This window comes from Phascolarctos cinereus, unplaced genomic scaffold (genome assembly GCF_003287225.1).
Source record: "Phascolarctos cinereus isolate Bilbo 61053 unplaced genomic scaffold, phaCin_HiC Scaffold_8;HRSCAF=390, whole genome shotgun sequence".
Classification (NCBI taxonomy): domain Eukaryota; kingdom Metazoa; phylum Chordata; class Mammalia; order Diprotodontia; family Phascolarctidae; genus Phascolarctos; species Phascolarctos cinereus.
Window position 1 is genome coordinate 69,021,667 of NW_027556291.1, and position 114,549 is coordinate 69,136,215.

General features: G+C 40.4%; 1 protein-coding gene across 1 annotated transcript; it reads left to right on the top strand.

Annotated features, from left to right (window-relative positions):
* The first annotated feature begins 19,786 nt into the window (after window positions 1-19,786).
* On the top strand, window positions 19,787-107,224 carry MECP2 (methyl-CpG binding protein 2). Its single transcript, XM_020977297.2, has 3 exons — window positions 19,787-19,908; window positions 96,156-96,506; window positions 106,056-107,224. Exons 1-3 carry the CDS (start codon window positions 19,856-19,858, stop codon window positions 107,161-107,163), a joined length of 1,512 nt encoding a protein of 503 aa, XP_020832956.1. The 5' UTR covers window positions 19,787-19,855; the 3' UTR covers window positions 107,164-107,224.
* The last annotated feature ends 7,325 nt before the right edge of the window (window positions 107,225-114,549 follow it).

Sequence of the window (114,549 nt, forward strand, 5' to 3'; positions counted from 1 at the left end):
ATTTCAAATGAGAGCTTAGAGGAAGCCACTGGAGTTTACTGAATAGAGAATTGCATGGTCAGATGTGAGCTTTAGAATAATCACTTTGACAGCTGTTGGAAGGTGGATTGGAGAGGGGAGAGATCCGAGATTGGGAGACCAGGGAGGTTATATAGGGGTTAAGCTTTGGTGGACTGAGTGAGAAGGACTACCCATATTGGGTTTTATCAGTGAGCTTAGAGCTTCCTTGGTGAAGGAGTGTTTATTCCAAGGAGGTGGGCACTACCACCCTGGCATATCGAAACCTGAACAATACACACGGGGTTGATTGAGACAAACTCCAGGCTCTTCAAAGTCCTGGCAGAATTCCAAAGGCAGCAAGTTAGAAGTTAGCACCTGACCACCCTGTATCTTCCATTCAGAAATTTATAGAATAGAGGTCAGTAATGGCAACCCTGAGCCCTGCAGCTCAAGAGTGAATGCAAAGAAGTTTGATATAGAGCCTCTCTAGCATGTGAAGTATGGAAGGATCCCCTAAGAAAGAAATTGAGGCTGAGAGCCAGTCCTTTACCCTGCACAAGTGGGATGTGGTCTATGCCTTGGGGTCAATACACACTACCCACCTCATTGGCTTTCAGCCTTTTTGAAAAGATGGAGGACCTCAGGAACCATCAGAAGAAGCTGTTACTCAACAGCATAGTCATGGAGCACCATAATCTGTATATTCCACCTACAACGGTGGTATGAAAAAAGGGCTGGGAGGGTCCAGATGTGGGGGTCCCACCAGATTTGAGTAAAAGGACTAAGGTAGATCAATATGCCAAGCTTAGGAGCTTAAGATGCCCTAGTCTGCTGGGCAGCCAGTGATTTTCAATACTTGGGACTAAAAAGGCCTCTTACAGGAGGTGGCCCTTGAGCTGAGCTTTGAAGGAAGTGGGGGAGGGGGTCCAAGAGACAGAGGATTCCAAGCATGAGGTACACACAGGCCATACAAAGGAAAAGAGGCAGGAGACTCTGAAAGGTCATGTACCATAGAATCATAAATTTAGAGACAGAAAGGACTATTAGAGGTCTTTGAGTTCAATTCCTCATTTTGCAAACGAGGAAACTGAGGCCTATGTTGTCTCCCCCATAGAATGTAAACTCCTTGAGGCCAGAGTCTATTTCAATTTGTCTTCTAGTCCTCAGTGCCCGAGATATGATAGGTGCTTAATAAATGTTGATTGATTGATTGAATGATATATAGGGTTCAATGGGTAGGGTAGTTTGGCTGGAACAGAGAGTATGTGGGAGGGGGTGATGGGAACCAGTCTGGAAAGATAGGTTGGAGCCAGAATGTGAAGGGCCTTCAATGCCAAACAGAGGAATTTGTATTTTATCCCAGAGGTAAGAGAGAACCACTGAAGCTTCTAGAGCAGGGAGCACCATGGTCATTATATGATGTTTAATAGGAATGTAAATGTAAAACCTATATCAGATTGTGCCCCATCTTGGGGAGGAAGGGGGAGAAAAATGTTCAACTCAAAAGCATATGGAAGTGATTGTTGATAAATCAACAAATTAATAAAATTGGCGGGGGGGGAAGGAAAAAAAAAAGAATTACCAACTGGTTCTGTGTGTATAGGATAGATTGGAGAGATTGTGCTGTCCTGAGAAGATTGTGCTTCCAGGTTCACACCCTCCTCCCAGGTCCAATCCATTCTTGCAGCTCTCACCTAACCAAAAAGAGCTCTCTCTCCTCTGCTTCTCCTCCCCCAAGTTCCTCTCCCACCTGCACACCTGAGCAGTAAATCACCTCATCAAGCAAAGAACAGAACAAAAGCATCTGGCCCGGGGGATTCTATGCCTTTGATCAAATGCCTCAGGGGCTTCTGGGGCCTGACCACTTTTCAGCAGTCCTTAGAAAAAGTATATGGTGGGCAGCTAGGTGGCCCAGTGCTTGGAGCACCGGCCCTGGAGTCAGGAAAACCTAAGTTCAAATCTTGCCTCAAACACTTGACACTTACCAGCTCTGTGAACCTTGGGCAAGTCACTTAACCCTGATTGCCTCACCCCCCCCCAAAAAAAAGTATATGGTGAATGGCTTTTCCTTCTTTGCAGGAGACATTCTTGCCCTCAGACCTGTTGTGAAGCCTACCACGATACTCAGAAAGAGAACCAAAAAGTTTAATCCATCAGCAGTCAGATAGACACGTCCAGAACAAACGTAACTGGTAACATGTTTGAAGAAGATTCAAGGTCAGGTTTCCCATCCTTAATTATAGAAACAATAAAGAAGACACAAAAAAGCAAAACAAAACAAAGAAACCCAAAGCAAACTGGGCTGCAAAGATGAGGCTGACTACTGATTGATACATACTCGAGAGAGCTCCCAGCGTTCCTGATATGCTTCTGGATGGCTCACAATGTTTATTCTAAACTCACCAAGTCCTGGGATCCAGGACTCAGCTCGATGCTGAGTTCACAGACCCAAAGTTCAGGCTAGGGGACTGAAGGAAACAAGGAAATCACTTCGCACATTTGATTTGGGTTCAATTAAACCTCACACTGAAGTTCAAACCCAACTGGACCAAAAGAAAGAAAACTAAAGAAGTGGCTGGTGACATAAATCACTTGGAGGCAGTAGTGGATCCTAATGACGTTGTTCGGTTGGGAATGATATTGAGAAGTTGGGAAGAAAAATACTGAAAGTCTTAATGAAACTTTAATAAAATAAATTAATTAAATAAAATAACAAAGTTTAAAAAGACTTAATGAGACCTATAACAGATCATCTGGAAGCCACTGATCTAAAGCAGCCAATTACCAAGTGCTGGCTCTGTAGGGGCTCTGTCACCTAAATGGGTTACTTGGCATCTCAGCCAGGGGCAATACTGAACGGGCCCTCATTTCCTAATCCAGCTCTGCCCATCCTGGCCCTCCATTGTGCAGTCTGGCATTCCATTCTATCATGAACAAACTCCCCTTCTCCTTAGGTCTTTTCCTCTACTGTTCCTTCCATCTTCTGGCACTCAGAGACCTGGCTCTTCCCAGAGGACACTGCATCCTCAGGCATTCCTTCCAGTATACTTCATGTACCTTCTTTCATGTTCCCATGACACAGCAGTTCTGGAAGGGTTATGGAATTATCCCTTGTTCCCCACTCCTACCTTCACTCAGCAACCTCACCCTTTTTGAGGTTTCTTTTATCCAGATAAATTACTGATCTACTGGGCCCCAGGCCTTCTTTTCTCAAAGAGTCCACCCCTTACACCTTCCTCTCCACCCACCCTGCCTTATACTTGATACATAGAAAACAAGCATTTATTAAGCATTTAATTTAATTAAGCATGTGTCAAGCACAGTGCTAAGTGCTGAAGATACAAATGCAAGCAAAAAGAAACAGTTCTGCCCTCAAGAAACTTAACAGGGGAAACATTTTAACAGGGGAAGGCAACACAAAAGATGGGAGGGGAAAACAGTATGGCTGGCCCGGACTCATCCCCAAAAAGAGGTCCTAAAAAGAACTTACCAATGGGGGAAGTGGGCCAGCATGATCGAGACATGTCTCAATGTGAAAGGCAGCTACAGTAGTATGAAGAGTCAGAAGCATAGCTGGGAGGTGAATGAAGCATGGCTGGCCTGGGTCTATCCCCCAAAATGAAGACCCTCTCATCCCCCTCCAGGAACCTCCAATTGGAGAACTTGGGCGCTTTAATATACATGCAGATATTTTCTTAAACACCCTGGCTTCCTGGCTCATCTACCTCCTTGACTCCGATGTCCTCAGCCACATGTACGCATCATCTTATCTTTGACCTCCATGACTGAGAATTCTGAAATTCCTCTCTCAGATCACAACCTCCAAGCCTTCCATCTCTCCAGGGCCTTCACTCCTCTGCAACCTATTCTTCTTCTTTAATACAACCTCCAGCCCCCCTACTCCTCAGAGCTTTGACCCAGTCCATCACTCTTGGTCTGGCCTCATTTTTCTCTTTCTATCCTTACTCCAGGCCTATTCACTGAATGGGTGTTGCCTCACTCAAAATGAGAACCTGAAAAGACCTTAGCTTAAAAGGGCCAAAGTCTCCCACTTCATCCTGGGCCATCTCCAGTCATCCAGTGACTTTGCACAGTCCTCCCTCACTCAAATCAAAGTCAATTTCAAGTCATGTCATCATCTCCCTGATGTCATGGTCTTCCAGAATGAAGGACAAACCACACACACACACATAGTTGGCCAGTTCAATTATACACTGCCCTGGTTTCTCCAATACTTTGCTATTGCCATTCACGAATTGCCAAACCTCACCCCTAGGGCTGGCTTCAGTCTTTTCTGCCAGGATCTCCAAGCTTGTCACTTTCACAACACACCCTCTCACTGAATGCAGTAAGGCCCACTGTCCATGTCCATTGATCAACATGATAACCCAGATGACTGTGTACTTGGTAAGGCAGAAAGGACATTTCATGTCCTCTGACTGATTTGTCATGTGTCACTTGGAAAATGTCCTATGCCTATTGTATGACGTTGCATCACTGGGAGAGCCTGGGTTTTCTACAGAGCTGGCTTTCTCCAGCATCTATGAGGTCATTGAAGCTTTAAAAATTTTTTTCTTCACTATAAAGTAGATTCAGATATAGGCTATTGCTCTTGTGATAACATAACTTGTTACGATAAAAATGCAGATTATATTCACAGTCCAGAAATGTACCTATCCAGAGACAGTGCCAGATATGTTGTAACATGGGGGAGGGGAAGACAGGGTTAATTAAAAAGGGTAAAACATAAAAAGTGAAAGCTGGCTAGCTCACAAGCACAAGGGGGAGGTAAATCAAATGCTGTATTCATTAGAATGAAAACATTATTAACCGAAAGGAGCTAAAAAACATGAGGATTTCCATTAGGGATTGTGAGGTGCTCAGTCCTCTGGATTCTCACCTGCTGGCTTATTTTGTGGATTTTCTTTTTTCTTTTTAATTTAAGACCCTAAACAGGCTTCTTAGTCACTTTCAGAAGCTTGCTCTGTTTAGTAGAACTGACTTTCTATTTCAGGGATAATCACTGAGTTTGGAGTCTTACAACAACCTTGTGAGATAATTACCTCAAGGTTTTATTTTAGACAGCATGGTCTAGTGGGTAGCACATTGGACCTAGAGTCAGGAAGACGTGAGTTCAAATCCTTCCTCAGATACTTAGTAACTTATAACCCTGAGCTAATTACTTAACTGCTATCTGCCTCATTTCCTCATCTGTAACATGGTGATAATAATAGCACCTACCTCCAAGGGTTGTTATGAGGCTCATAAATTGATCATGAGTTGATGTTTGTAAAGCACTCTAAGAATGCTAGCTTTTATTATTATGAGTACTACAATTATTATTATCTTCTTTTTATAGATGAGGAAGCTGAGGCTGAAAGAAATTAAGTAACTTGCCCGTGATTATTTACTTAGCAAGTGTCAGAGGCTGGATTTGAACCCTGGCTCCATTTCCAGCACTCTAGCCACTGAAGCCCTGCTGCCTAAAATAGAACCTTGAGACAGTTATTTCTGTCTCAGCACGCTCAGTAAGATTTTCCTTTGGAATTCCATAGACCCAAATTTGTACCCTTAAATGGAGTTATGACTTCTTTTTCTATCATAATCAGAGAATGAGGCATTTCACATCAATCAACTTTTCAAAAAGTCATTCAAGTGAATACTCTTCAGTTAAGTTGAAGAGAGTGGGAAGCAGCATAGTATGGAGTGCAGGGAGGCAGGAATAGATGTCTGGGGGGAGGAGTCTCTAGGACATCTGTTCCTGCCTCCCCAAGATCTTCATCCAGACACAGCCACATAGACCCACATAAACTACATGGACAACACACAAAAACATGCAGCTTAGATATAAGTGATATTTAAAAAGTGCTTTATAAAAGCACTTTGCATCCATGACCTCATTTGCTTTATGATCTTATAGTCAGTCAATATGTTCAGGGCCTCCTTTTCAGTGATAGTCACAATCAAACCTCATTAAATGAAACCCGACTCATTTCAAATTAGTGATCACTTAGATGTATTCTCCATGACTCCTACGGTACCAGAAGGTTGGCCTTTTTTCAAATTATAAACTCAATCCCTGTCAATAAAGGTTGTTGAGTCATTTTCAGTTGTGTCCAACTCTGTGATTCCATTTGGGATATTCCTGGCAAAGATACTGGAGTAGTTTGCCATTTCCTTCTCCAGCTCATTTTACAGATGAGGGTACTGAGGCAAACAGGGTTTAGTGACTTGCCCAAGGTCACACAGCGAGTAAGTGTCTAGGTGGGATTTGAACTCAGGAAGATGAGTCTTCCTGACTCTAGGCTGGGCATTCTATCTACTGTGCCACCTAGCAGCCCTCAACAAATACAAATATTCACATACACAAACAAGAGACTTCCTCTCACCCCAAAGTTGTTACTGTATAAAAAAGTTTGAAATGAGTGGTGAGGTTTGGGACATTTTACATATTGAGAAAATAGGAACTCACTTCACTATCGTTTTAGGGTTTACAAAGTACTTTTCTCACAATAACCCTGTGAGGTAGGTATTATTAGGATGATGATTCTCTTTTTACAGATGAAGAAATGATGGCGCTAAAAGGTGACAAGAATTGCCCACAGTCAAATAGGTGGTAGATGACTGAGGCACGAATCACATAATCTCAGAGTTGAGTGGGTCCTCCGTGGTCACCACACAGGTGGTATAGTGCATTGTGCAGTGGACCTGGAATCAGGAAAACCTGAGTTCAAATCTAGCCTCCGACACTTAGTAGCTGTGTGAGACCCTGGGCAAGTCACTTAATTTGGTTTTTTCTCCACTATAAGATGGAGTCAATAAGAGCATGTCCTTTCTAGAGTTGTTGCAGGCAGCTCAGTGGATAGAGCACTAGGACTGGAGTCAGAAAGACCTCAGTTCAAATCTGGTCTCAGATACTTGCTGTGTGACCCTGGGCAAGTCACTTAATCTCTGTTTGCTTTAATCTCCCCCCGCCCCCCCCCAAGAAGGAAATGGCAAACCACTCCAGTATCTCTGCCAAGAAAACCCCATGGACAGCATTGGCATGCTATGTTCACAGGTTCATGAAGAGTCAGGCACAAAGTGAATAACTCAACAACAACAAAAACCTAGGGTTGTGCGGATCAGATGAGATGATATTTGTTAAAAGCCTAGCACAGTGCCTCATCTATAGTAGGTGCTCACAAAAATGTTTGTTTTCTTCCTTCCAGCTGGTGCAAATCATATTTAGGCAAGAACCCCTGTCCAAGTGGTCAACCGGTCTGTGCCTGAAGCTCTCTGAAGAGAGGGAAGGCCAGCACCTCCCAGAGGCTGCCCCTTCCCCTTCGGGACAGTTTTCCCTTATACTCACTCAATCTGCCTCTCTGCACCTCCCACCCATTCCACCCCTGCCCCTCAACTGCTCCCAGTTCTGGCTCTCAAGTCCTCTGCCAAGGAGCAGCCTCTCATTTACTTGAAGACAATTCTCACGTACCCCTGACTTGTCTCTTCTTCACATTAAACATCTACAGTTCCTTCAAGCAGTCCTTATATGGCACTGACTTGAGGCCCTCCCCCTTCCTGGCTGCCTCATCTAGATATTCTCTCATTTAGAATGTCTTTCTTAAGCAGTCAGGCCCAGAAATGAAAGACTGAACAAAGCAGTACCTAGTCCTGGGCACTGTGCAGCCCTTAATGTAGACCAAGATGGCATTAGCTTTCTCAGTCACCATTTCATACTACTGACTCCTGTTGAGCCTGAATCTCACTAACACCCCCAGATCTTTTTCAAATGAGCTGTAGGCCTGCTACCTCTATCTAGTACTTGAGGAACTGATTTTTTTAAATCCAAGTGTAAAATCATGATACAGTGGAAAGAACCCAGACTCTAATCTGCCTCTGAGACAGACTACCTGTGTGACTTTGGGTGAGTCACTTCACAAGACAATAGGTCCTCATGCCTCTAGGCCATACTGACTTTAACTTCCCTGGGCCTCAATCTATAAAATGGCAAGGTTTAGACTAGCTGGTTTCTGAAATCTTTTCTCCTTCTTGATCTTTGAACCTACACCTTTACATTTTCCCCTGTTAAATGTCAGCTTATTTGATTTGGCTCCATGTTCTAGCCTGGCCAGATCTTTTTGAATCCTGACTCTGTCATTCAGTTTGTTAGCTTGTCTCCCAGCCTTCTGTTATTGGCAAATAGGATAGATTTGCTAATAATATTACAGTTATCCCTTCCATATCATAGGGGTGCAGGGCACAGTGCCTTCACGATCTGGAAAATCCACATAAAATTTTTTGGCCCTCCCTTCTTACCAGAGAAGTCTGAATTCTTTTCTTTTTCTTTTGTGGGGCGTTTACAATACCTTATTGGAAAACTTGGATTGATATTATACAATATTATACATATATTTTATTTTATTACATATAAATTTATATTTGTATATATGTATACTTACATATAAATATATTATATTTATTTCTGAGTTCCTAAACTTTTTCTGTGTCATCTGTTGGCCTTCGCATGTTGTCTACAGCTTCCAAAAAACTCCCCCAAAATTCCCATTTCTTATGCTGACCCACAATATATCAAAACCACGTTGCGGAAAATCACAATGCGGAAGGGATAACTGTAGAATGTGAATCCAATTCCCCCAAATTGAATTCCTATGCACTCTACACCAAACCGAGTAACCTTTGAATATTTCAGGGATCTGGGATTTTTTGGGGGGCAGTGGGGTTGAGGATAAGGATATTATCTCCCTGGGAACAAATTATAATCCTTTTTCTATTTAGTTAGGAGGTCTCCAAGAGTTCCGGGTAGTCTCCCTGATGATGAGCCTCTTGGACTTAGGCTGGTCCTTAAATAATGTCAGGAGAGCCTTGGAAAACCCAAGGTCACCTCCTCACCACAATGAAGTGTCAAAGGAATGTCAAAGTGGAGGGCATTCATCCTACTGGTCAGAAAACAGAGGCAACTTGGTGATGGTGAGAGACAGCTGACCTTAGATCCAGAAGGATCAGGATAAGAGCCCTGTTTCTGATACATAATGGCTGTGGGACTGGCTAAGTCCTATAACCTCCCAGTTCTCTAGAGAACTTTCTGAGACTATCATTTACCTCTATGGATAAAGGGAAATTACCTAACTAAGGGTTCCTGACATCACTGAAAACACAGGACAGCCAGCTAGCCAAGTGGAAAGAGCATAAGCCCTAGTGTCAAGAAGACCTCAATTCAAATCTAGCCTTAGTCACTTACTAGATGTGTGACCCTGGGCAAGTCACTTAATCTCTGCCTCAGTTTTGTCATGTGTGGAAATGGGGATGATAATTGCACTTCCCCCCCCCCAAAGTGCTATTAGGACAAATGAGTTAATGTTTGCAAAGTATTTTGCAAGTCTTAAGGTGCTATAGAAATGATTGCAATGATTATTAATATTATCCCAGTACCAGAAAATGAAGAAGTCGTTTCAATCTTTTTTGGTTGGCTTAGCTTTAGTATTTTTGTTCTATTTGTGTTTCAAAAGAGCAAGTAGAGGCAGAACCAAGATGGAAGGAAATACACAATGATCACAACTGTGAATATGAATGAGATGAACTCACCTATAAAATGGAAACAGATAGCAGAATGAATTAAAAACCAGAATCCAACGATACATTGTTTACAAGAAACACACTTGAAGTAAAAAAAGGCAACAGCAATCATGATCTCATACAAAGCAAAAGCAAAAATAGACCTAAATAAAAGAGATAAGCAGGAAAGCTACATTTTGCTAAGTGAAGTAATATCAATTACAATGAAGTAATATCAATACTAAACATATATCCACCAAATGGCATAGCACCCAAATTCTTTTTTTTTTTTGGCTAGGCAATGGGGTTAAGTGACTTGCCCAGGGTCACACAGCTAGTAAGTGTTATGTGTCTAAGGCCGCATCCAAATTCTTAAAGAAAAAGTTAAATGAGTTATAGGAAGAAATAGATAGTAAAACTATACTACCTCAACTTTCCCCTCTCAGAACTAGACAAATCTAACCATAAAATAAATAAGAAGTTAAGGAGATGAATAGAATTTCAGAAAAATTAGATATGACAGACATCTGGAGAAAACTGAATGAGAATAGAAAGGAGTATACCTTTTTTTTTTTCAGCTGTACATGACACCTTCACAAAAACTGACCATGTATTAGGGCATAAAAATCTCACATACAAATGCAGAAAAGCAAAAATATTAAATATATCCTTTTTAGACCATAACACAATAAAATTATATTCAATAAAGGGCCATAGAAACATAGATTAAAAATTACTTGGAAACTAAATAATCTAATCCTGAAGAATGAGTGGGTCAAAAAACAAATAATGGGGAAAAGTCAATAATTTCATGAAAGAGAATGACAACAATGAGACATGCCAAAATTTATGTGATGCTGCCAAAGCAGAACTCAGTGGTAAATTTGTATATCTTAATGCTTACATCAATAAAATAGAGAAAGAGCAGATCAATGAATTAGGCATGCAACTAAAAAAAATTAATTAAAAATCCCCTATTAAATACCAAATTGGAAATGTTGGAAATAAAAGGGGAGATCAATAAAACTGAAAGTAAGGAGGTGGTTTGGGGTTTTTTTGGGTGGGGGGGATAAACTAGATAAACCTTAGTTAATTTGATTTAAAAAAAAAAAGAACTAAATTACCAGTATCAAAATGAAAAGGGTGAATTTGCCACCAATGAAGATGAAATTAAAGCAATTTTAGGAGCTGTTTTGCCCAATTATATGCCAATAAAACTAACAATTTAAGTAAACTGGATGAATATTTACAAAAATATAAACTGCCCAGATTAACAAAAGAGGAATTAGAATACTTAACCCCATCTTAGAAGAAGTTGAAAAGGCCATAAATGAGCTGCCTTGAAAAAAAAATCCCCAGGACATTCACAAGTGAATTCTACCAAACATTTCAAGAACAATTAATTCCAATACCATACAAATTATTTGGAGAAAATGGCAAAGAGTAAGTCCTACCAAATTCCTTTTATGACATAAATATGATGCTGATACCTAAACCAGGTACACCAAAAAACAGAGGGAAAAAAAAAACTATAGACCAATTTCCCTAAAAAATATCGATGCAAAAATTTTAAACAAAACACTAGTAAGGAAATTACAGAACTATATCACAAAGATCATACCCTATGACCAGATGGGATTTATACCAGAAATGCAGGGCTGGTTCAATATTAGGAAAACTATAAGCATAACTGACCATATCAATGCCAAAAAAAAACAATCAAATATATTATTATCTCAATAGATGCAGAAAAAGCTTTTGACAAAATACAACACTCATTCCTATTAAAAAATCTAGATGATATACTTGGAAAATCCTAGAGATTCAACAAAAAACTACTTGAAACAATGATTTTAGCAAAGTAGCAGTATATAAAATAAACCCACATAAATCATGAACATTTCTATATATCACCAACAAAACCCTGCAAGAAGAGATAGTAAGAAAAACCCAGGAACTATACAAACATAACTATAAACTACTTTTTATAAAAATTAAGTCATATTCAAATAATGGGGGAAACACTAATGGGTGGGCAAAGCCAATATAATAAAAATGACAATTCCACATAAACTAATCTACATATTCAATGCAATCTCAATTGAATTACCAAAAAAAAAAATTATTGAGCTAGAAAAAAAAATCAAATTCATTTGGAAGAACAAAAGGTCAAGAATATCAAAGGATTTAGTGAAAAAAATGTAAAAGAAAGAGGTTTAGCAATACTAGATTTTAAACTATATTATAAAGCAATAAATATCAAAACTATCTGGTACTAGCTACAAAATAAAAAGATAGACCAGTGGAACAGAATAGACACACAATACACAGTAGCAAATGATTATAGTAACCTTGTGTTTGACAATTGTGAAGATTTAAGTTTGTGGAATGAGAATTCACTATTTGGCAAAAATTGTTGGGAAAACTAGAAAACAGTCTGGCAGAAATTTACCATTTACCATAAGGTCATAATTGAGACATGATCTGGATATAAAGAAAGATATCATAAATAAAATTAGAAGAATATGGAACATATTACCTATCAGACTTATGGACTGGAGAAGAATATATGAATAAACAAGAGATAGAGAGCGTAGTGAGATATAAAATAGATAATTTTGATTATACTAAATTAAAAAGGTTTTATACAAATAAAACCAATGTAGCCAAGATTAGAAGGAAAGCAGAAAATTGGGGTGGGGAAGGGAATTTTACTGACAGTTTCTCATATAAAGGTTTCATATCTCAAATATATAGAGAATTTTGTCAAATTTATAAGAATATGAGTCATTCTCCAATTGATAAATGGTCAAAAGCAAGAGTGAGGAACCTGGGGCCTCAAGGCCACATGTGGCCCTCTAGGTCCTCAAGAGCAGCCCTTTGACTGAATCCAAACTTCACCAAACAAACCCCCTTAATAAAACTATTTGTTCTATAAAACTTGGACTCAGTCAAAAGGCTGTACTCAAGGACCTAGAAGACCACATGTGGCCTCGAGGCTGCAGTTTCCTCACCCCCGGTCAAAGGATATGAACAGGCAGTTTTTGGAGGAAGAAATCAAAGCCATATATAGTCATATGAAAAAATGCTCTAAATCATTATTGATTAGAGAAATGCAAATTAAAATAATTTAGAGATACCTCACACCTATCAGACTGGCTAAAATGATAGAAGGGGAAAATGACAAACATTGAAGGGAATGTGGAAAAACTGGGACACCAACAGTGGTTGGTGGAACTGTGAATTGATTCAACCATTTTGGGGAACAATATCGAATTATGCCCAAAGAGTTTATAAAACTGTGTATACCCTTTGACCCAGCAATATCACTATCAGATCTGTTTCCCAAGGCGATCAAGGAAAAAGGAAAAGAACCTACATGTTCTAAAATATTTATAGCAGCTCTCTTTGTGGTAGCAAAGAACTAGACATTGAGGATATGTCTGTCAATTAGCAAATGGCTAAATTGTGATGGAAAACTAATGTGCTATAAGAAACTACGAGGGGGGATGGTTTCAGAAAAACATGGGAAGATTTGCATGAAATAATAAAGAGTGAGATGAGCAGAACTAAGAGAACATTGTATGCAGTAACAGCAATGTCGTTCAAAGAATAACTGTGAACGACTAAGTTATTCTGAGTATTATAAATACTCAAATCAACTACAAAGGAGCTATGAAGGAAGATGCTATACACCTCTAGAAAAAGAATGATAGAATTAATCATAACATGGTTTTACATACATATAAACATACATACACACATATATACATATACATATGTACATATGTGTATATGAAATAGTGGCCTTCTCTAGGGTGAGATGGGGAGGGAAAGAAGGAGCAAAATAGTTCAGAACTTAAAATATAACCAAAAAAAGAAATATAAATAAATAAATAAAATAAAAACTAGAAAGCACAGGAATAAAGGGAGTTTTCCTTAAAATGATAATAGTGTCTATCTAAAACCATCAGCATACATTATGTATAATAGGGATAAGCTAGAATCAGGAGTGAAGCAAGGATGCGTATTATCACCACTATTATTCAATATTGTACTAGAAATGCTAGCTATAGCGATAAGAGAAGAAAAAGAAATTGAAGGAATTAGAATAGGCAATCAGGAAACAAAACTATCACTCCTTGCAGATGATATGATGGTATATTTAGGGAATCAACTAAAAAACTAGTAGAAATCATCAACTCCAGCAAAGTTGCAGGATATAAAATAAACCCACATAAATCATCAGCATTTCTATATATCATTAACAAAGTCCAGCAGGAAGAGACAAAAAGAGAAATTCCTTTAAACTCACTGCAGATAATATAAAATACTTGGGAGTCTACCTGCCAAAATACACCCAGGAACTATATGAACACAATTACAAAACATTTTTCACACAAATAAAGTCATTTCTAAACAACTGGAGAAATATTAATTGCTCATGGGTAGTCCAAGCCAATATAATAAAAATGACAATTCTACCTAAAATAATTTACTTATTTAGTTACATACCAACCAAATCACCAAAAATTATTTTAGAGAGCTAGAAAAAATGACAAAATTCATCTGGAAGAACAAAAGGTTAAGAATATCAAGGAAATCAATTTAAAAATGTTAAGGAAGGTAGTCTAGTAGTACCAAATCTCAAACTGTAATCAAAGTGGTAATCATCAAAACGATCTGGTACTGGCTAAGAAATAGATTAGTGGATCAGTAGAATAGATTAGATACACAATATACAGTAATAAATGACCATAATAACCTAGTGTTTGACAAACCCAACGATCCAAGCTTTGGGGACAAAAATTGCTGGGAAAACAGGAAAGCAGTTACGCAGAAAACTAGGTATAGACCAACATCTAACACAGTATACCAAGATAAGGTCAAAATGGGTTTATAAAATATGATACCATAAGCAAATTAGAGGAATATGGAATATTTTTACCTGTCAGATTTAAGGATAAGGGAAGAATTTATGACCAAACAAGAGATAGGATGTAAAATGGAAATTTTTGATTATATTAAATTTAAAAGTTTTTGTACAAATAAAACCAATGTAGCCAAGATTAGAAGGAAAACAGGAAACTGGGGGTAAGGGGTGGGGATTGACATCAAGTTTCTCTGATAAAGGTCTCATTTCTTAAATATATAGAGAACTGAACCAAATGTATAAAAATATAAGTCATTCACCAATTGATAAATGGTCAAAAGATATGTACAGGCAGTTTTCAGAAGAAGAAATCAAAGCTATCTATAGGCATAGGAAAAAATGTGTTCTAAATCACTTACTGATTAGAGAAATGCAAATTAAAACAACTCTGAGGTACTACCTCACACCTATTGTTATGGTCTGAGAGGTTGAGACCCCTCAAAGAGTGGAGTACAGGGCAGGGTCGTCTGGAATGAATTCACAGACTAAAGCATTCTTTAAGTCCAGTTGGCAAAAAGTTTATTGTTATGCTTTACAGTGGGCAAAGATTCTTATGGAACCTGAGAGAGACTGAGGATGGAGCTAGGGTTTATACGGAAAAGGGCATGGGAAAGGAATGACAAGGATATTGATTAGGTAATCAATATAAAGGTCCAGATGTCTTTGGAAGCTATGGATGGGAAAATGTAGGGAGTATACCAGACAGGGAGAGAGATGTCAGAGATGTGGATCTTGGGAATCTGGCAGGAGGAAGAGTCCCCAGGCCAGCCAAGGACAAAACTCCTTGGGCCAGACGACATCCCTCTCTTTGTCCTGATTAGAGAATGCTCTGCAACAAAGGAAAGTTTTCTCATAAGATAGGAGCTTACTAAGGAATTGGGAGGCTTCCAGAGACATGACCTTAGGGCTGGGTCCTGAGCAGCCCAGCACTCTCTCACCCAGCTTTGTGTAGCTGCACCAGGGAGAGCGATGATAAGGGTCGTGCTGGGGCCCACGCATGAGTAATTGCTAGGCACAGTGTCCTTGGGCTGGGAAGAAATTGTCAGAGACATGTTTCTGAGACTAGGGAGAAATTGGGGTCCAAGTACAAGCACAAGCACCCAAGCACCCCATCACTATCCACATCTAGGGAAAGAATTGTGGAGTCTGAATGCAGATTGAAGCATACAATTTATACTTTTTTTTGTTTTTTGTGGCTTTTCTCCTTTGTTCTGTTTCTTTTTTTACAATATGACTAATGTGGAAATATGTTTAACATGACTGCACATGTATAACCTATATCAGATTGCTTGTCATCTTGGGGAGGGGGGATGGTAGGGAGGGAGGAAAATTTGGAACTCAAAATCTTATAAAAAATGAATGTTGAAAACTATCTTTACATGTAATTGGAAAAAATAAAATACTATTTACTAAAAAACATTTTAAACAAATAATGAGCAGCTTGATTTTAGAAAACATGGAAAGAATTGCATGAAATAATGAAGAGTTAAATGAGCAGAACCAACAGAACATTGTACACAGTAACAGCAATATTATTTGAAAAACAACTGTGAAAGAATAAGTTATTTTGAGTATTACAGATACTCAAATCAACTCTAAAGGGCCTATGAAGGAAGATATTATCCACCTTCAGAAAAAGAACTGATAAACAGAAGTATGCATAGTATGGTTTTACATATACATCTGTATTAAATGGTATCTTTCTCAAGTTCGGGGGGGGGAGACAATTCAGAACTTAAAACATAACAAAAAATAAAAAGGTAATGTAACATCTGAAAAAAAAAAAGAAATAAGAGAAAAGATTATATGAGTTCAATGACAGTCACTTCCATAAGTCTGACCCCAAATCTCTCTCTCTCTCTTTCTCTCTCTGTCTGTCTCTCTCCCTCTGTCTCAGTGTCTGTATTTCTTCCCCTCCCCCCAATCTGTTGCCAAAGTCTGTTGATTTTACCTTCCTAACATCCACTCCCTTTTCTTCTTTGATACTTCTACCACTCTGGTGCAGCCTGTCATCACCTCACACCTGGATAACAGCAATAGCCAGCTGGTGGGTCCACCTGCCTCATGTGATCTTCCTAAAGTACAGATCTGACCGTGTCACCCCTCAACAAACTCCAATGTCTCCCTAGCATCTCCTGGATCCAAGAGAAATTCCTCTCTGGCTCATAAAGCCCTTCTAACCTGTCCTCCCTACCTTTCCAGTCTTCTTTCACCTTTCTCCCCACTGTGAACTCTTAGATCCAGTGAAACAGGAAGCCTTTCTTGATCCCCTTTCATTTTAGTGCCTTCTCTCTTGATTATTTCTTTTTTATCCCAGATATGGCTTGTTTGTATACGGTTGCTTGCTTGTCTCTCCCATTAGATTGTGAGCTCCTTTCGGGCAGGGCATCTTTTGCCTTAGCCAGTCATCCAGTCAATAAATATTCATCAATTGCCCACTATTTGCAGGGCCCAGTGAAAAGCCAAGGGGATACAGAGAAAGGCAAAAGACAGCCCCTGCTTGCTAGGAGCTTACAACCAAGAGAAGGGAGATATATATATATATATATGTATATTCAAAGAAGTAAGTGACTATACCGGTGATTTCACTGGTATATGACAGTTCTTAAAACGTTGTCCAGGGAACCCAGAGACCTTTTCAGGGGTCTGCAAGGTCAAAACTATTTTCTTTTTTTTTTGGTGAGGCAATTGGGATTCAGTGACTTGCCCAGAGTCACACAGCTAGTGAGTGTTATGTGTCTGAGTTCGGATTTGAACTCAGGTCCATCCTGACTTCAGGACCAGTGCTCTATCCACTGTGCCACCTAGCTGCCCCTCAAAACTATTTCCATAATAATACTAAGGTGTTTTAATTTCTAACATGATAAATAACAATAGAAATAACCCACATAAACAAAAGCTCTTTAGAAGCATCTTCAATAATTTTGAAGAGTATAAAGAGGGCCTGACACTAAAATGTTTGAGAACCACTGGGATAGATAACTTCAGAGTGAGGAAAATCCTTCTACCAACACAGGTTGGAACTTTCTTTGCAAATAAATTACAGAGAGTCACGAGGTCACGTGACTGCTACCCCCTCCCCTCAAGTCACGCAGCCATTATGTGTTGGTACAGGGGCTTGAAGCCAGGTATCTGGCTCTGAGGCTCCCTCTCCATCCTTTACACCATGTTGCCTCTTGTACATTCAAAATAGATACAAGATACTTTTTTTTATTACCATCTCTCCTACCCCCACCTCACTCCACATTGTAAAAACAAACAAAAAGAATAACCAAAGTGTTGGGAAAAATACAGGGTGTCCCCAAAGTCTTAGTGCAGTATTAACAGCTTAAAATTTTACTAAGACTTTGGAAGACACCATGTATGCATAAACAAGCCAAACAAATTCTTACCCTGGTGATACCCACAAATGTTGCTCTCGTTCTGTCTCTAGTATAAGATACATTTGGAAATGGAGGGATCCGCAGTGACCTCTCTACTCAGTCTGTGGTCAGCTCAGCTGGTCCTGGGGCAAGAGGCACACAGACCATGGCTGGGTCCATACTCAAAGCTTTTCTGATCTGGAAGGAAGAATCTGGGCTGTGCTGGGCATAGCAATCTGGAAATGGTACTGTTAATATTTCCACTTTTGTTGTTCAGTCCTTTCCAACTCTCCGTGACCCCATTTGGGATTTTCTTGGCAGAGATACTGGAGTAGTTTGCCATTTCCTTCTCCAGCTCATTTTACAGATGAGGAAACTGAGGCAAACAGGGTGAAGTGGCTTGCCCAGGATCACACAACTAGTAAGTGTCTGAGGTAGCATTTGAACTCAGATCTTCCTGACTCCAGGCTATCCACTGTGCCATCTAGCTACCCTGTAATGTTCCCACTAGTATCGTTATTTAACTTGGGGGGCGGGGGAAGCCCAGAGATGGCCTATTTCCTATGGATGTTATCAAATGTAAATGCAGTGTAATTTGGGAAGTCAGGAAGACCTGCATTCAAATGCTGCCTGACTAGCTCTGTGACCCTGACAAATCACTTAGTCTTTCTCAGCTTGTTGAGATAATGTTAGTACATAATTCCCAGTGTTTTGAGAATCAAAATGAGAAAAAAAGCGTGGTGTTTTGCAAACCTTAAAGTTCTATAGAAATCTGAGCTATTGTTATTAGGAAATGGAACTTGAGCTGAGCTTTGAAAGCAGCTAGGGACTCCAAGATGGGAAGATGAAGAAAAGGAGTTCCTGTTCGGGAAACAGCAAGTCGGCCAGTATGGAAAAATCATTGGCAAGCCAGTGTAGATTGGCTGTGGAAACTGCATCCTAGAGCAACATGCTGTATGATCCAGGGTGTAAGGCTGTCATATCAGCTCACATTTATATAGCACTTAATATGTATGGACCAGGCACGGTGCGCTAGGGGCTTTACAACTATCTCATAACAAGCTTGGGAGATTGGTGCTATTGTTATCATCCTTATTCTGCAGATGAGGAAAACGAGGTTAAATGACTTACCAAAGGTCACACAGGCAAGAAGTATCTGACTCCAGACCCAGAGCTCTATCCACTAGCTGCCCCATTAACACTGGGGTCGAAAAGAGGAGCTTTTGGGCATGCTATCCTGATCCTGTGACCAAAGCCCACCTTCCGCAAAAATGCACTTGATGTGGCCTGATTCTTATGGCTACGTTTTATATGGACTTGCAGTGGGGTGAAGAGGGGCGGGGGAAGGGGAGGTTGCCTTCCCTAAAGGTACAGATAGACACAAATGAATGGGTTCAAAGTGCGTGTTAGATGAGTATACGCGCAAGTAAGCGTGTATGTGACCCGTGGACATTAGCCGGTTTATAAAAGGGACAAGTAAATAATCCTTAGAAGCTTCAGCAGAGAAAACCGCAGAAAAGACTGTTAAAAGCGTTAATATTCAAATCCCAACCGCTAGACCACCCCAAATGTCCTGCCACGCCCACTTTCCTAAACCGACAGCTAAAAACGCCCAATTGGCGCAGTCCCATTAAATTACCATCGTCCAATCAACAGTCAGGAAGGGCTTCCTTTCTCCTCCACCTGGGCAGTAATTGACAGAAACTTCCGCCAATTCATGGAGCAGCTACCAGGACTCCAGCCCCCTTCGCTTACTCAATAGCCAATCACGCACGAGTTTTCGGAATGACGTATCCACTGTCCAATCATAAATAAGCATGGGTGGAGCCGCCCAGCCCCTGAAAGAAGGGACCGGATTGTGGTGGGTAAGGGAACTGAGGGAAGCTAAAGGGATAGGGAGGGCGTGGCGTGGCTGAGACGTGGGGCGGCGCGCGCGCTCCTAGGTCGTCGGTGGCGCGCGCGCACCCTCCTCATCAAGAGTCCTGTGGTAAAAGCCGTTCGGAAAATGGCCGCCGCCGCCGCGCTGAGCGGAGGAGGAGGAGGCGAGGAGGACAGACTGTGAGTGGCGCCGCTGTGGCCGCGGGCGGGGGCCCCTCCGCGGAGAGGAGGCAGCGCGGGCGGGGGCCGCGGGGTCGGGGAGGCGAGCCGGGCCGGGCTGGTGGATGGCGTCCCTCCTTCCCTCCCCCCTCCCTCGCTCTTGCTCCCCCCTCCTTGGAGCCCGGGGCCCTCCGTCGGTGCCACCCCGCCTCTCGCGGCGGCCGGCCTCCCGGCGCGCGTCCCAGCGCGCGCACGCCCTCCCACCCGCTTGCTTGGCCCCGACTAGGCGCTCGTGCGCTCCGGCCCGCTGCTGGTGGGCCTCGAGCGCCGTGCCGCGCCGCGCAGTCCTCTGCTCTCGCGCCGTGGCCGCGCGCTCCTGCCTGGCCTGTCTGCCCGCCCCCTCCCTTCCCTGCTCGGACTCGTGCACGCCCGCTGTCGCGCGCTCGCTCCCCCATCCATCCTCCCCTTCCCCCCCTCCCCGTCTCCCCATCCGTTGTTTTTTCTTCCCCCCACCCCCGTTGTTTCTTATCCCCCCATTTCTTCTCCCCATCCCCCTATTTTTTCTCCCCCCCTTCCATTTCTTCTCCCCACCCCCCATTTCTTCTCCCCATCTCTCTGACTTTCCCCCTCCCCCCGCCACTTTGGCCCCTCCCCTCCTGCGCCTGCGTAGTAGTCCTACTCCCCGGCGAAAGAGTGCGCCACAGCAGCCCCATCTCCCTCCCTCCCTCCCCTTCCCCTCCTCTTGCCTATTCTGCTGCCCTGTTAACTCCCGTTTATTTTTTTTCGTCCCCCACATCTTTGCCAGTCCCCACAGGGCTGTCAGTTCTTCTCCTCCTCCCCTCCCCTGTGGCAGGAAGAGGGAGATGGGAATTACTGCCCACCCCATAGGGAGAAGTGTACATTGTGTCCCCTCTGTCCCACACAGCCTTTTCTAATAGAAGCAGTGCGGGAAGTGTCACCAATTCTGTTACTTGCAGCCAAGGGGCCTCTTTGGTGAGGAGCCCCACATTGTGTCTGTCATCATCTTCTTGAGGAATGTCTGAATTTGTGGCTGTTGGAGTATGGTATGCACACCTCACATCCCTCCCCCAGCACCCAAAATCTCCCAGTTACGTAAAAGTGATGGGCCATATTCTGTGGAGCCCCGAGTTCGAATTGTTCATTTGGAGCAAAGTCACAGGCAGCACAATGGGTGTCTGGTTTGGTGGTTTCTTGAGTCTGATGCACTCTGTCTGCCTTCAGTTCCTTCAGCTTTATTTTGTTCTTAGTTTAGTTTTGAATGGCTCCCCAAACTGAAACTCATTTCAAATTTCCAAAGTGTAAGTAACAATCAGGACCTTCATACGTGACACTTAGCCCAAATGATTATAAACTTTCAAGTTCTTAGCAAAACCAGGTGACTTTGGCCTGGTTTTAGGTTTCAGTACAAAGTGTACAGCTTTCCACTGAAGGCTTAAGGAGAAGAATCTGAAAAGATTTATCTCATCCCAGAGGCCATTTATGAAATTAATATATACAGGTAATGTAGGAAAAATAATTGCTCTAAAACGCAAATAAAACCCAAACCGATTTTTTTCTTTCACCTAATATGTCAACTGCTTTTAGGATTAGGTACGTAGGAGTGTCGATTGTTCACGACAAATGTACATTATTACAAAGGAGACATTCTTGACTTTTTTCCCATAGGATGTGTACAGGCAGTTTTTTTTTAAATTTTTTATTTTTTTACTAGTGGGGATTGGTTGGGCTCAGCCATACACACCCCTTGTGACTAGTAGCATGCATGGGTGAGACAGCTGGGTTCTGTGAGAACTGCGTTCTATGGTTGTGGAACTAAACTTGCTCTGTCTTAAGCTTACTGACCTAGACTTTCTAACAGAGGAACTTCATAAGATTTACGGATTTAGTTAAGCTATGAAAATGAAACATAACCTTGCCCCTGTGGCTAATTAAATAGAACTTTTGTAGGGTAGCTAATAACCATCGATGGGAACTATAGGGCTGGCATAGTGTAAAGCCTTCATCTGGATCCCTGCGTTTTGGTAAATACAACAAATCAAATTCCTACTCTTTCAGAATGGGCTAGGACCCAGTAAAAAGACAGGGCATTTTATTGTTTGTTTGTTTTACCTGATCTTAGTTCCTACTCAAGCAAGCCTGGTAATTCATAGTGAAATGTTTCCAGTCAGGAACCTTTTGAAACCTTCAACACCAAAAAACCAAACTAGAAGTAAAAATGTCACTCTTCTTGTGCTTTCGGTGTTTTGTTTTTTATCGAACCTGTTGGTTTAAAAGCTGGAAGAAGAGACCTTAGAGATCAGCTAATGTGATGGATGAGGATGCTGAAAAGGTCAGACACCTAAGGAGTTAGAGAAGAGATTTGAACTTGATTTCTCCAGGGCCGTACTCAACGTTCTTTCTAATATACTAAGCCGACAAATAGCCTAACCACTGTTTCATTGTTTTTGGTTGGGATCTGTGATTTTATTTCTGTGGGAAATGCCTGGTATGGGAACTTGATCTGTAGTTTCTAGTCTTAGAGAGTTGCCTGGGCCACTGAGAGGGTAAGTGACTTGCCCAGGGTCACGCAGCCTGTATATGTCAGGGGCAGGACTTCAACCCAGGGCTTCCTGACTGCAGGGCTTGCCCTTTCCACTGGGCAGTGCTGCTTCTACATTACTGTTGTAGATAAATACTACAAATATATCTAAGTGGGCTTTGTTGTACAAGGCCCACTTAGATAAGTTAAAGGTATCTCTAAATTAAGAAATGGAGGGAATAGGTCCATGAGCAGCAGCAGCCTCCTTGACAGTCATCTGTTCTTCACACCACTGGTCCTTTAAATAGAATAAATATAAACCTCATCCAGAGAGGGGTTTCTTTGAAAAGTACATTTAACTGAATTAGTGGTGTAAATTAGGCATCAGAGTTCTGAGTGTTTGATAGCTCATAGAAATGCCACTTCCTGATTTCTTTGCTAGTGTCAGCTTGTCACATCTCGGAGATTATAATACAAGTCAGTGGAAAAATACGATTTCTTTTTTCACGGATTTCCTTTGCCCAAACCCTAAAGTGAAATACACCTTTAGTCTCTCATTTAGGGTTAGTGGGCTTTTGGTAGAAAGAAGCTCCCAAATAGCCTCTGCTTTCTCCTGCACACTGCTGGTTGTTTGTAAGGCATGTATATTTTTCTTAAAGCTTTAATACTTTGGGGGAAAAAAATACATTGGTAAGATTCACATTATATAACACCATAACAGAGAAACATGATTTTGAATAATTTTGTCACATGAAAAGAAAAAACTGCAGGTGGTAAAATAATTTTATAGCAGACCACTGTATCTGTGTTTTGTTAAAGTTTTGTGTACTGTTTCCAATTGGAGTGCTTCTCTTGCCAGCTTAGCATAAAGTACTGTTAGTCACTCAGGTAGAATTACTGATTCCTCTAGTTGAGTCTACTTTTCAGCTTTAGCATACGTTCTTGCTACTATTTTGATAGTAAACAATGTGTTGTGGAATCTGTTAATCTTTTATGAATGTGAGCATTGGTGAAAACCTTGTAACTGACTTAAAACATTTCAGCACACTTTGCGATTAGCCATCATGGTCAGCCCTGAAGAAAAGGGCATGAAATCTTTCAGTTTGTCGTTAATTAGCATCTGTTGTGTGCGTACTAGGTGCATAACATCATGCTCAATCCGCTGTTGAATTTTTAGAGAATGTTAAGGGGACCCTCCTCTAGACTGATAGCAGCAGTAACACAATCCTTCACAAAAGGTCATTTCATATGAATGCGAATGTGTCCAAACACACCCTTTTAAAATTAGCTCCCTTGGCCGTGTTTAATACATATACTGGCCAAGCTTAATGTAGGATTCCACTATCACTTCAATTCATCAACCATTCAACTAAGCACCTATGTGCAAGCTACTCTACTGTACTTTGTGGGTACAATGATAGTGTGTTTGGAGGGAGGGAAAAATTTTCTCTCTCTCTCTCTCTCTAATCTCTCTATCTATCTACATGTATGTATGTATGTATGTATGTACCTGTGGTCTAATCAGTCTTACATTCTCATCCTGTGCCGTGCCTCTTGTCCTTCCTTGGAAGTCCATCCCAGGGGGTCCACCTAAGGCTGAGGGCTTTTCCCTAGACCTCTTGACTTTGTATGGATACCAGTTGGGCATCTGGCTGCCTATCCATTATCCCTGGTTTGGCCCACCAGGTCTCTGATGGCATGAATAAAAATAATTATAATACAAGATAAGATGTGATGGAGCAAAGGAGAGGTCTAAAATTTTCAAATGGAAATATGAGAGAAGAGAGAACTTTTATATCTTATTTCATGCAAACTCAGGAGATGGCAATGGCGTCCTAGAGTAAGTGGCATCTGGGCCAAGCTTTGAAGGAACAAAAGGATTTTAACTGGTAAAGATGAGGAAGGAACGTCTTCTAGGCACAAGGGGCTGCCCTTCAGAAATGTCGAGAGGGAGGAACAGCAGCTCAAGGTTAGGGAACAGCTAGCAATCTGCTTTGGCTTACAGGATGCCATCTTCTTGCTTTGGAGATAGAGCAGCTGTGACTCTGAAACTGAAGAATCATCGCCTTCATTCTAGTAGCACACCAGAGCTTTCTGGCAGCTTTGCTGGTTACCAGCTCCCTATTGTGACATTGTTTAGGGTATCAATGTATCTTCGAAACTCCAACCTCTCTACCCTCCTTCAGCTCGTTGTACAGAATTTGTTGCAATATTCTGTCTTGCTTTTTCTTTTTTGCATTTTTCAGTGGAGCAAATTTTTCAAAATGGAAGCTTTATTTGCATGAAATTCAATCAAATCAACAAGTATTTAATAAATCCCTACTGCATGCCAGGAACTGTGTTCAGTTCTAGGGATAGAAATACAAAGAATGAAACAATCCCTGCTCTCAAGGAGCTTACTTTGTAATGGAGAGACAAGAACACACACGCACACACACACACACACACAATACATACACACACAACACAAATATAGTAAACTAATAGGAATATATGTTAAATACAAAGTATTAGCAGATGGAGGGCACTAGCAACTAGAAGGTTCTTTATGCAGAAGATGGTGCCCAGCTGCCTCTCAGAGGAAGAGGGGTCCTGGGGGACTCTTGTTAGGCAAAGGTAAGGTGGGAGTGCATTTCAAAGATGCTGGGTGGCCTTGGCAAAAGCAAAGATGGGAGTTGTGTGTGAGGCACAAAGGCTGGATCACAAAGTTCAGGAGGAGGGGGCGTGATATCCAGTGAAACTGGAAGGATAGTGGGGCCTACACTTTGCAAGTTTGTTGCATTATTGAATGCTACCATGGTGTGGGATTGCCAGGAACAGCCCCCTTCCATGATGACGTTGGGCAGCTTCACCTTTTGGTAATAAGATATTTCTTGAAGGATAGCCTTGTGACTTAAACTGCTCACACAAAGCATGTAACTTGGACATAATTATGTACTTTATCCTTGTAGTTGTTTGCCGTTAAAGTACATGTTTATTTGTATGTATATCTACCATTACCTCTGAAGCTGGCGAGTGCCTAGTATAATTCAGGATTCAATTGTCTTCTTTGCTTTAAGAGCTAGAAGTCTTCTGGTAGGTCACATTTTGATAAGTTCTTATTTTTTATTGATTCAGTTTTTGTTGTTGTTTTTGGTTTGGTTTTTTTGTTTGTTTTTTAACTTAAATATGGATTAGATCAAAGACTTTTTATGCTGGAAAGTACCTTCCTTAGAGATCATCTAGTCTGACCACAGCTTTACATGTGAAGAAAGACCAGAGATTTTAACTAATTTGCCAGAGATCATCTAATTAATATTTGTTTATCCACCAGTTTCATTTTTGTTTATGTAATTAACTTTACTGCCTGGATCTCAAAGCACTCTTCACTCTTGAACGTGAGAGACGGAAGCATTCTTTTCTGCCTCACTATTCTGGAGACATGATGGCTTAGATGATGTAGCCATTTGATGAGCTACTGTATATATAATTGTTCCTGTGAACAGTTTCCAAAGCACATTCTGGTCCTCTTTCGTGTAAAGATAAAGGTGCAGCACTTGGGTAATTCTGGGGCCCAAGAGATTATCTATTTTCTTGGCAGTTTGGGTCATAATAAGGAAATGAGGACGGATGTCTTAGTAATATCTAAAAATACAGTCATCCAAACAGCCCTATTCCTCTCTTTTAGTAACCGAGCATTTTATTCAAAAGCAAAACGGAGAGGTAATAATTAACTTGTAGTATTTTGGTTATTGCAATATAATAATTTTTAGAGAGGTTTCAAAGTTGTCCCTGGTAGTGGAAGATTAAAATATTTTCGATGATGGCTCTTAATTGCCTAGGTCACCATATTTTCGCTGTTGCTGCTGATTATTTCAAGTTCAGTCTTTCTTAGAATGTAATGTCCTTTTCCTTCAAATGATTCCGTAGTAGTTGCTTGTGTAAATGTGTTGCATCGTGCAGTCTTGTACTGTTTGGAAAACAAGGACTGCTTTGTTTCTGGATTTAAAGTGTTCCTTGTGGAATGATATACCTTGATCACGTTGAATGATACCTTAAGCACGTTGTTTTAAAATATATATTCACTTCCAGAATATTTCTGTGTGGTTTGTGCCTAGGGGCAGAGGAACATGCTAAAGATTGCTGTTAATGTCCTGTTTTATAGTGTCAGGGCTTTGCTACAGGTAATAAAATGTCTGATATTCTCTCTCTCTTTTTTTTTAAACCAAGAATGGTTATTCTTTTCATTGTAGCAATATACACATAGTTGATCTTCCAAAGATTTGTGGTTTGTATTTAGCTTCCAGTTATGACATCACCTTTCCTGGTGTACATAGGATTTTTCTACATTTTTATCTTCAGAATACTCCAAGTAGCCCTGGGGAACAAGGTCTTGAAGCACATGGGGGCTTTCAACTTACCATTTTCTTTGTTTTAGGCTCCATAAAAACACAGAATCACCAGTTCCTGCTTTGATGTGACATGTGACTCCCCAGAACACATCTTGCTTCTGTAGACCAGCTCCAGCAGGATTCCATGGTAGCTGGGATGTTAGGGCTCAGGTAAGTAACCTTCTTTTTTTTTTTTTTAGTATATGTCATGGTTTGGCCAACTGTTTAAAAAAAAATGTTGTGCTACACTTGGACAGTATAAAAATACCCCAAAGACTAAAGATATAAGAACTGTGCCAAACTGCGCCATATAATAAAAAAAATTTACTTCCCTGAGCCCTGAAAGGTCAGTTTTTGTACGGTTACTGCCTCATGGTATGTGTTAAGGAGTAAGATTAGAGCAAAAACTGGTGATCTGTAACTTGAGTTCACCTTTCAGCAGGTCAGCTAAGCTTAAAATCACCTATTGCTGAATTCTCTGACCACCTGTTACAGTAGTTTAACATGTGTGATAATTTTTCTAAAAGGCCTTCTGTGATTTTTAGTAGTGTAATTGTGTAGTGTATTTTCGGGGACAGTAACTATCAGTAGTATAGCTTTGTGAATGTTTCTCTAGGTTCTCACCAAGCAGCAGAGGACCTAGCTATGGGGGGATGTTCACCACATGACTGCTTAGGTGGCCTTCCTGAGGTGAGAAGCACACACAGATTAGCATGTTGAATAGAGTCAGGGAAATAACATAGAATGCCTTTTAAAAAGTTTATGTGGTAGATAAACTGGAATTTGGTGCCTTTGGCATCCTTATAAGGATTATGTTGGGGGGGGGTAAATGGCTTCTTAATGATTTCTCTATTGTGTTGTTATGCACAGCATCTCCATTTAAAAAAAAAATTAGCGATCATGCCACTTTTCACAATTTAACAAAACATGTAGGAATTGCCCTGAGTTTCTTGGGAATTTGTACACTTGGAGCTCACACACCCACTATGTTGAGGCACAGAGGATTTGACAACTTCTTTTCCTCTCTTCATGGTAAGTTTCCCTGATGTTGCCAGTCCATTGAAGAGATCTTAACAGACTTGGGACCAAGCAGCACTTTAAGCCCTTCATTCAATCTCAAAGGGGTGTCGTTAAGATAAGATGAAATAATCATCCTAAAGCAATTAGCACCATGCCTGAAATATAGTTCTATAGAAATGTTAACTATTCTTACATCTTCTCCCAACACCCCACTATACAAGTGTTGTGTTATAGGGCAAAATTTGTGGAAAGGAAAACAGACTATGTGGGAGAAGATGAGTAGCATTTCGCATCTTTCAAGGCCCAGATTTGGCTCTGCTTATGAGTCTTATGATTGAAACAGTAATTCACACCATCCATTGCCATGGAATGTGGTCTGAGCTTTGTTCACAGGAACTTTCTCTGTGATTCTCTTTCCTACTAGGGGTAATTGTGTGGCTTATGCTGTTTTGTCTCATAGACTGGGTCAATCAACTATAAAAGATAGAATGAATAAATTTCCTTAAATAGGTTTTAGGATTTTATTGTTTCATGGGGTTTTTAAAAATTATTTTAAAACAATAGATAATGCTGGTATGTTCAGGTTTTACCCCTAAGATTTTAGGAAACAGTAGAAAAGTTCCTAAACGTGCATTGTAAATAGGAACACTTGTAAGCCTCAGCCTCAAAGAACTTGTACTTTTAAAATTTTACTATTGCTAACAAAAAAATATTCTAAGGGTAGAAAACAGTTACCTACCTTTATAAATATTTTTGCACAAATAGGTCCTTTTCCTTTTTCTTATTTTTTTTATTTTTTTGTGAGGCCATTGGGGTTAAGCAACTTGCCCTGAGTCACATAGCTAGTGAGTGTTAGGTGTCTGAAACCAAATTTGACCTCAGGTCCTTCTGACTCCAGGGCCGGTGCTCTATCTACTGTGCCACCTAGTTGCCCCCAATTACCTACCTTTTAGTAAATAAGTACATGACTTTTAAAAAATTGTAAACTGCTTTTCTAAATTAGAAAAACCTAAATTATCTTACCCTTAGTCCAGTAATAACTAAAATAGCATTTTCAAATCCTACCTGCAGAGGGGAAAGGTAGTTTTTGGTTAACCACATGTAAACTTACAAAACAAAGGAAAAGGGAACGTGTTGCATGTGTACATTTTTTTAAAATCTCCAAACCCTTTAAAATATGACCATTTCTTTTGTTTCTGTAGTTAACTACAGCTGGAAAGTGGGTTGAGTTTTATTATACTATCAATTTTTAAAATGTGGTCCTAGAAGCCATTAATGAATTTGAAAACTGGAATTTAGATAGATAAATTAAGACTTTCTTTAGTTTCACTGGTTCTCAGCAAATTCTAGGTTGAGGAGAGGAGGAGGATGGTTCCAGATGATTTTTATAGTTAAGACTCCTGTCTGTTAGTCTTCTAATATCATTGTCATTTGACAAATACTTTCTGAATGCTTACTCCATGTGCCTAAAGTGTTAGTGATTTTAAAACTGTTCCCTTAAAGTGTTTTTATTCTGATTTACTTTAAACTTAAATTTTTTTTCTCATTTTATGATTGCTTTTTTAGTATTTATAATCATTAAGGGATTTTATTTTTCCAGTCTTGACAGCAGAAATTGACAGTGCTGTGGTGATAATTCTGCTGACTGACTGCAGTGTATGTTTTGAGTGGCCCAATAAAATATTGGTAATATTGCATGAAGGCCATATTATTTTTGTGTCAGCTGTGTAAGATTAGAATTTTTCTGTTTGATACAACTTGGATCTTTTGAAATGAGGCTAACACAAGTTGATAAGGAATCATTTAGTTCTTTACCAGTGCCCTTTTCTCCATAAATTTTGCAAGTACAAACTGGTTCTTGTCTCAAATCCAAACAGAAACTTTGTTGTTGTTGAAGCATGGTTTTATGCTCAACATTCCTTTTATTTAGTACTGATAGATGGAGGGATTTCCTTTTATACTGTTCTTGAGGGTTCTCTTAAACATGTGGTATGGAAACTGTCTCTCTTGAGTTTCATTTTGCATCAAGAGATATGCTGACCTTTTTTTTAAAATGAAGACAGTTCTTTGCCAGATAAAACTTAGGGAATCGAACCACATTCATGTATCAGCATCACAGAATTGCCTAATGAAAACCCATCCTCATATATCACCACGATTCTGATTTGACAAAAAAAAACCCAATCTTCCTCTGAGGCGGAAGGAAAGTAAATTCTCCCTCTTCTTTCCTTACCTGCCTTTTTAATTGCAGAAAATCCTGCAGTATAGGATAATCCCATAGATTTATGACTGCAATAGCCTTCACCTGATGTACAGAGCTACTGCTGTTTATCCAGCATAAACAAATCCTTTTTTCAGCAACTTACACTAGAAAAACTCTCTTGCCATCCAGAGTGCTCTAAGCATTGTTTTTTCTTATGTTCCAAACCTCTTCTACCCTATTTCCTACTGCTTGCTAGAATCATAGGAAAATTTTTTGATTGAAGTTGATATTGCAGTAATACCATCTTCATTTTCAGAGTACTCTATTAGCATTAATCTATGCACAATAACACTGAATTTTTTCTTACTTGCAAGGTAAATTAAATACATGTCCAGAAATGATTTGAATTACAGAAAATCAGACGTAAAAATTGAAAGATATTTTGTTGAATTTATACACATTGCTCTTATTTTAGAAGAGAATAATTGGATCTCTGTGTTCACAAAATTTTGTTCTCCTGCAAAAAAAAAATTAACACTAAGTAGTTATTGTGGTAGACGTATAGACGGGGTAACCAAATAATTACCCTTGGATTTGGAAGTGAGCCTCTGTGGGGTGCATGTTCCTTTCTAGGCTTATGCCCTAGCCATCTGATTATGCCACTTGGGAGACCTTATTTCCTTTGCTCTGCTTGGTATTGCCACTGAAAGAACAACTAGAACATTTTGGTTTAGGGGAACTGTACTTTCAGTATCTAAGTGAAATTTAATTTTTGATGATTTTAAAACACCAATTTCAGTTGGAGCTTCTTGTGGTACCTAGGCCTTGACAGTTGCATTGGTGAATTGTTTTTAGATAATTATTTCACATATTTAGTTGCTAATTTCCTAATTTAATGTGCTTGTTTTTAATGTGTTTCCTAAATGGTAGAAGGAATTGGTCTACATTAAAGCCTAACGTCCTATAGTATTTTCACTGTTTGGGGTTATAAAACTTGGCAAAAAGTATAAATATCTGTGAGTGTGACAGTTTGCCTTTGACTCTCAGTAACTGTGGAATAACAACAAACAGAAATGATTGTACTAAGCCTGTGATAACAGTTCTTGTAGCTCAATGTCATTCTGAGGTAGTCACCATAACAATTCCTCAGCAGTCTGGAAAGGTTGGGAGGCCTTTTCAAGTGGTCTATGTGACCCTATAAGGCAATAGCTGTCTAGCTAAAGCATAGCATTAAATCTCAGTCACCTGAAGGAGTTCTCTCCTCTTTCCACCAAAAGTGTGGTAAGGACTTTTGTTTACCAAGCTCTTGCCATTGTCTCAGTATCTCAGTTTCTACGAACAGCTTGCCTCTCAGCTCATTTTAAGATGTATGCAATCCAGATCCAATTTTGCCATTCTTAATACTAGCTTTATGCTTCATTTCTTATGAAAATTATATTATTTTAGGATCTGTTATACATGCAAAAAAAAAAATAAACCATTTCAAATTAGGTTATATTCTGAAAAGCAACTTTGTGAAAATCCTTTTTTTTTTTTGCTTTTGCATAGCATCCAAATCCTAATGCTTTGTCTTAAGTCAAAGGATGCTTTTTTTTATAATGGCTGGCGCCACCAACTCCACCCAGAACCCGAAAATGCCACTCTAATTCTTTTGTCTCTTTCATTATCTCCAAAAGTAAAGGTTCTGCATGGAGAACTTGGCTTATGATGCTGCTTATGATGCTCAGAGTAGAATGTGGTGCCTTGTGCTGTAGTTGTAGCAGTTCCTTCCTGGCTTGCAGAGGCCGGTGAAGTACAGTGTAACACGGAAGTGCAGGGAGGGCAGGTCTGGGCAGCTGCCATTGGAGCCATTTCGGGGTGCACTTACAGTTGCAGTCAGAAAACAGGAGAACTTATCTCTATGAAAGTCTGAACAGCAGTCCCATGGTTCAGCGTCTTTCTGAATGTCTGATCCTGGATTCCAGCCTCTTCCTCTGGCACTTACTGAGGCCATGACTAGGGTTGAGCTAGACTAGGGTCTTAATTTCTGTGAGCTTCAGGCAACTCTTCCTCCACACTGCATGGTCACTGATTCTTGACCTCTCCTTCCTCATTGTCCAGTCTGGCCATATTATTGCAGAGCGCCTCAGTGTAAAAACTGTTTGCATAAAAAGTGTCAAGTAACGTTGCATGGTAGCACTTGTGGTGTGGTCTGTTGTGTGTTTGCATAAAAACACATATTCTGCCGACAGGTGTGCAGTAGAGAATCTCTTTTTCTTTGGCTTTTGTGGTTTCTCAGCCAACTCTAAGGCTTGGGGCAGAAACCACAGGGCTTGAGTACTTAGAAGTAATCCAAATGGTGCAACAGGGAGCATGATAAAGGTTGAGTTAAGGGGGCCAAGCTTCTCTAGGTCTGCTTTGATATCTCTCTCTCTCTCTCTCTCTCTCTCTCTCTCTCTCTCTCTCTCTCTCTCTCTCTCTCTCTCTCTCTCTCTCTCTCTCTCTCTCTCTCTTTCTCTCTTTTTGGTCTTTGTGCCCTCAGCACCCAGCACAGTACTTAGTACATGTTAGGGGCTTAATAAATACCCATTGAATTAATGTTTGTGCCCTGACTGTCTCTTAGCATTTTTTATGTGTGTGATTACATCAGGTTTTAGAAACTTGGGTCTTTTATCTTATCATACCTTGCATACTATATGGGACCATTATTTTCCCTTCTCTGGCTGATTGATTTATACAAGTTTTGGCAATTTGAACCAAATTATGTTTTCTTTTGGGGATCTGCCTTGAGAGGAGGAGTGCTATATAATAGCTCTATATGTTTGCAAAAATTGCATTATTTGGAACACTTAAAGCTGTGAAGCTATAAGACCCCAGTAGATCTGTTTGACCCCTGGCCTTCTGGGATACTCTTATTATCTGCTGGGTTCATTTGCAGCGACCCTTCTACTTTTTTAGTCCCTGAAATGGGAGGGGGGGATTCAGAATTTTATTATGTATTTATTTTTCAGCAGCTTGGATTATAGTGGTCACAATAACTTAATAATGAAGTAGTGAGCTCCATTGGACCAGAATGTGAAGGTATGACCTAAGAAAGTATTGCTTTATTTGAATTTCTCCCCTGCTCAAGACAGACATTTAACAAATGGAGGAAGCAAAATACTAAATGAATTTTTATACTTGATGTGATCGATATTGTAAATACCATTATAACATGATTCAAAATTAACCCCCAAAATTAAAATATCTGATTTCTGCCTTCTCTACAACTTGATATTAATTGTAAAGAGCTGATTTCTCATTCAGAAAGATCTTAAGACAGGGTTTGACAAAATTCCTTCAAACCTAGGATCTAAACCCCCAAAACTGGAGCCAAATGAAATTTTGCACCGTTTAAGCAAAAAAGAACAAAAGGAGGTGGAGAGGAAAGAAGGAAGCATGTTACCACAGGATGTTTATTTCCAGTTTCAGATAGAATCACAAATTAGCGCCACCCAGGGCTACAGAAGCTAAAGGATTAAATTTCAGCAGTTATTTATTGAATGCCTATTATGTGCATGGAAGAACAGAGATGAAAAACAACATAGCCCTCCCTTGAAGGAGCTTGTACACAGCAGATACACAGTTTACAAAGTAAGAGGCAAAGGAAAGACCTAGACAGTGTCTTTTAGAAAAATTTGAGAAAGAAGGAAGCCATTCAGCTAGGAGACATCAGGGAAGGCTTCCTTGAGGAGGTGGCCTCTGAGCTGAGCCCTGAATGAAGAGGTTTTCAACAGATAGAGATAAGGAGGGGAGCACATCCCAGACTTGTGGGGATGCATGCAATTTGAGATGTGGGAACAGATAAGATGTCCCCTTGGGCAGGAACATAATATACAGAAAAGAGATTAATGTGAAATGAGACTGGAAAAGCACAGAGATGATGGAGAGGAAGTGTGGTATAGTGGAAACAGCAAGAGACTTGAATTCAGAAGAACTTGGGGCTAGGGCTAGGCAACTCGTTTCCCTTCTATAGGTTTCATTTGTCTCACTTGTTGAAGGAAGGAGTCAGACTAGATAATAACTTTTAGCTCTGACATTGAGGATCAGAGAGGAGGCAGAGGGGAGTTGAGCTATGTGCTAGCCAGCCCCATTCTGCCCCCAAATCAGTTCCTTTTCCCTACCCTTTTCTCACGTGTGGGTAGGGAGCTGAACCTGAGTTGGAACAGCTATGGCGGTAACTTAAAAGCCCAGAGCTCTCGAGTGAGTCCCAAGTGCCACCAACACTGAATGGTATTTGTTGTCTGCTCTCACTATGATAGTAAACTACACTCAGGTAGTTTCAAGCAAGATTACACTGAAACCAGGTGCCATGATGAAACTATTAAGGGACATGGAGGCCCTCAACTGGCCCCTCATTGCTGCTAGGCAATCCTTCTGCACCTTCCTGATCAACTCAGTCTCCTACTCTCCACAGTGGCTCTTCCAAACCTTTTCATCCCTCCTCAAGCCTCCCATGGCTCTCCCTCCCCCCACCCTCTCATTTTTTCCCGTATTTTACAGAAAAAGTCGAGGCCATTCACCTTTTCTCAATCCTCATGCTCCTTGACCTTTCTGTAGCCTTTCACATTGTTGATCACCTTCTCCTCCTTGATATTGTTTTCTCTCTAGGTTTTTAGGTCACTAGTCTCTCCTGGTTCTCCTGCTACTTAACTGACCACTACTTCTCTGTCTGCCTTGCTGGATCCTTTTCTATACCACTCCCTGTAATCATAGATGTCTCTCAGGATTCTGAACTAGGCCCTCTTCTATTCATTTCATCTGTCACCTGCCACACTTCTCTTTCTATACTTAGTAATCTCATCAGCTCTCATGCATTTAATTGTCATCTTTGCTGATGATGCTGAAATCTGCCTTTCCTGCCCTAACCTCTCTGCTGACCTCCAGTCTTGCATCTCTAACTGGATGACCAGTAGACCTCTTAAACTCAACATGTCCAGTATAGAACTTATGATCATTCCCTCTAAACCTTTTACCCCGCTCCTGTTACTGTGTGGACATGTCTTCACTCTTCAGTCCAGTAATACTGGCCTCCTTGCCATTCCATGAATAAGACTCCATCTCTCGTCAGTGGGCATTTTTTGGCTATTCTCCATTCCTCCTCATCTCTGCCTCCTGGCTTCCCCAGCTTCCTTTAAGTGCCAGTTAAAATACCATCTTCTATAGGAAGCCCTTACTTGTAGTGCCTTTTCCTCTCTTAATTCCTAGTTGTCCTACATATAGCTTATTTGTACTGGTTTGCTTGTTGTCTCCCCCATTAGATTGTGAACTCCTTGAAGTCTGGGACTGTCTTTTGCCTCTTTGTATCCTCAGAGCTTAGCACAGTAACTCATAGTAGATACTTCATAAATGCTCACTCACTGACTGACTGCTGGACTTGTTGAGTCCTTATCTTGAGACTTACTATTTTTAAAAGTTCTGGTTAGCCTGTTAGACTTGAAGACTTAAAACACTATCTGCCATAGCTAGACCTTCACCTGACACATTAGTTTTAGGATTAGTCTTTCTGCCACAGGAGATAAAAATGCCTGTAGTCTGTGGAGATAGAATTGTCTTGTACTTGTTAATACCAGTGTTCACATTTGTCTAGTGCTGAAAGGTTTACAGCCTGCTTTCTTCCCACCCCCTTTGTGAGGTAGGTATTGCAAGTAGTAGTGTCACCATGTTCCAGATTTTTTATTAGTTATTTCTGGCTATGGTAAGCAGAGTGAGTCAAACCTGATTTTGTAAGTTTCTTACAAATCCAGCCACAATTTATTATTATTATTATTATTATTATTATTATTATTATTATTATTATTATAGACTTTTCATGATTAATTACTAAAGTCAATGAAACTGTCTTTCTAAGTTTGAGGAATAATTACTCCCTGTTCCTCTGTCTGTATCCATAGTAAAAGATTTAAAGTAAGGAAATAAATATTTGAGATATCAGGTCATCCACATATGATTTAGTTATGTCTCTGAGAATGTAAAAGAGTAGATGGATCATCTATGTCATTGACCTCGCTGTTGTCATTTTCTAGGAAGCTTCAACAAAAAAAGCTAATGTTAGTTTTACCTATGGGGTTTGAATTTTTCCTTTTCCACTCTGAGAAGTGAAGCATGTTAGATGGGAGACTAATTGGAGGCTTTTAACCTTGCTTTTCCCTAAGTTATATCTGTTCTGTTTTACTTCCTGAAAGTGTCAACAGGAAGCTTCTTCATCAGTTTTAAACTTATTTAATTTCTTCTACATACTAAATATCTAAGAAGTAGGGAAAAATAGCACATGAACCTTGGGAGGAATAAAACAACTAAATTTAGGAAGAATCCTGTAGCCAATGAGTAGTGCTTGTCAAAATTTTTCCAGTTGCTTTATTGCGTATTTAGGAGCTAGGTTAGGGTTAATCATAAGCTGAGAGAAATTAAAGCTTATTTCCAGCTATTGTCAGGTAGTTAATTTAAGGTAGACTTTGTTTCATGAGAAGCCATGACAGATATGGGATTATTATCAAGTCAGGAAGACCTGGGTTCAAGTCCTGCCTCTGACACATATTACATAGGTGCTCATGGACAAATCACTTAACCTCCAGGTGCCCCTGGAACTCTGGAAAACTCTTAAGTTACAGACAAAATACCATCTATCTCACTAGGTTGTTGTGAAGATCAGATGGGATGATATATGTAAAGCCCTTAGTAAACCATGAAGTTCTGTTTAAAAGTTAGTGATCATTATTGTTTGTTATCTGTGTCAGTGGAGGGAGTTTTCCACATCAGGAGTTCTCTACACCCCCAATAAAATCATAAGTCTATAGTCTCCTCCCCACCCCACCCCCCAAGGAGTTTTAGATGGCATGTCCCCAGACACTCTTGGCCTCTGCTTTTACATAGGCCAGGTTTAAGGAAGACTCCAGTACTAATGACAGAGTCACAGGCTCCAGGCTCTGGCATGAGAGGACTGAAGCATCTGACCTTTATGTGACAGAGGCTTAGAGGTACAAAGGGGCTTAGTGGCTTTATTCTTATCATGATTTGTTTCCAGTGCGTGTTCCAGAAGCTCATTATTGAGTTGTGGAATTACTGTCTAAATCGGCATTTCAGCTTTGCTTGTTGGACCTTTTTCAGGGAGATTGGATGGGGATGACTGGCTTCAGTGTCCAGGACTATCAGACTTTCAAGCTGATAACTATTGTGCTTCTGAATTCGTTGAATGGAGGATTCTTTTAGGAAAGAGCACCAGATTTGGAAAAAAATTAACTGTATTTTTTTCTCCCCTCTGTACTTGTTATCTCTTATTTAAACTATAGGGTATGGTAATTCTTAGGCCAAGATAATTGTGATTACTATTTAATGTGGTTTTCTCTTCACTTAATATTTAACAAGAAAATTGAAATTAGAAAGCTGCAGGAGGTGATAGTGGAACTGGACCAAATAAATGTTGAGTGGCAGTGTCTTCCTTCTGTATTCATGATAACGTACGCTCTTTAATGCCATTGGCATCAGAGAGAAAGTCCTGCAACTTCTGATGTGCTCCTTCTGTTTTCTCCTAGCTGTAACTCCATCCTGTGTCGGTCTTCATTTTGCCATAGAGCGTTTATAAAACTATTCTCCTCAAAAGTTATCTTACTAACATTTCTCTTTCTAGAAGTTGATTTGTTTCTGACTGGCCATAAACTTTGTTACTGGGGGAAAAAATGTATATTTGTTAGGAACTTAACTTTCTGAGAAAATAGTGTATTAAAGGAAAACTTTCAAAATGAGATTATTTGTCCTTAAGCTTATAGGTAAGCAAGTTTTACTGAGTGGGTAAAACTAAAAACCAAGTGGAATCCTTTTGATGATTAAATCTGGGAAATGATAGGCTTTGCAACACAGTTTCTTAACTTTTATTTCCTCTCTGAGTGTTTTTTGGTGTGTATATACTGTGTTTTGCTAGATCTTGATGCATTTTTGTTTGGGGGTTCACTTCATGCTGTTTAAGTATTGTATTTAGTTGCTTCAGCAAGCTTTCTAAGCAACTAGAGTTGGAAGGAAGAATTTCTTGGTAGAACCCCATAGAAACCTGAATAGTCCGTTATTAATTAAATAAGAGGATATTAAGAGAGGAGTTTTCAGAAATCCCCAGCGTTGTTTTTTCCAACCAGTGAATGAGGCTCCTTCAATAAGGCTGTTGTAATGAGTCCTTGCAGCAGGGGCCCTAGCTTTTGATTCACACTGAGCCTGAAAGGATCAACTTTCTCATTAGAAAACTCTAGAGATGAGGGAGTGCCAAAGTTAGTCTAAAGTTGATTTTATGTTTTGGGGGTGAGGTAGAGTGGAGGTAGGAAAAGAAAAAGGGGTTAATTAAAGAGGGCAAAACATGAAAAGTGAAAGCTGGCTAGCTCACAAGCACGATTGGGGGCTAAATCAAATGCTGTATTCATTAGAATGAAAACATTATTAACCGAAAAGAGCTAAGAAACGTGAGGATTCCATTAGGGATTATGAGGTGCTGAGTCCTCAGGCTTCTCACCTGTTAGCTTATTTTGTGGATTTTCCTTTTTCTTTTTAATTTAAGACCCTAAACAGGCTTCTTAGTCACTTTCAGAAGCTTGATCTGTTTAGTAGAACTGACTTTCTATTTCAGGGATAATCTTTGAGTTTGCAAATACTTGTCTATCCTCTCCTAACCATCAAGTATCTGTTTAGCCTCTACTCTGTGCTGGGCACTGCTTGATCATAATGGGGCAGAAATTTTCCATGTTTGATGCCAGGTATTCCCAATTTTGGATAATTCTTCTGCAACCCCTTAGCTTTTTTGGTGTTGGTGAATGGAAATGCATTCATTGAGTGCTTACTATGTGCAAAGCACTGGGGAATTAAAGAGAAAGGCAAGGCAGAGCCTGCTCTCAAGGAGTGTACATTCTAATGAAATAAATAGACCAGAAGTATCAAACTGGCTAGTGCTGAACAGATTCAGCACAATTCAAATGTAATTGGGAAATGTTTAACAAAAGAAGTAATAAAGCAATCGATAATGTTAATTTGTGGTTTTCTAAGTCAAGATGAGGCCCACAGGGATCTCTTTCTGTTTGAGTTTGATACCACTGGGGTAGCCAACACATCTAAGAGGCTTCAGCTGCAAGTCAGATGGAAACATGTCATAATCCTTAGAGCACAGTGGCAAAGCAGATGGTAATGCATGTTCTTTGATATTTTTACTGATAAAATTATATCCATTTCTCATGTTGAACTGTTTGGCTTGAATAGTGAAAACTTTCTTTTCCTGGTCTTCAGTAGCTGTGGCTACTCAGGATGCAGAACTGCAGCACTTGGAAGAAGAGTAGCCAGGTGGCATCTCCATTGGAATTGTCGAAAGAACTTGTTCGTACTAGAGTTTGAAACTTTACATGACTCATCAGGGCCTTTGAGTAGGTTTGAAATGGAGGAGGAAGGACTGTTCACATAATTTCAGGGGCTTTTAGACTTGAAGTTTAGGCTTGAACAGTGGCCTGGGTGCAACTTTTGAAGTAGATGAATGGCACCGCATCATGATTTTCAGATCCTGCCCAGATTGATTTCTTTAAGATAAATTACTAAAATGATTACTTTAAAATGAATTGCTGAGACTGTAAGCATAAGTAGAAGGCCATAGTGAGAACCGATCCAGTTCATTCTCTATCCTTTATATTACTGCATACAGATCAGTCTTTAGGGTTTAGTGTAGTTGTTTTCTTAAGGACTTTTTCATTTCTTGACCCCAGATTATATAACATTTGCTTTGGTATTATCAAAGTTGCTATGTTTAATTATCTACCAGTATCAATTTTATAGTTTCAGAAATCTTACCAGCAAATAAAAAAAAGTCTGAGTAACATTTCTGCTTTAATATCTTTGGCAAGATAAGATTATCTTTTAGAAAAGGAGTATATTAGAATTCTGTAGACCTGGACGCTTTTAACCTTTAAAAGTCATGCTTATTTTTTTTTGCTATTGCCATAGAGTGAAGTATTTTCACATCTGAATTTTCCAGATAACTTTGAGTCTACCCATTTAGTACATTAGTTTTAGTTATCTAGAAGTTATTGGAAAGTAGTGTGGTGTAGTGGGAAGAACACCGGATTTGGAGACAAGGGACCTGAGTTCAAATTCTGGCCATTTTACCTCTCTGGTCCTCAGTTTTCCCCTCTTTAAAATGAAGAGCCTTGGACTTAAATGCTCTCTGAGGTCCCCAGACTAATGAACTTTGGGAGTTCTTGTATATGCTTTTTATAGTTTTTTGTCTCCTTGCTCAGTATTAGCTATCATTTCTTGCTGCTGTTGATATGCCTGTCTATAGTTGCACCCTGGGGGGAGGGAGGGGTGAAGTGCAATAGATAGGGCAGCGGACCTGGAGTCTGGAAGTTCAAATCCAGCTTCAGACACTTATTAGCTGTGTGACCCGGGCAAGTCACTTCAACTCTTAAGTTTCTTCCCCATTTGTAAAATGAGGATCATAACAGCAAAGGTTGTTGTGAGGATTAAATGGAATTATATTTGTGAAGCACTTAGCATAGTGCCTGGCACACGTTGTTCAGTCATTTCAGTCATGTTCAGCTTTTCGTGACCATGTTTGGGATTTTCTTGGCAGAGATACTAGAGTATTTTTCCATCTCCAGCTCAATTTACAGATGTGGAAACTGAGGCAGACCAGGTAGAGTGACTTGTCCAGGGTCACACAGCTAGTAAGTATCTGAGGCTAGACTAGAACTTAGGAAGAGGAATCTTCCTGACTTCAGGCCTGGCATTCTATCCACTATACCACCTAACTGCCCCGTCTGGCATATAGTAGGTGCTTAATAAATGCTTGTTCCCCTCCTTCTAGATTTTCTTTCTAATCTGTGGGATGGGACACCAGATAATTCAAGTTTATTTGAATTGTGTCAGAGCCCACAGCCTCAGAAGGGCTGTCCTGTGAGTCAAGTTTACTATAAAGCTTGTTCCATGGACCTTGTGGCAGTGATTGTGGTTGCTCAGTGTCCTCTTTTGCTTCCTTTTGAGTTTTTGGATGGGTCCCAAGAAGGTTAATTTATCTAATTAGTAGATATATCAGGGTTTAGAGATCGTTTTCTTACTCAGGTACTGAAATATAGACCTACTATAGCTCTTGCTATGTATTTAAAAAGAAATACCATCTTGTTTGTGCCTAGATTATATCTCCACATAATTAACCATATAGATTATGTCTGAGCACCACTCTATCATTTTGGTAATTGAGCATAGTCCAACAGTTGGTGTTAGAATTAACAGAGGAGAACTGTTTCTACATTCCTGCCTATGTTAAGTAGGATACATGTCATATTAACTTAGTTGATAAAAATAGCATTTATTCTGTATTATAAACACATCAAGCAGGTAGGGATTTTGTCAAGTTGTTACTGAAGTCATATGTTCCTTGCCAACAGCAAGCCTTTCTGATCTACTTTTGGATAGTGGACACAATAGTCTTTTGGTGCCCATAAATTAAAAACCTGGAATCTTACTTCAGCCTCCACTTGCTGTGATGGGAAATAAAATGATGTGTGCTCTTAGATCTGCTGGCAATTTGTGAATAAGGTGTTTTCTGTACACTGGAGGGAACGGAGAATTGTTCCCATTTTAAAATTCACATTTTTAGTAACCTAAAACAGAAACACAGCTTTTCTTATTCAGAGGTTGTATTTGAAATCCACATTTAGAATGGTTTTGGCATTTTCTAAGCTAATGATTTTCAACCTTTATGTATCATTGCCCTCCACTTTTCATAAAACAATCTATATAAATAATTTTAGATCCTATTCAAGTCAAGTATTTATTACAGTTGTTATAACACTGAAATCTTGGACATACACATTTTTATTGTTAATAATGTATGGTTATTTGGCAATCCTTTATAATTTTCACATTTATAAATTATAAAAATAATATTTTTGTAATAGTTGGACTTTACTAGGGCAAAATTTCTTTGAATTTGATGTCATTGATGGTATTGCTACTTGTAAGTCTTTTTCAACCACTAACCTAGATGATATTTTGTCTTTGGAACATCTACAGCAAAAAACCTTGTTTGACACCAAAAAAAAAAAAACCTTACCAAGATTTTCACAATCAAATGCTTATTTCAGTGCAGCGTCACAGAGTGAGTCTATTCAGTGTTCTTATTCAGCTGGAGGAAGACCAAGTAAAATGCAGTATATCTGTCTGTGGCAAATGAATGGGCTCTTAGTTCATCTTTTAAAATATCTAAGTCTTTAAAATAAAATTAGAGTTGCTCCTGTAGACTACTGGTCAGTTGATTAAACAGGGCTGGCTTCGCTTAGATTTCATTTGCAGAACCAGTATTTTTAAAATTGGGAAATGTCAAAAACACTTTGTAAATGTATCCTTGATAGTTGGGACTTGTTCATGAATGTGGTCACTTTGTCTTTCTGGATCAGAGTTTGCAGACCTTGCAATGCTTTATTTAGTAAACTTAGTTTTTCAAAAATATCCACCAGATATTCAAGTTTCAAGAAGAAATTTTTGTTACATAATGAACTTGCCTCCTCTTTATTACCACTAAGGAAAATGGCACAAACACCCACAACAAGAAAGCCAAGCCAGCCATATTTCTGAATGATAGAGGTGTCCTGTGTTCTGCTCCCCCTCATCATACAACTTTGCAAATAACTTTCCTTTTAGTAGATTGTTTTTCACTCTTGTAACAACTTGAGAGCTACCTACTTTCTCACCCCAGTATTTCAGTAGAAGCGATCATCTGTGAAGCCTGCAGTGCATACACATTGTATGAAGGGCCAGCCACATTCTTAACCAGTGCTTGGAGATCAGCAGTCAGTCCTGACATTGTTTGAGCACCGTCACTGCAGAGTCCAATATAATTCTTTGACGTTATATCATTTTCATGAAGCGTCATCAATGATATTGACATTTTCTCTTAATATGATATTTCCATTCATGGGTTTGCACAGTAACAAATTCCCCAACAGCAGTTTCAACAACCTATCATACATATGTAATCAAACAGGCATCTTCAACTCCATCTGTTCCTTCATCTGATTGCAGTATAAGATAGGAGTATTTTTGTTTCTCATTTCATTGATTGCAGAAGTCCTAAACTGTGTGGGTGCTTCTCTTTATATGCTCCCGCATATTACCTATAAATGAAACCATGCCAAGCTGCTTTGCACAGAATTTGCCAGGCACTATCGACCACATCCAGAGCACCAACATTTCTCTTATGGAATGAGTCTTTTTACACTTAGAAATTCTGTAATCAACTTTTTATGATGTGAGCAGTCCTTTATAGATCAGAGTTATGATTTTTTTAAAAGTTTGTTTTTAAAAGGATCATCATAATAATGATAGATAACATTAATATGGTGCTTTAAGGTTTGCAGTGCATTTTAAAAATTATCACATTTGATCCTCACAACAACCCTGGGAGGTAGGTGCTATTATTACCCCCATTTTACAAGTGAGGAAACTGAGGAAGACAGAGATTAAGTGATTTGCCCAGGGTCACCCAGCTAGTAAGTATCTGAAGTTGGATTTGAACTCTGGTCTTGCTGACTCCAGATCCAGCACTCTATCTGCTGAACCTCTAAAAGCATCTAGTTTTCTCTGGAAAAATTGTTTTGCCAGCCCATTCTGTACTTAACATTTTCAAACTGTACATAGTTTCATAGCCAGTCACAGTTAAAAGCAGTCAATTAAAAGAAACATTGTCGCCTTCCCTCTTCATCATTAATAGTACTTGTGAACCTCAATGAAAAATATAGTAAATAGCATTTTCTGGATTTGGGCCTTTATTTCATATTTCTGTACTGTCTTAACTGTTTTACTATTTTAACCCTCATCTTTACTTGTACTAGTTTTACCTGCTTCAGTGAATTTTCTCTTTAAGCTGGTTAAGTGTTTATCATATAAGAATATTTCATTTGTTAATAAATTAGAGACAAAAAATTAAGACATTTAAACTTAACATTGAAAATTCCAAACAATTTTCTGTAACTCAAGTTATTTCAGTTTTTTTAAAGTTGCAGGGATTTTTTGGAAACTAGATTATTATGTTGTAATTTACTGTGATGAATTATGTTGAGAAATGTAACATAGTATGGTACTTTTGACTTCCATTCAAAGATTTTAAAATTTTGAGTTTGTATACTTCGTGTTCAAAGAGCAGGCAATATGCTGACCCAACTTATCTGGGTTACAGCCTACTCAGACTCACTGTGATGCTGGTAGTTGATACTAGTATGGAGGTTTGACATACACCAGTTCAAGCCACATTAAATAATTACCACACAGTCCGAGAAAATTGTCTGTTAGTCTCATTTTTGTTGGCTTTGATTTGAACTTTCTTTTCAGTGGGGAAAAGTAAATAAATTTATGTGAGAGTTTTACTCAAAAATATCCAATGATTTTGGCCTTTGCTTTGTGCTGGGATATCTCAGATGGGGAGAGGAGTTGCCTATGGTTAGGAAAACTTGACCTCATTGATTAAGAAGCAAATAGAATTAGAGTCCAGTGTTATTGAGTCAGCTCTCAGGTACTCGACCTCCACCCTCTGGCAGGTGGCAGTGAAGACAGTCAGGTAGAATGAAACTAGTTTGTCTAATGGTTTTTGTCTTATATAATTTCTGCTTTTTTTCTCCTGGTACAGTTATTCTTGATTCTTTGACATATGCTTCCATGATAATCCTCTTGGTTTATTTTGATATAATATGAACATCTGTCTTTATGCAAATTAAGTTGCATTTGTTTTTTCAGGCAGCTTTGAGTCAGACTTTTAATAATGTAAGTTCAGATGGTATTAAAGATTGGCAGACGTGAAGAGATTTATATCAGATGTAGTAGGATGTAGAGGTTTTATTCTTATGAAGTCTTTTCAAAAGATAAATGAAAATAGATTACCTTAGTCCTGTGCTATATTAAATCCTTTAAAAACAGAATCTAAGGATCAGGTAAGTACAATCAGCAGGTAATCATTTGAATTCTTTTAGTGAAGATGGAATGAATAAATTCCACATACTCTCAAATGCTGCAAAGATAGGAAATGGCAAGTGCTTCCCTAGAGAGAATTCAGAAAGGAATCCCCAAGTTTACAGAGCTCATTTCAAAACAACAGCAACCACCTCACACTAACTAGAGCACAGTTTCCAAAGAATTTTAAGAAATGGAGAAAATAGCAGAAAATGGAGCTAGCTAACTGCAGTCTTAGAAATTGGAGGATGGACCAGGTGGTGCAGTAGATAGAGCACCAGCCCTGGAGTCAGAAGGACCTGAGTTCAAATGAGGCCTCAGACACTTGACACTTACTAGGTGTGTGACCCTGGGCAAGTCACTTAACCCCATTGCCTAGCAAAAGAAAAAAAGAAAAAGAAATTGGAGGATGGAGAGGTTCACAAAACCACATGTAATATTTGATTTGCAAAAATCTTTAAAAGTCAGCTGGTTCCTTTTCTACCTGAAGAAGCCACTTCTGCAGAACACCGCACAAAGCAGTCATCCACTTGAATACCTCCGGTGAAAACTGGTCATTCCTTACTTGGTAGATAACGTCAGATTTATCTTCATTTGGATTATGATTTCTAAACACAAATGTGGAAGAACTAATCAAGAAATTAATAACTTATTTCTATAGTTCTTTGAGGGTTAAAAAGCATGTTTCTTACAACAACTCTATGGGATTGATAGGGGCCATAATACATCTATTTCATAGATGAAGACACTATGGCTAAGAGTTATTGAGTGATTTGGTTGAGATGGACAGGCCATTGGGAATTTGAGCCCAGAGCAAGTGACTCTTGATCTAATCTGATCTTTCTCCTATACCATGTATGTGCGTTATGTTGAGATGGACTTGTAATCAGCAGTCTTGGATTCCAGGCCCAGCTCAGCCGCTAACTTACTATATGACCTCAGTCAAGTCACTTCCTCCACCTGGGTCTTAATTTCCCAAATTGAAAAATGAGGGGGCAGCTAGGTGGTACAGTGGATAGAGCACTGGCTCTGGAGTCAGGAGCACCTGAGTTCAAATCCGGCATAACACTCACTAGCTGCATAACTCTGGGCAAGGCACTTAACCCCAATCGCCTCACAAAAAAAAAAAAAGTGATTGTTAGGGGCAGCTAGGTGGCGCAGTGTATAGAGCACTGGCCCTGGATTCAGGAGGACCTGGGTTCAAATGTGGCCTCAGACACATCACACTTATTAGCTGTGTGACACTGGGCAAGTCACGTAGGGGCAGCTAGGTGGCGCAGTGGATAGAGCACCAGCCCTGAAGTCAGGAGGACCTGAGTTCAAATCCAGCCTCAGACACATAACATTCACTAGCTCTGTGACTCTGGGCAAGTCACTTAACCCCATTGCCAGAAAGAAAGAAAGAAAGAAAGAAAGAAAGAAAGAAAGAAAGAAAGAAAGAAAGAAAGAAAGAAAGAAAGAAAGAAAGAAAGAAAGAAAGAAAGAAAGAAAGGAGGGAGGGAGGGAGGGAGGGAGGGAGGGAGGGAGGGAGGGAAGGAAGGAAGGAAGGAAGGAAGCGAAGCTTGCTCTAGATAATCTTTAAGGTCTTGCCCCAACTCTAACATTCTGTTATAACTTTATGATTCTACAATGAAATAGCTGGTCATGACAAAATAGGGCAAAAACAGAGGAAGGGAGAAGAACCAAAATTTGCTGGGTTCTAGACACCAAAAATTGGAGAAGAGCAACAAGTAAATAGTACCATTAATAAAAGTTACTGTGAGGAGCCTATAGAATTCATCCACTAAATACACTACAAATCAGCAAATTATTCCAGAGGCCACAAGTGGCCACCAAGCACAATGATTTTTCAGAGGTAGATAGAGAGGATGCCATTAAGAAGGAATACAAATGAAGACATGTGATGTATGAAATAACTTTAAAGAGGGAAAGGAGAAGGGGGCAGCTAGGTGGCACAGTACATAGAGCACTGGCACTGAAGTCAGGAGGACATTAGTTCAAATGTGACCTCAGACACTTGACACTCGCTGTGTGACTCTGGTCAAGTCACTTAACCTCGACTGCCTCACCTCCCCCCCCTAACCCCCCCCCCAAAAAAATAATAATAATTTGAATGTTATTCCATTTACAAGGCAGGTAGGTGGCACAGTGGCTAGAACTCCAGCCTTGGAGTCAGGAGGATTGAGTTCAAATCCGACCTCAGACACTTGATACTGTGTGACCCTGGGCAAGTCACTTAACTCCAATTAACTCACCAAAAAGCCAAAAAAAAAAAAAGAGACAGAGAGAGGGAAAAGAGAAAGGGTCTCAAACTTATTTAATGTGTTGTTTGGTAGTCCTCAGAATTCTAAGAATGGAATTGAATTTCTTTCAGATCACAGTGCAATTAAGAGTTTCTTGTCAAGGAATGAGGTGACCATAGTCCAGGTTTAAATGTGATAATGAGTGTTACTTCATCAAGAGTAGGTGAGAACAGGTCTCTCTTGTTAGCCATCAAAGCTACTGCTTTGGTATTTGTCCCAAAAGACTCAGAGTCTGACTTTCTGCAACAAGAACAAGAAAAATGATCCTTTTCCTAGGTAAGTAACACCTTGATTGTCCCTGTGGGCCGAGCCCAGGGTTTGGGGCAGATTTGGGAACAAGCCATGGTGGGCAGCTCACCTTTCAAGAAGGCACAGCTGCTGTTCACACCTGCAATTTAGGCTGGGGAGGCTTGACATAAGAAGCCATTGCAACAAGACTATGAGATGATCTATAGTACAGGGTTTATTACTGTTCACTTGAAGCAGCTAATATTCTGAAATATATAATAAGTGTATTTACATAACAAGTATATAATATGTGAGTCTGAATGTAGTCCATAACCCCTAAAGTGAGATCTCTTTGAAAGGAAAAATGTGTATTTTTATATATTTCATGTTTATAATATACAGATATATTGATATGTCTTTATATGTATGTATCCACATATATATGTCTATATGTATATCTGTATGTATGTGTGTGTATATATATATATATATATATATATATATAAATATAAAATATGCAGATGTATGAATATATATCATATTAACTATAAGCCCCATTCAGGTTTTAGATAAGCCAGATTTGGGAGTGGGGGAGTAGAGTCTATATGCAGACCAATAAGATGAATATTCCAGTAATGAGAGCCAGCATGGTGGAGTAGATAGTGGACTTGAAGGCAGGAAACTTGAGTTCAAATCCTTCCTCTGACACTTAGTAGTTGTATAAATATGGTCAAATTTATGGTCAGCTTAACCTCAGCCTCAATTTCCCCATCTGTAAAATGTGGCAACTCATAATTTTAGTTGCCTGGGACACTGGAAGGTTAAGTGATTTGCAAGGTTACTCAAAATATATGTGACAGAAACCTGACTTGAGCCCAGTAAATTAAAATACTAATACTTATTTCAAATGAGAGTTCAAGTCCTGCAACAGAAACCAAGAGGGCACACCAACTTGTATTTTAGTTTTCTGCTATCTTTGGTTTTTAATCACCTATGTTTCCCAGTCAATCCCCCCTCAGCCATTCCTTATAACCAAAAAAAAAAAAAGGAAAAAATCATTCAGCAAAATTAACCAACTGATTAACTGAGTCTTATGTTATATGCAATGTCCATCCTCACAGACCCCCAGCTCTATAGAGAAAGGAGGGGGGAGGGGTGTTCTCAAAACTCTTTTAGGGGGCCAAGCTTGATCATTGCATTGTTACAGCATTCACTTTTGATTGTTTGGTGGTTCTTTCCATTTACATTCTTGTAGTGGTGTATATTGTTTTTCCTGGTCCTGCTTCCTTTACTCTGCATCAGTTTGTGTAAGTCATGCTTCTCTGTATTTCTCATATGGTTTTCTACAGCATAGTAAATAGTCCACTACATTCACATACCCCAATTTCTTTAGCCATCCCTTAATGGACAAGCATCTACTTTCCTAAGAAAGGGACTAAAATAAAATGTCCTGTGTACGTCAAAAAAGAGAGGTCCCAAAATATTTACAGGAAATGTTTTTATGACAATATTGAACATTTTGAAATACTGTCTATGGAGAGTGGTGGCCTGGTGTAGTGGCTAGAGACTTGGACTATAAGCCAAGAAGCCCAGACCCATTTTTGAGTCCAGCCTCTGACCCATCCTGGCTGTGTGACCCTGGGCAAGTCTTACTTTACTTCTTAATGGCTTAGGCAACTATAAGATTATAGATTTCAGAGAAGGTGGTGACCCATATTGGTAGAAGGAATTGCCTAAAGGAGCATTTTTTATATCAGTAAAACCCTATGTCTGGTTCCTATTACTATCTACTAGTTGTGTTAGTAACTGGCTGCCAAAGCTGAGCTATTCCAATTGGCTCTACTGAACTTCACATGTTGAATGAGAGTGCTATGGAAGAAGAAGGAGCCAGCCTAGAACTTAAAGAGTAGAAATACACATGCACACGGGGAGATGGCATCTCAACAGGAAAGCTCCTGTGTCCTGGAGGTGTGGCAGTGTCACTTTGGGTGGAGTTTTGTCTTCACATGGCTTAGGAGTGTATGAATTCATCTATTCATGGCAGCCTGGCCAGCTCAGCATAGTGAAAGCCTCCTGGAGTAACCTCCAGGACAAGCATCCATCCAGCTTATCCCTCAGCAGCAGCAGCAGCACTGCAGAGGCTGGCATGGCTTGGACATGGGCTTCACCATATTCTTTTATATAATGAAGTGTGCTCTTTTCTCAAGTTCTGGGGTTTGGGTGGGGTTTTTTTGTTTGTTTTTTAATCCTGTGCTCCACAGCTAAGGAGTCTGAAAACTACATTTTTATTTCCTTGAATTCTAGTTGAGTCCTTTTTCAAAATAGAAGGGTTTTTTTTACTTCATTAAGATATTGCATCGGAAAATTCTTCTGTTGCAGTACCCCAACAGCACAGCACAGGTATGGAATGTCTGCAAGTTAAGGATTAGGAGAGAAGAGTGGGAGCTCAGGATTTGGGGGTAATGTGGCTCTTAATGTTTCACCAGGTTCCTAAGTCACTCGTTTTTGTTTACATAGAAAAATTATCTCAGCCCGTAACATCCTGTCCTGTTTTAGGACTTGTTAAGGGTTAACAGACTTTAGTCTTGATATATCCATCTACCACACTAGAATTAGGGAAGGAGAAGGGGATGGGACCTACGGCTGGTCAAGCTGAGTTGAAAATATGGTGTCGTATACAGAGGCAATAGAAGAACCCAAAGTGGAATTTGATTTCTTTAACAAACCCAGTTGAGCTCTTCTTCCCTAACAGGGTAACTTGTAAATACCTTTAAGATCTTAAACAGTTAGATTTTAAAATCTATTGAAACAAAACATGAATCATATTATTGCTTCATTCATCAAGCATTTATTAATAATAGCACCTGTGTGCTAGGCCTGAAGGGATACAAAAAAATAAAGTGAAAAACTCCACACCCCTCCAGAAGCTTACATTTTACAATGGCAAGAAACAGTTACAGGTAAGTCAATAATAATATGATTTGAGGTGGGAAAGACCATTAACGACTAAAAGGGACCAATCAGCAAAGGTTTCCCATGGCAAATGGCAGGTACCAATTTCCTTCAGGTTGAATCTTGAAAGAAGCTAAGTATTCTCTAAGAACCAGTAAAATCCTCCAGGTCCTAAGGGTTTGGAGACTCTCCTGATAGGGTATTTTGCACTTGGGATTGTTAGAAAGACTGCCGCCTTCTCACTGGACCTGCATCATCCAAAGACCTCACAGTATTGGAGGACTAGATTTGCTCAAAACAAAACAATAGATACAGACAGCATCAAAGATTCACATTTGGTCCACTGATTGTTAAATTTTCTTTAAATGGGAGGATGAACATTGCCAAATGTTTGGTGTCATTGCCTTCTGGGTGTTACAGAAGATGAGTTTTTTATTGTCTTCAGAATCTTGGGGTTCTTAACTTTTTTCGTATCATCATGGACCACCTTTGGTAGTCTGGTAAAGCCTATACACCCCTTTTCAGAACAGTATTTTTAAGTGCATAAAACATAGAAGATTACAAAGAAAACCAGTTATATTGAAATACAGTTATCAAAATATTAAAGAAAAAAAGTTAATACACCCCCACCCAGGTGAAAAACCCCTCATAGTCTGTGTAGGACTTAGAGCTCCATCATGTGGCCAGAGGTTTAATGGCAGTGGTGTACATACATTCTGCTAACTTATTTCTGTAAGCATAGCATATTTTTCTTTAAGAAAAAATGAGGCATTGTCATTCTTCTTTGGTTCCATGTAATGTTGTGGCCAAGGGTTAAGAAGACAAAATTCAATTCGATCTGGACATTAAAAAGATATACGTATAGAGATGATATTTGAAATAGTTGGACTGCTCATTACTTAATCGTCTGAGACTAGAGATATACTAGTCAATCTTTTAGCCAAAATTTAATGCATTGACTAGAGTGTTCTCTGGTGCTTATACCTTTCTGGTTCAGCAAACATGGCTAGGAGCCTTAAGAAGACTATGTGCTCTCAAGAAATTAAAAATAGAAAGTGGTTTCAATGTAACATGTGGCTCTTGTGACATGGTTTGTGTTAACATTAGCCAAGTACCAGCTGAAGGTAGTCTGACCCCACTAAAAATCTTGACAATACAACCCTACCTTCAGGAGATCTGTCTGAAAAATCGAACTCTTTCGTTGAAAAAACAATTAAAATACTTTCAGCGCCAACTTGAGGGAAGTTATTGAGGTAGCATCCCAGCTTTAAAAATTTAGCTAAATACGTGAATTTATGAACAGGCACCAACTAGTACTGCCTTTTTACTACTGAAAGTTCTGCTGCTGAAAGTTAAAAAGTGGGATTAAATTACATTTATCGGTTATAAAAATAATTTGGCTAAATAAATCAGGAAGGAAAAATTAAGGGAAGCAAATGAGGAAAAAAGAATGGTTATTGGATTTTTAAATTTCTGTAGCATTTCAGGTTGGAGAGTCCCCCAGTGCTATATACTTATGCATGGTATTGCACGTAGTGACACTGAACATTCTCTGCCAGCAGGATTTAAGTTCTAGCAGGTCTTCTCAGTTGAGAACTTCTAATGGTTCTCTCGATGGCCTTGTGTCTCTGTTGTCCAGGGACCAGCCTCACTAAGTACAAAGAGACTCTTGACTAACCTAAGGACTGTTTTGGCCATAGTCATTAAGGTATCATCTACTAGAACATAGAAAGAAAGGTGGTGGATGATCTATGGATAGGATTATCCACACCATTGAAATCATGGATATGTTGCCATTTTCAGATTTCACAGTGGCATAGCTTATTAGTTAATCTTTACAACATCATCAGGTCTGTGGCAATTTGTTTTGCCCAACTGTGTGTGTTTGTAACAGGGGTTTTGTTTTTCTTCCTTTCTCAATGGGGAAAAAGGAGGTAGGAGGGAGAGAAAACAGACTTCTCTTTAAAAAAATAAAATAAGATTTAATAAAAAAAAAAAAAAGAGAAGCCAACATCATTACTCAGTTAACATAGAGCACAGTCCCACTGAGGAGGCTGGTAGGTCAGCCCTTGCCTTTGGTTTGTGAAGATGGCAGCCACTTCTGTTCTCAACTTTGAGCTAGCAAGGTAAAGAGGATGATTAACTGCTTTCTGAGGGATCTCAGTATTTTGAGGGGTCCTTGAGAAGCTCAGGACTTTGGCTTAAGTTTTAGCTCAAAATGTACTTATTCAAAGTCAGTAGAACTTATTACTTTTAGTGTGGTTTTATTTCTTTCATCTTCAGTTATGCAGTCCTAAATTATTTGTTTTAGGGAGTTATTTGGGAGCCATCAGCTATCTTGTGGAAACCAGAAGACGAGAGTGAGAAATTTGTTACTTTGCTGTAGTTAATAATAGTGTACACTTGATGATTTACAAAGTGCATTCCCATATTTAGTCCTCCAGATTCCCCTGTGAGTTGGTCAGGGTGAAGATGATGGTGGTGATGATTGATTGTTAATAATAACAACCTCATAAAACTTTAATGGATTGTTTTTACATGTGACTGGGGAAAAATAAACTGCTAAATAAAAGCTAAAAAAAACCTAATGGTTTTAAAAAGTGTTTTCATACCTATCTCAATCCATCTTCCCGACAGGCTTATGTCATGTTATGTTATGTACATGTAATCCAGTTGCTGTTATGCAGATGAGGAGGTGAAGGATCATGCAGGTGGAAAGAATTTGCCTATGTAGTATAATGGGAAGAACGTTGGACGGACAGGTAGAAGGAGTGGCTTCATATCCAAGCTCTTGGGTTTGCTGTCAGTGTCACTGTGTCTATAAGACTTACGCTGCTTACACCACTGCAGCTAAGTGACGCTGAGATGGATAGGGTGCTGGGCCTGGAGTCAGGAACACTCATCTTCCTGAGTTCAAATGTGACTTCAGACACTTCCTAGCTGTGTGACCCTGGGCAAGTCACTTAACCCTGTTTGCCTCAGTTTCCTCATCTGTAAAATGAGCTGGAGAAGGAAATGACAAATCACTCCAGTATCTTTGCCAAGAAAACCCCAAATAGGGTCACATGACAAACGACTCAACAACTTATACCCAAGATTGTTGCAAGGAAAACATAAGGTGTGAACTACTATATACAAATTTAAGTCTCTCTTATTGCCCAAATAATGATGAAAGTTTTAGAGAATCTGTGCCGCAAACACTGGCATCCCTTTGTCTTGAGGTCCCTAAGTTACCAGCAGAGTGGGATTGAGTGACTTAAACTCTCTGAAACTTATTTTCTTTATCTGGCATACATGGTTGATAATATACCTACTTACCTCACAGGGTTGTCATGAGGCTCAAACAAGGTCACAGCTTCCACTTGTATGATTCTTAGGATCGTTGAATCATAGGTTTAGAATTGGACAAAACCTAAGGGTTCACCCCTTCAGGCTTAGAGAGATTAAGTAAATTTCCTGAGATCACACAAGCCAAGGATAAAAACATAGGTCCTCTGCCTCAAAATCTAGTGCTATTTCCACTTACTACCTCCTGTTAAAAATAGTCTTTGGAACTGTAAAACTACAAATGTGAGTGGTTCTCATTCCTGCTGTTACCCAACCATAGAACTGTCAACCAGACATGTCAGTCCTGTGCTCTCTACCTCCATATATTTGCTAATGCCATTTCTCTCCCCTTCTCCCCCCCCCCCCAGTTAAAATCATGTCCATTCTTCAAGGCCTGACTCAAACCTACCTCCTCCAGGAAGCGTAAATGATTTCCCCTCCCCAGAAACGGTTTTCCTCCTCTGTACTTTGTACCTCTCTGATGTACTTGCCTTTATACTAGTTTGTATTATGGTTATGTGTGCTCGTGTCTTAAATCCCCTACTAGGTTGTAAACCCCTTGAGAGCAGGACACAGGTCTTTAAGCACTTATAGCACCTAACAAAATGCTTAGCGCATAGAGGTGCTCAGGAAATATTTGTTGAATTGGAGGAAGGGGAATAACCTGTAGCAATTGAAGAGAGCTGAGCTAGAGACAGACATGTTTTACAGGGCTGGCCTGCCTTTTGGGGACCCCTGTGCTTAAGAATTTCTTCTCCTTTGCTGCTACCAATTCAGGATTTTGGTTATTTTATGTTACATATATTTTTCCACCCACAATTCAGCCCAAAGGGTAAGAATACTAGAAGGAATCTAAACTGAAAATCAGCTAGAAAGGAGAGAATGGGAAAGGAGAAAAGAACAGGGAGATAAAAATAATATCAACACACAGGAAGAAGGCAGTCCCAATTCTGGAACCATATAACAGGAAGTAAATGGATGTCAGGCATAGCTATTATAAATGGCTTTCCTTTGTCATTGTAGACCCACAGGGCAATATGAGCTATGGTCTTAATGTAAAAAGAAAAAGTTTACCTTAACATGGTGTAAGCAGAACTATAAAACCAATTTCATTTTGTATTGGCAGCGTCTTAAAAATGAAATGGAATCAAAACTTAAAAAAAAAAGTTTTCTTTACCATGTCCTTAACCTTTAAGAGTGACACTTGGCTTTTGTTCTCTTGACCTAGAAATTCCTTCCATACTTGGCCAACCCCTCATTATTGGAACTTTTTTTTTTTAAACTTGCTGTTTCCAGAGTCACATTGACCCAATCACATGTTTTATAACTGAGCTTGCAACACAGAAAGGATATTTTTTAAATGTTGGGAGAATTTTGGGTGGAAGGAAGAAGCAAGCTAGTACATACATTCAGTGGAATTAAGTCATTGATGCATTATTATGAGTTAGATTTATGTTGTGGATCCACCTACTTGTCACTATTTGCTAGAACACCAACAATGCCTATGTAACAGAAACCACAGAACAGCCAGCAGCTATAGCTCACTTGAACTTCACTTTGGAGCATGACAGAAATTAATTATGGTCTTCTTTTCACAAAAGGATAAGGACGTCTTCATAGCTCTGTGTATGTGGGTGTGTGTATTATATATGTGGGTGGGTGGGTGTATACATACACACACATACACATGCACCCATGTATATACATAACATCTTCCAAGGTGCCCAGTAAACATGTGCTGATGGCAAGCAGGTGCAAGACATGTATTTTACTCATAGGGCTTTTTCCGCAATTGGGACAAAATAATTGTCATCTTTGGGAGTCAATGAATTCCATACAGTTCTCCTGACAGAACTGAATACAAGCTTGAGCTGGTTTCATTCCCAAAGTTTGTGAGTTCTTGTTTAGAGGGAGAAAATTTAAAAAAAAATTTTATACACGATGATTAAGTTTCTAAGCAGCCTGCAATAGCTTATTTAATAACATCCTTGAGTAATAGTCCTAATAGTATTACAGATCATAGGCTCAGGGTTGGAAGAGATCTTAAAGATCATCTAGTCCAGTTCCTTTATTTTACGGATGAGGAAGCTGAGACCCAGAGAGGTTGCCTTGTCCAAGGTCGCACAGGGAGTTAATAGCAGAGCCCAACATTTGAACCCTGGTTTTCTCCAAATCCTGTATTTTTTCCACTGTACTACAACTATATGCAACCACTGTCTGACACTTTATATGAGAAAATTAATTCTAAGTTCCATTTTAGTGTGCCACATATATTCTCCTTTGATTTTGCCCTTTCACACTTTGATTTGTCCTCCACCTATTTGGGTCCAGGAAAACAAGTTCTCATGTGTATAGCTGGGCACCAGAAAAGAGAAGGTACCTCTCTTAAGACAGGCCCTTACCTGAGGTTTGCATTTGGTTAAAGGGTGCAGTTAGAGAGATGACCCTTAGCCTTTATATGTTGTCGTCATTGGTAATTCCAGTATTCACAAATCATTGCTTGTACCTCAAAGATGAGACTTGATTAGCTCCTGGATAAAACAGAATGACAAATAGCACTGCAAGTGGCATTTCACTTAGAAATTTTCTTGGTCGTTTGGACTTAATGCATTTTAACCTTGAAATCACAGAATCATTGAATTGAAGCAAAAGAGACATGAGAGGTCATATCTAACCACCAATCATTTCTCCAAGGAGCAAAATTAAAGTAGTTAAAGCAACTTGTTGCAACGTCTCACAGCAAGTTAGTGGAAAACTGGGACTAGACTATAGTATAACAATCCAGAAGCACATCTGGGGTAGATTAAGTCAGGAGAGGCCTGGGTTTCCTCACCTACAAAATGGAGTGCCTGTTTCCCAGGGTTGTTATACGCATCAAATAAAATGATGTACATAAAGGTCTTTGAAAACCTTAAAACACTGTGTAAATGTCAGCTCTTGTGTCAGTCCTTGAACCTTTCTAAGTAGTTTTTAAAATATACACAGTAGAGGCAGCTAGGTGGTGCAGTGGATAGAGCACTGGCCCTGGAGTCAGGAGGACCTGAATTCAAATCCAGCCTCAGGCACATAATACTTCCTAGCTGTGTGACTCTGGGCAAGCCACTTAACCTCAATTGCCTCACTAAAAATACACACATGGATGTAAAATGTGTCCCTGAGAATAGCTACGAGAGATTCTGAACTCAATTGTTAATGCTCTGGCCATAACATTTTTTTGCTCCAATGAATAGCAGTAGGTTTAAAATACTCAGATAGCCAGAACTATGTGTGAGCTGCCTGTAGGAGAGACAGCAAATCATGGTATCATGGATTTCGAGTTGGAAGAAATCTTAGAGGCCATCAAGTCCAACTGCCTCATTTTACAGAGAAGGAAACAAGTCCAGAGAGGGGAAGAATTTGCCATGGGTAACATGGACAGTAAGTATCAGAGTTAGGATGTGAACCATCTCACTAACATCACATCCAGTATATTCTTTCTACTGTGACTCAGTACTTCTTTCTGTTCATACTCTAGCCCTTCTTGATTGTATGTTATAGTGGGTAGCCCTGAAGGGCAGTCAACATTTCCAGCCATGCTGTCTCTATGAAGATCAGCATCTCTGTTCCTCCCTCACCAGGAAATTGAGCTCCCTCATGGAGCCACCCTGTACTTTGATAGGGCAGCTTTGATTTTATCTTTTTTTTTGGTTCCAGGTCTCCACAGTAGTTCCTAAACATCTCTAGTCATACCATGTATTCCCACTGTCCCTTTTCTACCTCCTTTTTATAAAAGTATTGTCCTCCTCCACTAGAATGTAAGCTCCTTGAGGGCAAGGGCTGTCTTGCTTGCTTTTATTTATAACCCCAGTGCTTAACATAGTGCCTTGTACATAGTAGGTATTTAATAAATGTTTTATATCTACCTATCGATAATGCTTACTCCTCCTACTTTAATAACCAACATTTACGTGGCACTTTGTGCCAGGCACTATTATAAGTGCTTTACAGTTTAACCTGGTACTTACGTAGGCTGACAGTAGGTACATTTTTATGTGGGTGTAGCACTAGGAAAGAAAAGGAGACATGTCACTGTCAGGACATGTTATATGTTCTCTTTTGAAGCATGATCATTTTAAGATTTCTGTAGGCAACTGGAGGTATTTACTTAGGAATCTCTTCAATTCATCAAGCATTTATTAAGTACCTACACTGAGAATGCCCTCAAAGTGTAGTCAGGAGGATGTGAGTTCAAATCCAGTCTCAGGCACATGACGCTTACTAGCTGTGTGACCCTGGGCAAGTCATTTAACCTCAATTGCCTAAGCAAAAAAAAAAGAATGCACTCAAAGAACATATACTCTGCTGAGACACTAAAAACACGTACACAGATAAATAATGTAAAATCATTATGAATTGTTGGAGGGCACTAACTGGGGCCATTGCCCCTGCATTCTCCTTCCCTTATCTTGACCCATTGATGAACTAGTTCAAGTCTATACTATCATCTCTTGAGTCTACTGCCCCTTTATCCTGTCTCTGGTCATGCTTTACCAAGCCTCAGCCTTGAAATATTCCCACTGTCCCACTGTTTTTGTTTCTATTTATGTGTTACAAAACAAAGCTGGAGAAAATCATGAAATCCTGCTGATTGAGACCACAACAAATTTGTTATATAATCTCGACTAGGCTTTACACCTCCCTAATTGATTCATTATCTCACCACAACATCTTCTAAACCTTATTATCCCTCTTCAAACTTCCCATGGCACCCCACCCCCGCCTATTCTGCTGAGAATCTTGCCTTATATTTCACTGAAAAAATTGAGACCATATGCTGATGGTCCCTTTTCTCCTGTACTTATCTTACATCACTCAGATGCCTGCCACCACTCTCTCTTCCTTTACCCATCACATGATGAATGAGATAGCCCACCTTGTCAAGGCCAACCCCTCTACGTGCACAAGTGATTCCATTCCATCTCATCTTCTCCAGAAGATTGCCTCCTGTCATCCACACTCTCACTAATCTTCAGTCTCTCTCTCTCTCTCCCTTTTTCTTTTTCCTTCTGTCTTTCCCTCTTCCACTTCCTCCACCCTCCACTCCCACTTCTATGCTGCCTACTAGCATATCTATGTCTCCCCATTCATTTTCAAAAAAAAAAAACCTGGGGCAGCAAGGTGGTACAGTGGATAGAGCACCGGCCCTGTAGTCAGGAGGACCTGAGTTCAAATTCGGCCTCAGACACATAACACTCACTAGCTGTGTGACTCTGGGTAAATCACTTAACCCCAATTGCCTCACAAAAAAAAAAAAACCTCTCTCCCATTAATCTCTCTCTATATCTCTCTTTTCTGACTAAACTTTTTAAGAAGGCCTTCTCCATGTGTATCTCTGTTGGGTGCCTCTACTTTTCCTCTCCTTAAATCTCTGCAGTTTGCCTTCTGACATTGTCATTCAATTGAAGCTGCTCTTTCCGGAGTTACCAATGATCTCTGAATTGCTAAACTGTACTTCTTGCTATTCCTCACACATAATACTGTATCTTCCACCTCCATCCCTGGAATGCAGCCCCTTTTCATGTGCACCTCTCAGAGTCCTTACTTGACTGCTTCAAATCTCAGCTCAAATACCACCTTCTGCCTGTCTCCCCAGATAGAACTAAGCCTTCCTACCACCAGGTACAGTGCCTGCTGAATGGGAGATGCTTAATAAATGCTTGTTCGTTGAGTGTTCTTAAAGTAAAAAAGTAGTCTTTTGAATATTATAGAAAGATTCAGTGTGTTTTCTGCTAGGTAGCTTATATAAGTTTCAGTAACTTCAGCAAAATTTGCTTTTAAAATTTCAGTTCACTATATCTGCAATTCCATCAATGAAAAGTTTTTGTCCCCAATACTCTTAACTTTTTGCTCCCTACACTTAAAAAAAGGAAAGGAATCAGTGAGAAATGGGATATACAAAGAAGTCTGGGAAATTCAGGTGTGATTTAAGACATTCAAAGAAATTGATTTTCTAACCTATGGTTTGTCTAATGTGCAGAAGCAAAAAGTTTGCAACCCTGAGGGAGGAGGAAGTCTCAGGCTCTTTGATTTTAGGGGGGCCCTCAAGTGTGTCCAGAAAAGATACTCCTGGGTTGTAGACCTCAAATCTTGTGGGAATTGGCCCCAAGGAAGCCCTGGGTCAGGTGGCTAGGGCCCTTGGGGTTGTGGGTAGAAGGACTTAGGGAACACAGGCCTCATTGTGGGTACTCATAGATGAGTAACATAATAATAGGGAAAGGATGAATATGAGGGACCTCAGGTCATGGTCTGTGAATCCAGTGTGTGGTAGAATATAACTTCCTTCAGGGCAGGGACTATCTTTGTATCCCCAGCACCAGAACAGGGCTTGTCAGTCAATAAACAGGCATTTATTAAGTGCCTATCACATGCCAGGCACTGTACTATGTACTAGGGATACAAAGAAAGGCAAAAATGGCCCCTGCCCTGAAGACGAAGTCTACACCTTCACAGAGTTTACATTTTAATGTGAATATATACAATTATGTAGATAACGTATACAAAATTCAGGTAGTTGTAGGAGAGTCCAGTAGCAGCAAGGGGATTAAGCAAGGCTCCATGTTGAACGTGGTGCTTGAGCTGAGTCTTGAAGGAAACCAGCGATTCCAAGAAACAAAGGAGAAAAGAGAGACAGCCAGTCCAAAGGCACAGAGATGAGAGACAGAGCATCATGTTGGTGTCTATGTATGCACACATGAGTGTAACAGTGAGATCGGTGAATCATAGAATGTGAGGAAAGTAGTAATGCAGAAAAATAGGAAAGTAATAGGTCTTGAAGAGTTGTGAATGTCGCAGAGTTTATATATGATCCTGGGGTTCATAGAAAACCACTGGAGTTTATTGAGCAGGAGGGTACCATGACTAAACCTGAACTTTAGGAAAGCCGCTTTGGTAGCTGTGTGTAGGATTGATTGTAGTGGGGAAAGAAACTGGAGGTCAAGTGATTAGTTAGGAGGCTACTGCCAAAGTAGACCAAGTCATAGATAATGAGAACCTGAACTAGAATGATGGCTGTGTGAGTCCAAAGGAAGGGGACGCAAAACTAGCGCCTGCTCTCAAGGAGTTCCCATTCTAACAGGAGAGACAAAATGTAAGTAGAGAGTTAGATGGAAGGTAATCCCCAAAGAGAAAGCAAGCGTCTGGGGAGATTAGAAAGGCCTCCAGTGGAAGGGAAGATGGAGTGTCATGTAAAAGGAACAGCAAGTAAGCCAGCTTAGCTTGATTTTAGAGTATGTGGAGAGGGCATACATAGTAAGAAGATGAGAGAGGTAAGAAGTGGCCAAGTGTTGAAGAACTTTGAATGCCAAATGAAGGATTTTATATTTGATCCTGGAGGTAATAACATCAGTGGAATGGATAGGGATACAGGGAGACATGGTCAGATCTGCGCTTGAGGAAAATCATTTTGGCAGTAGAGTGGAAGGTGGCTTAGAGTGAGGAGAACCTTGAGGCAGGAGATCAATTAGGGCTGTTGCAGTAGGCCAGGTGAGAGATGATGAGGTCCTGAACTAGGGTTTTAGTTGTGTGGATGGAGAAAAGGGGGGTGTATACAAGAGATGTTGTTAAAGTAAAAAAGGACATGGTTTGGCCATGGATTGGATTTACGGGGCCAAAATGAGAAGTCAAACATGATTCCCTGCTTTCAAACCTCAGTAACTGGAAGGATTGTGGAACCTTCAAGAATAATAAGCAAGTTCAGAAGAGGGAGTGAGTTTGGGGGGAAGATAACAAGTTCCAGATTAGACTTGTTGAGATTGAGATGCCCCTGGGGTGTCTACTTAGAAGTGTCCAACAGGTAGCTAGTGAAGTAGAGCTGCAGCTCAGAAGAGAGATTCTGGCTAGCTCCATAGATCTGAGTCATCTGTATAGAGATCATTGAACCCATGAGAGCTTATAAGACCACCCAAAGGGAAGAGGTGGAGAAATAAGAGAAGGGAGCCCGGGACAGAGGCTTGGGGAACAGCCAGTACAAAGACACAGAAACAAGATGAAGTAACTACATCCAACATTGGTGGGCATAATTTGGAAACTGGAAAGACAGGAAGGAGTAACAAGAAAATTCAAAGAGAAAAGAATGTTCAGGAAGAGAGGGTGGTCAACAGTGCCAGATGCTGCAGAACTAAAGGAGGATGAAGATTGAGAAGAGGCTATTAGAGTTGGCATTTAAGATATAGTTGGTAACTTTGCAGAGGGCAATTTCAGTTGCATGATAAATTTGGAAGCCAAATTGCAGAGGATTAAGAAAATGAGAGGAGCAGAAGTGAAGGCACCAAGTACAGATAGCAGTAGGTAAGACCTGGAAGCAAAGTAGATGCCAAACTTACCTCTTTCTGGTGTCTCAGGCTCATAATCTTGGCAACTCCTCACTTTACCTCATATCTAATCAGTTGACAAATCTTGCTATTTCTACCTTCATGACACCTCTTACATCTGACCCTATTTCTACCCACAGAGCTACCACCTTGGTTTAGGCCCTCATCACCTCTCTCCTAGATTATTGCCACAGCCTCATAATTGGTCTCCTTGTTTAGTCTTTCACCATTCCAGTCTATTTCACGTACTGCTGTCAAAATAGTTTTCCTTAAACACAGATTTAATCTCATCACTACCCCATTCAGCCAGCTCCAGTGACTTTCTGTTGCCCCTAGATTCAAGTATAAATTCCTGTCTCTAGCTTTTAAAGCCCTCCGTAACCTAGCCCCAACCTACCTTTCCGCTATTACATGGATATTACTGCCTTCCACCCTACCCCCTCGTCCCCAACTTTGTTCCTCACTCCTGATATTGTGTCTCCTGCCTCCATGCCTTTTCACTGACTACTACCATGCTTGGAATGCACTCCCTCCTCTCCTCTACCTTATAGAATCTTTGTCTTCCTTTAAGGTGCATGTCAGACACCATCTTCTGCATGAAGCCTTTCCTGATCTCTTCAGCTACTAGTTGAATAATTGTCTTGTATTTAACTATATGTGTGTATACATGTATTTGTCAACTTTATTTTTATGCTGCATATATTTTTATATGTACTTGTTGCCTCTCCCAATAGAATGCAAGCTTATTGTAAAGAGAGATGGTTTCTTTCTTTGTATTTTCATACCCAGCACCCAGCACACTGCCTGGCACGTGATAGGCACTTAAGAAATAGTTGTTGATTGATTGGGGAATAGCCAAACAAATAGTGCAAGGATGTAATGGAATATTACTGTGATCTAAGAAATGATAATTAGAATTCTGAGAAATGTGGGAAGAAATATGTGAACTGATGCAAAGTGAAGTAAGCTGAACCAGGAAAACAGTATGCACATGGACTATAATAGTGGACAATTGTGTTCAAATTAACTGGAACATAGTAAAATAATTAAATATACTGACATGTAATAAATTTTGTAACTTTTTACATCTTTAAAAAACTTTTAACATGCACATCCTTTGCTGCAATTATTTATTTCTATATAATTTAGCATTGAATTCACAAGATTTTGACGTGTTTTCTCCCATTCTTAGTCATGAAGCCACACTTTTATCACACTGAATATTAAACATCCCTTTGAAAAGTCCATTTTTTTTTCAAATCTAGCCTTAATTATAGCCCATAGATTTTCTTTTCTTTCCTTTCCCTTTTTCCCCCCCTTTTTGGTGAGGCAATTGGGGTTAAGTGACTTGCCCAGGGAGCGCATAGATGGGGTTTAAATTAAATGAATTCCCAGGCCATTTGGAGCATGTTTATCTCCATCTCTTGAATACACTTGTTAACCTTTCCTGATGTGAGGCATGGTGAAAGATTGTATTGCAGTATCCATCTCCATTTGGGAATTTCTCTAATTCCAGAAGAATTTTGCTTCTCTCTCTTCATGTTCATTGGTACCTCAATAGGGATAAGATTTCCAGGCCTACTGGAAGTAAAAAAAATCCCCAACATTTTGGAAAGGTGTTTTATGGTCTGAAGATATCTAGCTCTTAACAGCTTACCTGGACCCTTCTGCCAGTGGTTTTCACATTGCCTTGAATGAAAAAGTGAATTTTGTTCATGAAAATTACTTTTATTCAAATCTTTAATAACTCTCATCTTCATATTATCCTGCCCATGACAAGTATTTTTTCTTCTTAACAATGGTCAGCAGTTGTTTGAGTTTTTTGTTTGATTTTTTTTTAATAATCTGACTATTCTTCGAACTTAAAGCTTAGGCTGCCCTATAGAGGAATTAATAACAATTTCTCGAGCTATCAGGTCCTTCTGAAAATCTTCGCTTATTTTTTGGAGGCTTAATTAAGCTGTTTTGCAGCAATATTTTGTTGGTTCTTGATATTTTTCGGTTTTGACCACACTTTTCTTTGCACTTCAGTGCAACTGATCCTTTTTCTTTATAACCTTGAATAATCCTTGAAATGCTTGACTTCCCCACACCACCAGCAGCTGCAGTGTCTCTTAACAGTCATTGAGGTGTGCTGTGTGAGAGCTATAAATTTTGTTTGTTTCCTTAGAGTAGCATCCATTCTTAAGAATCACAGAACAAAAGAGGAATGAAACATGTTTATGGCATGAAATCCAGCACTCCACTGACAAAAAACTAAAGATGAAGAAACCAGCACAATCCAGTCTTTCCTGGTTAAGGTAACATGTTCTGAGTCAGCCTAGCATCAGCTGAAACACACACACACACACACACACACACACACACACACACACACACGCGCGCGTGCTCGCTCTCTCTCTCTCTCTCTCTCTCTCTCTCTCTCTCTCTCACTCTCTCTCTCTCTCTGTAAATGGAAAGGACAAAAAACCTAAATTAAACTCTTGTATAATTATAATGACCGAGCTTGGTCCAGGAGAATAGTTGAAAAAATATTTTACTGAGATGGAGGACCTATGGGTATGGAATACTGAATTTGCTTTCAGATTTGGTTGATGTGGGGTTGATTTTGCAAAACTTCTCCTTTTCTCTATTCTTTGTTACAAAGGATTGTTAGATGGGTACAGGGGGGAGGGGTATATTTGGAAATGAAAGTGATATGAAAACAAGATAACAAAAATATTTTTGAAAACAACATCTGAGGGGCAGCTAGCTGGCGCAGTGAATAGAGCACCAGCCCTGGATTCAGGAGGACCTGAGTTCAAATCCACCTCAGACACATAACACTTACTAGCTGTGTGACCCTGGGCAAGTCACTTAACCCCATTGCCTAAAATAACAACAAAAAAAAGAAAAGAAAAGAAAACAACATCTGGTATTTGAAAATGCTAATGTGATCTTGGGTTGATATGATAGCTTTATTCAAGTATTTGGAAGGCTGTTGTGTAGTTTGATTGTCCATACCTTTCAGTAGAAAATTTTTTGGCACACATCACAAATATGTGTGCATATACTTATTTATAAGTTTTATACAGAATATGTAGTACTATACTAATTATCATGGACATTATGAAAGATTCAGATAAAGTTGAAATAACATTTGGTCTTAGAGTTTACTGAGCACAGGAGTCACATGGTCAGACCTGCACTTAGGCAAGTTACACAGTTGAATGAAGGGTAGCTTAGAGTGGGGAGAGATTTAAGGCAAGACCGATGGAAAGACTGTTGGTAATAGTCCAGCTAAGAGATGATGAAGGCCTGAACTAGGATGTCTCTGTGAGTAGAGAGGAGAGAACAGATAGGGGAGTTGTTTTGGAGTTAGGAACCCAGGATTTGATAACCGACTTTTTGGGGTAAGTGAGAATGAGGAGTGAAAGATTCCACTCAAGCTATGGACCTGTGTGACTGGAAGAATGGTGGTGTTCAGGATAGTAATGGCAATTCAGAAGAGGGATATGTTGAAGGGAGAGGAGCTAATGTAGTGAAATGCAGATCAAAACCCATCTCTGTGTGTTCATCCTGTCCCATCCAAAATGAAAAAGATGGAATGGGCTTTTATTTACCAGTCACTTTTCCAGTACCTAAAACCTACCTTCTGAAGTTTGTCTTTCACACCCACGAGGTGATCTGGGGTAAAGGAGGGAAGGTGTACCCAGGTAGTTTTTAGGTTATAACTACACCTGGAGGAAGAGAGGATGGGGGAGCAGAATTAGGCTATTAGGGGAGGTATGGTTGTATGATAGACAAGCCCCACTGATAGGCTATTGTGGGTGAAGTGGAATTATGCCCCTTGGGATTAGGCTATAACCCCAGGAGCTCTGGCCTCCAATTTGGAGACCACTGATATAGATAAGGTATTAGACTTCTTTTGTTTGGCCCCACAGGGCAAAACTCAGGGGAACATGTGGAACTTACTAACAAAAAGTGGAGTGGAGGTTAATGAGGTCCTAGCTTTAGAGTATTTGAAATTGAAGCCATCATCCTAATGGTAGTAAGTAGCAGAACTTGATTCTGAATGTCTGTTTTCATCCACACCATTCTAGGTTCCCTCTCACTAGAAGTCTTCAAGCAAAGGCATGTTATAGTGGATCAAACTAGAGTTCTATCATATGTTTGTAGAGTTAAACCAGTTCAGATGGATCACAGTCCTTTAAGTGATTAATGGTTTGGTGACTGATTCTTTTATATGGTGGTGATTGGTGGTACATGGCCTGACCCCCTTTCACTGCCAAATTAGTACTATCCTGGTGAAGGAACCACATGTTCCATTTGCAATTTTCTCAGAATGCACTCTCACAAAAATTCTGAAATGGCCGATTCTGAACATTAAAGCTTGCCCTGAGTTGTTTTATCTTAGAGAGATAATATAATTAAAGAACTTAGCAGCCTAGTGTTGCTTTTTGTTCTCTATTTATGTTCATACCCTAGATAGTGTGGCACTAGAGCTGTTCTTCTTTTCTCTGTCAGTGTTTAGCATCCTATCAGATACGTGGCCTTTTTCCAAGTAGCAAATTGCTCAGCTCTGTGAACTTCATTGCTGGATGGTTTTCAGGACTTCCACATTCAGAGCTTATAATTGTGTGAAAGGGCTTTGAGTGTAGATGGTTAGCCAACTCCTTGTTTGGATCATGTGCTATTCTTTTTAAAATAATAGGTTGGGGTTTGGGGTTTTTCTTTTGTTTCTCGTGCCCCCCCCCCAGGATCCACTGGCTGTTCCCAAACCCCACCAGTGGTATTTATTTTGTTTTTGTGGCTTTTTTAACCAGAGCACTGGAGATACTCTTTTTGTAATATAGTTGCTTTAGTTACAATTTTAATTATACATTTAAATAGTTTTTTAAGATTTTTTCGGTTATATGTAAAAACAATTTTTAACATTCATTTTTTTATGCTCTAAATCACTATTGATTAGAGAAATGCAAATCAAAACAACTCTGAGGTACCACCTCACACCTATCAGATTGGCCAACATGACAAAACAGGAAAATGATAAATGTTAGAGAAGATGTGGGAAAATTGGAACACTAATGCATTGTTGGTGGAGTTGTGAACTGATCCAGCCGTTCTGAAGAGCAATTTGGAACTATGCCCAAAGGGCTATAAAATTGTGCATACTCTTTGACCCAGCAATAGCACTTCTAGGGCTGTATCCCAAAGAGATCATAAAAACAGGAAAAGGCCTTGTACAAAAATATTTATAGCAGCTCTTTCTGGTATGGCAAAGAATTGGAACTTGAGGGGATGCCCATCAACTGACGAATGGCTAAACAAGTTGTGGTATATGAATGTAATGGAATACTATTGTGCTGTAAGAAATGATGAGCAGGCAGACTTCAGAAAAACTTGGAAAGACTTATATGAACTGATACTGAGTGAAATGAGCAGAACCAGGAGAACATTGTACACAGTAATAGCCACATTGTGAGAGGACTGACTTTGATAGACTTAGCTCTTCTCAGCAATGCAAGGATCTAAGACAACCTCAAAAGATTCATGAAAAGATTCATGATGGAAAATGCTATCCACGTCCAGAAAAAGAACCATGGAGTCTGAATGCAGATGGAAGCATACTATTTGCTCTCTTTTTTGTTGTTTTGTTTCTTCTTTCTCGTGGTTCCTCCCATTAGTTCTGATTCTTCTATACATCGTGACTAATAGATTACATGCCATCTTGGGGATGAGGGAGGAGGAGAAAATTTAAAACTTAAAATCTTATGGAAGTGAATGTTGAAAACTAAAAATAAATTTAAAAGCATTCATTTTTTTTACAATTTTGAGTTCTAAATTCTCTCCCTCCCTTCTTATCTTCCCCACCCCTTGAAAGGCAAGCAGTTTGATATAGATTTCTACATGTGCAGTCATGTAAAACATTTTCATATTAGCCACGTTACAAATGGAAACAGATTTAAAAAAAGAAAAATTAAGTTTTTAGAAAGTATGCTTCAATCTGCATTCATCCTCCATCAGTTCTTTCACTGGAGGTAGTTAGCATTTTTCATTATAAATCGTTCAGTATTGTCTTGGATAATTGTGTTGCTGAGAAGAGCTGTCATTCACAGTTGATCATCATATAATGTTGCTGTTACTGTGTACAATGTTCTCCTGGTTCTGCTCACTTCACTTTGTTTCAGTTCATGTGAATCTTCTCAGAGTTTTTCTGATCATTTTCTCATCATTTCTTAGCACAGTAGTATTCTATCACAATCATATACACAGCTTATCATAGCCATTTCACAATTGATGGGCATCCTCTCAATTTTCAGTTCTTTGTCACCACAAAAAGAGCTGCTGTAAATATTTTTGTACATATAGGTTCTTTTCCTTTTCTTTGATCTCTTTGGGATACAGACCTAGTAGTGGTATTGCTTGGTCAAAGAGTATGAACAGTTTTACAGCTCTTTGGACTGTAAAAGCCCCCTTCATTGCTCTTCAGAATGGTTGGATCAGGTCACAACTCCACTGACAATGCATTTGTGTCCCTATTTGCCCACATCCCTTCCAACATTTGGCATTTTCCTTTTCTGTCATATTAACCAATCTGATAGGTGTGAGATAGTACCTCAGAGTTGTTTTAATTTGCATTTCTCTAATCAATAGTGATTTAGAGCATTTTTTCATATGACTATAGATAGCTTTGATTTCTTCATCTGAAAACTGCCTGCTCATATCCTTTGACCATTTATCAACTGGGGTATGATTCATATTCTTATGAATTTGACTCCATTCTCTATATATTTAAGAAAGAGGCCTTTATCAAAGAAACTTGTACATTTTAGACAGATTTAAATGTACTATGAGATCCTTGGCCACTGAAGAGATTGGCCTTGCATTCTACCAGGAAAAAAAACAAACAGATAAAGGATGCGTATTACCCCATTAAGATAGGCAATTGGATAAGCTGTCCATTGACTTAATCTGTGAGTTTGTAGTTGTTAGACAAAAAGACAGCACGGGTCTGTCGGTGAGCCTAGACTCCTCCTTGCTCCGATAGCCCTTCTTTTTAACCCATATCCCCTCAATGATGCTGTATTTGAGCTAACCAAAAGTGAAACTTAGTGCCTTGAGAATTAATTCATCTCCCTTACTATAAAGGCTTTCAAGCAGATAATAGATAATTACTTATCAGTAGTATTGTAGAAGGAATTCTTTGGTTGAATTAGAGGGCTTCAGACATTAGGTGATTGTGCTGTATGGCTGGTGAATAATGGAACACCACAATCTCAGAGGAATAAAAATTACAAGGTGACCCAAGGGCAAATGAAAATCAATCTGCAAAAATTTACTTACATGCCCAGTGCTGTGCTAAGTTCAGGGGATATAGAGACAAAGGTGAAATAATCCTTGCCCTCAAGGTACTTACATTTTATCAGTGGAGACAACATATACATATGTATGTTCGTACAAGACACAAGTTAACCACGATTTGGAAGAAACTAGCAACTGAGAGTACCAGGAAAGGGCTCTTGCAGAAGGTGATGCTTGAGTTTAATCCTGAAGATCAGGACACCAAGAGATGGAGGTGAGTAAAGAATGCTTCAAGCAAGGGAGGACAGTGTGTGCAAAGGTGCATTGAGATACATGGTGGGTATAAGTAAGCTACAGTGTAAATCCTGTGATGGGTTGACCTTGAGAAATTATAGGCAACATCATCACACATAGATGGTGTGAAAAGGAGGTAGGCAGGTTATACAGTACGAGTGCTGCACTGGTATCCACAAAATCTTAAAAAGACTCCAATATAGTGTATAAATTCTCTATAGAGGATTTGTGGGAGGATATAAATGAGAATTGCACAGGATAAAGTATTAATCTTTCTCCCCAAACTCTCCCTTCTTCCCAGTTTCTTGTTACTATCTTGAGTACTACGGTCATCCTCACAGTTTCTCAGAGCTCACAACCTCAGTGTCATCTTCGACTCCTCATTCTCACTAGCCCCCTATAGCCAATCCATTATGAAATCTTGTAGTTTTTACCTTCACAACATCCCTTGTAGACATCCTTCTTTCCATTCCCACAGCCATCACCCTGGTACAGGCTTTTGGCTCATACCTGGAGTTATCACCTCTTACCTGGAATTAACCTTCTAATTAATCTCTCTAGGTTCTTCCCATTCCAAGCCATTCTCCACTCAGATGCCAAAGTGATTTTCCTAAAACTCAGGTTCGACAATGTTACACACATACATACATACACTCACTACAGTGGATCTCTGTTCTCTCCAGAATCAAATATAAAATCCTCCAGTTAAAGGGATTCACAACCTGGCCCCTTCCTACCCCTCCAAACTCCCTTCTGTACACTCTGTGATCTAGCTACACTGGCCTCTTTATTATTCCTTACACACAACACTCTTATCTCCCTACCCAGTGCCTTTGTACTAGCCATCCTTCATACCTGGAATTCTCTACCTTTTCACTTTCTGACTCCTTCTTTGACTTCTTTCACGACTCATCTCAGATCTCTCCTACTGTAGGAAGTGTTCCCTCTTCTTTTCCTCTGCAGTTACTTTAATTTGTAGAGAAGGTTGGAGGGAATTTTCTCACCTCGGAGTTCCTTTGGAAAGTGTAGGTCTACTCCCAATCCTTATCTTTTAAGATCCCTTGGAGATAATTGAAAAAACTTCCAAAAGTTACAGAATAGGTGTTTTCAGATTCACTGTTTTTCTGTCTTGATCTTAAGCTTTGAACCTACTTCATGTTTTGGGTTCCTGAGATCATAAACTGAATATGCTATGCTTAGTTGTTGAAAGTTAAGCACTAGAAACTTAATTTACCATGCCTAGTCCAGCGTACAGTCAAAATTCTTGTCCTATTGCCAGTGGGTCCTGTGAAAGACTACTAATGGCTTCCTTAGCATCCATTAGTTCAGCAGTGCAACCAGGAAACACAAGGAAGAAATTGGGGTAGATGCTTACCTGCCTGTAAGGTAGCCCTTTCAAGGTAAGGGATAAATAGATTGGTTGACTTCAGCTTCTTCAAAGCCTGGTAGTCTTTGTCCTTCCTATAATTAACCCATAAAATCTTTGTGGTAAAATCAGAGCTGGTTGCCTTGTATTTCATATGGCCTAGTGGCCTTGTACCACTTGCTGTTGTCATGTCTAACTGCCTTGGTGAAACTTGATTCTTAGTCTCCCTTCCATCTTGACACTAATCTTGTGCTTGTCTGGTTTTGCCTTTTACCCCAGAAGGTGGAGACAGAGAACATTGAAAGTAAGGAAGAAACTAAATTTGGCTTCAGATAACATCTGTTATTTGCCTCCTGTAGAAAGAGAATTGTGGAATGTGCATCTATTTTGGTTGCATCAACAAGGAAACTCTTACTTTATGAAAGATTTGGAGACTAGCTATTGGCCTTCCAGTTCTTGATTATCCCCCTCCCCCCTACACACATTTGTTATACTACATATTCAATTCTGTAAATATGTGTAGCTCTATAAGTGGCTAAAAAATTGCCAGACTTTCTTACCCCACTTTCTTCCAGAGACATTAGTGGGTGCATAGAGAACAATAGCACTTGTTCTTGAATACTATTAAGAAAGACATTTTGAGGGGCAGCTAGGTGGCGCAGTGGATAGAGCCACTGGCCCTGGATTCATGAGGTCCTGAGTTCAAATGTGACCTCAGACACATAACGCTTACTAGCTTTGTGACCCTGGGCAAGTCATTTAACCCCATTGCCTACCCTTAAAAAAAAAAAAGATGTTTTGAAGTTTGTGGTTGTGACACCAGGATATTGACATGCTGGAACACATCTAAGAAGGCAACCAAGATGGACAGGGAATTTGAGATCTGAAACCACTGCAGTAAGATCAGATGAAAGAACTAAGGGTCTTTAGCCACAAGAAGAAAAGGCTTAGGGAGGACAAATATTTGAAGGGTTCCCACATAGAAGAAAGATTAGTTATTTTGCTTTGCTCCAGAGAATAGAACTTGTACTGATAGGGAGAAGCCACAGGGAGGATGATGTTGGCCCAGTATAAAGAAGAACTTCTAACAATTATAACTGTGCACAAATGGAATAATGGGTAGGCTGCCTTGGAAGGTAGTAGATTTCCCCTACACTGAACTTTTGAAGTAGAAGTTTGATGGCCATGTGGCATAGCATCCTAGATTTAAAGCTGGAAAAGGCTTTAAAGGTTGTCTGGTTAAAGATTGGTTAGTTGAAAAAAACAGGCCAAGGACAGGGAAGTGAATTGCCCATGGTTATGCAGGTAGTGACAGAAGTGGGATTTGAACCCACAGTCTCTGACTCCAGATCCACTGCTTTTTCCACTATACCACAATGCCTGTCTGTAATGTTATTTACAGAGGACAATGAATACTTCAGAAAGATGTTAGGCTATATTATAGAGTCCTGGATCTAGAACCAGATGGATTCTTAAAGGTCATCTAAGCTAACTCCCTCACTCCCCCTCAGGGGGAAGCTGAGGCTCAGGGAAGTGGCAGAGCTGGGATTCTGGTTCTATGGCTCTTGAGTTCAGCATCCTTCACAGTGTATCACACTACTTCCCAGTCTCTGGTGTCCTTTCTGGCTCTTACTTTACATTTGTGAAAGCAGCAGCATTTACATTCTCCATCTTACTGGTTTGGAACATTCTGCAGGTACCCAGCCTTAGATCACTACCACCAGGCTCTGGATTGATTGCAAAGGAAACCTCAAAGATGGGAGGTTGCTGCATGATGGTGGAAGTGGGGAACAAGGAATAATCCCATTACCCCTCCAGAACTGTTGTTTTATAAGAGCACGAAAGAAGGTACATGAAATACTGGAAGTGATAACCGACGATGCAGTGTCCTCTGAGAAGAGCCAGGTCTCTAAGTGCCAGAAGATGGAAGGAGCACTAGAAGAAAAGGCCTAAGCAAAAGGAGAGTTTGTTCATTATAGAATAGAGAGCAGAATGGAAGGGGACTTGAGGGATTCATAAAAGTCTTCCCAGGTTTCTCTGACTCCATCCCTTTTGTTTCTGAGGTCTCAGTTTGAACCAGCGCTGGGGGTTAATTTTTAAACTTTCGCTATGAACATTTACACCTCAAAAATTGACAAACACTACAAATCAGGGTTTGATTGCTTGTTTTGTTTGTTTTCTAGAGTAAAGAAAGTGATGGAGAAAATGTTAATAATGAACATTAAACTTCAAAGTGTGCCATATATACTTTTTCCTCCCTGGAGAGCTGATTGTTAAACATTTACTAGCACAACACAGAGGGTTGAGTGTCTTTCTATGCTATAGCTCATAAACTCCTACTGCTGCGATGCTACTCCCCGTGATTATCAGTTGTTCTCAGTTAGCCAGGCTTAATTAGTTTTTAGGAAGGCATATTTACTATGATGGTGTAGTCCTCCTTAAAGGCTATGACACTCTTAAACAGTACTTACAAGTTCAGGGGAAAGTGGGCAAAGACGGTGCAGTGAATGGAAAACCGGCCCCTGAAGTCAGGAGGACCTGAGTTCAAATTCAGCCTCAGACCAAACACTTGATACTTACTAGCTGTGTGACCCTGGACAAATCACTTAACCCCAACTGCCTTAAAAAACAAACAAACAGAAAGTGGGCAAAGAGGTAACTCACAGCTTCTTCATATCATTTCCCTTAGTTATGGTGTACTTTGCTGCTGAGCTCATGGAGCATTGAATCTTCCTTTCCTCATCTTGTACAGTTGGTTCTGTCATCAGGAAGACTTAGGTTCAAATCGGGCCTCACACACTTCCTAGCTATGTGACTGGGCAAGTCACTTCCCCACTGTTTCCCCACCTTTAAAATGGAGGTTGTAATAGCACCTACCACCCAGGTTTGTTGTAAGGATCAAATGAGATGATATTTGTGAAGTGCCTAGCACAGGGCCTGGCCTAGAGGAAGTGCTTAATAAATGCTTTTTTCTTTCCTCCCTATCTCCCTACCTGCTTCCCTTCCTTCCTCTCAGCTCCGAATGCAGAGACACTGCCAGTGTCTGCCACCAGGCATTCTGTCCCAGGGATACTGCCAGAACCCAGATGAAACAGTCCAACCCCAGCCTCCAGAAGTTCATGCAGTCCTCTCATGGGAGGTGCAGGTGATAACACTAAGACCTGGGTGCTGTTCTCCTAGGCTATTCCTTCTCAGGAGCATCTCTCTCTGCCCTCTGCCACCAGATAATAGCTGTAATCCTCTACTGGCTTAATATTTACGGACAACCCACAGTTATGCACCAAGTTTCCTCAACCAATCAAAATAGAGTTCCTGATGGACCTAGATGAAATGTCTTTGATATGAGTCAATTTATTGCAGGATTTAGCATCTTGTCCCTTACATTAAGTGGGATGGAGTTAATGTTTCTTGATAATTGGATTTTTCCATTGTATTCAGATCCTTCCCCTTCTGCAAGATTGATTAAGGGTAAAATAATTTCAAAGTTGTCCCAAGTAAAGCTTTTGAATTCCTCTTGTGACCTCTGTTTTGTTTATTAAAGGTTCATTGTACTCTATGGTGCCTGTTCATGGAGTACGCCCTTACTTGAAGCAGTGATACTTTCAGGAGGCTTGGCTCTAGGGGGTATAGAGCCTTTCTGTTTTGATTGGTCACGCTGTATGGGTTGTCTATAAAATAACAAGCCAGTGGAGATTCAAGCTAGTGTCTGGTGGCAGAAAGAAGAATTGACCCTGAGAAAGAAGTACATGGGAGGAAGGAGAGCCCTTGGGAGGTTGAGGGGAGAACTCATGTCCTTTTCAGTAGCTATTTTATTGCCACTTCAATAGACATTTCATTTAGGTCCATCCCAAGGTGTGTTCTAATTGGTTGAGGAAACTTGGTCCATAACTGTGAGTTATTCATAAATATTAAGCCAGTGGAGATTACAGCTACTCTCTGGTGGCAAAGCCCCAGGGGAAAGAGCTGCCCCTGAGAAGGAACAGCTTGGAGAGGGCAGAACTTTGGCCTTAGTGTGCCACCTCCACCCCCCACCAGAGAAGGATTATTGTTTTGGATGTTTTGATTATTGTTGCCTGAGGAAAATCTGGGAGAGAAGTGGGTGTGTACAGCAGCAGGGCAGCTGGCAAGATGCCTGAACTGGCCAGGTCTTGAGCCAGGACTGATTCACCCTGTGTTCTGGGGCGGCTCTGCCTGAGCCCTAGAGCTGGATCAGAGGGTAACTAGCTTCTGTGAAAATAGGATTTCACATATTACCAGCTAGCTACTGTCTTTGTTTACTCTTTCTCTTCCAAACAGTCTCTGCCTCTGAAAAGGAAAGGATGGCCAGCTTTTAATTTCATTTCTTTGACCCCTCTCCCTCATAGCCCAGACCAGAAGTCAAGGCTCCTGTTTGAACTGAGTCTTGAAGGAAGCCAGGGATTCTAAGAAGTAGAGGTAAGGATTGTGAGGGGATAAGGGACAGCCAGTGCAAAGTTACAGAGACAAGACATTGTGAAGAGCAGCAAGGAAGCCTGGAGAGACTGGAAGGAGCCAGCTTTAAATTCCAAACCAGGGAGTTTCTGTGTTATCCTATGGGTAATAGGGAGCCATTGGAGTATATTGAGTAAGGATGAAGGCAGGGTGTGACACCATCTGCTTTGATTTTAGGAAAATCATTTTGGCAGTCGTGTGGCAGAGAGAGCAGTTTAGCAGCTATTGCAGTAGTCCAGGTGAGAGGTGGTAAGAGCCTTGTCTAGGTTGGTGGCTCTGTGAGTGAAGAGAATAGGAGCTGTCAGAGCTGGAGATGTGGAAAAGAAATGACAAGATTTGGCAACTGATGGTATATGTGGTGTGTCTTTTACAAGATTATTGCCCCACCAGAAGGTTTTCTTTTTTTCACTTCAGTCTCTTTTTTCTTATCTAAGAAGGGAGAAGATAGTTTTTGACAGCCACTTGCATATTTATAAATATAAAGAATACACAGTGAAAATAAATTTAGCAACCTGAAAAGGCCCATACATTGTACAGGTAGGCTGTTTTCAGTTGTTATGGGCACTGTTACTGTTTCTGGTCACTGGGGCCAAAAACCTGAAGAAGCTGAATATTTGCATATTCTGACTTTGTTTCTTTAATTTCTTTTAAAATAAGTTATTATTGGTATCTTTTGTTTTTTATGTTGTTGTTTTTCATTCATTTCAGTCGTGTCCGACTCTTTACGACCCCATTTGAAGTTTTCTTGGCAGAGATGCTGAAGTGTTTTGCCATTTTCTTCGCCAGCTTATTTTACTGATGAGAAAACTGAGGCAAACAAGGTTAAGTGACTTTAGTGACTGGTCACACAGCTGGTAAGTGTCTGAGGCCAGATTGGAACTCAGGAAGAGAACTCTTCCTGACTCTGGGCCTGGTGCTCTATCTGCTGCACCACCTAGCTGCCCTTTTTGTTTTCTTATCTCCTACTTTTTGCCTCATCTTTCATCCCAAAAGATAAAAAAGGAAAGAAAACAATTGAGCAAAGCTAACCAAGGCATTGAAAAAATGTGGTATTATGCAGTGTCCCACACCCATAATCCTCCCTCTACAAAGTAGAGGTGACTTCCCATATCTCTTGGGGCTGAGCTTGGTCACTATAATTATCAAAAGCATTCAATTGTGACTTTGTGGTGGTTATTCTTTCCATTTACATCGTTGTAATCATTGTATATCTTGTGTTCCTGGTTCTGCTGACTTTTATATCAGTTCATATATGTGCTTATTTAATATCATACTTGATTTAGTACATCTCCAAACTGGAAACTAAGGGTATGCCCATGTGTTGGGGAATGGCTAAACAAATTGTGGAATATGAATGAATTGAAATATTATTGCACCATAAAAAATGATAGTTGACAGTTTCAGATGAAACTGAAAAGACCTCTAGGAACTATGAAAAAACCTCCATAAACTAAGCACTATGAACTCTATAAACAGAACAAGGAACAATTTAACTTTCACCACAAGACCGGACAACTACAGGTGAAATACCCTACCCAGCTCCAGAGAGGTGTTAGACTTAAAATGAAGAATGAGACATACATTTTTGGGGAATAGCCAGTGTGGCTATTTCCTGCACTATTTCTGATGAAGGTTTTCTTTTTGTTGTTTTTCAGTGGGAGGTGGGACAGTGAGAGGGAAAGATAGCTAATGCTTGTAAAATAATTTTTTCAAAGAAAAAAACAATTGATTTAATAATATCGATAATAAAGATTCATAAATTTAAAGCTAGAAGGGATCTGAGAAGTCATCCAGTACAATCCTTTTATTTTTACAGATGAGGAGACTGAGGCTTAGAGAAGTTAAATGACTCGTCTGAAGCCCCATAGCTAGCAAGTTTTAAATCTGATCCCAACTTTTCTGACTCCAAATCTAGCGCTCGTTCCACTATACCACGTTGCCTTAATTCTCTCTCTGTGCATGTGTGAGTGTACCTTTCTTCCTAGAACCTCAAATTATTTTGTTACCATATACCCAAAAGTCCCTAGAAATTAGACAAAGAAATTTCTAGACACCATTTTTTCTTTGTGAAACTGTAAATCTCCTTTTCATGCTGGTGGGTGTGTGTGTGTGTGTGTGTGTGTGTGATGTATAAATTAAATTTCACAGGGGTCAGCTAGGTGGCACAATGGATAGAGCACGGGCCCTGAAGTCAGGAGGACCTGAGCTCAAATCCGGCCTCAGACCAAACACATGACACTTACAGCTGCTGTGTGACCCTGGGCAAGTCACTTAACCCTAATTGCCTTTAAAAAATATATATTATAATAATAATTAATTAGGTTGCACATGTTACTTTCAAGATTGTTCTGCTTCCCTGTTCTTCCTTCAGAACTTCCTTCTGTTCTCTTCTGTACATTTTTATAATGTTACAGTGACCCTCTTTTTGTTGTTTTTGTTCAGTCGGGTCCAACTCTTCATGACCCCATTTGGGGTTTTCTTGGCAAAGATGCTAGAATGGTTTTCCATTTTCTTCTCTAGCTCATTTTACAGATAAGGAAACTGAGGCAAACAGGGTGGAAAGTGGCTTGCTCAGGGTTACACAGCTCAGAAGTGTCTGAGGCCAGATTGGAACTCAGGAAGACTCATCTTCCTGACTCCAGGTGTGGTACTGTATCCACTGTACCATCTAGCTGTCCTTGGCCATCTTTTTAGGGCATGATTATTACCACCCCCACACCCTGCATTAAACACCAAGAGAAAGGAAAAACAACCTTACAACAGACATGGTGGAGCAAAAGGAATCCCCACAGTGGCCATGTCCAAAACTGTCTCTCTTCAATTTGTGTCCATCATGTCTCTGTCATTAGGTGGATAATGTGCTTCCTTATAGATCTTCTTCAGGAGACATGGCTGGTCATTGCCTTGATCAGAATTCTTAAGTCTTTCAAAGGTATTTTTCTTTACAGTAAATTGTCCTCCTGGTCCTGCTTACTTCACTCTGCATCAGTTCATACAATCCAGGATTCCCTGAAATTATCTCTTTCATCATTGCTTCTGGCACAGTAGTATTTCACTACATTCGTGATCAGCCATTCCCCAGTTATCTAAGAGGCACTCAAAATTCTCCCTTACATTCTAGTTTTTTGCTTTTCTTCTCTCCCCACCTTTTTTTTTTTACCCCTTGAGGAACAGAAAGTGTGTTTTGCTTGTAACTATTCCCCAGTATCATCTTCCCTCTTAACTTCTTCCCCCACCTCATCCCCACTTGATTGCCTATTGAGTTTGATGTATTTCTATACCAAACTCTGTGTGTGTGTGTGTGTGTGTGTGTGTGTGTGTGTGTGTGTGTGTGTGTGTTCAACCCTTCTTTGTCCATTTCAGATGAGATTCATCTGATGCCCACTCTTCCAAACCCTTCCTTCATGTTTGTACACGCTTCTCAGGTACCCTAGTTATCAGTAGCAAGTTCTATTTCTCTTTCTTCTTTCTACATTAGTATCTTCCTCTTTTCCCCCTTCACAGTCTCTTCTCATTTCAGGCCTTTTCATCAGAAAATGTTTGAAAGTCTTCTGTTCCTTTAAAAGCCCATTTTTCCCCCTGTAGGGAAATGCTCAGCTTTGCAAAGTAAGTTATTCTTGATTGTAAGCTTATCTCTTTTGCCTTTTAGAATGTTATATCCCAAGATCTCTCATTTTTAGTAAAAACTTGATAGATCTTGTGGGATCTGACAGTGGTTCCTTGGTACTATAACTGCTTCTTTCTGGCTGCTTACATTCTTTTTTCTTCTGGCTATAACATTTCTGGGACTTTTCCTTCTGTGACTCCTTTTAGGAAGTGATTGATGGATTCTTTCTGGCTTTACTTTGCCCTCTGGTTCTAATAGATCTAAGCATTTTTCATTTTTGATTTCTTGAAATAAAATGTCTAGACTTTTTTTTTTTTACCATCTCAGGGAACAGGAGGGGAGGGAGAGAGGGAGAGAATTTGGAATTCAAATTTTTTTAAAATGAATGTTAAAAATTGTCTTTATATGTAATTGGGAAAAATAAAATGTTTTTTAAAAAAAGAAAAACATGGAAAGATTTGCACAAAATTAAGAGTGAAATGAGCAGAACCAAGAAACATTATATACAGTAATAGCAATATTGTTTGAAGAATAACTGTGAATGACTAAGCTATTCTGAGTATTATAAATATTCAAATCAACTACAAAGAACCCTATGAAGGAAGATGTATCTCCAGAAAAAGAACTGATAAGTAGAAGTATGCATAATATGGTTGTATGTGTGTATATGTGAGAGAGAGAGAGAGAGAGAGAGAGAGAGATTATGGTCTTCTGTAGTGCTAAGTGGGGAGGGAGAGAAGGAGACAGTTTGAAACTTTAAATGTCACAAAAAATAAATTAGATTAAATTTTTTTTAAAAACATAGTTTTCGGAGATTTCAATGAGGCTTAAATTATATTTCCATGATCTGTTTTCCAGATCAGTTGTTTTTTGTATCTGATGTGATACATCTTACATTTCCTTCTATTTTTTTTTCAATCTTTTGGTTTTGTTCTAATATTTTTTGCTGTCTCTTGGAGTTGGTGATTTCTGTTTGGCATATTCTAGTTTTCAGGGAGTTCATTTCTTGAATAAGGCTTATTAGCACTTTCTAAGCTACTTGTTCTCCTTATTATTTTTCCTCCACAGCTTTCATTTCATTTTGTATCTCTTACTTAATTTCTTCTACATATTCATGTAGTCTAGTGGACAATCTATTTTTTTCCTTTGAGTCTCCGTAGATAGTTTCTGTAGTTGTTAATAAAGTTACTTGTTCCTTTTGGAGAAGTCTCTACATTTGCAAAAATTTTATAGTAGTTGATGTTCTGTTTTATTTTTAATTTCTTGGGATTTAGCTCCTGTATTGAGTCTTTGTGCCAGGACCAGCCTTTACCCCCTGCTGTGCTTTCTGGTGGCATTTTCAGCCATTTTTTATCCCAGCTTGGGTTCCTGCATAAACTTCTATCTTCTAAAGTTAAGAGGGGGGCATGGGGAGCGGAAAAGTACCCCTTTTGATCTTTGAGGTTTACAGAAGTGACTTTTCAAGTCCCTCTCTAGTTTTTCAGGACAGTGTTAGGAACCACTGGACCAGGTTCAATCTCCTCCAGCCTTTCAGGGAACACTTTTCTTGAGCCAGTATTAAAAACAGATTAGCAAAAAAAGAAAGAAACAGATTAGCAATTCTCAACAGTTCTGAAGTTCTCCCCCAAGTAATCTATATTCTCTGTTCTAATGACCACAGTTTGAGTTCTGTTGTTTCTGTTCCTTCCTGCCTTAAGTCTCTCCCTACTTCAGTTCATCCTCCAAAGTGATTTTCCTTATGTACAAGGATGATAGGGCCAAGAAACTTGAATTTCTCAGGAGCAACTAGGTACTCTCTTTCCTTACTCGGCTTTAATTCCCTCCTAGCCATTTTTCAATCCCAGTGCAAAGACTATTCTGAATTGAACAGCTCTGCCCTCTCATTAGTTTTCTTCTTCCCATCCACCTTAATCAGCAGGAGAAAATCCCTTATTGTTGCCCTTGGCTTTCTTTGCCAGCCTCAGGTCATCCTGAGCATTGGTACCACTCAGGTTGTTCTCATAGCATTCTTCCATACTCTTATAATCATCCTGTGTTACCAGCCTTTGCTTTTATCTTCTGTACATATTATCATCATCATCATCATCAACAGCAACAACAGCAAGCATTTGTTAAGCACCTGCTCTGTGCCTGGCACTGTGCTAAGCAATAAGGGATACAAAGAAAGGCAAAAAATAGTCCCTGTCCCCAAAGAGCTCACAATCTAATGGGGAAGGAAAATATGCAAGCAACTATGTACACACAAGCTGTATGTACATAGTATTAGTGAGAAGTAATTTGAGAAGAAAGTGACTTAGCTGGAATGGGGTGGGAGGTAGAGGGGACCAGGAAAGACCTGTGGCAGAAAATGGGATTTGCATTAAGTCTTGAAGGAAGCCAGGGAATCCAAGAGGCAAAGATGAGGAAGGAGAACAGTCCAGGCATAGGGGACAGACAGCCAATGAAAAGTCGTGGAGTGTCTTGCTAAAGGAACAGCAAGAAGACCAGAGTCTCTGGATTATAGAGTGTATGGAGGGGAGTAAAATGTAAGAAGACTGAAAATGTACCTAACAGAATCTTATATTTAGTCCTCGGGGTAATAGAGGGCCACTGGAGTTTACTGAGTAAAGGGGCAACATGTTCAGACCTGTGCTTTAGACAAATCACTTTAGAACTGAGTGGAAGATGGATTGAAGTGGGGAGACACTTGAGGCAGGGAAACCAGAAGGCTATTTTCAGGTGTCCAGGTAGGCAGTGATGTGGGCCTGCAACAGAGTAGCGACACTGTGAGGGAAGAGAAGATGTATCAGAGACATGTGAAATGACATTCTTGGCAACTTCTTTGATATACAGGGTGCGTCTGAGTGAGGAGTTGGGGGTGACACTGAGGTCATGTCATGAGCATGGGTGATTGGGAGGGTGGTGGTACCCTTAACAGTAAATAGGGAAGTTTGGAAGAGGAGAGGGTTTGGGAGGGGAGGGAAGATAACCAGTTCAGTTTTGCTTGTGTCAAGTTTAAGATATCCGTGGGACATCCACTTTGAGATGGCAGTTGGTAACGTGAAGCTGAGGTCAGTGAGGTTAGGGATAGATAAATAGATCTGAAAATTTTCTGCATAGAGGTGATAACTGAATCTGTGGGAACTAATGAGATCGTGAAGAGAGAGAGAGAGACAGAGAGAGAGAGAGAGAGAGGAGATGAGGGACAAGGACTGATCCTTAGGGGACTTTTAAATCTTTTTTAAAATTGCATTTTTTGATGCCTTTTGTCTTTGCAGCACCATCATTTTGGAGGAAGGAGACTCAAAAAAAACCCCTTCTCTCTTTTGTGATAAATAAAAACAATTGAGAAAAAAAATCCAGTACAGTGACCACACCTGACTGTGTATAAAACATTTTGTCCCATCAGGCCCCTATCTCTTTGCCATGAAGAGAGAAGGAAGCTTTGTTATCTTTTCTCTGGTTCTTTCATTGGTTTTTCAGTTACTTAGAATTTTACTTCTTTTTAGTGAATTTTACATTTTCATTGTTGTCATCATATATATTGATCTTTTGATTCTGTTTATTTCATTCTGAATGAGGTTTTTCAAATTTTTCCCTGTTTCCTCAATAATTTGTTCATTGTTAATAATATTCCATTATTTTATTCACATACCATAGTTTTTTCAATCATTCCCCAGTTGATGGATACCCACTATGTTTCTAGTTCTTTTCTACCATAAAGTTCTACTATGAATATTTTGGCATATTTTAGACCTTTGTTTCTTTCTTTGACTTCCTTGGGCTGTATGCCCAGAAGTAGGATCACTGGATCAAAGGGTATGGACAGTTTAGTTACTTTAGTTGCATAATTCCTAATTGATTCCAGAAGATTAGACCAATTCACAACCCCAGCAACAGTGTAGTAGTATGCCTATCTTCCCACAGCCCCTTCAATCGTGATTCTTCCTGCTTTTGGTTTTGTTTTTGTTTGTTTGGTCTTACTGGGAATTTCTCATTAATGGAGAATAATTGTAACTCCTAGCATGAATGGAATTTAATGGGATAGGGGTATGCCTGTCTTCCCACGGCCCCTTCGATAATGATTGTTCCCCTTTTTTGACATCTAGCTGTATGAGCATGGATCAGAGGTCACTTGACCTTTCTCAGCGTGTTTCCTCATTTGTCAAATGAGAATCTTGTAGTACCTGCACCCTAAAAGTAATTATAAGGATCGAATGAGATAAGTATGCAAGCCTTAAAATGCTGTATAAACATCATTTGTGATTTATGACTCAGGTTTGTACTGCTTTAAAATTTATACTTTATTCAGGAAGTGTTATTATTTTAAATTTAGTAATGTAATTAAGTTTGTATTTGTTAATCAGTCACACTTAAGAACTCTGGTCCATACAGTGACCAACCACAATTCCAGAGGACTCGTGATGAAACATGATACCCACCTCCCGAGAGGGAGGTGATGAACTCAAGATGCAAAATGAGACATGCGTTTTTGGACATGAACAATGTGGGAATTTTTCTTGCTTGATTTTTAAAAATATTGTATTATATCATTTGCTTGATTATATTTGTTATAAGGGTTTTGTTTTCTTTCTTTTTCAATGGGGGAGGGAGAAGGCGGATTTTCATTCATTGAAATATATATATATATATATTTTTTTTAATTTAAAAATGTCAGAATAAGAGCCAATAAGAGCCTGAACTAGGGTGGTGACTGCGAGTGGAGGGAAGAGGATATGTAATAAAGGTGGTGTGTGAAGGTACAAATGACAAGTCTGGCAACTGATTGGATATGTGGAGTGAAGAAGAATGAGCTGAGCATGATACAAAGGTCACAAACATAGGTGACAAGTTTGGAAGAAGGGAGGGCTTGGAAGGAACGATAATGCTTCTATTTTGGACACACCGAATTTGAAATGCCTACAGGATATCTATTTGGAAATGTCCATTTGCAGTTGGTGATGCAGTGCTTGAAATGAAGAGAGAGGCTGGAACCAAATATATAGAACTTTGAGTTAGGTTAGGGAAAATTTTCTCACATAATTGGGGGTACAAGTAGAAGTCTATGCAAATGAGGAAGGAGTGGAGAGAGTTGCTGCCCCTTGAACCTCACTCTTATCTGAACTGGTTAAAAGAGGGAAGAATATACATACACACACAGAGTTAGCTACAGAAATACATTTCATTCAACAGAGAAATAGAAAGGAATGGAGAGAAGGGGGAATTAGAGAGTAGATTAAGGAGGAATTTGTCCTAAACAAGACATACTCTAAAGTTATGCAAAAATATTTCTAGTACTTCTATTTTTGATGGCAAAGAAATGGAAACTGGGAATACCCATCAATTAGAGAATGGCGGAACAAGTTATGGTTTATGAATATGATGGAATTATTTGGTAAGATGACGAAGGGGTTGGTTTCAGAGAAACCTGGGAAGACTTGTATGAACTAATGCAGAGTGAATTGAACAGAGCTAGGAGAACAATTTATACAATAACAACAATATTTTTAAAATGAACAACTAACTTTGAAAGACTTAGTAACATGCTACACCTCCTGCTAGAGAGGTGAAAAACTATGAGTGCAGATTGAAACATATTTTTTTTGGACACAGAACTTTGTTTTGCTTGACTATACGTGTTTGTAACAGGGGTTTCGGTTTTTTATTTCTTTCTCAGTTGGGGGAGGGAAGATGAGAAGGTAGATTTATTTATTTATTTGTTTGTTTTTGCTGATTGGGAAAAAAATTATCTTCATTTAAAAAAAAAAAGGAAAGAAGAAAACAGAGGAAAGAGAGATCAACAGTATCAAATGCTACAGTAGTCCAGAGGGCTAAGCATTGAGAAAAGGGCCATTACATCTAGAGTAGATAGAACAACTTAAAATATGGACCTAGCAGCTTTCTGTTTTATTTACAGCTTATTCATCAAGTTCTAGGACTTTCTGAACTAAATAAGTTTTCTGCCTGTGTTTATTAGAGTTACCCTCACTCTGAGCTTTACAAGTTAACCATGAGATGAATGTGGTACCACCTAGAGTATGGTAGCCTTGTTCCTATTCTTTAATCACTTCCTACCCACATTATTTGCAGATTGGCCTTTGTCCCACTTATTCTTATATTGATATCTCCTTTGCCCCATGAATACTTGGCAAGTATTGCAAAACTTGCTTGTTAGGTGGGAAATAGGTGATTCAGCAAGTTAGAATAGTTAGAACAGCCTTAGTCTCTGCTATGTTTTAGAGGAGTTTGCTTGCTTGGATCTGGGACTGGTATGGTTAGTCATTCAATCAAGAAACATTTATTAAGCACTATGCTAATAAACACTAGGGATACAAAGAAAGGCAAAAGACAATCTTTATTCTCAACAAGCTCACAGTCTATAAAGAGCGAAGAGGACAGAGGTCAGCCTTGTGGGACACCCATCACATACAGACATGACTTCACCCAGAAGGATGGGGAATTTTCTCCTGGTGGCAGTGGTCACTTTTACCAGGGTCAGGGATGGGGGTAGATTTGCTTTTGGTTCATGTGAACTGTTTGTTTTTTCTTTTTGAAGCATAGGCCTTTTTTTGTACCTTCTAAAGAATTGAGAATGAAAAATTATATTGTGCTTGACGGCAAAGAAGAATGAACTCCAGAAGCAGGGATTCTAGATTCCTATCCTATTTTACCCTCTTCCTGCCCACTGCTCTTAGTCTTAGTTATCTTTTCTGTGTGATAGGAACCAAGGCAAGAGATCTGGGGAGCCATTGATGAGCACAGGGAAGATTCTGCTGCTCTCAGGGTGAGCAAGGAGAATTTACCTCATGCTAGAGGCAGAAGGAATGGAGCTTTCCAGATACATTTTACGAGCACTGTAGTTTATTGGTAATGAAAGTTGCTGATAATTTATATGAGAAAAAGAGAATGGTCATATGTCATACATTAATAGGAAAGATACAAGCTGTAAAGTGCAGGATTCAACAGAAGCTAAAGCTTCCTGGAATTCTTTGTGGCCAAGACTCTGGCTAGGGGGGTGGGGATGGGGGGCAACGGGACTGGATTGAGATTTAAATTTGGAATTTACTTTAGGGGGAAGTCTCTTTTAGCTGCCTGTCTAAAACCTAGGAGAACCAATCCATTCTCAGCCATAGTACTTTAGGTCTGAACCTTTTCTCTTTCAATATCAGCGAGATCCCCTTGGATTTCTAGCTTGGGCCTTGGGATCCATTATGTGCTACCTGCATTATTGCTGTTTTCAGCTGTGACTATGCCTTGGTAGCACTACTGTGTCATCTTTGACAAGTGTTATATACAAGTAAGAGTATTGAGGCCACAAGGCTTTTGCTTTCATTAAAGCTCTGCTGTGCAGATGGATGTTTTTGTACTTTGGCTTTGTTTTATGCCCTAAGTCTACTACATCACGGTGGCATGAAATTGAGCTAAAGGAGTATTTCCATTTTGAACTTCATTTTCTAGGCTTTGGATACATCCATAAAATTATATTTTTTTAAAAAGCCTTTTAGATTGCTTCTTGTTAGAACCTAGTGACATAGAATTTTATCTTTAGCAGCATTTTTGCTATAATGAAAGCTTTATTGAAGTTATATGTTGGACATTTTGGGGAAAATATTTGGAATTTGCTTTTTAATGATGAATGGTTTCCTTAAAGCTAGGCCATGATGACATTTCAGTCTGATATGGAGAAAACCAATAGAACGAGTGCATTTTATTCTCTTATATACCCTGGAACATTCTTGACCCCTGGATCCCTGTTCCTTCTTAGAGTAGCCATAGCAGAAGTAGACCAGTCGGGTATGCTGCTAGACTTGACTGTTTTTCTTTGTTACAGGGGTGAGTTTATTGGGAGAGGGGAGGAGAGCTCATAGACAGAGTCTCGTATTGGGAAATGACTATGTTATTTGAAAAAAAAGAAAGAAAGAAAAGAGGGAAGGCGAGAGAAGCCAGTTACATAACCCCTTTATTTGATCTTGTTTGCCATAGTTGATGGCTTCCTGCTATCACTGTGGCTTCTGGCTATCCTTTTGATAAGGGATTAAAATTTTGATTCCTTTTCTTCCTTTCTCAACACTTTATTTGCTACTGAAATTCCAATTCTGCCAAGTTGGAGAGTGGCCATCCCAACCTACTAAAGAAAGTTGTGGTGATAGTAGGGTTGTGGCCAAAAGCCTCCTCTTCAAGAAAAAGACCTCAATGGGAAATAATCATTGCCCTTACTTTTCTCTTCTATTATAAGGACAGTAGTTGCCTTTGTCAGTATAGCTTCCTCAGCAGCTCGTCCTCTGGGTTGTTTAATTATTGACCAGTGTCACTGAATTCTAAATAGTGATTGCTTTTTTCTAGTCTACCAGGCTATTTTACTGGATTTGAAAGAGATGAATATATTCTTTGTGTCCTCCATTTAAAGAATTTGGGTACCACCATCAAATGTCAGACCCCTGGATTATGTAATGGGCATTGTAGATAGTGATTTTTCCCCTAACAACTCAGATTTCTTCATTCCCAAAAGCCTTCCATTGCTGACCACTTCCATTGGAGTATCTGATCTAGCTTGGATTTGTTTTGTCAGGAATGTTGATGAAAGTTGAGTTTTAATCACTTGAAAGCCTAACTTATATTGTTTGGCATATATTAGGACTTCTATCCCCTGGTCATTTATATTTCCCATTAATTAAACTATGCTCAGTCCCTGGCTCCAGCCAAGAAGGTTGCAAGTTGCAAGGGCTGCTGAGGTAGCAGCAGTAGGGCTGGTGACTGGGGAGGGTGGCCTCTCAGCAGTTGGCTGGCTGGCTCACTGCTGAGGATTTTTTAAACACCAAGAAAGGTAGGTCAGGCAGCACTGAACAAGAAAGCAAAGGAGACAAGAAAAAAAAATAGGAAAGATGGGGGTGGTTAAAAGTTACACTTCTGACCTTGAATTTAGTTGGAGGAATGGAATGGGTAATCAGTACTTTTGGAAGTTAGCCTTGCTTCCTATGGAGTCAGAACGATAGCTGTCATCTGGTAACTGTGGAATCCTTGATTTGGATCTGGTGTGTCAGCCCCAAGACTCCTTCTGGTGTAGAGCTGCAGTGGGAATCAGACCAGATCCCTGCCCTGCCCACCATTCCATTGTGTATCAACCTAAAGCAGCATTGGCTACTGAGAAGCCATCTCCCCCCACACACACACTGTCATCTCAAAGGTCCACAGTGAAGCCCTCCTACCAGTTTCAGCAGGCTTTTCTCCATCTTTATTCTTTTCTCCTTCAGCTGTGTTTCACCTGTCTTCCGGTAAAGTGGTTTCTGTGACTGAATTCTTTCTGCTCCCCTAAGCTCTCTAAGCATTCCTCTTTCAATTCTCTTCTTCCTGGGCCCTCTTTTGCATATGGCCTTTATGGGCTTGACCTCAGCCCTTGTATTCGATGTGCTTGCCCTTTGTATGCCCATCTGTCACCTGGGATCAAAGGACTTAGAGCTGGAGGAGGGCTTCCTCTAAGAGCATAGTTTTGGAATTAGAGGGGACCAACAACCCCCACCTTTTACAGATGAACACACTGAAGCACTGAGAAAGGAAGTGATCTTTCCCAGCTCACACAGGTATTTAATAGCAGACTCGGAGGAGTTAAAACCCAGGCCCTTTGAAAAACAAATTCTTCCTACTATGTCATGTTGCCTTCAGGGCAGCCCTGACTGATCTGCTGAGGTTCAGTCCCACATATCTAATGCCTAATGGATAGCTTCTCCTCGATATACTTCCGGCACCTCATATTTACCACATCTAAAACCGGAACTCTTTAAGTGTGTTCTGAAACCTGCTCCTCTTCCTAACTTATTTTTGTAAATAATAGTACCATCTTTTCAGCCATTTAGTCTGGAAACCTTGTTTTCATCCCTCTTCCCTTACATCCTGTCATTTACCAAATTTGCTGATTATGTCTCCATTATCTTTTAAATCCATTCCCTCCTTTCCTTTCTCATAGCCATCACCTTAGGCCAGGGCTTTATTGCCTCTGTCAGGACTATTTCCTCTCATCCAGCCTCCTACTTTTACACTGCTGCCAAAACCTTCAGTAGTTCCCTGTTGCCCACTGAATAAAGCCAAAACTCCAGGCCCTTCTTGGTCTCTCTACAACCTACCCTTCTAACTTATCTCCTAATACTACCCTTCTTAATCCAAAGTGTATTGGTCGCTTTCAAAACTGCACTCCAAACTTCTTTACCTCTGTGCAAAGTTTGTTCACACTATTCTTTGTATTTGGGATGCTATAAAATCCTAGAATTCACTTCTGTAAGAGCCGTTAGAGATAAAGAGATGCGAAATTGAACCCAGGTTCTCTGATTGCAAATGCACTGTTCTTCCACTATACCATACTGCTCCCTTAGGATAAAACTCTTTAGGACCTAACTGAAATGACACCCTGACACCCTCTCTGTTGTCCTAAGTCAGAGGTTATCTCTCCCCTAAGACTTTTCTTAACACTTTGTGCCTTTCTTAGGGACTTCACCGAGGGCTTATTTTGCATTATAATTATTTGTGTCTTATCTCCCTTTACTCTGCTAATTTGTAAGTACCTTGTGGGCAAAAATTCCCTTTTGCTAATTAATTAACCTTTGTATCTTACTCAGAATCTAGCCTAGTGCTTTGTACATTTCACTTAATAAATGACTTCTTTGTTGTTGATTTCACCACTTCATCCCTGGAATAAACAAATTGACTGTACAGCAGAAAAAGACACCACTGTAGCTCTTAATTAGCATGTTCTTTGCTTATTGCCTGGGTTCACTTGAGCCTGCTGGGGTTTTCCAGGCTGTATTCCAATTCCAGCTTATCTTCTGTTGTACTGTGCAAATTAAGGAGATAGAGTTTCTTAGGAGTAGAGCATTTTTATCTGAAGATTCTAAGAGGAGAGGCCTATGATTTTAGGAAGTATCTTTTATTTCATTCATTATTTGTGTAATTTCCTTTTATTAGAGATGAAAAAGACTTTTACAAAAGAAAGAATTTTCCCTTTTGCAGGTTGTTGTTGTTGTTGTTTTAATTAGAGTTCATAAGAGATATTTTTCCCAGGTCAAAGTGGGAGTGCCCATCTCTTCCAACCAATAGTTGGGGAATTTTATTTTCATTAATAGTGAGGTGGCAAGGTACATCCATGTTTTTCTTTTTAAAATTTTTTGGTTAATGAAGAGGCCCGGTAATGGAGTTTTTGAGGTTTTTTTTTCTTCTTGATTTGCTATACCCTGTCTTTGCCCCCTTCTTTTGCTGTTCTGGTGAAGAAAACCTATTCTTCCAAGCTAGGGATGTGGCCCATCCCCTAACCTCTGGCCTTAATAAAATAACTTAATACTTCAATGGTCTGTGATTTTTGTCTAGTTCTGTGAGCTCTGGTACGGATCAAAACCCTGAGGAGATAATTTTTCGTAAGTTACTATAGCCAGAAATGTTATCACTCTGGCCAAATTGATAATGGCCCTGTCCAGATTTCGCTAGGCTCTTCCTTGGATAACGGATACAGTCCAAAGCCTTTCCAGCTTGGTAAGACCTGCCATGCTTGTACTTTGTTGGTTTAACCTTTGAGACTCTTTTTTGTTACGTTACATAGTTGAGGCATCAGCAGAGGGTTTTAGTGGAAAGTAGAGATTTGCTGGCTTTCAGGCTCCTAGAAAATACATATTGTATTTGTGTTATATAGAGCCTAGTGAGTTGGGTATGAAATCCATTGTTTTTTGTCTGCTCTGCTTTGCCCAAGATAACATGCTTATGCTCAGCTCACTCCAGAGTACTGTATACATGAACATGGGGACACAGTGGCTAAGGGTTGCTATGGCCCGATTTGTTAACTCAACAGCTAAGGTGCATAAAATTCTATAAAGTGTGTTCTAATTAAGAGGGAGAATACATGAGATAAGTCTGCAGCTTATATGTTGAATCCCAAACTCTGCTTTGACATTTTGCCTGCGTAAAATCAATGTTACTAGTATTAACCTTTATTTAATTCAGCCTGTTGACCGTTCCCACCCTCTTCTTCTAAAAAAAATAATTACCCTTACCTAGAAGAAGTTATCTCCCTGACTGTGGATTGACTTGGAGCTAACAAATAACTGCTATTCTTGCTTTGAGAGTTTTGGTGTTAGCTCTTCAAGTTAGAGCCGCTGAACAGGAAGTTTTGAACGATGATGATGATGGTGATGGTGGTGGTGGTGGTGGTGGTGGTGGTGGTGGTGGTGATGGTGATGATGATGAAAATTACTCAGTCAGTAAACATTTCTTATGCCAGGCACTGTGCTAAGAACTGGGGATATAAAAAAGAGGCAAAAGGCAGTTCTTGTCCGTGGAATATCCAGGAGGCCAGTGTCACAGGACCAAAGAGTGTAAGGTATGAGAAAACTGGACAGGTAGGAGGGAGCTAGGTTTCAAAAGGAGGGCTTTGAATGCCAAGTAGAAGGTTTTGCATTTGATCCTGGAGGTAATAGGGAGTCATTGGAGTTAATTACATTTGACTATACAATTCATTGGTTCAATGTCTTTTAAAAAAAAGTTTTTATTGATGTCTTTTTACACTGCTATGGATTTCCCCAGTATCCTATCTATCCCTTCTGTCTCCCCGAGAACCATCCCATATAACATAGCATTTTTTAAAGACCAAAAACAGGAAGGAAAAACCTATATAACTTATCAGTAGATCAGAAAAGTTTGAAAATATGTCCAGTGTGCAACACCTGAGGACTCCTACCTCTGCAAGTGTCTCCTCTTTCAAGCCATACTTGTTCTTTTAAATTTTGTGTATGGTTGTTCTTTACATTTCCGTTGTTGTAGTCTGTGTGTGTAAGCTCTGCTGAATCATTTCGTATAGATTTTTCTGTGCTTTTCTGTGTACATCACATTTGTCATTTCTTATCACACATTAATATTCCACTATACCACAATTTGTTAAGCCATCCCTCAATCTATAAGCATTTACTTTATTTCCAATTCTTTGCTGTTAAAAAAAAAGTGCTACTATAAATTTTCTGGTATATATAAGGGCTTCTTATCAATGGCTTCCTTGAGGTATAAGTCTAGTAATGATTCCATTGGGGCAGCTAGGTGGCACAGTGGATAGAGAACTGGGCCTAGAATCAGGAAGACTGATCATCAGTTCCAGTCTGGCTGTTCTTATTAGCTGTGTGACCCTGGGCAAGTCACTTAACTCTGCCTCGGTTCCTCATCTATAAAATGAGCTGGAGAAGGAAATGGCAAACCACTCCAGTATCTCTGCCAAGAAAACATCAAAATGGGGTCACAAAGAGTCAGACACAACTGAAACAACTGAACAACAACAATTCTGTTGCTCTAGGTCAAAGAGTATGGAAATTTTAGTCATTTTATTTGCATACTTTCAAATTGCTTTCCAAAATGGTTGTACTGATTCACAGTTCCACCAATAATGTACTAGTGTGTCTATCTTCGCACAACCCCTGCAGCATTGATTAATGCTATATTTTGTCATCTTTGCCAATTTTCAGGGTGTGAGATGAAACCTCAGGGTTGTTTTAATTTGTATTACTCTTATTATTAGTGATTTGGAGCATTCTTTCACATGGTTGTTATGCAGTTCTGCATTTGAGAACCCCCCCCACACACACACACACGCATACCACCAAATCCTTAATCAGACAAAGTTGATACAAATTTTTCACCAATTTGACTGCTTTCCTTCTTACTCTAGGTGCATTAATTTTATTTGTGCCAAAGCATTTCTGTAATCAGCGTTATCTATTTTATCTTTTGTAATTGCCTCTATTCCTTCTTTGGTTAAGAATACATATCCTACCCGTTGCCATGACAGGTATGTGATCTGTTTCTCTTCTGATTTTTTCATAATATCTTTAATGTTAAGGTCGTATATCCATATAGAATGTATCGTGAAATATAGAGTAAGATGTTGGTCTAAGCCTAACTTCTGCCAAACTGCTTAGCTTTTCCCAGCAGTTTTTATCAAATAGGGAGTTCTTGCCTAAGTAATTGATGTTTTCCATTTTATGGAATGCTGGGTTATTGATTTCCATTGTTTCTGATTCTTCCTTGTCTGGTCTGTTCCATTGATCTCTCTCTCTCTATTCTTTAACCCAAATCAGATGGTTTTGTTGACTGCTTACTTTATAATATAGTTTGAGGTCTAGAAGTGCTATTCTGCTTTCATTCCTACTTCTTTTCATCATTTCCCTTGATATTCTAGAGCTTTTATTTTTTCCAAATGAATTTTGTTATCATTGAGTTCTTTAAAGTATCTCTTTGATAATTTGGTTGGTATAGCATTAAAATTGTAAATTAACTTTGGTAGCACTGTCATTTTTATTATTGACATGGCTCAGTCATGAGCGCTGAATATTCTGTCAGCTATTTAAGTTGGGTTCAGTGGCTTTCAAGGAGCTCAACCCAGGTACCAAACATGATTTTATTGGTTTTCTAAATGTCCCAGTAATGGAAGCATCTCAATTGAGTGCCTGATAGTGAAAGTAACAAATTCCAAAAATATTTAGTAAGGAACTTCCAAAATGAAGTTTTATGTACATATTGTGTATACGTATATAATATGTTTAGAGTATACTTATATATGTGTGTATAAGAAATATCAACATATAAAGCAATTAAGTAGCAGAGTTATAATTCACTGAACACTTTCTTCCAGTATTTTTGTTTGTTTGTTTTTGGTTTGTTTCTTTTTAAAGATCCGTTTTTGGGGTAGATAGGTGGCACAGTGGATAGAGCACAGGAGTCAGTGAGTTCAAATCCAGCCTCAGACACTTGACTTACTAGCTGTGTGACCCTTGACAAGTCACTTAACCCTGATTGCCTCCAAAAGAAAAGACAGACAGATAGATAGATAGATGGGGTTTTGCAGCGAGGATGGCTTACAGTTGTTGAAAACATTATACAGTTTCCCAAATGTGATCTTACCTGCTCTCTTCCTCCCATTCAAGCCTAGGCCAAACCAACACATACCTTGCTTTATTGCTATTGTCTACATACATGTACTTATAACTAAAGCTTTCCTGTTGGGTCAGGATTTACCAGGTTGATTTTTTGGGTTTTGTTTTTTTTTTTACCAAATGGTTTCATTTGGTTGAAAATCCCCATCATAGCATATCTTTCTACCTGGTCTTTATTGGAAGTCTAACCCTGCCAACCTTCACACCTTTAAAATATTACCAGTCTCCTAAGGTATAATACTAGGTGCTCACATTTAACAAGGTAGTAGTGCTAATCAGCATTAGTATTTTAATAGCCATGTATATAAAAGGTAATTTTAAAGAAGTAAAATGTAACCTCTTAGTATCAGTGTTGCTTTGACAGATACCATAGGGTTCTTGCAACTAGAGAGCAGGTATTCAAACTGGATGACATTCTGAATTGTGAGGAAGTGGTGACTATAATCTGCCCACTAGTGAGAACTCTATACCTGGCAATTTGGGGCCAATGTGACCTTAAAATAGTACTGAAAGACAGAAACCACTTGTTCATGAGCCCAAACCAAGAGGGCAGGGAGAAATGGTAGCACCTAATGTGCTGAACTGTAATAGAATATGCTATTTCTCTGGTCCCTAGAAAATATGGAAGAGAAGGATGGTCCTCTGTTTTACCTTGAGAGTAAAGAAGTGGACAGTTGGCAAAGAGCTATGAGACAGCAGGTTTTAGTAGGGGATCCAGTTTTTTTGTTCCTTCTCTAAGCTTCTCTTAGCCCAAATTGTGTTCTTGCCCTTTTGGCCTAAATAAGCAGTACCAGTGTTACCAGTGGTGAGACAAAGAAATGACATTGGTTTTTCCTTAATCCCATGCTACTTTGGAATCATGTCACCATTCTTTCTTCAGTTGAATCAAAGTTCTGCCCGGTAGGTTGGGACCTCACTTGTGAGGCCTGATCCAAGGATTGACTTCTGCAAGGTAGAGTCTAACCCTAAGGAAAGAAAGAACTTTGCAATTCCCAATATCTAGGGAAGTAACTGCTTTTGACCAGCAGGGAAAAATGTGCTGTTTGCTTAATGCTGAAATAATGGGATTTCACATGCCAGCGGAAATGTGACATCATGTCACATGTCTGCACATTGACTCATTCTTCAAAATGAAACCATACCAACAGCAATCTTTCTACCATTAGAGTATTATCATTAAGGCAGCCAGGACCCAGGATCATTTCCTTCCAGCCTGTATCCAGGATATCGGGCAGCCTTTTTTTGAATGTTGAACTTCCCTATTTGCTGGTACCAAAGATACCACAGGGCAAAATTTAATTTCTGCCGGAAATGTTATACTCAGAGATGGAAAGTCGAGTCCATTTTTAATTGGACACAGTCTTGATGGGTGTGTCTTCACACTTGTGCAGCAGTCTTTGGGATCCAAACCTACAACCTGAAGCAGACCACCCTCTCTACTCTTCTTCATTTGGGGGCACCTCCCTGTGTGGCAGCCCAAGGCTTCCCAATAAGCTAAATGCCATCTGCCTCAGACCAGGCTTTGGTCTCCTACTTCCTCCAAATTCTTATAATAAGATGCGTTGTTGAGTGAGTGGCAAGATGACATAGTGAATACAGTCCATGACTTGGAATCAGGAAGACCTGGGTTCAAATTCCACCCCTGATACTTTCTGGTAAATGCCTCTGGACAAGGCACTTACCTTTTCCATGCCTCAAGCAACTTTCCCAGACTTGTATCCACTAAGTCATGGATTGTGATCCACATTATTGGTGTGGGGGTAGTGTTCCTACATTGGGAATTCTCCACAATGATGAAATCACAGACGCTTCAAGTAGTAGTTGTAATAGTTGCTGCAGCATGGTAGGAAACTGTCCTAGGACTGAGGCCTCCATTTTCATGGACTGCTTGGCTGTCAGGGAAAAACAGAAATATTGGGATTATTGGATGGGAAAAAGTATACCTTGAATTTCAGTTATAGTTGCAGAGTTCCTTGGGCTCCCCATTGTTTAACATTCTGCAGATTGTGGTGTTGTTGTGATACTTACACGATTATTTAATACTTCAGGGAAGAACAGTCTGAAGACCAAGACCTCCAGGGCCTCAGAGATAAACCCCTGAAGTTCAGAAAGTTGAAGAGGGATAAAAAGGAGGAGAAGGAAGGAAAACATGAATTCCCACAGCCATCATCACACCAGTCTGCTGAGCCAGCAGAGGCAGGAAAAGCAGAAACATCAGAAGAGGCTGGGTCAGCCCCTGCTGCACCTGAAGCTTCAGCTTCCCCTAAGCAACGGCGTTCTATCATCCGAGACCGGGGACCCATGTATGATGATCCCACACTGCCAGAGGGCTGGACAAGAAAACTCAAGCAGAGGAAATCAGGCCGCTCTGCCGGAAAGTACGATGTCTATTTGATCAAGTGAGTAAGAACAAGAATGAGGAGAAGGGGACATCTGGGTGGGGGATTAGAAACATGCTCAGAAGCTGATGGGAATGGCATTGGAGTGGACTGCTTTTCTTGACCCTCCGTTTGTGTTTTGAGTATCTTCTACTTTGCATCCTGTGAAGTAACAGTTGCCACTTGCATGTGACCCAGATCTCCCACTGTATTCCAGTGACCCCCTAGGCTGTACCTCCGTGACCAGCACCTAGTAGGCCATTCAAGGGGGTCATCTTTCTTAGAAACTGAATTCAAAAAGAGAGCAATACTATGAAGAGTAAATAGGAATTTATTTTAACCAGACAGAAGTTTTCGTTGTTTATCAGTCTTAAGATTTGATCCTGTATTCAAGCTACTTGTCTAACAGAAGCTGAAAAAATTAGCCATTCACACAAGTAGGAAGGAGCTGTGGCAGAGTGACCCAAACTACCTAACTACTAAACTACTGAAGTCTTTCTAGACTTGTGTTTGGAGGGAGAGCTATGAGTCTTCCCATTAGAAGCATTCCAGGAACACCCAAGTCCCTGGCCAGCCAGCCAGATTGGCCTTCTAGCTGTGGCAAATGCAAAGGACAAATGTCCCATGGCTTGGGATGAGCTTATAAAGGTTATGGAAATACTGGTTAGTGTGAGAATTCTTCTGAAGACTACTGGACAGAAACTAACCACTCCCCACCTCCCTACCATGGAAACGTGCCATTTAATGCTTGAAAGGATTTTTGGCAAGGGTCAGAATAGGGTCACAGCCTGCTATAGCACTTCATCAGGTACGGTTTTATGTGATGAGGCTTCCCTGGTAATTGTCAAATCCAGTCCTAATAGATTTCAAACTTAAGCATTTCTTGGACATTTAGTCTGTTTAAACATTAAGTGGTTATCTTTATTAAAGTATCCCAGGTATAAAAGGGCCATATTCATTTTCCAGTTGGAAACAGTGTGATTTTTTTTCCCCCAGAGATGTGTGTTTTCCCTAGTGCAAACATTTCCTTGGTCTCTGAGTGGTGTGGCCCACACTGCTTTAATGCATCCAAAGTTCCCACTGTGCTAATGCTGAGTTTCTTTAAATTGTACCAGTCGGCCTGGTTAGTTGCATGATTGTGGGTTTGAGGCCAAGGAGACATCCAGTAATAACAGATTGTAAAGTGGAAGGAGGCCTCGACTATCAACATTTAGTCCTTTTTCACTGATATTTGTCCTATATATAAGAAATAGCCCTTTGCAGTCCATTGTTTCAGTGCTTTAATAGGCCAAGTGAACCCTGCTGTCCTTCAACCTGATTGTTGTTGTTGTTTATCCTTAGCATTATTCTTCTCATCCCAAGAATGTAAATATTCCTAGGTGCTCCTAACAAAGAATCCTAATTGACACCACTCTGCAATGACTAGATCTGGTCACTCGAGCCCCAGGACCTAAGCTCTATTGAAGAATTGTACTTTACAGGAAAAAAAAAATTCCTACTCCTCAATGAAACTGTAGGGGCAGCTAGGTAGCACTGCAGTGGATAAAGCGCCAGGCCTGGAATCAGGAAGACTCATCTTCTGAGTTCCAGTCTGGCCTCAGACACTTAGTGTGTGACCCTGGGCAAGTGCAAGTCACTTCACCTTGTTTGCCTCAGTTCCTCATCTGTAAAATGAGCTAGAGGAAGAAATATGGCAAACCACCCCAGTCTCTTTGCCAAGAAAACCCCAAATGGGGTCACAAAGAGTCAGACACAACTGAACAACAACAACAATAAAACTGTAATATTTCAGTCATCTAAATGTTTCTCAAAAAAGCTTCAGCTTTTGTTGTCTGATAGCAGCCAGCCCTCTCTTAGTGTCCGTAAAGCACAGATGAAGACACGGAAACCAGAAGTCTGGTGGTGTACCTTCTGGCCTCAGCCCAGGGCCTCTGGGAACTCTCCTTCCAACAGTGTGAATGAAGCTAGTCACTCAATGGTAATGGGAAAGTGGTGTTTCCCAAATAGACAGATGACCATATGTCTTCTGTCTTGTCTTCTCTGGTCCAGGATTGCCAGTGCCAGAAACAGATTTGGAAATAAACATGCCCTTTATTATGTTATTAATTATTCTTTGGGCACAGTATTTTATTTGCTCCCCTATTTCCAGCCATCTATTCAATCCATATTCATAGATCCTAATAAATTTTGTTTTGATTGCTGAAGATCATAGTCTGAAAATCTTCTTATCTTGTGAAGCAGTTATTTTAATGGCAGAAGTGATTAATTTCATATACAAAAGCACTTGTGACATTGTCTTGTAACTGCTTGGTCATTCTCAAAAGCTTGATCTGCCTCATCTTAATAAAGAATTTACCATCTTACCCAAAAAGGCTTACTAACTATGGTGGCATTTCTGATAGTCTTCCTCTGGTAGCTAAAATGGTGTCAAGTTTTTATTTTCCCCAGGCTAGACTTGTACTAAAACAGCCAAAAGAGTAAGGATTGGGCATTCAAAACACAGAGCTCATGGTCAGATGGATATGTTTTGTCTTCACTCTCTACTTCCACCTTTCCCCTCTTGGCTCCTGAAAGGACTTCTGTTTGGTCAGGCTTCTTCTCCTCCCCTGCTTCACTGCAGTAAGTCATTCAGCGGGCATTTATTGAACATCTGCTACCCACCAAGCAGCCACCATCCCCGCTTATGCTTTGGCTTGTGACAGATCATGTAATGAGCTAGAGGCCTCTGTGGGATGAAAGAAAACAGGCCCAGTGAAATTGTTAAATAAGCCAAGAAGCAGGTTTCCTTTGCTACAAGGAGGCCTGACAGGTGGCTGATCCTGACATTCAGGCCTCAAATCCTAGAATAACAATGTCTAAGTTGAAAGGTCATTGAAATTCTTCCAGTCCAACTCATATCTGAATCCTCTCTACAATGTCCCCAACCAGCTGGTCATCTAGCTTCCTCTTACTCTACCTTTAATTTTCAAAGTAGTTCATTCTACCTTTAGATAACCCTAATTGTTAGGGAGTTTTTCCTTAGCTTGAGCTGAAATTTGCTCCCAAGCTAATCCAGCAAATGTTTATTAATCACTTACTTATGTGTGCCCTCAGGGAGTTTACATGGTTACATGGGGTTGGTGGGGAAGGTTCACCATCCTCAAATTTTCAGCAGTTGGCCTTAGTTCTGCCCTTTGAGATTAAGCATAACAGTGATTTGATATGTGACATCCCTTCAAGTATTTGAAGACAGCATTGATGACACTAAATTTCTTCTTCAGGCTAAACAGCCCCAGTTTATAAACTGTTGCCCGGACACATCTTTCCCCTGCAAATCTTTATTTCTAGAACCCGTTGTTGCAGACTGTTGGATCTTTTTGGATTACAATTCTGTTATTCAACATGTTGATTATTCTTCCCGTCTTACTGTCTTCTGAGACTTGAAAGCATATTGTTTATGCCTTCACCTGAGTCATTGGTAAAAAAAAAAAAAAGCCGGATGCAATAGGTTCAAAGGTTCTCTATGCAGGTGCTCTCTTTCCAGTACACCAGTCCTTTAAAGACCATTCTTTGGTCATTTTCTGGTCATTCAGCCAAGCCCAGATCTACTTAATTATACTGTCACCCGTTCCTTATCTCTCTATCTTGTCCACAAGGCTATTTTAAGAGTTTTCAAATAGCTTGCTTAGATGTATTATATCTACAGAATTCCCCTGATTACCAGCCTAGTAATCCTGTCAGAAAAGGAAATGGTTAGGCTAGCATGACTTGTTCTTAATAATCTCATACTGGTTCATGGTGGTCACTGCTTCCAAATTCTCACGACCTGCTTAGAATCCTCTTACCCAAACTTTCATTTTAAATCTCCTTTTATTCTCCTTCCTAAACTTTTCATACTCATTCTCCATAGTATTTATACTTTTCACATTACTCAAAATATCCATCCTGACGTAATAGATAAAGCTTATCTATAAAACAGATTCTTTTATCATTGTCTCCTCAAGCTTATGCCAAACCAAAATGCAAGTTTTCTAATTCAACTCTGTCCTTTTAGTTTTCTGGTGCCCCCGGTTATATGCCTGCTGGCTCTATAGTGTGTTGCACATTGTAGTTGGAGAAGGTTGTTGCAAGCGTGTCCCACTGTGTACTTCTCTTCACTTCCAATTCTGGGTACACTTAGCTTTGGGGGACTTTTCAGGAGTTCTGTGTCTCACACAACTGCCCCCACCCCCAAAGCTCCAGGGAATCCTCTTCTTTCTTGCCTTCCCATTGATTCTGTTCACATGTGGAAACAGTTGTTGCTGTAGCAGGTTTGTACTGTTGAAACAATTGAGTCTTGGGTCCTGCCTGACACCAGCTCATTATAAGGAAAACCCTGAGTTTCCAGCACTAATAGTTAAAAGATTAGCAGAAATCAGAGATAGGTTAGAGCAGTTTCAATATCCCCAATAACCTCCCCTCCTGGGTTTCTATCAGTTTAAAAAAAAAAAGCCTCTCACTTGCAAACCCTTCATTCTTTTAGAGGAAACATACCTGACACACACTCACTAATTGAGCAGAAAAATAACTTCAGTTGGTCAGATGACAGTAGCTTACATTTTATATAGTGCTGTAAGATTTACAAAATATTTTCCTAACAACGGCCTTGTTAAATAGGTTAGTATCCCCATTTTGCAATTGAGAAAACCAAAGTTTAAAAAGGGAGCCCAACATTGTAGTGAGTAAGTAGCAGAGCCCAAATTTGAACCAGAGCCTCTCCTGACTAGGTCTAGTGTTCTTTCTCCTATTCCATGCTGGATACATGCTGCCTGAATCCCTCCAGAGTTTGGGAAATGTTGCAGGGTCCTTTAAAACATAGAAACAAGGAATCTTCTTGTTACCCTCAAGAACACATTGTCTAGCATAAAACTCACTTTAAAATTTTGTCATTCTAAAGACAGAAGAAACCATTTTAAGCTATGTCAAGATTGCTGTCATGATCTGCCCATTTATAGCTCACTAGTATCCTAACCACTGAAGAAGGTGTTATGATTTGAGCTCAGGCTTAAAAGGAAAGGCAGGAACTACCTGGCTTTTGGCAAAATTATTAACCTCTCTGTCTCTTGTTTCCCCCATCTATAAAATTTAGTCATGCCAGCTGATCTCCCAAGGGAGTACTTAAAAGTGCTTCACAGTGAAGGAGAGCAAGGTTTTCTCCTAAGAAACATTTTATTCTTTAAAAAAAAAAATCGAAGGTTGTAAGGCATCTTGTTTATCATTACCAATTGTTACTGAATGTACTGTCCTTTGACAGAGTACTGATAACCCCAACCTGAAAAGATGATAAGCCTCTAAAAGAAGTTTTGCGTATTTGGCCAGCTTTGGGCATCCAACTGAAGAGATACAAAAAAGAGTTTCATCTGATTGTCAGCTAGTTAATCCTAGATAGTAACCTGCAAAACAGTAGATTTGGGGTAGGCAGTAGGCATGTATGTTTCAGCTTACGTGACAGAGAAGAGAAATAGTTAAATGAGTCATTTATGTGGCCAGTGATAGGATCAAGACTATGTATAGAGACAGTTAAAGCCAGAGTAAGGTAGATGGATCTGGAGAATAGGAATTAATTCAGGAGACCACCATATAAACCAAGACTCTTCCAGAATCTAAGTGCTGGAAGGGATCTCAGAAGCTATCTTGTCCAATCCATACTTGACCAGTAATCCCTCTCTCTTTAACATACCCAGCAAGTGTCAGCCAGCCTCTAACTTGGAAACCTTTAGTGAAGGAGAATGTGCTGCTTCATCTCATCTATACCCTTCCATACCCAAAACTGAATATGCTATTCCGCAGGTGGTTTGACCAGAGGGGAATATAGTAAAGCTATTCATTCACCCCATCAAGCATTTATTAAGCACCTCCTATGTTCCAGGCACTGAGGAGAAAAAGACTGCCAGTCTCTGCCCTCAAGGAGTTTCATTCTACCAGGAAAAAATACCATGCTCTTCTCCTCAAGGCTTTTCCTGGTCCCCTCAATTATTAATGTTCCCCACCCTCAGAATTATTTTTTTTAACTTAATTATGTACATATTGTTTTCTCCTGTAAAATGTCATCTAGGGTACATGTCATGTTAATCATGGCTTTCCTCTTCTTCGCTATCACAGTTTGTATGTTGGAGTGGTCCCTTGCCTCTAAGATTCCTGCCATGAATACTTCAGCAGTATTGATTACTCAGTGATCAGAATCAGGTCCAGAATAGTAGTTCCCTTTGTTACTTCCTCTTCCTTTTAAAGGTTATCATGAAGGCAGGTCACCAGTTTATTGGCTGCTCTGTTCTTGGCCATGAGACTATGCCAGCAGATGGCCAGATAGTTGAGTTCCCCATGTTACAGTATCAGTGCTTCCATTCCAGGTTATTCCCCATTCTGTCAAAATGATCTGTTGATCTGCACTCAGATGTTTTCTACTATGTTTCTCCTCTATGGTTCCAGGTTAATATTCACGGCTATTCCTCCCAGAGCTAAATGAGAGTCAGGAGCCAAATCTTAGTGGTACCTGTTCCCTGTGAGGTCAGATTTTCATCCCTGCATCAGTGTCTCTGGTTTAGCGTTCATTAAGCTTACTTTGCACATCTGAGGCCATGACTTTCATGGTGGGTTCTCTTCCCTTCTACCATGAATTATTGGTCCTCTCTTTTGCTGTTCTGCCTTCTGCATTGTACCTCCTAATCTCTTTGGTACCAGGTCTGTCAGCTCTGTGTGAAGGGTTTTCCCCTTCTCTCTTTTTCATTTAAAGTTCTCTTGTGAAAGAGTTTGCAAGACTCCAAGCAGATATTTTTGGGTGCACTTGATGTGAAGGACATTCCACCCCTTGCCAAGACCTGTCATTCCTATATTTTAAGCCATGATCCAGAAATCCAAATCCTATTCTCAGACATCAACTGTTTAGAGTAGACAGTTCTTAATTTCCCAAATCCTCCTTTCACTTCTGAGTCCACCAAACACAATCAGCAGTGGTGATAAAAACCATACCTGGGTACCCAAGGTCCTCAGTTTTTTACCCAGGAGTTCATACTCACTCTAGCAGTGCTTCTTAAGTTCTTTCTTGTGGTATCATTTGTGCACACATGAATCACCCAAATTGGCCAGTGGTTGTTAGATTTGACAGTTCTCGAAAGGCTTTCTGTCACATCCTGGATACGTGCCCTGGGAAGGCAGGCAGACCTCGCCATTGTTTGTGTCAGGCTGACAAATATCTGTCTAGGTGTCCCTTAGCCAGGAGACACCAACTACTTATTTCATTCCTCCTCTAACTATAGTTGGAAGACCAAGTAAGTTTAGTGTGAGTGTGAGAGGTAGGAGGGTAGAACGTTGTAGGCAGAGAGTAAAATTTCAAAGTTTCAGATCTTAGAGGTAATACATTTGGCTGACATTTCTGTATTGCCTTAATGTTTACAAAGTGCTTTATACATTCATCTCCATTTTATAGATGAGGAATCTGAAACTCAGGAAGGTCAAGTGATGTATCTATGGTTATATAACCAATAAATATCCAATGTTACATTCAGAGCTAGATTTCCCTTGCCTTGATGCTTTTTCCAATATATACTACCCTGCCTGGGAGAGACAAGGTCTGCTTAGCCTGTCTAGCTCACAGGGTCATTATGAAAATTGAATAAGAATGTATGCAAATGTGTTTGGGAAATTATAAGGCACTAGCTCTAAACCTGTGATCTCCTTCCCTCCCACCTCCCCAAATACCTTGCTGTAGAAGCTATTCCCTTTCTTTCATTCATTGACAATATCTCTCCCTCCCTCCCTCTCCCCCCTGCCTGCTCCTGTTTCCAAGCATATTCAGGTTGCCCAATCCTTTAAAAAAAGCTGCTTCATAACCCTTCTCTCTCCTCTCCAGCTACCACCTCATTTCTCTCTTCTACTGCTAAGTATTTTTTTAAAATTCTCTCTAGCCAGTACCTCCATTTCTCCATTCACTCCTTTGCAATCCAGAATCTGGCTTTCCCCCAGCCACTCTACTGAAACTGCACTGATGACCAACCAATCACTAAATCTAGTGGCCTTTTTCCTCTTCTCCCTTAACTTCTCTGCAGCTTTAGACACTGACCCCTTCTGCCTGCTATCTGACTTCAGAGACGCCACATGCTCCTAGTGGCATCACATCTACCTCTCCAGCTGCTCCTTCTCTGTCTCTTTTGCTAGATCGTCATCCTTTTCTCTCAACCCCTTAAAGTGAGTGTTCTCCAAGAGATTATCTTTGGCCCGCCTTTCTCTCTACAGTTTCTCCCTTGGCACTCTCATTCCCTCCCATGGTTTCATCTACCACCTCTATAAGGATGATTTCCAAGTCTGCTTCTCCAATTCTAACCTCCAAGTTCCAGACTTACATCTCCCTATAGCCAACAAGCTACCTCTACCTTGATTAACACCACCAGCAACTGAAACTCAGTATGTCTAAAATTGAGTTTGTCTTCCCCCTACACCTACTTTCCCTCCTGGCATCATTGATTCTGTCTTGGGCCTATCTCCCCTCTAGTCTCCCACATTCAAAATCTTATTTCTCTTGGCCTCTTTCCTTTCCCTTACCTTTCCTATCCAGATAGTTATTATGGTTCATTGCTACGACCTTCACAATACCTGTCCCATCCTTCCTCTTCTCTCTGTTCCCACCCTATTATAGGCTTTTATTGACACCCACCTGCACCATTGCAAGAGATTTCTTTCAGATTTCTCCTGCTTCTATCTCTCCCTCTTTCCAACCCATTCTATTCACTGTTGGTGCTGCCCCCTCAAAAAATAAATAAATAAATCTTCTGCCTAGAAGTGCTTAGGACACTCCATTGCTCCTACTTCCTACTGAGTGCAATCCTCACTAGTTGGCCTGACATTTGAATTCCTCCTCTACAACCTGGCCTCACCCTACCTTATTTCATACTACTCCCCCGCCCCAAATACTATGTGCTCCAACCATAGAGGACTACCATCTGCTGCCTAAATATGTTTGACATGGCTCCCTCTCTGTCTTTGCTCCCTGAATCTCCACCCATCTTTTAAAGACCAGTTCAAATGCTGCCTTCCCTAATCCTTCAAGATGACTACGACCTTTCTCCTAAGCCCTCAGAAGCACTTCATTTTCTACCTCATATAATATTGGGTGTTAGAATTATCTGTATTTTTTGACTTCTCTCTCTCTCCTATACTGTACTGTTCATGAGGACAGTATCTTTTTCAAATTTTGCATTTCCTCCAGCTCCCAGCACAGTGCTCTGCACACAGTCAGTGCTGAAGAAGTGAGGGTTGAATGAATGAACTTTCATTTGACAGATTAGGAAACTGAGGCATGAAGAGGTTGTGACTTGCCCGAAATCATGTAGCTCAGTAGTGATAGAGGCAGGGTTAGAAACCAAGACTCCTGACTCATCATCCACTGCACTGGTTCTCACATCATGACCCTCTTCTGCCTCTATTTTTAACACACTTTGACTTGAAGGGAGAAGTTTCTTCTCTATAAAAGAATTCATTGTCATCTTCTACCTCTCCCAGCTATGACATTTCTATGGATAATATTTAATGATCATTCTTTCTGTCTCTCTTCCACAGTCCACAGGGAAAAGCTTTTCGCTCCAAGGTAGAGTTGATTGCATACTTCGAAAAGGTAGGCGACACCTCCCTGGACCCTAATGATTTTGACTTCACGGTAACTGGGAGAGGGAGCCCCTCCCGACGAGAGCAGAAACCACCTAAGAAGTCCAAATCCCCCAAGGCTCCAGGGACAGGCCGAGGGAGGGGCCGGCCCAAAGGGAGCGGCACAGTGAAACCCAGGGCAACAGCCTCAGAAGGGGTCCAGGTCAAAAGGGTGATTGAGAAAAGTCCTGGGAAGCTCCTAGTCAAGATGCCTTTTCAGCCTTCACCTGGGGGGAAAGCTGAAGGGGGTGGGGCCACCACATCCACCCAAGTCATGGTGATCAAACGCCCTGGCAGGAAGCGGAAAGTTGAGAGCGAGCCACAGGTCATCCCTAAGAAACGGGGCCGTAAGCCAGGGAGTATGGTGGCTGCAGCTGCTGTCGAAGCCAAGAAGAAAGCAATCAAAGAGTCTTCCATCAGGTCCATTCATGAGACTGTGCTGCCCATCAAAAAGCGGAAGACCCGGGAAACCGTCAGCATCGAGGTGAAGGAAGTGGTGAAGCCTCTGCTTGTCTCCACTGTGGGGGAGAAGAGTGGGAAAGGACTCAAGCCTGGAAAGAGCCCAGGTCGGAAAAGCAAAGAGAGCAGCCCCAAAGGGCGAAGTGGTAGCACCTCCTCTTCCCCCCCGAAAAAGGAACAGCAGCAGCAACAGTACCATCACCACCACTACTACCCTTCCTCAGAGTCACCCAAGGCCCCACCCCCTCCTCACCCTGAGCCAGAGAGCTCCAAGGACAGCAAAAGCCCCCCTGAACCTCAGGACTTAAGCAGCAAAGTTTGCAAAGAAGAGAAGATGCCAAGAGGGGGTCCACCTGAGAGTGATGGCTGCACAAAGGAGCCCGCTAAGACTCAGCCTACAGCTGCTGCCGCCGCCGCCGCCACCGCCGCCACCACTGCAGCAGCAGAAAAGTTCAAACACCGAGCAGAGGGAGACCGAAAGGACATTGTTTCGTCCTCCATGCCAAGGCCAAACCGAGAGGAGCCTGTGGACAGCCGGACGCCCGTGACAGAGAGAGTTAGCTGACTTTTTAAAAAGTGGATTTAAAAAACAAAAGAATAAAGGCAGCTGTTGTCTCTTCTCCTTATGGGCAGGGCTCGGACAAAGCTTCCCGATTAACTGAAATTAAAAAGGGTTTTTTTTTTTTCAGTCAACTTAGAGTTTCGTGGCTTCAGGGTGGGAGTAGTTGGAGCACTTGGGATGTTTTTCTTACCGACAAGCACAGTCAGGTTGAAGACCTAACCAGGGCCAGAAGCAGCTTTGCACTTTTCTATAATAGGCTCCTTCAACAAGGCTTGCTGCATATACTACTGACCAGACAAGCTGTTTATCAGGCTTTTTAGGGTATACCAGCACCTGCCCTCCATTCATCCCTGTTGGGAGAGGGATGGTGTACTGGTTGTCACTAGAGACCTAACAGAGTAGGGTTAGTGGGAGCTTACATTTTCAGTGCCATTAACATTCTAGTCCAAGGTCTTAAATTATTATGTTGTGGGGTTTGTTTGGTTTTTTTTTCCTCTAAGGGGGCCAGGGGGAGGGGTGATTAGTAGATTCCTTAGGAAAGAGGGTTGAGACAGACATCGGAGCACAGAGCAGTTGGCACTAGAAAAGACCTTGACTAGGGGACAGGTGGCATCATCTAATCCCAAGGGGCTCCAGGTGAGTGTTAGGGTGGGGAAAGACATTACAGTAGGACTAGAAACAGGATAGCTAAGCCTAAAGAAGAGCAGTTAAAACCCTACCCACCAGGAGTTGACTTGGAAGAGGCCCCTGTGGAGGGATCCCCAATCACCAAAAGCAATCTTGAGCTGTAGCTGCTTCATTTAGTGGACCTTGTGTATGTCTGGGTGTGGACACACACAGATGGGCAGTGAGAAAGAAAACTTCTTCCAGTTCTTTTCCAGTGCTACTAGCTTAGGGACAAGTTAGAACCGTTTGCAACATTGTGTGATTGTTCCCATTCCCACTTCAAAACAAACTGACTGAGATGTTCAACAGAAAACTGGCTTCAATGGGCAATGGGCCCTTGCCACTTACTTAAGACACTGGTGTGATGGGGTTTTGAACTCCCTATACTTGTAGGTATCTGCGCTTGTTTTAAAGTGGGATTAGCACACAGGGTTCCCACGAAGCTTCGAAACTCTAAGTGTTTGCTGCAGTTTTATAAGGACTTCCTGACCATTTGCTTTTCTTTCCTTCCATTTCTCCTTTCCTTTACAAACTCTTTAAACATCAGCAGTGAGTACTCTTGGTTTAGTTTCGCACTAAGCTGGCCCCTGCAGGCTCCCAGCTGGGTAATACTGAGCCCTCTTTCCTGGGCCATGTACACCTGGTCACTTGGTTTCATACTATTAAAGAAAATCACTTGTTGAATCTGGTCATAGGAGCTTGAGGCCTAGTAAACACAAAGCATAACTCTATCCAAACCCCCAAAACATGCCTTCCCAGTCTTCAATTACATAAAAGCAAAAGAGAAGTTTGGAAAACACTCTGAGATCTGCCAGAGTGACAGAGGAATCCTTCTGCCTACCAAAGCGACAAAACAAACCTCCTAGCCAAGTGGACAGCACAATCATGATGCTTTTTTCTCCTCTCCACTTTGGCCTTTGAAGGGTTACAAACTGTTCCTCCTAGGGAACAGTATTATGAATAAGAGAACACTCCAAGATCTGTTCAACAATTTAGAACCCAGCCCCCAAATGCATACCTGATCTTCACACTCCCAATGAGCTCTCCTCTGATGGCAGACTTAGGATCTCACCCTTTTTTCAAAGAGTCTGAATAAGGCCCTTTCATCCATTCAGAATCTTGTGGGGTTGGGAGGGGAGTTGCCTTTGCTTTCTGTTTGCTTTTTGTTTTTTCCATTGGGGAGGGAGATATATCTATATCTATATGTCTATATATATCTATACGTATAGATATATATAGATATATATAAATATATCTTTTTAACCTCTTTGGGTGTTCAGGAAGTCCTTATCCCGCTGCATATCTTCATCATATTGGTATATCCTTGTCTGTGTTTACAGAGATGTCTCTTGTATAGAAATCTATCAAACTGCGAAGCACCTTATCAAAACAGTAAAATGAGAGTGCAGCTTTCTGCTTATACACACAAACACACACACATAGACACACACAACACATGTGTGAGCTGCTGCAGTGAACTGTCAAATATGTGCCATCTAGTCTCTCTCAGTCATTGTTTCCCAGCTTCCTTAGGAGGATGTAATCCAAAATACTGCATTTCCTCGATTAGTCTTTGGTAACCAGGAACCATAGTTGACAGTTCCAATCAGTAGCTTACAAAGGGAGTTTGCCCTCTAGGTTTTTCTGCAGTTGTTTGGTCTTTAGTAGATTTGTCTCAATTTGCTGAACATCATACAAGTACCACAAAAAAAAACTCTCATCAGTCCCAGCCCTTAGGCCCTCACCACTTTTCAATCTTCCTGCTTCACTGCTGATAACTCCCCCCAAAAGGGAGGGTTTCTGGGTTGTCCAAGGAGGGTGCAATTCCTTGTAGCACCTCTTCCGCTTTCTCTAAGGAGAAAAGGCTCCAAGCCTACCAAGTCTCCTCGCTCTGGATTTGTGTGTTCCTTAAGTCCTTTTTTAATGGTGGATTTCTAATGGGCCTCCAAAGGACACCCACATGTGCACTTTAACTAGTCTGTTTCTTGAAGCCCCTTTATCATTGGAAAGGGATATTTTTAGTGTTTTTGGTCTGGTTTGGTTTTTGCTTATACTTCAAGTATTCTTAGACCAGTAGAATTGAGCTCTTGGGACCATCATCAGGGAATGATAGTTGAGTGTTCCACCCTATCTGGTTCCCTGGAAAGAGGAGTCTCTGGTCCCTACAGAGTCCCATTGGACTCTTTCTGGTACACGCTATACCTCATTCTGGGCAATTTTAGTCAGGGGGAGGTACAGCACTTGAAAATGAGAATCATTCTTCTGGATGAGTCAACTTCTGCAGCCCCCCTATCTCTCTCTACTTCCTCCACTCCAATTTCCAAAGCTGCAGGTGGTGACCAGGGCTCTTTACATTTCTGTTCTTTTTTTTTTTCCCTTTTTCTCTTCCTTCCAAACTTCCCTCTTCCTCCCGAGCCAGAAGTGGCCTAAGTCAAGCCCCTGAAATGAGGCTGCAGATTTTTCCTTCCTTTGATGTACAGTTGGCATGGTCTTCTTGCATTTATTTTGCACTGTGGCTTGAAAATTCTCTCTGGCTCTGGGGTACTTTCCATCTTTTGCCCTGAGTCCCAGTGTCACCTCTGGGAAGTTAGCAGTATGTGTGAGAGCCTGTTCTTTATGAATTTGAACAGGACAGGGTTTTGGAAAATGAAAGAGTGTATGGAGTTTGTACATTGGAATGCCAAAAGCAGAGTGTCTGGCACTGGCTAGTTAGTGTGGCCCACACTGTGTATATCTGAACATTCTAGATGATTGGGCTGCCTCTCTTTAACTATACTAAGAATAAGTGAATACTGACAGCCTTCAGGTGTCCTTGGTGTGGAGGACATAACTGAAAATCTTCAGCCTCATTTTTGTCACTGGGTTCACCCTCCTCGACCACTAGATACTGTACTCCAGCTTCTCCTAGGTAACAGCTGTAACAGGTTTAAGCAGCACTCCTCTTTCCATCCAGTGGGTAAGGAGGAGCATTTACACAACCACAGACTGGTGATTTTTTAAACACTCCATTACAGCATTTGGGCAGGGAGTCTACCTGAGCACTTGGTTATCTCATATTCCCAGGAAGAGGCACAAAAAGATAGAATCAAAGGAGGGTTTCCCAGCTCACAGTCTGGAGCCCAGGGTGTTAAAAACCCCAGTGCAATCCATGAACCCAGAACCATTGATAGCATAAGTGAGCCCGGGGCTCTGCCAGCACATTGATTATGAGGCTGAAGTAGAAAGGTGTCTTAAGGCAAGTTTGGGTGGCCAGAAGTTGCAGACTTATGAGTTATGTGTTCCTGGGCTAGAGATTAATCAATGCAAAAATTAGGGGAATCATCCCTATATCCCTAAGCTGAGTGGAATCTTTCCTCCTGTAGACTCCATCAAAAAAGAGTGGAGTTGTGGCCACTCTCCCACTTATTCAGAGATATCAGTGGGGGAAAGGAGGTTCCTTAGTGGAGCATCTGAATTTTAAATTATTTAAAATAAGAGACTGAAGCCCAGGAGAGTAGAGAATGTGAGCTACACAATCCGTGTTAGACAAACTGGGATCCAGCTGACCAGAGGAGAAAGTGGTAGCCACAACCCAGTATCTAGTGATCATAGGATCATAGCTTTAGAACTGGAAAAGACTAGAGGCCATAAATTCTAACCCCCTCATTTTATAGATGAGGAAACTGAGGCGTAGAGATGAAGTGACTTGCCCAGGGTCACAACTAGTGTCTAAGGTGGGATTTGAACCCCAATCTGGTCTTCCTGACTCTTAAGTCCAGCTTAATAACAGCCTATTTCACACTGCCTCTGATTTACCAGCTTGTGTTTGGTACAACTTCAGGTCTCTGGTTAGTTTGCAGTGGCTTGATGCCTTGGTTTCCCCAATTGTGGAATAGAAATGATCAAGGTAAACTGAAATCCTGAAGTGTAAAGAGCAAGGGCCATTGTTGAAATCATTTGAGTATATCAGACCAGACCTTTTCCAAATCCTGGTCACTGCGGTTGACACAGAGAATTGTTTCTTGTTTAAGGGTGCATTTCATGTGTATTTGAATTCTGGGGCCAGAATTTTCCTAATCCCCTTCAAGGGGTCACTCAACAAGTCTCCCAAATCAGTATGAACCGAGGACTCAGCCACTGTGTGAGCAATAAATGCAAATTTCCTTTCCAAGCCCCTTAGTTGAGATAAACACACCCATCAAGTCACTACTGGGGCTGTGGAGTGGAGGGAAAATTACAGGAAGAAATCCTGAACATCCCTCTCTGACTGTTCTTGAAATAAGGAAGGGCAGTGGGCCCCTTCAACAAACGAAGAAGTTCCCGCCACTTCCATAGCCTGTTTCTGATTCACAGAATTGAGTCTGCGTACCTTTTGTTGTGATCACTGCACTCTTGCCATCTCTTCACATCAATCACATCTCCTAACCTTTGGTAAATGATAGTACAGCATCTGCAATGATTGCACTTTAACAGAATTTATTGAATGTCTCCATTTGTGTATTTGTTTCTCTTTTCAAAGAGTGTCCTTGTACCATGGTAAAGAAGGGCATTGCCTGCTTATTTCGGGCAGTACAGATTTTGACTCCTGCAGGATGAGGGATGGTTTTGGTTTTGGTTTCCACTCCTGGTCTAGTCACATTTCAAGAAGCACACGTGAATGCTGAAAGGCAGCTCTCAGCAATCCAGAGTCAAAACCTAGAAACCCTTTGGTTCAACGAGTCACAGTTGGATGTTTCTGAATGGACAAAAGGCCCAAAGCTTGCTAAAGTCTTGGTCTAACGATAATTTGGAGTTAGAACTATGAAGTGACAATGGAACAAAGCAGACAAAGGAGGAGCCAAACCAAGTCCTTGCTGTTGGAATGGTCACTGGGAATTGGGGCAAGGGCACACATGGGTCTGGAGCCTGAAATGTTCTACTGAGGTCTCCACTACTCTTGGAGAAGGTATTGGCACTCATACCATTTGGAAATGAAAGCCACTTTCTACCTGGTTAAAGGAGTGTTGCCCTCATTAGCATTTGCTGGACTCAGAGTTCAGAGTCCGTCTCCTCTTTGGGCATGAGCTCCAAAATTGGGAGGCAGAAAACCTGGGTTTTGAATCTCATCTCTGCTCATTCTTGCCTGTGTGACCTTGGGCAGGTCCCTTAATTTCTCTGGCCCTATTTCCTCATCTGTAAGATGAGGGAGTTAGAGTGAGTCCCTTTCAGTTTTAAACCCTATGATCACTTCATGCTGTCTCTCAATTGGGGGGGAAGGGAAAGGGGTAGCTGCCTGCCTTGCCAAGAGGTAGTAAAAACCCAACTCTTGAGCCATCCCAGTAGCCTGGGGGCAGGAAAGGGTGGGAGCTGAAATGCCAATTATTTGTTCCCAGATAAGAACCCTCTGTTCCCTATCATCCCTGCCACTCAAAATCCTCTCCCTCTGCTGGATCATGCAGCAAAACAGCACTGCAGAATCAGGCCTGAGGACCTGTGGGGAACTAAATAAAACCTGAAGGGAGTAAAACTGAGTGATATGGAAAAGACCGAGTGTGTGCAAAACCGGTGGGTTGCCGAATGTCCAGAAGGCACAAGACAGAAAGCTAAGGAAATTCAGCTCCTGCCCGAAGGCCCTGATCCTGAGTGTCTCTGTGTTGAGTGGAAAAGCTCCTCTTCCTGGCGAAACCAATCCTATCCAAGAATACCTAGACTCTAAGCATAGGCCTGATTTTTCTCTTTTTATTCTGGGATTTTGTTTTTCAGTTTTAATTCTGTTCTTTTCCGTCCCTTTTTTTAATGCACCAACTAGACGTACAAAGCAGTCTAGTTTTTATATATCTGTATATTGCATTATAAACTCATTTTGCTTGTAGCTCCACAAAAAAAGGCCTGTTGGAATTATACCTGTTGCTTATTTACAATATTCCTGATTATCCATAGCATAGGACAAGGGAAAATAAAAGTGGAAAAAACCTACAAATCTGCCTGCTGGTCACTTTGTCTATTCAAGCAGATCCCGGGGATCTGCTTCAGTGCTTCTCTTTTCTTTCAAGGGCTCCTGGTGCTAAGTGAAGGCAGGCTCCAAGCACCAGCCAGTTTTTGCACTCCATTTCCCTGCCCCCAAGGGCTTTAAATGTGGGAGTACTCTGGTAGCTTTGTTTGGGGGTGGGGGTGGAAGAGGGAGGAACACCAGGAGATGCCTTGGCTGTATGCATGAAGATACTGGACAGTCCTACTTTCCCTGCTCCCCACATCCTGGGGCCCAGTTGCTCAAGCCATCTTTTTGGCCACTGTCGGCTTTTGCTTCCAACTCTGGAGGTTACATTGGGGTGATCTGGCTTCTCATATGGCCTGATGTGTTCGTTTATGACAGTTGTGAGTTGAGATGCAATAGGTCAGCTGTATAAGGTTTGAGCATCGCTGCAACAATTGGGGAGCCTACCAGCTTTTCTCTGGACTGTACAAAGCCAACCTCACAGGATGGGGATGGGGAGCCCTTTAGGTTTCTAAAGCTGGCGGCCATCCTCTGCAGAAACACAAGGCCCTCCAGGACCATCAGTAACCCAGGGGCCACCTTCAAGAACAGAGGTATCCTGTCACCTCACATTCTGCCCCTACCAGGTATTATTGCTTTTGGTGAGCAGTAGTTCTGACTTAGCAATACCTGCCTGAGAGAATTTAGCTATAGACATTACTTTTGATCCTTAAACATCAAAAGCTTGTTCTTCCAAAGCAGAGTCGGCAGGGCCAAAACCTTCCATCAGG

Excerpts from the sequence above, each read along its gene's own strand:
- MECP2 (XM_020977297.2), top strand. The coding sequence starts at position 19,856 with ATGGCCGCCGCCGCCGCGCTGAGCGGAGGAGGAGGAGGCGAGGAGGAC. Across the intron at positions 19,909-96,155 it reads GGAGGCGAGGAGGACAGACT|GGAAGAACAGTCTGAAGACC; the intron begins GTGAGTGGCGCC and ends TTAATACTTCAG. Across the intron at positions 96,507-106,055 it reads TACGATGTCTATTTGATCAA|TCCACAGGGAAAAGCTTTTC; the intron begins GTGAGTAAGAAC and ends TCTCTTCCACAG.